The sequence below is a fragment of the Chlamydotis macqueenii genome, chromosome 4, assembly GCF_036417535.1.
Source record: "Chlamydotis macqueenii isolate bChlMac1 chromosome 4, bChlMac1.mat, whole genome shotgun sequence".
NCBI lineage: Eukaryota > Metazoa > Chordata > Aves > Otidiformes > Otididae > Chlamydotis > Chlamydotis macqueenii.
In genome coordinates, this window is record NC_141559.1 from 78451466 (window position 1) to 78591468 (window position 140003).

The 140003-nt window shown below is 48.1% G+C and overlaps 8 protein-coding genes across 10 annotated transcripts; 5 read left to right on the top strand and 3 right to left on the bottom strand.

The window, feature by feature from the left end:
* Positions 1-2746: 2746 nt before the first annotated feature.
* Positions 2747-9600, bottom strand: LOC104485322 (CD8 subunit beta). The gene is made up of 5 exons (XM_010127630.2): positions 9008-9600; positions 5689-6039; positions 3762-3857; positions 3231-3320; positions 2747-3113 (listed from the first exon to the last, which is right to left on the bottom strand). Exons 1-5 carry the CDS (start codon positions 9051-9053, stop codon positions 3073-3075), a joined length of 624 nt encoding a protein of 207 aa, XP_010125932.2. The 5' UTR covers positions 9054-9600; the 3' UTR covers positions 2747-3072.
* Positions 9601-13218: 3618 nt separating this feature from the next.
* On the top strand, positions 13219-14916 carry LOC104485320 (uncharacterized). The gene has a single exon (XM_010127629.2). The coding sequence runs from the start codon at positions 13219-13221 to the stop codon at positions 14914-14916; it is 1698 nt and encodes a 565-aa protein (XP_010125931.1).
* Positions 14917-15315: 399 nt separating this feature from the next.
* Positions 15316-18631, top strand: LOC147601039 (protein NYNRIN-like). The gene is made up of 3 exons (XM_086747685.1): positions 15316-16365; positions 16447-18419; positions 18628-18631. Exons 1-3 carry the CDS (start codon positions 15316-15318, stop codon positions 18629-18631), a joined length of 3027 nt encoding a protein of 1008 aa, XP_086603811.1.
* On the top strand, positions 18539-22089 carry LOC104485319 (uncharacterized). Its single transcript, XM_010127628.2, has one exon. It carries the CDS (start codon positions 18638-18640, stop codon positions 21260-21262), a length of 2625 nt encoding a protein of 874 aa, XP_010125930.2. The 5' UTR covers positions 18539-18637; the 3' UTR covers positions 21263-22089.
* A 13106-nt stretch (positions 22090-35195) lies between these two features.
* Positions 35196-56241, bottom strand: KRCC1 (lysine rich coiled-coil 1). The gene is made up of 7 exons (XM_086747686.1): positions 56175-56241; positions 43471-43577; positions 41706-41807; positions 41442-41616; positions 40442-40690; positions 37787-37886; positions 35196-35982 (listed from the first exon to the last, which is right to left on the bottom strand). Exons 1-7 carry the CDS (start codon positions 56239-56241, stop codon positions 35196-35198), a joined length of 1587 nt encoding a protein of 528 aa, XP_086603812.1.
* Positions 56242-59513: 3272 nt separating this feature from the next.
* SMYD1 (SET and MYND domain containing 1) lies at positions 59514-86162 on the top strand. 2 transcript variants are annotated; one of them, XM_010129963.2, is made up of 10 exons: positions 59514-59942; positions 70086-70262; positions 70931-71144; positions 72847-72977; positions 74573-74611; positions 77393-77585; positions 81438-81530; positions 82684-82847; positions 83302-83470; positions 84960-86162. In XM_010129963.2, exons 1-10 carry the CDS (start codon positions 59806-59808, stop codon positions 85116-85118), a joined length of 1476 nt encoding a protein of 491 aa, XP_010128265.2. In that variant the 5' UTR covers positions 59514-59805; the 3' UTR covers positions 85119-86162. The 2 variants fall into 2 exon arrangements, with proteins under 2 accessions (XP_010128265.2, XP_010128266.2); XM_010129964.2 differs by lacking the exon at positions 74573-74611.
* An 8-nt stretch (positions 86163-86170) lies between these two features.
* On the bottom strand, positions 86171-91507 carry FABP1 (fatty acid binding protein 1). The gene is made up of 4 exons (XM_010129962.2): positions 90052-91507; positions 88870-89042; positions 86754-86846; positions 86171-86221 (listed from the first exon to the last, which is right to left on the bottom strand). Exons 1-4 carry the CDS (start codon positions 90116-90118, stop codon positions 86171-86173), a joined length of 384 nt encoding a protein of 127 aa, XP_010128264.1. The 5' UTR covers positions 90119-91507.
* Positions 91508-102613: 11106 nt separating this feature from the next.
* On the top strand, positions 102614-111279 carry THNSL2 (threonine synthase like 2). Of its 2 annotated transcripts, none has more exons than XM_010129961.2 (9): positions 102614-102702; positions 103279-103506; positions 104154-104348; positions 104604-104756; positions 105451-105681; positions 106547-106695; positions 109456-109581; positions 110529-110668; positions 110805-111279. In XM_010129961.2, exons 2-9 carry the CDS (start codon positions 103284-103286, stop codon positions 111031-111033), a joined length of 1446 nt encoding a protein of 481 aa, XP_010128263.2. In that variant the 5' UTR covers positions 102614-102702; positions 103279-103283; the 3' UTR covers positions 111034-111279. The 2 variants fall into 2 exon arrangements, with proteins under 2 accessions (XP_010128263.2, XP_086602978.1); XM_086746852.1 differs by lacking the exon at positions 102614-102702 and adding an exon at positions 102765-102803.
* The last annotated feature ends 28724 nt before the right edge of the window (positions 111280-140003 follow it).

The window sequence follows — 140003 nt, forward strand, 5'->3', positions numbered from 1 at the left end:
GAGAAATCAGAAGGAATGTAAAGATCACCCACGGATATATGTGTCTCCTTTCCCTTTGCACGGATTTCAAGTTTAATCGTTTAATAGAGATGCTACTCATCCTCTCTCCATTAGCGTGCCCAATTCAGCTCTGTTTATGACTCTGCAAAATTAATTTTTATATATTTAGGAGCTTTAAAATCAGATAGAACATCCAGTCTCATGTCACTAACTTGTTTTCAACAGAACGTTGTCAGCTACACCCGAATTATATTTACGTGTTTGTATTACAAAGTCACAGGCCCTGCACATGAAAATGACTGCACAGGTTAAAAGAATAAAGAAAAATTGAGCACTGCTGATATTAGATCAGCAACAGACATATTCTGGAAAGACCTTTTTTTTTTTAAATCCACTTACAGAAATTTTAAAAAACCCTGAAGACTATTTACTGCCATGCCCGAAATACCTGTCTGTCTGCTCTGCTCCCCGTCCCTTGAACATTTTAATGCTTTCAAGATATGCACGCGCTGTTTATTGAAAGAACAACTGTGGTCTTTTAGCATAATGCAGAATATTGTTCTGGATATAGAACACAGGTAACACTTTGTACTTAAACCTATGGATCTGCAAACCCCTCCTTGTCCTGTTCAAAGGCCGTTTGTCTTTGTTTAATTCTTTGTGACGTCTCCTTTTGTCATTTAAGGTGACGTTATTTATTAACTGCTCAGGTGAGTGTTTGGGGTTATATATAAAAACCCATTATTTTCCATTCTAGGCATAGATATTCCTCGCTGTGGGGAGGAGGGTGACAGCGGGAGACAGGAGGAGGCTGGTCCGTCCTCGGAAGGAAACGAGGAATAAATTCGGGAGTCTCGTTTGCCAGGACGTGGTGGCAGAGGTGACATTGTGACGAGCAATGCTGTCACCCGTATCTCTCCCTCCATGGATCCGGGCACCATGCCGTCAGCAGAGGCGTGCAGAGATTCACAGAAGTATTTTCCCATTAGTTTTTGTGATGGAAAAACCTGACCCTTGGCTGGTATCGTCATCGTGCTCTCAGCACAGGGATGCAGTAAGAAAGAAAACAAAAGAAGTTGCAGATATCAGGGGACCAGGCGAATTTTCTCAGACATAAAAGCATCTTTTTATTAGTGCTTCTGGTTCGTTCTTATATATACTCTGTGAAAAAAAAAAGTCTATGAAATGGGAGTTGATTTCTTTTTTTCCACTGGCTTTCGCAGTTGTGAAACCTACTGCTAAAAACTCTCCATGGTTTATTCCCTTAAAACACCCTATTGATTATTATAGGAATTACAACAATTTTTTCATTGTTTCCATTGCTAAACTGCCCAAACCTGTGTTTCAACAGGACATGTAGCATCCTTGACTGTTGCTGTCTTCTCTTGCTTTCATTGCACACAGATGATGTTGAGGTTGGGTTTTTTTTAGTTTTTTTTTTTTCTTTTTTTTTTCAGTTTACAAAGGAACAACAAAACCAAATTGGGGAATTCAGGAGTGGAGCAAATTTTTTGCTGCCTGTTACAGCTATTCACCAGCAGGCAAAGAGCCGAGGGGTAAATCCCCATCCTTTGATGGGGATAATGCGGTGGCTGAAGTCTTTCAAGGCAAGATGGTGCCATCCCAGGAGGTTTCAGCAAGGACACCGTGAGGATGGCCTGAGTGTGGGGATGCAGGGAGGAGGAGTGGAGTGGGCAGAGTTATCCCCGAGGCTGCTCGTCTTCCCGTGGGAGAGGAGCATTGGGCTCCCCCCGCAAGTGTGGGGAGGGAGGGTAAGGCCAGCGGGATGCTGCTGTGCCACCGCGATGCTTCACACCCACGCAAGCTCTTCCCACGCCTGCGTTTGCCCCGGCCCTGGGCACTCTGGAGCCACATCAGCCCTTGGCTTCTGGGCAGCTGTAAGGACACCCGCCATGTACAGGACAGGAGATCCCTGCTGCTTCCCCCGCAGCAAAAACAGCTGCTGGCCTTCCCACCCATGCTGGGGACAGAAGGTGTCTGGGCCACCTTCCCCTGGGATCCCTGCAGCTCATACACGCGGGGCTGGGGATGCAGGGAGCACCCGCTGCCTGTGCTCAGCAAGGAGCCAAATTTCCAGCCCCACACCAGCCTTGTGGCTCCGGGCAGTGGGTGAGCCGTGTTAACACTCCTGGGGAGACCCGCCCTGCTCCGGGCATCGCTCAGGGCTCTGCACGCTTGGGGCATCACTCGGGGCTCAGCGCACTTCGGGGCTCAGCGTGCTTCGGGGCTCAGCATACACTGCCGTCGCTCAGGCCTTGGCACGTACAGACATTGCTCAGAGCGATTCTCACCGCTGCTGCTGGGCTCGGGGCCAGGCCGCGGCTGCCCTGCTTTGCTCTCCGAGGCGGCGCTGGCCTTCAGGCTGTGCCAGGTGTTTGGCCTTGGATAGGCCGCTTTGTCTGGCTTTCTTCTCCCACCCTCGGCTGTTTGCAATCTCTTGTGGGAGAAGATGTCCTCCCAGACCTGTTCCCCCGAGAGCTTTCTGCACGGCCACGTCCCACACTGAGCGCAGCCAGGAGACATCAGCCTGTAGAACAAAAACAGATGAGCGATATATTCGCTATTTCCAACGAACCTGCCTGTGCAGGGTCTTTACAAACTGCATGGCGACCTGCCCCTGCTGTCTGCTGGTTGCTCTCAGAGTGGTTGTTAGCGAAGTCCTACCAACCAGCAAACAAAAAGCACCTTTGCGATGTCCCATGGGCAGAAAGGAGAGGCAAGAAGCTCTCAGAGCATCGTTTCAGCCCATCTGAATCCCCCTGGTACACCAGCCGCGACGCAGAGCCAGCCGCGGCATTCCTGCTCAGTGCCCTTTAAGAAATGCTCAGCACGCTGCAGGATCCGGCCCGGTCCGATTACCAGCTGTTGCGTCAAGGAAAAATGTTGAAGTCGTGGTCCGTCGCAGGGAAGAAATGTCTGTCTTGCAGTGCAAGCCCACGTCTGTCTCCTGTAACCTCTGTCCTGGGTCACATCCAGGCAGGGCTCAGCACCACGCAGGGGAGGGTCTGTGGCTTCTCCCTGCCTGCCCAAGGTAGAGGAAGCTGGTGGGATTTACTGCCTGTGGACGCGAAGCCACAGCCTCCGCCGCAGACCTGGGGAGAGATGGTGTTTGTCAGCCCCGGGACCTCCTCCTAGCTCCCCATCCCGCTCCCGGGCTGTCCTGGGGCCTGACACCCCTCATCATCCCCCGGGGCTGGTGGAATGCTTACGGTGGAGTCGGTAGGTGGTGGGGATCAGGCTCAGCAGGAGGATCAGGACACTGGCGGCCAGAGGGACCCAGACCAGGGGGCTGCAGGCATCTGGGGAGCAGGAAGGGACATGGCGTCAAGATGCCCCCCCACCCACAGCTCAGCACCCAGCATCATCCTGCCCTGGCAGCTTTGGGGGATGAAGCATGGGGTGGGGAGGGGAGACGAGCAAGGCAGGTCCTCAGGAGGGGTGGAGGACATGACCGTCACCCTGACATATTGGGGTTGCACGCCCAACGGACACTAGAGCTTAGGCAGAGCTAAATGGCAATAAATGCTGGCTCCTAAGCCCTTGTATATCCCAGGGGATCGCTCCTGAAGGCAGACATCAGCTCCATCCAGAGTGGTGGGTCTAGGTGGACCCAGATGCCCAACCCTGCAGCATCACGTTGTGGTTGCCCCCCTTCCAGGACAAACTCCAGCTGGAGACCCCCCCAGGAGACCCCCCAGGAGGCTGGCAAAACTGTTTTGCAAGCCAAGCTGGTGCTGTACCTTTCTTACTGGCATCTTCGCTTTTGGTTACGCACTGCACAGGCTTTTTGGAGAGCGGTGCCCGAGTGGTCTTAGGCGGCAGAGGCAAAACATCAACTGGTGGATAAGAAGAGGATGGTCAATATGGCACCGAGTGCAGTGGAGGTCTCAAAGAGCAGGCAAGAAGGGCTGGAAGTTTTGACTTTTAAAGCTAGCCCCATCCAGGGACCTCCACAAAGGGCTGGGCCAGCCGGAGGGGCCGGGAGCTTGACCTGAACCTCTCGGTGGCCACAGAAGCTACCAAGAGCTTGTGAAGGTGTTACTGAAGCAATGCCGCAGGCAGACAAGGGCAGGAAGTTAAGGAAGGGGAAAAGGAATCTTCCCCAAGCCACACTTACTGCCAGGGTCCACCTCAGCAGTGTTGCATGAAATCACAGGTAGCAGGAGATTTCCGAAGCACTGTGAGGTTTTAAGGGATACCTGGATCTTTGCTGCATTCAGATTGCTCTAATCTTTGCTCAAAATTTGCTTCTTTTTTTTTTTTTCTGATAAAATGAGGGCAGGATTTATTCTGCTGTATCTGAATTACAATGGAGCACATTCATCTCTCTGTAAAGTTGTTCAGGAAAACAACCCAGTAATATTATTAAATAGCTGTACATCTGACTGCTCAAACTCCACTTATTCAGATTTTTGAGTGACTCAAAGCTGTTTTTTTCTGCTTCTATCCAGGACTGAAATTCCTCTGGAAACCACCGTTCTTTTACACGGAAAGATGAGATATCAGGTGCCTGGGATTTACCTGGGCAACTTCTCCTTTACATGATAAAGGGCTTAAAGAAAAGAAACTTAAAGACAATTTGTTTTATCTTGTGTACTAAAGGAAAAAAAATAAAATATCCAGCAAGGCCTGAATCCTCCCGTAGCACCTGCTGCTGTTTAGTTTTAAATGTGTCCTTGGTCATGCTGCTAAATTTCAGCCTTGTTTTTCATGCTTTGCTTTGCACATAGATATGTGCCCAGTTGATAAAAACCAGTTCTCCTTTATCTTCAAACAGCTTTTCTTCAAGCCGGCAAGAATCCAAAAGTGATTTCTCAAGGTGCCAGCTCAAGGTGTAGGGCGTATTTGCCAAAAAAAAAAAAAAAAAAAACCAAACCCAAAGGTTGGGACAATGGGGATGACTTAGAGCCAGCAGCCGTAGCTGCATCTTGGTTAAATAAATTACTTATCTCCCTAAAAGTCTGCAAAGAAAGGGCTGAATCCTACTTCAAACACATTCGTTTTTCTACATCATCACCTTCTGCTCCGTGGCCAAGGGGAAAAGGGGCTGAAAAGAGCTGTTGTAAGACCCAGGGTCTGCAAAGCCACCCGCAGGCAGCTCTGATTTCTTGTTGGAGCTCCCCAGTGATGGTGGGTTGTGAGCTTTGAGGAATAAACCCCAATTCAATCCTTCATGTGAAGGAAAGGCTTGAAACCTGCAGTTGGACCCGCCCCAGCGATGAGAGGGGTGATGTCCTCTGCTGCTCTTGTCACTTGGAGGAAGGGTAATGGAGAACCGGGGTGTGGGAGGACTCGGGAGCTGAGCAGGGCACATATCCAGCCTCTCCTCCAAACTATAACGGGGACAAAAAAAAAACATAGGGCATGCCAATATGGAGGCTGAGCACCTTCCCTAAAACACTAGTACCAACACGGCGCTCAAGGCATCACCACAGCGAAGCAACTACTGGTGGCAAAAGGACTGTCACATGCAGCTGACATAAAATACAGCTATTTTCTGTATTTTCTGACTTAGCCAGTCTCATAGGTCTCTTCACAAAAACCCCAGAGCCCCAGTCTTGCATCTCAAAATTGGTAAGGGTCTACAAACACTCATCACCTCTTGCCTAGGGGACCTCATTACAGCCTGCTGGTAGCACGTTTTGGAGCCCCAGGGGTGATGCTTACCCACACTGAGCCGTACCCCGCTGCCCACGAGGAGCCGGGAGGACTCGAAGACGGAGCAGTAATAGATGCCGTTGTCCGAGGCGTGGAGGTGGCTGATGTGCAGGCTGCAGAAGGCGCGGGATCTCTGCTCATGGACACTAAACTTGTCCTGGTTGATGTTTGCACCATACACGACTTTGCCCAACGGGTTGGAAAATACCAAGAACTCGAAATTTTGCCTGTCCTGGCTCCAGCGGTACCAGTACACCCCAGTTTGCTCTTTCTTCAGCTCACAGAGGATTTCTGTTTTATTGTTAGTTTTGGCTAAAATATGCACTGGAGTCTGGGATAAAAACAGATTTGTACAGAAACCTAAGGAAAAAAGAGAGAAACACATAGTTATTATTTTATTTTCATGACTTTTCTTCCATGCTAAGTATCGATTTATTTTTTTTTTGTGGGCTTAATAAGATCATGCAGTCACAGACCAGGGGCTCACACGAGCAACAAGAGCATCTTTATCAGGAACCTCACCCATGTTCCCTCCGAGGCCTTTTTGGGTTCCCCAGCTATTTTTTGGTCAAGCCTAGTTAGACAGCCAGATTTTTTCCCCATAAACACGTATCTAGGGAGGAGGCTCAGTGGCAGGGAGAGGGATGGAGGGATGATTTAGAGGATGTCGTCAGGGCTGTATGTGCAGGGAAGGACATCCCTGCCTGCTTCCGTGGATGCCCCTCTCTTGCCCTCCTTTTCTCTTTCATCTTTTGGAGAGGCTTCACCTCTCTTTCAACAGATTTATTTCAAGCTTCTTAATTTATTTGCCAGATTTTATGTTCTATCAGAAGCAACACCAATGGACTTCAGATCAGATCTCAGATGCAGAAAAAGACAAAAAAACCCCCTGCAAAACATCTCAAAATGAGTCAATTTGATATTAGTTTTCAGATGACATTATTTTTGTATGAATTTTCAGACCTAGGGAACGAGAGGGAGTGAGGAATAGCGGTGGGCTTGAAAGCTTCTTTTTGACACGGCATTGCTGTGTTTGGTCTTTGCAGCTCCTGCGGAAATTATCTGAGTCGTGTTTGGCCCGGGGCAGATGTGAGCGGTATCTGCGTGTGAGCAAGGATGTGTCCTTGTGAAAAGGACAACAGGTGACTCGTGATCTTTTCTGTTCAGCAAACAGACCTACAAAGCTGCAGATACTCCGAGACCAAGTGAAAAACAGCCGTCTGAAGATAAGGATGCTCTCGCTTCCCCCGTCTGTTTCCCAGCCGTGTTTTACAGCCATGCAAAAAGCTCAACAAAACACTTTTTTTTTTCACTTTTTTAACCTTAAAATGTCTTATTCCTTCAAAATCCCAAAGCTGCTTACAATAGTTGTTGCAAAGAGTCTCCTGCAGCCCTGCAAACCCAGTGTTGTGGGAACAGGTTTGCACGACCACAAGACCCCATGGCCCCAGTGTGGCCCATGTCGCCGATGGGGACAAGAAGAGGAGAGGGCTCTCGTGACTGAGACAGGTCCAGAGCTCTCCTCTGTCCCATGACAATGACCCCATCGCTGCTGGCATGCTGCAGAAATGAGCTGGCTTCAGCCTTAATATTGCAATGCTGAAATTCAGGTGTTGCACAGCAGCCGCGGCATTTCACCCCATCCTGTGGCACTGCAGCAATATAAACGTGTCCTTATTACTAAAGTACATCATTTTCAGGTTTTGGAGTGCAATCCTCCCAAACTTTGCTCTGGCAAACATCTGTGTGGTTTTTTTAGGGGATGAAATGTGTGCGGCCGTGGGGCGTGGTGTCTTCAGGGTCCCTTTGGCCGCCCTGAGATCTGGCTCTGCTGGGCATGGGAAACTTAAGCCCCCAACTTTGCTCGAGTTGTTGGAGAGATATTAGATGAATTAGAAGGGATGGGAAGGAATCCTGGAAAACACTCAGCTCCACTCTGAGACAGAGGTCAAGCTCCAGTGAGGTGAGCTGGGATGAGGCCGGAGCAGAAAAGCTCATCTTCTGCCGCACCTTCATCCCCCAAAACCTCCCTGTTCCCTTTCGTAGAATCATAGAATCTTTAAGGTTGGAAAAAGACCTCCAAGATCATGAAGTCCAACCATCAACCTAACACCACCATGTCCACTAAACCATGTCCTGAAGTGCCCATTCTCACATGGGACCACAGAGAATCGGGCTGGGACAGGTTTGTTTCCATGTGCTTGGTCAGACCAGGCTGCAGCACCTCAAAAATGGCCGCTGTTCCCTTTGCACATGTGGAGCACACTCCAATTTATGGAGGGAGCAGGGACCCCACAGTATAGATCTATCGGATATTACTACCTGTATTCAGATGTCAATAAGTGCCTCAGGCTGTTTGCTGTCAGATTGGCTGTGTTATGCCGCGGCTAGATGACCATCACATGATGCGAACAAAACCCCCTGCAGTCCTAACAGCCTCCAGTGAGGATGCTGGGCACCTGTGGACCCCGGCTGGGCAACATCTTGGGGCACCAACTTGAGCTGCCACCCTAATATATATGTTTAATGGGTGTTTCAACCTCTCAACACTTTCCACCTAAGAGCTGATGCTACAATTTGTCCTGTAAAGCATAATTCTACCACTTTGCCACGACATTGACTGTATGTATTTGGTCCAGACTTTCTTGAACTGCCATAAGCAGAAGGCAGCATGGTTTTATGACTGTGGCCCTTGGGAAACATTCAGTCCTGGGATAGATTTGATGGGATGTTTATCGTCTTTGTATCACACAGGCAGCAGAGATAGGAGCTACTTTAACTTCTCCATCAGCAGCTTCACACAGGCCGTCTGCACAGAGAAGAGAAGAGAAGAGAGAGAAGAAGAGAAGAGAAGAGAAGAGAAGAGAAGAGAAGAGAAGAGAAGAGAAGAGAAGAGAAGAGAAGAGAAGAGAAGAGAAGAGAAGAGAAGAGAAGAGAAGAGAAGAGAAGAGAAGAGAAGAGAAGAGAAGAGGAGAATCATAGAATCTTTAAGGTTGGAAAAGACCTCCACGATCATCAAGTCCAACTGTCAAATAGACTAGAATAGAATACGGGATAGACTATTTCAGTTGGAAGGGACCGACAACGATGATCTAGTCCAACTGCCCACTTCAGGGCTGACCAAAAGCTAAAGCATGTTACTAAGGGCATTGTCCAAAATGATGCGGTGATAGGAAAAAATATCCTGTAGATCCATACTATGTCTGTATGTTCAAACTTCCATCAAACAGACACTGTGTAATGCATCCCATGTGCTGGAGAGGGGTGGAGGAGAGGCTCCAGCATGATTTTAGGTGCCCTCAACCCTTAAGAGACGTGTCCCTCTTACCTGGGATCTGGAGGCAGATGCAGAGGTAAAGCCACGGTTGGGCCATCGTGGTGGAGTCAGCGATGGAGGGGTTTTGTGCAAGCTCCCACTTTCCATGCACAGTCACGTCTTGGCGGTAGGGCTGGCTTTGCCCCAGGAGGTCCTTCCCCGTCTCGGCGCAGATGTCTCACCGACAGCTGCCAAACAGCATCTGCTGCGGCAGCGCCGGAGCCTCAGCCCGGCAGCTTCTTCTGCACTGAGCCCCCAGACCAGGTGTGCATCAGGGCGGCAGCCCCACGCGCTTCTCCAGCACCTTTTTCCACTGAAATCCCCTTTAGGAAGAAAAAAATTGAAAACTCATTGATTTCTAATTACGATCTCTTCATATTTCATCACCTAGCTTTTCCTCCTTCTTTTAATCTAGCTCCATGCAATTAAAAAATGACAAATGTTGAGCTTGGCATTAAAAATAAAAGCAGGAAAGCATGAATTTTGTCTGGTTTCTCCTCTGTTGAAGTCAAACCGCATTCAAAATACGGAGAAGAGGCAATTTGAGCTGTGGGGTTGTTTCCTTCAGCAGAATCTTCAGCGAAAGGTGTTTTTCTCCAGACCTGGAAAATGTTGAACGCCAGACTATCTTGCCATAAAGCAGAGGCGTGAGGCATCACAGAAAACGTTGAAGCCAAGAGCAAGAAACCCGAAACAAATTTAGCGGCTGAAAAACCACAAAAATAAGGAAATTCTGCTGAGGCTCCCCACCTCGCTGCTTTGGTAGCTGCAACGCTGCCTGGCTCGTTTGCAGAAAGATGTAAACGATAGATAAAATATCAGAGTGGCTTTGAAATGGCTTCGAGAGGGAGAGATTTGAAGAACTTGAGGTTTAGGACTTGGAGAGTGAAGTATGCGATGTGAAATCACAGGGGTGAGCCGCTGTCAGCAGCCTTCAATATTTCCATGTTTGGAAAAAAAAACCCAAAAATTTATTTATTCACTGCCCTCTTGGTTGCCAAGCGAGGTTCAGTTTTCTTTCATGCCCTGCTTGGGCAGATACTCGTGGTCCTTGCAAAGCCTCAGCATCTCCCCAGGGCAGGCTCCCTGGTGAGGGGGGATTTCCCTGGGGGGGGTCTCATGGGAGGGCACCCCAAAACCTCCCATGGGGTTTGAGTTGGCGGATGAAGAGGGAAAATGATTTTGCACCTCGTGCAGTGCAATTTTTTGGTGCGTTTTGCACCAGATTTTTCCATGCTGCTGCAGCACATCCCCTCCCCGTTTCTGCTTAAAATAATTTCCTGCTCGAAGTGGGTTGCTAACCACCAAAAACCTTGCCACCAAGGGCTCGACTGATAAAATTTAGGGTGGGCTGCATCGCTTCTTAACCCTTTCCTGGCAGGAGAAACTAATTTCTATGCTTTCAAGCTCATTTCAGTGTTTTTATGTGCTTGTTTTCAGAGCCGAGCCGCTGATGTGGGGTGCAGCAATCCTTGCTTTCCCCCTCGTTACCTCCTGCTCACCTTTCCCCTTTTATTTCACATTACTGACAAACAGGGACCTCCCCAGAACGGGGTGTAGGCACCTCTTTTTTGGGGGACATTTGTTTAATATGAGAAATACCACCATGGTGACGTCGGCGAGGTGAGTTCGACATCCCTGGACGCTGCAACGGCTGCGTCCACCTTTTCTCACTGCTGCTGTCACCTGGAGCATCTTCTGACCTCCTGGCCAGGACCAAAGTGCTTTCAAAGGTGGCTTTTGTCACCGTTACCACCTTGGGCATAGGGAATGTGACACCGGGCACTGAATACTGCTGCAAGGGGAGTGAAACTGGGCGGTCTAAGCAGATATTTTTGCCTTGGGGGTATCCCCCAGGCCACTATCGCAGCTTTAGAGCTGTTTCCCTGCAGCGCTTTAACCTATAGGATGTCTCCTATGGAAATAAAAAAAGAATATTTGCAATGTAAAAGCATAGTGTGTGTGCTGGAACAGAGATTTTTTTTTTTTTTTTGAAGCTGCTGTTTATACGCAGTTCATCTATTTACCGGCGGCCAAGCAGTTCTCAGGAGCGGGTGTTTCTCCTACGTGAAAATATTTTGGAGGTGGGATGCCTTTTGCCTGGCAGCTCATCGCCAACACAAACAAAAGCACGGTGGGAACGTGCAGGAGAGCAGCTGCTGTTTATAACAGCCCCACGTTGTTTGGGACTGCTGTCCTGGGAAGAAAATAGGGGAGGAAAAAAGCGTGTAGGTTGGACTGATTTGTTAGCACAAGCAAGATCTGCTGGTGACCTTGCTGGGGCACAGCGGCTCCTCATCACGAGTGTTTGGCTGACAGCCGGGGCAAGATTGGGGGGGAAATGCTGAATTTTGGTGTATTTGTGTTATTCAGCTGCACATTTTCTAGGGGGAATTTATTCTTTTCTGAAAATTAAAGATGACCACCCCAGTGCCCAGCCCAGCCACCTCCCTGCCCCATCTCAACACTCGCCCTGTGGGTCTCCTTCTTGCCCATCCCAGTCGTCTTCTTCTCAGCCTATGTCCTGCGCCCCTCACCTAATTCCCTGGGCTTTCACGAGCTTTGTTACGTTTTTGACTCTTCCTTTTCTCCCTGTGATAGGTTCCTTACAGCAGTAAAGTGTTTGCCTTTGAGAGGGTTCGAGCAAAGCATCGGGGTAGAAGAAAGGGGTCTACAGACAAGAAGCAGGACCTGGCTGGGGTTTCATCCCTGCTCAACGCCCGTGCTGCAGCAGAGGTATTTGCAGGTGGGCTGCAAATGCCAGGCTGGAGGAACAGTTGCCATAAAAATAAGGAGAAATCCATCCCCTCTGTGCTTTCGGGGTTACAAGGGTTGAATTTGGGGATCGGGGGGTGGGGGCTGCTCAACCTTGAGCTTGGTTCAACACAGTACCCGGAAAAAAAGGGCCTTTTGGGGATAATGAGCTGCTGGATGGAAAATCCCCGGGACTCAAGCAACCACAGGAGAATATTTTTTGCTTTTAATTTTTTTTTTTATATTATCTGATTCCAGGAAAGCATGCAACTTCTCGACTATTTCATCTGGGGGAAACGCAGAGATGTAAACGAGAGCATTATCCCTGAGAAAGATGAGTGCTGCCTTTTTCTTTGTTTAAAAGCAGAAAAAAGAAATACGAGTGGGTCAAGTTTTCTTTTCTAAACTGCTCAGAGGGAAGATGTTGATTGGTTTGTAGGGTGAGGCTGGGGCTGGAGGGGGTGCCTCTGCCTTTGCAGATTTCCAGCTGTGGTTCAGCTGATGCCATGTCACAGTCGAGGCTCCTGACGCATCGTGGGGTACCCCTAGGGATGTGCCAGTGTACGGCCGGATGGTTTGTGGCACGGAAAAAAATGCTGCTTTTGAAGTCCAGAAGCCAAAATAGATCTAAACTACAAATTGTGTCAAATGTGAGCCCCATGTGCAACCTCCCCCCCAAAAGCCAGCTGCTAACGGGGTGCGCGGCAAGTGAGGGGGCCATCGGGGGTATTTGGGAGGATGGATGCTGAGGGGACAGGCTCCAGCTCTCCCTCTTCAGGGCACTTGGTGCAAGTAGAAGTTAGTGTGAGCTGGGGGTGGCTAATCCTGGCCTCTTCCCAGAACAGATAAGGGGCAGAGCAGCTGCTCCCGTGTGATTTCAGCCTTCCTAATCAGTGTGGAAGAGGATAAGGAAAGACAAAAAAAGCGTCCTTGGGAAGACAGGGGGAGGGATGCAGCACCTGCAGGTGGAAAAGCCACTGAGGATGTAAACAGAGGCTTTGTCAGCCCCAAACAACGACCTGCCGTGGCTATAAAAAGCCACCGGGGTGAGACCCTGTGGCCACCTTGACCTTAGAGGTGCCCAATCCACCAGAGCTCTGCAGCAACTGTCTCCAGATCCCCGGGACTGCCAGGACATCCATCCAAGGATTGGTGAGATCTTATTATCGGGATCCTACTACCCCTCTGCTTCGCTTCACCCATTCCTGCACCCCTTCCCTTCCCCCTCCCCTCCTCGGGAGCCGGTGGGTCGCGGGAGCCGCCCGCTTGTCCGTGGCCACCTGTCCCCACCTTCCCCTTCCCTTGCTACCGGGTTCGGCGTTTCCCAGGGGAGCTTTTCGGAGGAGTGGGTGAGGGGGTTGCAGCTGCCTTCTGGGGTCGCAGCCTTCTTCTGCGGGTGGGTCAGTGGCGCTGGTGTTATGGTAGCTCTGCCCTGAGACGAAGCCGTCTTAGATCTCGTCCCCCTCACTATGATGAGTGACATCGTTAGCAATTGGAAACTGGAGCAGTTTGTGCTCCAGAAGTGTCTCCCCCCAATTTGGTCCCCAGGGGCCTTTCAGGGCCCGGAGGCATACCACCAGCTGTGCCAGCAGTGGGAGAGCTGGTCGGAGGAGGCCAAAAAGCCCAAACCCACAAACAAGTGCAAGAAGCGAGCGGCTTTGCAGGGTTTGTTGATGGTGGGCAGGGAGTTGTCCAAATTGTTGAAGGAGGCTCTTGAGAACGTGCAGTCGTTGGAGCAGACCAACGGCGAGCTCAAAATGCAGGTGGACAACCTGCGGGCGGAGGTGCAGGGTTTGTGCGGGGACTCTCTGCGGAGCGCGGTGGAGATCACCCGGCTGGAGAGCAAGCTGGGCTATGAGAAGCTGAAATCAGAGGAGCTGGAGAAGGAGGTTGGCAAGTGGATTGGGGAGACCCACGATGCGCAGAGCGCGATGCGGGCAGTCCTGCAGGACGCCCACCGGGACCGAGGCACGGGCCCCGATCACAAAGTATGCCATGCCAAGATCCAGGAGCTGCAGGCAGAGCTGGGGGTGTCGAGGGGCATCGTGGCCGCCATCCAAGGCAAGAGGAACCGGTTCGGGAAGAGTGAAGGGGAGGACTCCCTGGACCCGCACCCACCCCACTACGACTACGAGGATGATGTGTGGGGTGCCAATGGCCCCACCAGACCATCCCCCTATGCTCCTCTGCGGGAGGAGATGTGCCAGCTGCAAGGAGGGGAGGTGGAGACCTCCAAAATTAAAAAGAGCCCCCCCGATGAGCCGGTCAGCCACGGCCCGCTCCAGGCCATAGACACCAATAGGGCTGTGCTCTTGTTTACCCCTGAGCAGCTCAAAACGGTGGGGAAGATGCTGGGGCCGTTGACGAAGGAGACGGCGGTCAACTGGCTGTCCAGAGCCCAGCGGCTGCCCAGGTGCCAGAGCGGCAACTCGGTGAGTGACCTAATAGACGTGGTGAGAAAGTGCATGAAACCGGACGATTTCGCGGCGCTACCAGGGGACGTGCAGATGGGCAATGTCCAGGACATCGGCGATGTCCAGTCAGCCGTGTTGAAGGTGTTTTTCCCGGAGGTCAATCCCTTAGTGCTCTTCCACCAGGAGAAGCAAAACCCTGAGGAGCGTCCGGACGCCTACGTTAACCGTAAGAAGATGCTCTACCAGATGACCGGGCTGCCCGGTTCAAAGGACTCCCCCCTTGATTTTGACAGGCCTGAATTCAAGGAGCCGCTGGTGGTGGGCCTGACGCCCCCATTGCGGGTGATTGCCGGTGGGGATGCGGCCAGAAAGCCGCTGTCGGAGCTGGAGCAGATTCTGACCCAGAATTTTGAGCTGCAAAAGCAGGCGTTCCCGGGGTACATGCTGGGGGGGAAGAAAGGGAAAAACTCGGCCACATCCTTCCAAAACGCAGGGATGAGAAAAATGCAAGGAGACAACCGTAAAGATCCTGATGGCAGGGGTGGCTTGGGTAAGGAGAACCAGCAAGGGCTGAGGTTTCAGAAGTCCAACTCTTGGCGGGCTGAGCTGAGGAAGCGCTTGATAAAATACGAGAAGCAGGAGGACATCGATGGCTTGCCAGACTCGGAGCTCTTTGAAAAACTGGTCTTGCATGAGGCCAAAAAGCACAGCAGCTCCAACCCAATTGACCCGGGGTCTAAGGCTCAGCAATAGGGCTGCCAGGCACCCGCATCGCCCCTTTTTGTGGCACCAATTAAGACCGATGCGTGGGGGCGTCTGATAGTTGATGTAACTATCGGAGGAGGGGTGCTTGGACAAGTGATGTTAATTGATACTGGTGCCTCTTATTCGATTCTGAATATTGCCCCTGGCGAAGCCAGGCTTTTCCAAACCTGTGAAATTATTGAATTGACAGGGCCCAACGGCCAAAAATCCTCCGTGCCGTTCACAGGGCCCATCCCCTTTGAAATTGGGACTGCCAAAGGGGCTGAAAAATTTGGGAAAATGGAAACAAAGGGAAAGCCGGGAATTTTAGCCATCTCCGCACTGACAAAGATGGGGGTGGTGGTGGACCTAGCAAACCAAGCGCTGTTACACTGCCCCCAAAGCGATATGCCTGTCATCCCGGCGAGTCACAGGGTGATGGCAGTGAAAGCCCCCGAGCTCCTGGTCCACCCTGAGTGGGAGCCCCGAGTGAAACGGGTCACAGAGCAGTTCCCCCAGGTCTGGGCAAGGAGCAAGCTGGACTGCGGGCAGATTGACACTGTCGTGGCAGTCAAGGGGCCGGATCCCCCTCCTCAGCCACAGCCCCGGTACCCGGCTGAGGCTGAGGACAGCTTGTGGGACACAGTCAAAACCTTGCTGGAGCAGGGGGTGCTGGTGGAGCAGCAGAGCACCAGCAACACCCCAGTGTGGCCCCTGCGGAAAGCTGATGGGAAAACATGGAGGCTGACGGTTGACTTCAGCACCCTGAACCGTGTCACCCCGCTGCGGACCTCCATGGTGGCCAAGTACTCTGACATCATGGCGGCCATCTCCCGAGGATCCGAGTGGTTCTCAGTGCTCAGCCTGACCAGCCCGTCCTTCGCCATCCCCTTGCACCCTGAGTCCTGGCACAAGTTTGCCTTCACCCTTCGAGGACGGCAATTTACCTTCACCAGAGTCCCCCCGGGCTTCCACAACGCCCTCACCATCTGCCATGCGCACGTGGCAAGGATGTGGGAGAAGCTCAGCCACCGGGAGAGCGTGCTGTCCCGTGCCGGTGAGGTCCTCATCCACACTCGGACAAAGGAGGAGAACCTGGAGGTGCTGGCGGAGGTGCTGGAGGCTGTCCAGAAGACAGGCTTCAAGGTCAGTCCCACGAAGGCCCAGCTGTGCTGGAAGGAGGTCTCCTACCTGGGGGTGACCCTGAGGGAGGAAGGGCGCTTGCTGGAGAAGCAGAGGGTTGAGCTAATACAGAAGGTGTCGGCACCAGCTGATGCCACTACCCTAAGGTCCTTCCTGGCTCTCCTGAAGTTATCCCAGGAGTTCATCGAGGGCTATGCAGAGAAAGCTGCTCCACTCTGCCACCTCCTGAAGAAGGACATCCCCTGGGAATGGGGGCCAGAGCAGGACGAGGCAGTGAAGACCTTAAAGGAGAGCGTGGCACGAGCGCCCATGCTGGCACGTCCCCGTGGGGACAGACCCTATGTCCTGCAGCTGGCCAGCACGGGGAGGGGGCTGCGGGCCACCCTGGGCCAGCAGCACGGTGCCCACCTCCTCCCCATCGCCCATGCCTCGCGCCTCCTGATGCTGGCTGAGCAGCAGTTCAGCGACTACGAGAGGGAGGTTTTAGCCTTGACCTGGGCCTTGCAGCACTGGGAGTACCTGGTGGGGTCGGACCCGGTGCTGCTGAGGACCTCCCACACCCCTGTGAGGTACCTCTTGTCAGTGAAGGGGAGCCAGGGTCCCTTGTGCTGCCCCAGGATGGCCAACTGGGCATTGGCGTTGGCCAACAAGGAGGGCCCCGAGGAGGCGGGGAAGCCCTCGTCTGGCACCTACGGGGTGGTAATCAGTGGAGACAGGAATGGGGAGGAGCTGGGAGGTCCCCTAGCAGAGCCCAAACTGCGGCGGGCACCCCTGTTTGAGAGCGGCCTTAGCCTGGCGGAGGCCAAGGAGAGAGGCTATGCTGTGTGGTTCGTAGATGGGTCCAACTACCACGAAGAAGGGGTGCCCTACACAGGCTACGCTGCCATCAACCGGGGCACCGGGGAGGTGGTGAAGGGAAAGTGCCTGCCGCATTCCATCCAGGCTGCCGAGCTGGTGGCCGTGATGGCTGCCCTGGAAAACACACCGGCCGACCAGCCGCTGGCCATATTTTCGGACTCTGGTTGGGTGGTGCGGGTGGCACTGGAATGGCTACCGCTTTGGAGGGAGAGGGACATGCAGTCTGCCGACGGCAAGCCCGTCACCTATGCCAAAAAGCTGCTGTACCTCACGAGGCTGGCGGAGCAGAGGGCGCATCCGGCCCAGATCATCAAGGTGAAAGCCCACAAGAAGGGAACGGAGGAGGCCAAGTGGAACAAGGAGGCGGACACCAAAGCCAAGCAAGGAGCGAAGGAAGGGCTGATGTGGAAGGCTAGCAAGCCCTCGGAGAATGGCCCCATGTCAGTGGCTTCCAGCAGACATTGGGAGAGCGTGGACCTGCTGGGCTTGCAGGCGCAAGACCCCAGCATCCGGGAGTTAGCGCGGGGCAGGGAGTATAAAGGGTGCAAGGTGTGGAAGGACATCTCGGGGCTGGTCCTGGCGCGAAGGGAGGGGGCAGACTTCCCAGTCTGGGTGGTGCCTGAGCTTGTCCGGATGGAGCTGGTGGCCCTGGCTCACGAGCAGGGGCATTTGGGGACAGACAAGACCATGGTGAGGCTGCAGGGTGCTGGATGGTGGCCTGAAATGAGAGAGGATGTGGAGAGGTACGTCAGCAACTGCCTGACATGTGCGGCCAACAATTCCGATACCAAAACAGCCAAAGCTCTCCTGGGCCACCAGAGGATTTCTGGGCCGTGGAGCAAGTTGCAGATGGAGTTTATTGGCCCTTTGCCTCAGACAGCCCAAGGCAACAGGTACTGCCTGGTGATCAGTGATGACTTCACCAAGTGGGTGGAAGCATTTCCAGCTCGAAACAACACAGCTAGTGTAACCGCGAAGATCCTGGTAGAGCACGTCTTCTCATGGTGGGGCATCCCAAAGGAGATCAACTCGGACCACGGCCAACGCTTCATTGGAGAAGTCATGAAAGAGGTATGCCAAGCCCTGGGCATCAAGCAAAAGCTTCACATCACGGGGCATTTACAGAAGCCTGGCTTGGCGGAGGAGCCCAACCAACCACTGAAGACAGCACTGAGGAAGCTCATAAATCAGCAAAGGAAAGACTGGGATCAGAAGCTCCCGCTGGTCCTGCTGGCATTACGGGCGGCCATGGCATCTCATGGGCCTTCTCCCCAAAAGCTGCCTCCTGCAAGAGAACCGAAGCTGCTGGGACACTGGTGGCAAAGAGGGGAGCCACCAGACGAACTGCAGCCCCGTGTCCTGACAGACAGGTGGGTCCAGGACATACTGAGGACAGTGTCATCTACATACCACCAACTTGCCTCAGCGCACGAGACCAACATCCCCAAGATGGATAAGCAGCTGGGAGCGCTGCTGCGCCCCGTGGAGTGGAACATGGGGGACCTGGTAATGTATCGGGGGGTTAGAGAGAAGAACCAGGTGCTGGGACCCCAATGGGTGGGGCCTGTTAGGGTTGTGAACAAGGCCAGCCCCTCCATGTACCAGGTAGAAATCAGTAAGGGGGCGAAAAGGCAGGAAAAATGGCTCCATACTTCACAATTAAAAGCATGGAAGGGAAATTAACGGGGCTGGAGAGCCCGTCTTGCTTATGTTTTGCAGATAAAGGAAAATGGAAGGCGATTGTGACCGGCGGGAAGGGCGAACTTCGTGGCATCACCAACCCTGCTTGCGCTGGGGGGAAAATGCTTTCAGATTTCTGGTTGCAGGATTTGCTTTGCTCTCTGGTATGTGCATCGTGCTGAGCACTCAACACGCCCAGTCAACCCATCAGCATCTCAGACAAAAAGTCAGTCATTCCCACTTAGAGAGACACCCCGAAACACGGGTCACAGCCCAGCACAGGGTTAGGAGGTACACAAAAACTGGGACCGATTGGCCCTGGTCTCAAGCTTACACAAAATATACGGGAAGCATGGGTTTAAATTCGAACAAAGGCTTAAATTTGTCAACGGTGGTTATGCACGGAACGGAGGTGTACTTAGAAAACGAGTGGAGCTGGGACAGCACAAACAGACTCCCACAGCTGCTGGGGAAGGTGGGACAAGAAATAAAGGTAGGGTGCAGGGTAATTAATGGATCCACTCACCAGCGGGTAACTCAAATCTCTCTAACTGAAGTAAAATCCAAGAAGAATCAGAAAAAAAACTGCGCTGTAGAAAAATTGGACTGTTGGTACAATTTTACTTTGGTCCAGCCAGTCTTTGTGGTCTGCCTCTGGGCCCAAAACAGCGTGGGGCTGTCCTTTAAATTCAAGATTAGTACTGCCACGCCCTCCTTTGCTGCTGTTAAGATCCCAAAATGCCATTTTTTGGCCTGGCATGCAGCCCAATATGCTGAAATTGGCAGCCAAGTAAAATTGGAAATTAACTACTCTCAAGAAAGTGTAACTGACCCGATGCAAATTGATGGCACCACCGTGACCATCGTGGCCCCTAACGGCCGCAAGTGGGTCGTGCCAGTAAGCTGCCTCCGTGAGAGCAAAACACTGAATAGATCTGAATTAGGCCTGGAGGCTTCGTGGTACAATCAGGATTATGGACGCTGCCCACACCTGGTCATAAACCTCCAGGTATGGTGTCGAGGAAACCTGAGTGTAGAAATGTCCCATGAGTTTGGAGGGAAGTGGTGGATAGGAGGCCCCGAAGGATTTAAAAAAGAGTTTACCATCATTGCTGTCTTGCACCCTTTTGTTTCCAAAATAGGCCCTTATGTAGTCAAGCAAAATCACATCCAAGAGCTGTTGACCGGGCCTGTCCGGTCACTGAAGAAGGTGGTGTTGTCCCTGTCCACTGTTAACATTTCTTCTGTCAGACCACACTGTAGCCCCTTCCTGTCCACCCTCCACACTGGCTGGCTGGCGTGGCTCCACAGCCGCTCCATCCAGGGGAGCCGGGCCAGAAGAGACCTGCTGGCCACAGCGCTGGGAGGAGGAGGCGCAGGGCTGGGAGTCCTCAACACCATGAATGTTGAGGTCTTGGCCAACAAGTTGGAGGCTGTCACCTCAGGCATGAAGGGCCTCCTCAATCCCTTGAATTCATCCCTGGTGAGCCTTGGGATGGGGCAGTGGCTTGTGTCAGAGGTGTTGCCCACTTGGGAACAAATAAGTGAGAAAGACCACCAGCTGCTGTTGCGAGCACTGGGCATTGAACAAAATAATGTCTCTCTTGCTCTTAGTTGCATCCAGGCCCAGATGTGGGTGCAGAGTGTCGTTGCAGGTATCCTGAGAGACGGTGATAACGGCGTCCTCCCCACTGAGATCCGAAAGATTGTGTGGGACGCTGCCACAGAGAAAGAGCGGCAGCTCCAAGCCTGGTGGAGGCTCGTCAACTTCACCCATGACCAGGTCCTCAACGCAGTCATCGCTCACGTCCTGACCGTGGCAGAGGCTCGCATCGAAAAGGTCTACCCCATTGTGGCCTTGGGGGTTAACACGAACGGGTCCGTGGTCTACCCCCTGGACCACCGCATGTGGGCGAGGGTGTCTGATGGGAAATGGCAATCAGTCGATTTGGAAGCCTGCATTTTGGAAAGGGGGCTGGGATTCATATGCGAAGATGATGCCCTTAAGGCGAGCGATGTTTGCTTTGACACCAAAGAGGGGGTGTGCCATTTTGAGATCCATCCCCAGAGCAGTAACAAAACCGTGTTAGTGTACGTAGGGAAAGGATGCGTGTGCTTTAGAACGACGTGCAAATACGTGCAAATTAACGAAGTTTATAATCAAACCGTGTTTAACGACTCAAATATGTGTGCTTGCAATGTAGCTAGTATTAGAGGCTGCGATTTTGTGTATAAACCGCCCGTGTTTACTAGCCAGTTGCTAATCAGAAACTACACCTTGTATCGTAGTATAACCCCCACCCCCATCGGTATGGATTTGTCGCTTGTAAAAGAAATGCTAGAGCACGCAAATTTACAGCAGCTGTTAGAAAATGCTAAGGCAGAAGCCAAAAAGATCCTAATAACTGTACATCATGACGGCAACGTTATAAAACAGGTAATCGAACGGATCAAGAGGGTGGGAGAACACCACTGGTGGGAACTTTTCTTCGGCTGGTCTCCCACAGCCACTGGCATCTTCAACACGCTGCTGCACCCCGTTGTAGTTGTACTGCTGATGCAAATATGCATGTGCTTTGTCGTGGTAGCAGCTTGTTACAGGATAAGGCAGGTGAAGCTCTACATTGACAACCAGGTGGAAAAGCTGGGGCTGGCCAAGCGCCTCCTACCATAGTCAAGGGCAAGACTGGGTTGGCCTCTGTGTTTGCCACCAAGAAGAACTTTTAGCTCCGCTGTTGGCTGCAACCCAGTAGGCGTTGAGCGGTGGGGACACACGCCATACCAGACCTTGACGCGAGGGATGGCCTCCTCTGTTATAAGAGGGCCATCTGGGAGGGGAGGGCAGGTCAAGCAGCCTGCGGTTGGCCTGAATCACAGAATGGTTGAGGTTGGAAAGGATCTCTTGAGATGATCTAGTCCGACTACCTCCTGCTCAAGCAGGGTCACCTACAGCAGATTGCCCAGGAGTGTGTCCAGTTGGGTCTTGACTGTCTCCACAGATGGAGACTCCACAACCTCTCTGGGCAAACCTGTTCCAGTATTTGATCACTCTCACAATGAAAAAGCAAGAGTTAGCATAAGTAACTTGTCTTTGAACCTCCCATCTCCACATGCTAATGTGAAGAAGCTGCTCTTGTGTGATTTAAGACTCCTTAAGCAGAGGAGAAAGGGACATGGCAAGCCAAGGACAGCGTCTTTGGAAGGAAAGAGGAGGGAATGTAATGCCCGAGTATGGAAAAGCACCACTGAAGATGGTGGAGATGTTACCAGCCTCAAAGACTTGGAAAGACGATAAAAGATGAGCACAATGAAAGACCCTGTAATCACCTTGGACTTAAAGGAGCTGAATCCTCATGGACTTTTGCAGCAACTATCTCTGGGTTCCTGAGACTCCCAGGACGTCTGGCCAACGGATTGGTGAGATCTCGTTCTTAGAGCCTGGACATCACCGCTTTGCTTTGCCTAGTTACGCATGTACTCAATAAAATTGGTCTGTTAGAGGATGGATTGTCTATTCAATCGCCACCTGCTCGCTACCCAGGCTTGTAACTTTAGCTACACTGCTAAAGAGAAATTCTGGGAAGAAGAATTTTTTCCCTTTTATAGGCCAAACCCCCTTGTTTGTATTTGTCTGCAGAATATTCACTGAAACACAAAGATTTCTGCCTTGGGCTGAAGAGTGGGGCTCCGAGCTGGTGCACAAACCTGCTCCCCTAATTTCATGCTGTGTCCTCCATTCTGCATCACCTCCCCACCTCTGAACCCAGAAGCAGCCTTAAAATAACACATAGGGAGCCTCAAACAATTTAAAAACATCGGTAATTTCAAAAAAATACATCAACCACCTCCTTTCCAGCCCATGTGCCTGATGTCGTCTCAGAGGCGCTGCTCTCTGCGAGAACGCAGGGGTTTTACACAGACACAAAGCCTTTGCAATCCAGGCTGAAATAAAAAGATTAAAGAACTGGCCTTTAACGCAGCAGGGAACTGCTAGGCCAGCTCAGGAAATTACCTGAAACCCCCACTTTTCATAAGTATCGGGCTGGGAAGTGCAAAGAAACGGCGTATCACCACAGTGTAGTTTTTTTTTTTTTAAAGAAAAGCAAAACTTCAATATACGGGCTTGATAAAGACACTTAAGAAGCACACACCACAACTGAGCTCGTGAAAAGGTGAATAAATCAACCACTGCCTAAAACCACAGAAATCCCTCAGAACCACCCCCTTCACCCTTGGGAGGGGAGGCTGAACGCTCCCCCCAGCCCTCCCACCCGCCTGGGAAAGGGCCAGTGCCTCATCCCCTCTACCCTCTTCTACATTCGACCCCCCAAAAAAGCCTCCCAGAAAACATATGGTTACTGGGGTTAAAGCACTTTTCTGGTGCTGATGTCTTAGGAGTTTCACGAGCCGTAATTTCCCTGTGAATAACGACCTGTTTATACAGAGCCTTCACCCCTCTAACCTGTTTTGGGAGCCTGTAAGGGTAAAAGGAACCACAGAAAATTCACACTATCCACTTTTCAGTCCCAAACTTGCACCGGGACGGTGTGGCACAGCAGGGATTAGCCCTGGGACGACGGTGTAGCCATGGGGAAAGGGGTTCCTATGGCTACATGCAGATTTTGGCTGCACGCAGAGCCCCTGCATGGCTGCTAGCTGCTTGCCCTCTGCGGACCCGCGTGCACGCAGGTTTGGAAAGTTTGGAAAACTACCAAGTTCCCCCCCTTTCAGTGTCATTTGTTTAACACCACAAACCGAGCGGGGCTGTTTTCACGGTAGCAGTACTGCTTTGGGTGCAGCCTGGGGCTAGGACCTTGAGCCAGAAGCTTCTTCTGCTTTTCCAGTGGTTTTGGTAGACCCCAAAAAAGATATTACTCAAAATATCAAATATTTAAACCTGCCTGCTTGCCAACGGGTAACACAATGGTATTTATTCCCTGGTATTTTTGTTCCTGTCCTCTTTGCTCTGGAGCAGAGAGGAGTCTGTCTGTACACAGCATGCAAGCTGTGGCCTGTGGAAACCCCCAACCCATCCGCAACGCACGTTTTCCTCGGTTCCAACTAGACTGATCTGCTTTGGACGGCGAAGGTCAATGCAGGCAGGTCACTGGCCTCACTGGTCTAGTCCTGGTGGTGGCAATTCTGACTTTCAAAAAACTAGGGGCTCAGATGTGGCATTTTGACTCAAGTGGGACAAGTGATGTAAAAATAAGCCTTGGTGGTCACAGCAGAAACATTGGTGTCCTCTGGAGAGTCTAAAAAGAACCTACACAGGATGGGAAGGTACCAAACATAATTTAACCCAAGGAGGCGGTTGTCCATGCAGAGCATCTGGTTATCCCTGGATACATCTCATGGGACTGCAGGGATACCCTGTTTCCCTTGGATGCTTGGTGTGCTGCTGAGATGGACCTTTCCTGATGCTGCAAGTTTTGGGACACACCCTGCAGCCATGTGGAAGGGACACAAAAGGTCCTCGCTCCATGTGAGTGGATACAGAGTCTCCATCTCCTCCGAACTAAAGGTGAGGGGCTACACGGAGGAGTCTAGATTACAGCTGCATGGGGCCAGCTCCAGAGCCAGTCCTGGGGTGAAGACCTAATGGCTACCCTGAACCTATACATCCCAGATGGGCTTGAACTAAACGTAGAAGGAATTTGAGCCTGGGTTTTCCCCTGGCTAGGCTTGTACTTGAGCATGTTGCTCAGAAAAAGCTCAGTCTTTTGATTTCCCAGCCTCAAATAGGTTAACATTACTGTATTGTCATTAAAATATTCAGAAGAGCTTGGAATTGTTTTGGGAGTTCTGCCTCTGAAGCCCTGAAGACTGACAAGGTTCATTTTGTACCTCCTCCGGCCGGGTCAGGCTGGCAGCTTTCTGTCCGTCCATCAGAGCTCTCTGTAGGAGCTGCATCCCCAAAGCCATCACCAGCACTTTGACCGACGTCATTCTCCTGTGTGAACTTTGTCTTTCAGACTCAATACTTGGCCATGGCTCTTCTTTCCCTACTCTTTCTCTCTCTCTCCCCTCCTGCCCACCTCTTAAATTTTATCCCCTTCCTCTACCAGATGCTTTCCAGCTTCCTTCACGCCAGCTTTTTTGCTTCTTGAGCGTAACTGTCACTCAAGATCTTCCTTCAAGACTCCCTGCTCGGAGCAGGACCTTGCAAAGCTCTCCTCCTTCACCCAGTGCCTACAAGGTGCCTGCAGGTTCACAGAGAGGGGATTCATCTGGCTTAGATCCTCTCCGTGTTGATGTCCTTCAAACCTCGTGCATTTTGTAAGCCACTGTGCATCAAAGGAATCCTACAAAAGCAAAAGTAGCAGCAGGTGGATCAACACCCCAGAGGGTTCAATCTCAGGGCAGCCCTGAACTGCCTGCTGCAGTGCTCTGGTTGTGACATCTCCATAGGACACTTCTATGGTCGATAACAAACATTTTACTCCAATCAACGCTGCTTAGCAGTTTGGCAAGCTGTCCCCCAGTTCCTTTTGCTCCCAAGCGCTTTACTCCACCCCAGAGCACACCAGGTGATTCACAGAGAAGCTGGATACCAAGCCCCAACTACTTCAATCTGTAAATTTACTGTAGACACGACCCAGTGTGGCAAAGCAGTGAGAAGAGAGGAGTTGAGAAAGCCCCGGAGACAGAAGGATAAAATCAGATGGTGATGTAACGCACCATGCTACTGGCTGATCACGATTCATTGTGAGGATGGCAGAAATTAGTTACAGGAGGCAGAATAAAGAGCAGCATCAGGGCTCAGAGACGCAATGAAGAGAGCTAGGATGAGAACTAAAAAGCTGGGTGGCTCATCTGGAATGTGGGACAGATTCTGGCTTGTGTTGATGTTTTTCTGCATTTTACAGTCCCAGAAAAATTCTGCGATGTGCCAGCACTCCGCGTGAAGAGAGACGTTTGATTTATTCCTCACAGCAGCCTCAGGAAGCGATCAGATATACAGCAGCCTGACTGAGAAGGGGTCATGAATAACTCAGCAGGGAGTCAGTTTACCCTTAGGAGTGGTGAAATAACTAAAGTTACATCCCGCAGAGGGAAACGCAGGGAATTCTTACGGGTTCACTCATTTTCTTCAAAAATAAAACACAATTTTGAGAGAGATCTATCATTAGCACAACTGTTGAGTTTGGCAAAGCTAACACAAGACAGTGCAATTAAGAATTAGGCCTTCTACAGCATGAGACAATAAAAATGTCCTTGTTCCTCCAGCTGCTCTCAGCAGTTTCATCGGTGGACGAGAGTCACAGGTACCTGGAAAGAGAACAGAAAGACACGAGGTTACTTGGAATAGGGCAGGCTAGGGGGCATGGGGAAAAAACATCCCCCTTAAACTTTCACCTACGTTTCCCTTTCTTCCCAGCATCGCTAGAAGCCACGCAAGGCTTTATTCCACCAAGAGCCACGGGAAGCTGGCGATACCTGCACAAGCGATGGTGATATGCCCTTTGACCTGATCTGAGAGCAGGAAGCAGCTGCGGGGCACAGCTCTATGAGGTCAGTGAGGGTGTGAATTTACAGCACACTGGCTGCTCTGCGGAAACTGCTCTCTCCACGCTTGTACCACAGTGCACGCACAGAACGACTTCTCCCTCAATCAAACCGAGGTACGTTACTCATACTGGTCCTGGGACAAGAGTACACATTTGGCCAGAAAACCCATGCCCTGTTTTGTCTCCTGATAACTTCTTTGTGCAGCTGGCCACAGATTTACAGGCCTGGCCCTCCCACCTCATCTGCCCACATGGGCTCTGTCCCCTGCATGGCTGTGGATCCTGCACTGGTCCATGCACGATCACCAATAGCACAGGGATACCCGTCGTGGCTGGAGCCACCTGTATCACGTCCCCCTTTCCACCCCCCAAATAAATAAAGGCTTGTCCAGCAACAAAGGACCTGGTCAATACCAGCGGGGTGAGAGAGGAAAACGAGGAGTAAAAATTCCCTATCGTTGGCAATATGCAATCCGTACTTTAATATAATCCTTTGTTTAGCTTTTTCACACAATTCCAGCATTATCCTTCCAAATGCATCCAAAGGATGCAGACGTGCTTGCGTGGCAATATTCTCTGCACTTAGTGTCTTTTCTGTAAGGCAAAGGTACTTTGACTGTGTATACAGGACTGACACAAATATTTTCAGAAACCCAGATACGATCAGCCGTTACTGGAGAGAGAAGAACGCAGCAAAGACAGACTCACCTCACTGTGAGAGCAAAGTGTCGTTCAGTGTGGAGAGAGACAAGACTCCACAAGCTTACGCAGCAAGCGCTCCCAAGGGAGAGAGGCTAGACACTGACCTTTACAGATTCCCTGAGGAAGTAAACAAACAATAAGTGCCATTAGATAGTTTAATGACTGAAGCATTTCCAGAGCCACCCTTAAACTGATTAAAGATCAGAGGTTTCAAACCTGGAGGCCTAACAGAAGTTACCCAAATCTCTTTTTAGACAGTTTGTTGGTCCATCTTTGATTTTCAGTGCTACTGAGCAGCAGGCAGTCAGCTGTTTTCAAAACTAAACCACTTTTTGAGGTGCCTAAAAGGGGATACAGGTGTCTATTAATATTTTTCAAGACTGCTTGGGCAACACTGGGCTAGGCTTCCATTTGCTGATCTCCTCTGAAGTCTCTTGTATTTGCCAAATGCCACAGGAGCACATTCTGAAACATAAACACAACAAATCCACCTTTCTGAGGGGCTCCTGTTCCATTATCCTTGCTGTTAGCAAATGTTGCAGTAATGCTATAAAGATGCCTGCTTGCCTATGTTTACCTAAGCAAACAGCATCAGAGTACTCTAGAAAAGATTGTTAAATAATGGAAAAAAACAGACTTATTTGCCTCAACAGCACATCACAAATGAACAAGAAAGTACTGCCACAACAGTGGTGGTACGTCTGTCCTCACTTCCTTCATGCTTCCTCATAAACCTGACCGCTAATCTTAACTCAGTTGCCAGGGCTAACGTGGAGCAGTAAAATCATAACGAAAGATGACGTAGCTACGAGATGAGTGTTGGAGAGCTGAGGTTGAGATGGACGCCAGCTTGTGGGTGTTGTCTCAACCTCCTTTTCTTCACCAAATGGTACTTCTTGCTGTTTCAAGCGTGGAAAAGAAAGATGAAAGGCACACTGTGCATCGGCATATGTACCCCCCACCTGGCAGGCAGCACGCAGGCTCTGCTCGGGCTGGGCGACGCAACACCTTCACCGCAGGCGCAGCACTGGGGTCGGCATGCCAGCGCTCCTGACCGAGCACGGCTGGTGCGTGCGGTCTGATTTCTTCATTTGCTGAGCTAGAAAAAAGAAGAATAAAAAGCAACGTAAACAAACCAGAAGGCAGGCAGCAAAGCAGCTGTTATCACCTTCTCCCTCAGGTTCGAGAGGGGTTTTTCTCAAAACCAAGCCCCTTCCATACAATCCCCTCATTCTGATGGCAATTCTAAGAAAATGAGTACGCAGCACCTGCTTGCTTTAGGCTGTGATGCAGATACCCTCACACAGCGACATGAAATAATTTAGCAGGGAAGAGACACTCATCCTGAGAGTTTTCAAAAAATTTCACAGATCTGTAAGCGCTTAAATAGACAGAAACGCCAGCAACGCTAACTGCTGACCATTCACAGAGGCTCCCAAACCCCAGACTTGACAGAAACCTGATGGGGAAGGCTTTATGTCTGATGTTGCTTCATAGGATGCGACTCCACTATCACGGTCTTGACTGCACATCAGCTTCCCAGGCAACCCCTTCCCCCCGAGCATGACAGCATAGAGCAGGGAAGCGGATCATGTGCGAAGGAATTGCTTATGCACATTCAAATTTGCCTGCCACAAGCAACACACGTGCAAAAGGTGCCTTCCCAAGGGGCCCTGAGGCCTCTGCATCTGCTCACTGACATGAGCTACTCGGCCAAGGAAGAGCAGATGTGAGGAACAACAGATGCATGCACAAATGTTGCTGCTGAAGGCAAGCCCAGGTGCTGTCTGAGAGCAACCCCTGTGAGCTGAGTGCGTGCTGCACGGTCCCTTGATCTAGACTTGCATGAAGCTACAGCACCAAAACTTCTCTTGACCTCTAAGAAGTGCTCAAGAGAGCCAAATCTTGCAAGCTGCTGGGAATTCTCACATTTCAATGGTTGCACACCACCTTGTCCAGATGACTCATTTGATCAGACAGCAATGCAACTGGTCTCCTAGTGTTGCAGTGGGGAGTGCAAAGCGTTACTGGGTGAAGCTAAGCAAGGCAGAGTGACTTACTATTTTTTTTTTTAAGCACAAGAGGTGGATTTACAAAAGGCTGAAGGCAGGGGAGGAAAGAATGGAGCTGATGCACAAAGCCCCCCCCAGCCTCTCCCATTGTGCTCTTGACACATGGACTTCATTTGCACATGAAGTCAAATGGATGTAAGGATACAGCCTTCAGAGTTTTGACTAACACTCTGAGGAGAACTTGCACATGGATGGTGGAACTTCAATGTGTTATTTACCCTTGACATATCACTGAAATGAGGGAATGAAGAGAAACAGAAATGATCATTTCTGCTTACTGAAAAAGGGAAGGTTTTGCCACTGTAACTCAGACACAGACTGATATAATACAGTTACAGATGAAACATTTTGAGTGAAAAAGCTTGGCTACGAGCAAGAGGTAGCGCAGTCAATGTATTTCTCATAGAGCACAATGTTATCAATAACCGGTTCAGCCTACGGAGCCTGAATTCATAATGCAGATGGTTGGGAAGTGCCCAGCATTAAGCTTTGGGGAAAACAACTTTATTTCTCCTGGTTGCTAGGTTAGTGCCAGGTTAACAGTTTCACTGTTAATTCTAAGAAATCCTACTTCATTTTTAAAGGTTTCTTTCAAACCTCCCCTCCCTCCCACACACAGAGATTTTTAGTTTTCCCCACAGATCTCAGAGTAAAAGAAAAAACAAAAAAAACCAAAAAAAAACCCCACCAACAAAAAAAAAACATGTACCACTTCTTTCACATTCCTCCCATTGAGATTCTGGTTTTATTTCACACTTTCATGTCTTAAATAGGTAAATAGCAAGGAGCCTGCCAATGCAAGAAGAAAAGGCCTGTGACCAGAGGTCTGTGCTTTTGCCTGGTGTCACCAATATCAATCTTAAGATGAAGCCCAATGGTGACACAAGTGGTACTCAGCACATCGTGCAAAGTTGGCTCCTGGAGGTGTTCAGGGCTTGTGGAAACATCAGTCACTTGCAGAAATTGAGATGTATGCCTGTGCTCAGCCTTCCACCCTGGAGCAGGAGTGACTGCCAGCACACACCTAGGAGTAAAGCTGGGCAGGCAAATCGCTGTAGCTCTCTGAAATCAAAATAGAATTTTCTTAAAGGAATCAATGCACAAGCCTTTGCTCTGCCAGCAATAACTGGCTGAAATAGCACTTCATTGTTTTCAACTGTAAAGCAGACTCTTTGAAATAAAGGACAGCAGTTTATCTGGAGATGAGGAATAGTGTTGCTCTTTTTCCAAAGCTTTCCCGCAGAAAGATTTATGGCACTGTATCTATTTACTCATTTTTTGCAGTACCTGCATTGATGACCCGTTTAAGGGTATAGTCAAGAACTGCTACAGCTGGTCTGGGTTAAAAACACACTGTGCCCAGCTGCTCACTACATCCCTCTGAAGACAGAGGCAGGAGAGGAAACCAGTACAGCTGGGAAGACACCAGCAGATCTGACAGGGCTGTAACCTCCTCCTTTGGGTCATTTCCACCAGTGGATGTGAAGGAGAACCAGAAGCTCGAACATGTTAAGGTTAAAAAAGCTGCAGGTGAAGAATCTCATCTGGGAGCACATTTTCAGTGAGCTGCAAATCACGAGAGGCTTGTGGAAAGGCTGGAACAAGATTCCAAATCTCCCAGTTCTCACCCTGGTGCTTCCATCTTGGTGTTCTGGCTGACAAACACAGCCAATTAAGCACACTGGCAGATTCCATGGTGTTGGATGGCAGTGCTGGCCAGGAGCTCTATTCTGAAAAAAAAAATCCTTAATTTAATTAAACTGTAATAGTCCTCTAACTAGCTCAAACAACAGTTTTACATGCTGATCTGATTCCGCAGATACAGGGTAACTTTGAGATGCAGCCCAAGGCATTGCTTTCAGGTGATTTACACTGATTTCAGCTGAATGCCTCTCAATCTTTGTAGAAATAGGCTTGGACAAGTTTGCAGGTTAGATACAACAAGGATACGTCTCACAGGCCAGCGGCAGGGTTAACGTGCCAGGTGTTAGCGTTCCCAGTGTGCCTCGCTGAAACCACAGCTTGAGTTCAGGGCCTGTGAGGCAACTTCAGGGGTTCTTCCTTTTATCACAAGATTTCAAATGAGAACCTTCCACCGTGAAAACAACTTGTTGCTCACTTTGCAGGAAGAGATGTCCTGTTTCAGTTGTGGCCTTTTTCAGACAGACCTCACACTAGGATCTCACTACAGATTTTTCCACATACTGCAGCCAAAAGTACACGAAACCAAAGTAGGAGAAGACATATAAAGGGAAACAAACTGTCAAAAGTGACAGTATTTTTTTATAGCAGCACATTCATGCCACTTCTCATAGGACACTGAATGTGACAGCTGCTTTCAGAGGTGAGCATCCAGGCTCTATTACAGTTCCCTGAACAAGCAACTCCACTGCTTTCAGGCATTTCTTATTATTCCTGCTCCAGCAGAAGGGTGGCCTTGCCTCCCTCCTTGTCAGCTGCCCTTACGGAGAATTTAGACTGATCTGTTTGCTTGTGAAGGAGAAAAGCAGATGCAGGGACACAAGGGGTGTCCCAGGACCCTCAGGAGAAAGGAGGGGCAACTGGCAGCAGCAGTCTGCTTCAGGGTCACATCAATGGCAGGATAAATCTGCCAGAGTCCTCTTCTGCACCATTTGTAGATGAAAAAGAGGCCTGGGAATAATTAAGTACTCGATGCAGGTGACCTGGTGAACCAAGGACAGAGCAAAACCAGCAGTTTTAACCTTGTTTTTGCACTCTGCTACAGGTAGGCAGTTTTATTTTGCCTGTTTGATATACAGCAGTTCTTTCATAAAGCCAAGCAGCACACAAGTTTACTGAAAGAACAGACAGAACGAATTTAGTGCTGCTGGGCCTTCACAGAGAAACCCTTGCACCTGCATAAAACACCGCTGACACAAACAGGTCTCCAGTCAGATCTGCAAGTCTGTCTCCTCAGATGCGACAGAAAGATCTGTGACTTAACTTGTTCTCAAATCACAACAGTACTGCTTTGGTACTTTTCATGGAAGGAACAGATGAGCAGAACTAGCTTTTACTCTAGACAGTGCGGATTCCTTTGCTACTAAGAAGTGTAAGAAGACCCATTTACAGTAAAGGGTAAATAAAGTCAATTTCTGTGCCTAGTATTTTAAGATGTCTACCATGTAGACAACTATTGGCAAAAATTTGAAAGGCTAAGAACAAGATAATCAGGAAACACATGAACAATAATCATTATTTATGACCTTAGAAAAATTGGCTATCACTTATCTAAACTGGAGCTATAAGTCACTTCTGCTAGATGAAACAATCTGCCATGTCTCATTTGCAGCGTTTACATCATAGATTAATCATTATTTAATCAAAATGTGGCAAGAACATTTCTTTTGGGATCTTCTCTTTCATGTTTAATACCAAGAAACTTTGTTTAGAAGTATTCTACATAGTTTGTGCAACCACTTTCCAGTGGGTGGGTGAGGAGAGTATGGAGTTCCAAATACAGATTTGGGAATGAGCACTGAAAAAAAAAAATGTTCTGTTCTGCCAATTCATGCTTTTACTGTAACTCCAGAGCTGTTAATCTCCTGACTTCCAGAAGTGCAACTCTTACTTCAAAAGCAAGCATTTCAAAAGCAAGGGGCTGTTCAGCCTGGAGAAGAGGTGGCTCTGCAGAGACCTTTTTGCAGCCTTCCAATACTTAAAGGAGGCTTATAAGAAAGATGTGGATAAACTATTTAGCAGGGCCCGTCGCAACAGGACAAGAGGTTTCAAACTAAAAGAGAGTAGATTTAGACTAGATGTAAGGAAGACTTTTTTTTACAATAAGGGTGGTAAGAACACTGGCACAGGTTGCCCAGAAAGGTGGTGAATGGCCCATCCCTGCAAACATTCAAGGCCAGGCTGGATGGGGCTCTGAGCAACCTGATCTGGCTGGAGATGTCCCTGCTTATTCCAAGCAGGCTGGACTGGATGGGCTTTAAAAAGGTCCCTTCCAACCCAAACCATTCTGTGATTCTAAACTGGCACTTATTTCCCTTCAATTAGTCTGTTCCTTGTGTACAAGCGGAGTACTACATTGTGGCCTGTCTGTTGGAGGTCTCATTGTTTTCTTAGACTGACTTCCTTAAAGACAACAGGCATTTGTGACCATATGGAGCAAGGGTTCCCTACTGATAAATGTGAAAGATGCTGGCCGTACTTGTACAGCCCCATTTCACAGAGTGGCAGAAATATCAAAGAGATCTTACAGTGCCCCAAGGTTTGCTAAACTAGGTGTCCTGGGAGAAGAGAGTAATTATTTGTCTTGCATGGGAGACAAGCTGCAGTGTTGCCTACACAAATTATGCTTGAACCCACTCTTTTCTCAATAATGAGAAAAGCAGTTATCTATGTGTGACTTTAGGCTCTCTCATCAGATGAGCAGGGGCTAAGGAAAGCCAGGGGAAGAGTCATTGGAAAGGTACAGAAAGGCACGTAACTCCTGAGTAAGGAAAGAGAGTCACTGAAGAATGCACAGCCATTTTCCGCCTGAAACAAAGACTAGGAGAGTTTAGGAAAGGGTCCAGAACAAGGACCTTTGAACTTAAAGGACACTTTGAACTTGAAGCTGAATCGCTATGGATCTCTGAATTCATGTTCCTGAGGCTTCTAATCAATGAACTGTTATTGGCACCTACATGTTCCTGCTCAGCTTTGTTTAGTTGCACGGGTTTCCAGTTAAGCTTGTCTGTTAGAGGATGGACTAAGTTACTTGACGGCTCAGAAGCTAACTACTCAGATTTATAACTTCAGCAGCAGCAGGAAAAATCTAAACCCAAGATTGCAATCAACCTCAAAACACAAATCCTTAAAAAAAAATAAAGCAGACTGCATTATTTTCAGTGCTTTTTCAACCTTCTACTTATATCCGCAAAACAAAAACTAAGACAAATCAGACAGAATTCAAGGCTTGAGGGCTCTGGTCTCTACTCCATCTCACACCACAGCCACCCACAACAGAAAGTTTCAGTTGGGCAGATTTACCAAAAGCAGCAGCTCAGCACAGGTGCCTCGACAAACAGACTAACCCAGTAGAAAGCACAGTCTACATGGTGCGACTCAAGAGTGTGACAGCTTTCAGATTCCACACCAAGGCTCAGAAAAAGCTTTCTTGCAACCTGAAGGCAATAAGAGAAGATATTAAACGGTGTCTTAAGAAATTGCTTTTAAGTGATCACTTTTCAGAATTATATGTACTCAATCCAGCAGCTTTCACTAAGACATCACAAAGGCTTCAAATCCTCCACACAACCCCAACACTGCATAACACAGGCAGATATTGCGATTCCTCTCTTCCTCTTGGGCAGCCTGCCAGCCCCAGGCCCTGTAGAGGACGGAGCAATTCCAGAGTTCAAGGCTCACGTAAGGTCTCAACTGAGTGAGAGTTCTGGGAGCAACACCAGAGCTTGAACTCCATTATCTAATTTTCTCAATTAATTGCATGTATGTAGGACATCAGTGCTTACGCCACAATAACACAGATCCATATTTTGAATGAAGGTCTGGTGGCATGAGATTTAAAATGGAAATATGAAGTTGTTGCTGATTTTTCAGGGTATTGTTTGGATCACAAATCCAGCTTCATTCTAACATTCCTTCTGTACATTACTTTGAATGAATGAAGCAGAAAGTAGCCTCACGTTAGCAATTAATTTTGCATATTACACCTTTTCTGTGTTTCCTAAATTAAACTAAAAATTAGGATTACAATAAGAAAAAAATCTACTAGACAATGTATATCTGACAACCAGTTGCATGTTTAATAGACTCATTTTCCCTCAGAACTGAGTGACAGAAAAACCAAATCAAACAAAAAACCTCCCAATAGCGAATAAGATCTGAAATCAAAAGCCTTTCACATTCTCCTTTTAAATCCGTCAGAGAAACGGTTCCAGACACAGCCGGGAACACTGCAGTGCCCTTATTTATCTTATGATTTTATGTATGTTCCCAGAAGAATGACAGAAACCTCAGTAGTGGGCACCACTAATATCAGCAAGAAGCTATGCGTTTTGGTGAAGTTCCACCAGTATTCTGTAAGCTGCTGACCCTTATTTGTGGTACATCCCAGAAGAGACTACAGACTTTCAAACTGACATCACTACAATGGCTGCTGAATGTGTAAGACGATTAAAAATTGATGCCTACCTACTGCCAAAAATTTCAGAAGACAGGTTTTTTTCTTGCTTCCAAATTGGAACAAAAACTTCACTTAAACCCCAAAACAACAAAGTCTTAGTATAACACAAAATGGTTGAGTGAATCAACAGAATCAACTTCTGAAAGTGAAGCAAAACCTTTATCAACATCCCAAGACAGATTCATCCCAAAGAAGCTCCTCTTCTCTTCTGACATCTGCCTGTGGCTTCTTTTTATCTTTTTTGGGCTTTTTGCTCCCTTTCTCAGTGGGGTTTTCTTTAAACATTTTGTAAGGTCTTGGTTTCTTCTCATTTACCAAATCTATCTCAAATTTCATTCTCTTCTGCTTTTCACTTCCAAAACCTGCGCCTTCACTATTTTTCTTTCTTTTCTGCTTTGTGGCTTCTTTCTCATACTTCAGCTCTTCACTGATGTATATTTCCTCCTTAAAATGCTTTATCTGAAATTTCTGTTCTTTTCTGTAGGAGCTGACCGAAGTCTCAGCAAGCGTAAGTTTGTGGCAGTCTTTAGATTCTGCAACCGATAGGCTGAAGCTCTTATCTCTGATGGTGGCCACCTCAGATGCTTGCTCTTCTTGCTCTTTTTTACAGTATCCTTTGTTATAGCAATGATTAGGTGTCTCTTGTAGTGGATGCTCAGAAGCTGATACCCAGCTTGGCAAGTTTTCCCCAGTATTTGTAGATGACTGGCTTTCTGAGAAAAAGCTGTAATGCTGGCCTTGTTCACACTTGAAGTCTGAAAATATAACCTCACCAAGACCACTTCCTCCTTCGACAGTTTTATCTTGAAGGTCTTCCTCTTCTGCTTTTCCTAAATACCCTCCTGGTTCTAGATCTCCAGCTTTCTGAACGTTACCACAAGCCGTTAATTCATCTTGAAAAGAGTCAGTTTTCTTCGATTTATTCATGAGATTGACAAGCGCTGCTTCTCTGCATAAATTGGATAGAAAGTCTTAGTTAATACTGACCAATTTGCTTAGCATCTGCTGAGTTAAAAAAAAAAAGGTCATAGTTCCAGAGTTAGAAAAAGAACATATTCCAAGTGCATTGTTCTGCGTAACTACATGGACCCTGTTAACACACAATCCCATCTGTAAAGCTGAAGTTACAGGGCACAGATTCTACTCTGAAAACTGAAAATCTGGAATAACTTCATGAAGACAAAATGAGTTTCTTGTGACCTAGGATGCTGCAAGAAGAAAATGTTTTTAAAATAAGCACATACATTTTTAAAATTAATTTTTAAAAAGAAAAAATAAGATTCTCTCTTATTAACTGATCTCAAATTAGCTGCAGATAGGAAGCAATTACATTATATACTGACTGACAAGTAATGAAGTGACTAATTTATTTATGAAATTCATTCCATTGAACAGTTACAGGTATTTCAGGCAAATTGTGAGACTCCACAGCAGAAACAAAACAGAACAGAAGCAACCAACATGGATTGCTCAAAAACCTAAACACAACAAATGTGTTCTCAAGGCAAAGCTACCTATCAGTTTATATTCTACTCTCCCTTTCCCCAATCTGGAAGACAAAGTGGTTAGACGTGGGAAGGGCAGGTCCAGAGACCCATCCCTTAAATGCATCTTGTTCTGCCTTAATTCACCAGCTACATACGTCCATTTTGTTAAACTATAGGTAGGCTTGTGGTAGTTCCCTACACTGCTGTTTTAGGGACTCTAATTCTGTTGACTAAAACATTTAAAATCATATCAACTCTACACCAGTCTCTTGTGGTTATATTATTATTGTGCCTTCCCTTAAAATGCATCTTACAAAAAGGTAAACATTCCAACCCTAACCATCCTATGATTCTATGTAAGCAATTTTGATATTTAGCCTACTTGCACAGCAGTCTCTAAAAAATACATCTTAAATCACCATCATATCCATTCTGCAATTAACAGTCTGCAAGCCCCTCTTCTAGGTAAAAAGGAAAGTACAAGAGCTGTCATAGAATCACAGCTGCCCTGGGACGGGACAGCTTCCACCAGACCAGGTTGCTCAAAGCCCCGTCCAACCTGGCCTTGAACACTTCCAGGGATGGGGCATACGCAGCTTCTCTGGGCAACCTGGTCCAGTGTCCCACCACCCTCACAGTGAAGCATTTCTTCCTTAAATCTGATCTAAATCTACCCTCTCCTAGTTTAAAGCCAATATCCCTTGTCCTAACACTACACGCCCTTGTCAAAAGTCCCTCTCCAGCTTTCTTGTAGGCCCCCTTTAGGTACTGGAAGGCTGCTATCCCATAAATTATCTTATGCCAAACGCAAGATGTATGTTGATTAACCCTGAAAACAACACAATTACAGAGACTCGGCACGTTTTGGGACTAAGATCTTCTTTGCCCTGTCAGTAGGAATCTTTAGGTTCAGACCACTTCCTTCTAGACTGAGCACCAAAGATGCTGTTTCAAAACAGCTGTTGCTATCCCCAGACAGAAAAATAAGTGGGAAAACCATACAAGTTTCAGGACCTTTCTGGTGGGTTGTCATTGAAGGTGCAACTCTTAAGACTGGATTTCAGTCACAAGTCTGATGTTTAAATGGACAGTGCCCCTGGAAACCAGTAAACCCAACCAAAACCAAACAACAACAACAACAAAATAAACCCAAACTAAAACAAAAAAACCCACCAACTAAAGTCACTTAATAGTAGACTACAGGGCTAATGGAAAAGTTTGAAAGCACAAATTAGAGACATAGTAACAAAAGAGTTATTGACTTACTTAGCTCGGTGCTTACTTCCTTGCACGTGGGACTGGTAGGTTTCTATAGAAGTAAGTGCGATGTCACATACGGGGCACATGTAATAACCAACCCCAACTGCTGAAAAGAAGGAACGTGGAGGTCAGAGAGACTGCAAATGAACGGCAAAATTCAGCGCATGTCACGATTCCATCCCATGCAAGAGTCCTAATGTAATGTTCCCATAAACAGCATTTATATGCAGATGTAAAGTCTCTGCTGCAATTTTACACTACAGGAATATTTATGAAGAGAGCTGGTGAGGTGTTCAGTTGCAGTGTAACCATGCTTTAACACTAACAAGGAGTATTTCCGATGACTGAAGTGATCCAAGACAATTCCAGTAACCCACCGTCAAATTCTGATGAGGATGAACTGTACTGAAAAATTAAATACTATTGTAAATCATAGAATAGTTTGGGTTGGAAAGGACCTTTAAAGGTTGTCTAGTCCAACCTACTTGCAAGAAGCAGGGACATCTCCAACCAGATCAGGTTGCTCAGAGCCCCGTCCAACCTGGCCTTGAATGTTTCCAGGGATGGGACATCCACCGCCTCTCTGGGCAACCTGTGCCAGTGTTCCATCAACCTCATTGTAAACAAAAAAAACACCAACCCAAAACAAACAAAAAAAAACCAACCAAAAAACCCCACTTCCTTATATCCAGTCTAAATCTACCTCCTTCTAGTTTAAAGGCATTACCCCATGACCTACCACAACAGGCCCTGCTAAAGGGTTTCTCCCCATCTTTCCTGCAGGCCCCCTTGAGGTACTGGAAGGCCGCTCTAAGGTCTCCCCAGAGCCTCCTCTTCTCCAGGCTGAACAGCCCCAACTCTCTCAGCCTGTCCTCATAGGAGAGGTGCTCCAGCCCTCTGATTGTCTTTGTGGTCTCCTCTGGACTCACTCCAACAGGTCCATGTTCTTACTTTGGGGGATCCAGAACTGGATGCAGCACTCCAGGTGGGTCTCACAACGGTGGAGTAGAGGGGCAGAATCCCCTCCTTTGACCTGCTGGCCACTCTCCTCTTCATGCAGCCCAGGATGAGGCTGGCTTTCTGGGCTGCAAGTGCACATTGCTGGCTCGTGTTGAGCTTCTCATGAACCAGCACCCCCAGGTCCTTCTCCTCAGGGCTGCTCTCGATCCCTTCTCCGCCCAGCCTGTATTTGTGCTTGGGATTGCCCCGATCCAGGTGCAGGACCTTGCACTTGGCCTGGCTGAACTTTAGGAGGTTTGCATGGGCCCACCTCTCCAGCCTGTCACGGTCCCTCTGGATGGGATCCCTCCCCTCCAGTGTGTCGACGGCACCACACAACTTGGTGTCATTGGCAAACTTGCTGAGGGTGCACTCTATCCCACTGTCCATGTCGCCGACAAAGATGTTGAACAAAACACGTGACCCAAAGCAAGCACCAACAGATACCAATCCAGTCAGTCCAGATTTAGCTAAAATATGATCAGTTTAAACATCACCTGCCCAAATGTTCATGCAGTGCTGGTTCAACCCTGTGAAGAAGCTGAAGGAATTGACAGTATAGCTCACTATGAATATGGTACACAGAGCCTCAGACAAATATAAGGTAAGGTCGGATGAGGAAAATCCTTGTGTTTCCTAGGTTGTCATTGTCTCCTATCCTACAAGCTGAAATCAGTGAGGAACCTTTTTCCCCCATGCAACCCCAAGAGCGTCATCCATTAGCAAAGCGCAACATTAATTCCAATAGGCTATTGTTTTGCATCAAAATGTATTATTTTGTTTAAATTATATCATGACTTAATGAGAGCTGTTTTATGCTGTTTTAACAATGACTTTTGACTATCAGGTAGTATTTTGAATTCCTTACTAAAGAAAGGATTGACAGTTCCGTTGCACAGGACCAGATGATGACCCCTCAAAGTGAGAGGTTGCACAGCAACAAACCCTTGGCTCTGAACACAGTGCTTGAGCCGGAGACAGTCCTGAGGGGAGGCTAGAGAGCAATGATTGTTTAGGAAACATTTCCTTATGAGGGAAGATTGAAATAATTACCACAACCAGTTGCATGAATAAAAAGATTAAGGGAAGACATGACACCAGTTTTCAATTATTTAAAGAATGTGACAAAAAGGAAACAAATTATTCAATTCTTGTGTCTGCAACTTGTTCTGCGCACAGCTCAGAAATACACTGTGGTCACAGAGTGCTGAGTTCAGTGTCAGTAGAAGGTTTTAAGACCAAGAAGGTAAAGATCAGGAAGCCCTGGGAGATGTTCCTCATGGAAGTTATGGAGCTTCCAGCACAGACTGTTTTTAAGAACAAAGTGGATGAACATCTTAAGAATGGCACAGATATAAGTGATCCTGGCCTTGGACCTGGGGATTGGGCTATTTTTTATGATCCTTTGAATTTGACTGTAGAACCTGGTGAGGACTGGATTTGGGTCTCTGAGTCAGTAAGAAATATTTTCCAACTTACAGCTGTCAGAGACAGAACTTCAGCAGTTCATAAACCAAACTGAAAAGAAGAAATGAACTTGTTCTGTAACACAGCAGAAGACTATCATTTCCTCACACACATCAGAGCAATTCCTTAAACAAATCAGAACCGAGCACTCTAGTTACAATTTCTGAGTGTAACACTTGCTCATGTTCTGCTTACTGTTTGTGCTGGATTCTGCAGGGAAAGGTTTGTCTCCTAGCTCCTCCAATATCTTCTTCCGTACTTCATTTCTTCTGTGTTTCTTACCAACATAATGCTGCTGAGCCATGACTGGATTATTGAAGGGGGCACAGCAGAGCTTGCAGTATTTCTCTGGATCGTTTATCTGCAACCTTGGGTTGGATGATGACAAAGATTCTCCAGCTTTTGAATGCAGCAAGGGCTTCTCAGCTGATGGCTTCTGTAAAGCTGGAGACATGGAAGTAGAGGCTAAATTTGCTGACAGCACAGTGAAGGAAAAGCTAAACTAATTTCATGGAGCAAAACAGGTGATTGCAGAACTATGAAGCTGGAAAAGGGAACAGTCTGCTGGGTGCTGAACTAAGACACTATAAAATATCTTAGTCCTTTTAAGGGTATGAAAGTACAGATGGATAAGGAACACAGCCCTGGAATATTCAGAAATCCCACCATTAGATATCTAAAAAAATCAGCTGTGTTTGACAGCTGGGCACTCTAAGGTCCTTATACAATCCAAGATGGTAGATTTACCCTGCAGAGGGTGATTCAGAGCACAAACAGTATGCTCCATCTTTAAATACAGTTCAATTTGTACAGGCCTAACACCAGTTAAGTGTGGCTTGACGACTAACTGTTTTTTAATTACTTATCATATTAATTTATCAGAGTAACATGTTGTTGGGACTGCAGTGCATTCTCAGAACAATAAAGACCTTTCATGAATAAAAAAAAAAACCAAATATTTGTCTTCAGTTTCAGTCAATGAAAGACAGAGAACTTGAAAACAAGGTTCCAGGGCTTCAGAGCTGCACAGGGTAGCATCTTTGTTCATTCACCTAAGCAGTTACCACAGGACAGCTCTACAACCTTGGCAGAATAGAAAGGAATAGAGACATGGCAAGTGTAGGAAGATACTTCTCTGCATCTGTTTCAGAGAGTGACAGGAAAACATATGCAAAGCAAATTATTTAGGTCTTACCAGAAAGAGGCTGCGTGCTCTGTGCTGGCACGTGGGCTTTCTCTCCTGATAATTGCTTCAGCTTTTTAGTATGGATCTTTCCCAAGTAGTGAGACAAAGCAACAACTGGGGAAGTAAAAGTTACGTTGCAGAGATTGCAGGATTTGTTTTTGTCCAGTACTCCACTCCCATCCATCTGAAACCAGGCAAGGGCAAGCTCAGTTACAAGCATTCATTGAAGTATACGAACAAGCATTTTATTTAGCAATGAGGAGGAACAGTCACCTGAAAATTGACACAATCTGTTTTCCACTGTTTGCCATGCCTCTCATTTTTCCCACCATGCATTTGAACGTAAAGATGAACTTTCTGAGCATGCTTTTTGCCCTGGAAAGAGACTAGAATTATTCCTGCTTCAGTAACAAGAATCCAAGCATTGATATATCCAGTGACTGGGACTTCATTCATCAAAACCTGCTTTCAACACTTGCCAAATTGTATTTGTATAAAGCAGAGCCACAAACAGACAAACTCCAGCTCATGTAACAATACCATACTTTAATCAAGAATTTAGTACTTAGCATTACTCATAATATTTTGCCTCAAGCAGCCCTTGGAGTCATCAGCTCTCAACTCTCTGGGGAACCAAAAATTCTGACACGTCCCCTTACAAACAGGGATGCTAAAATACATAAGGAAAGGAATGCAGCCATGCCACAGAGCAAGTCTGCTACGCTCCTTTACCACTAAGCCTGGGAGCTTGACATCAAGGCTGCCCCATGTCATGGCACAGAAGAATACAGGAAGCAGGACCTAACTTACCTTTCTAAATAAAAAGTCTCTCTCCTGACTGTACAGGCAGACTAAACAGGGCTCCCTGGAAGCTGAGTTAGTCTATGGAGATTTCAACACCTTTCTACTGAGGATACAACAGTACAGGCAACTAAAATTGAGTGTTAACATATACTTCCCTCAGCTGCAACTATTTTTTTAATTCTTAGATGCTCTCTGAACCCCTAGCCTCCAAACTCTTGCACTTGTGATGTACTGACTCACATGATACACTATATAGTGGTAACCTACAAACCAAAACAAGTAAATTGTCTTCTCTGATCTGGTGATTTTTAGATGTTTTTTAAGGATCCTGAAGAGCAGTGCAGAATGTTACAAGAGTATTATCAAAGAGAAAGAGCACCTATCATTTCTGGCTAGACAATACAAGCACAACTGAGAAGAGTGAGTAAATTATTTCCATCAACTCATTTTCTAACAGTGAAGTCAGGTAACTTTACAATTGCATCTGTTATCCTCAGCTGGGTTTTGATTTGAAAAATAGAAAATCAAACCGAGGGTCTGAACTCTCTGAAGTTCTGACAGTACAACTACTGCTTAAGTTAAACCAAAGTAAGGAAATACAACACCTTGCAAGACCTAAGTCTTAATAATGTCAATAGCAAGAGACTCCTGACAGAAACTAACATTTTAAACTTTAACTCTTGCAAGAAGAAAGAAAAAGCACAGAAATGTCTGTGCCTGGAAACCTGCACACCCTCAAGATTAAGCTCCAAAAATCAAGCACGCTTTCCCATGTCTACAGCAACATCCCAAAGCACACAGTTGTTCCAAGAAATGCCTTCAGCATGATTCTTACAACTGGCCTCAAGCAGATACTGGTGCACAGCACGTGTGTATCACTGGGTGAAGCATCAGAAGGCATGACCTTGATCCTCTATAACCAGCACTGCCCCAGGCCATACGTATGCTCCGGCTCACGTGGTGCAGATCTGCTTCAATCTCATATCCAGCATGGCCTGAACCTGCCCAGTTCCCTCTAAAATCATGCTGCAATATTCAGGAGATTGCCTTTCACTATACTGAACAGCTTTCACATTCAAGTCTGGTTAATGTCTAAGCCTAGCATAAACCTTGGGAAGCACACTATAAAAAAAAAAAATTCATAAGTTGCTTTTTATAACATTAACTAGAAAGTCCAAACAAACAAGCCAGAGCCCCAGTGCTTGCTAGGAGAAATCCTCCCTTCCAAGTCTACCTGATAGTGTGACATCCTTTGAGACTCAAACTGCAGCACTGCCCCGCAAACCTTACAGAAAGAGTCGGTGAAAAGGTCTTTCCTTGTTGCCTCATCTAAAATGTCATCTAAATGGAAAGAGCAAAAGAAAAATCAGACGGTAGTTAGGTCAAGATGTATTTGCATGTCTTTGCTTACACAAAACATCAAACACTTGAATATTCACATACAGCACAGGGTGAAGGAACCAATGTTCATCCACTGAATTACACCATACCTTGCTGCAGCTTCAAAGCAATGCTGTAAAGCCACCTAAACCTTCCTACTTACAGGAGTGTAGCTCTCATGGACTTACGGAGTATTACTGTAAAAATACCAACACTTTAAAACCAAAGAAGACAGACACCCTTCATTGCCTTTTCAGTTCACTTCAAATAGGGCACAATGTCAGAAATACTTGACTAACGGCCTAAAAATAAGGATTTTAACTGGACTAGACCATAGTTCGTTAAATATGGGAACACTCCTTAAAGAAGAGATTTAAAGAAATTCCGGGAACAGCTCAGTACAGGAGAAAGGTCAGGAAGCCTCTGATGCTTAGGAAGGTTGTACCTGTGTCCCCCGTAACAGTTTAACTGGTTAGTTATATGGGGAGAAACTGTTCCAATGGCTTGTTTGGATTTGCATTGCCCTTTTCCCAGGTAACTCATGGCCTGGATACAGTTTTAATTCGTACTAAAATTGGCTCAGACTTGAAGCTATTCCTCAATAATTGCATGCGCAGGCACATCTGATCTGGGGGGGACAGGACACCAATAAGCACTTAGAAGTACTACCAGCAACATGTCAATTAAGGGAATTAAACACATCCTTCAGAAGAGCACAGCTATGCCAGCAAAACCCTCACAAAGACAAAGCTACATCACCTCCGCAGTTCTTTCTCCTCTCAATACACTTAATTCATTAGGGAAAACAGTTTAACTCATGTTGCTTGAAACACTTCTCTGGTACAGGCTATGTTTTCAGAGAGTAAGTTTACCCATGCTGCTACACCACCACCACTTTTCCTGTGCTGACAAACTCTAAGAATATCTGTTCCTTTTTCACCCCCAGTAGATCACACTAACTCCAATTAAGCTAGATTTTCACTTTTTGGCATGCCTTGCTCTTAAAAATAAGCTGAAGTTAAACAAGTTTAAAGCAAAAATCAAGGAAGCCACGTACCTAGACAGTTCAACTAAACCGTACTCTTTAAACGAAGCTGAGGTTAAAGGGAAAATATTGGTGAAAGTATAAAAGATATCTTTAACTGAGCTTAATCCCTCTAAGTTTACCTAACAGCCCATCCTTGAAGCCACATGTGGAGCAGCTGGCTTACTGTGATTCGCACGCAGGCTGCGGAGATAGCAGGCTAGGACGGCATCGCTCCCTATGGTCTTAAGGCTCAGTGCCAAAAGGCATCTAGGAACCCATGAAGGCAACAAGCCTTTGCCATTCTTTTCAAAGCTTGCTAGAATCAAATATTGTGCAGTGTGTCCTCTAAGTCTAAATAACAGTGCCAAGCTGTGGGATGATCAGTTCCCAAATGATTAAGGAAAGACTAGAGTCTATCCAGTCCCCCGTGTGCGCCCTGGACAACACGACTGCTATCTTTGCACAAGTAAAAAGCCACTTAAAATCAGAATGAATTTCAGTACAAGCTGTATGACACACACTGTAACTGAGCCAGTATCACCCAGATTAGCCCCTTCAAGCAGAGCTATGAGACATAGACACAATAAACTACTTGAGTCGATCCACAGAAGAAAAATCCGACGACTTGGTTCTGGGCATTAGCTGACAGCCTTTCTTGCACCTGAAACGCATTAATCTGGCAATGTTTGTAGCAGAAAAAGCCACTTACAGAGGAAAAATTACACCAGTTTGCTCAAGGGTACTGAACTGTAAGAACAGCTACCTAGAGGAAGGTAAATGGAACAATATTCTTCATTTAACAAAAAAAACCAAGAAAAGGCAAATTGCAATGCAAACAGGCACATATGTCTATGAAATACTGCTGTCATGGGCAGTATTCACTATATTTCCATTTGTGTGACTTCTTACTGGAAAAGAGATCTTTGTTTTAAAGACAGACCTTTTTATGTTAGTTAAGGACATTGCAATTGCATATTTTCCTTGACTTAGCAATGAACTGCACAGACAAAAACCAATCAAGTGCATGCTACAAAAAAAACCCTACAAACTTTGCAATGTTAAATTACAAGTCGGTTTTTAATTCACCTTCTTCTTGGCTGACCAGTGTAATGAAAAGATTGGATTGCAGGGAGCAGAAGTCCAGTTGTCCAAGTAACTCCTATTGTACCTCCTGGAGCCGTCCTGAACCCTGCTGTGTCCTCATCCTCAACGGCATTTTGCAGTAACTGATGAATTGCACTAATATATATAGATATATATTCTAGGGAGAGCTTTAAATACTGCTCTTAATTGTTATAAGAGTTGTTTTCATTCTTCAGTATTGTAAAAAGGCTGACAGGACTTGACATACTCAGATTGTTTCTTCCTTGTAAACTTATCACATCATTTTAGTTCTCTTTTCTCTTTATAGTGTTGTGTTTTCTATTTCTCATTAAGTCTCTCCATTTTTCACCTCCTAACACTGCTGTCCCTGTTTTGGCTCTATCTTTTCTCAAGATAAGGTTACGCTACTACAGCTGAATCAGCAGTGACGAATGCAGAGCTATAACAATCTCAGTGAAGTCTCCTACCTCAGTCTAACATTTGCTAAGCCCAAGAATTTGTTTCTCCCCCAAGACAGAAATACCTACAAAAATAAAGGCAGAGTTCACAACACCTGCCTTGATTTTGAAACTTTAAAGTTTGCTCTACTCAGTTTTTCTCTGGGGTCACAAGATGACCATTAACACATCACATGAAACAGGCAGGGTTCTCAAGCAACAGCTTGGCTGTGGAACGCAGACCAGCATCACGAGCGTGGTAACGTAACCTGCTTTAATGCAGCTCTTGGCATCCACCTGCTGTTACATTAGCCACAGCACGGGAGTTCAGCTCTGGCTCTGTCAGTATGATGGAGACAAGCACAGCATAATCCTGTCTGCTTTCCTTAGACCAAACAAGGCCAAAACATCCCAGTCCGCAAAAAAAGGATGCAGCAGCTGCTACCCAAGTCGGTCAGAAGCACAGCTACAAGCTCTTCTGAAAACGAAGCGGTGCGTAGCCACTTAACAGATAATTTCAGCCTCAAATCACAGGAAAACCTGTACATAAAAACGGTCTTTTTATTTTCTCTACAGTTAGCAGATTTCTACACGGTTTTCTGACAAACTGCATGGAGACAAGTTCAGGAATAAACTGAGGTTTCTCTCACTTAAACCCCCACCAGGCATTAATTTGCAAATGGTCTTCAGCCTGATCTGGGCAAGTGCAGGCTCCTTCCCAACGGCAAGCATGCACATCAACAGTCCTCTCTGCTAAATGACAAGGCTCTGCTCACTTCCAGAGAAGGGTCACGAATGAGCCTGCCCTCTCTCCGTTTAACTATGCCTCAGGGTCATCTGTGACACAAAAATGACAGAGCACGGGGAGATCTATGCTACTGCTGCCTGTGTGCAACCAGTTCTATAAATATTAAGTTGAACTTGAGGTCTTTAGCTTTCAGATTCACAAGACATCTTTTCTGCAACTGAGAAAAACTTTTTTAAAAACCAGCTTACCTTACAGTTTGTAACCATGCCATCAGAAATTTTTCAGAGAGTCAATCAAAAGCAGGAGCCTTGCAGAACTGACATACCGACCCTGCCATTTTTATGCCTCCAAAATGTTTCAATAAAGGTACCGGTATCATGAATTTGGGGCAACTGTTCAGATCAACTTTCTGTCATTAGGGAATGGTTCATTGCAAAACAGACCAACTACTGTTTGTCACACAGGGAACTGCTCCTTAATAAAAGGATATGGATAAAAGTGTTTTAAAAATATGAGATGGGAGAGTAGTATTTTTTTTTAAATAAAAGATACAAACATTAATGCCACATGAGGAAGTCAGTCAGTAATTTTCAGTGTAGCTTTTCCTTTATTTTTAGGTTATCTCCCAAACATAAACAGTTTTTAGTCAACAGCCCATACTTCAGAGGGGAGAGAAAAAAAAAAAAAATGGACTGAAGACATTAATCCAGCCCACACATCACATTTACTAATGACTCAGTCGTAACATTTTTTTCCATGTGATTCTTAGTAGGTCTTATGGTCTGTCCTTGCCACAGATTCCTCAGCTACATTATGAAACCCATGGTACCTGGCACTGCCATAGACATGCTGTAAGATCTCAGGTTTTCTGAAGTCCACCGACATCCTAAGAAGAGACATACTACAGCAACAGCAAATATTAACAGCAGTTTATGTACCTAAAAGAATGCACAAAGTGATGCAGCACACATGAGGAGCTTCTGGCAATCAAAGGATGAATCTGATCCTACTGAAACGCTAAGAAGAGCTTTGCAAGTGACCTTAGCAGAGCAAATTAACCTTCAGATAAAGATCCCTCAAAGACTTAACTCGATGTTCATGGGCCATGTGGAGCACTACAAAAATTCCCCCAGGCTTCTGGGCTCAGAAACCCCACCAATCAGATGGGTACCTCTCCTCAGCAACAGCTGTTTGCAGTGTCACCTCACAACAATGAGATTGCAAGGACTGGTTGTGGGCAGCACAGCTTCTGAAAGTACAGGTGATCCAAACTTTGCTGGTGCTTCCAGATGTTAACAACAGGTAAGGCCACCACTAAAAGGTCAGGCATGGTAGATTAAAATGACTAGCTTTGGGGCTTCAGTTGTCTTGAGGGCACCCTGTTTACATGAATATATAAAAACAAGAGTGCAGTTCTTGATTTCCAAGTGTCTAGAAGTATAAGAAGGATTAGAACCCATTTCTAGTGAGTGTAGTATAACCACAAAAGGAAAAAAAGAAAAAAAAAAAAGATCTTCTGCTCTAAGGCGGCACTGACGACAGCAGAAGGATACACACACAAGGAAAGGAGCCAGGATGACAGTGGAGAACTACAGAAACATGAGGCTGCGCGTATTAACAATGTGTATTTATAGCTTTCTCATTTCAAGCAGATATAATTATCAGCTCACCAACACACCATCTGCCTCAGCTGTACTATTTGCTTTGCCCCGTTATCCTTCCTAAGCTCTTAAGAAATACTTCTTGTCAGGGGGAACCAGGCTGAGAAATGTACCTGTCAGAGACGACTGATTAGATAGAATGCGAAGTGAGTATTCAAGTACCACCCAGACATCAAGAAAACATCCATCCAACACGCCAGGTAACACCTACCTGCTTCATCACGCTTCACTTGTATGTCCAGAAAGAAAATGTGACAGTCTAAACTTCCATGAATGTGCTACTGAAGAGCTGTCCTTAAAAAAGCGACCATTCACGCACAAAGAAAATACTGTTGCTGTTGGGCTGTCAAGGCCAAAGAAAGCAGACCCTGGACACAGTCGCTATCCTTAGTCATAACCTGTTAGAATTAGCACGGTCCCAAAGGGAAAAGTAGACAAACAGGTGAAGTTTTCCACTTTCTTTTTGAAGAAAGGAATAATTTTTTATTATTTTGACTACTAATTCTCAGTAGTCACTACAGTATTTCTTCCTATCACTTTAGCTCTTATTATGATTCAAGAGCTTAAAGTCTAGGATATAGAACAGGTGTCAAAAAGATTTTTTTAATCAATCAAAAATCTCTATAAAATGCAAAAAAGCAAAATACACACAAAAAAGTCAATCTGTATTCCTTCTCGGACTTGTAACACTACTAATTTAGAGTAGCAATCCAAGATACTTGAGTATTTTAAGAAAAGGTTGCTGTACAATCAGATTCAAATTCCTGATACACTGCAGAGGCTACGGAGCCCTAATAGAAGAGGGCGTGGGAGAAGGTGAGAGAGAATGAGGCTGGAAAGACAGCTTATGCCTCTGCACTGAGAAATGGGACAAGGTGAGTTCATTCGAGATGCTGAAGACTTGTGATACTCCCACACTACGAAAAAGTCTGAGAAACCCACCCGAAACCAGACAGCAGCATTGCTGTCTTCAGGCGCTGTACACTAATGAAATACATGTGCAGCCTCTCATTCCGCAAAAATGCTGGCTGCCTTCTTGTGCTTTATTACTTAAGCTTACCAGGAATCCCAGTCTCATTCACTACTAGATCCTTTTCCAGAAACTCTCGTAGTTAGTTTATTTAGATAGTATCTCCACAAAATATCAGAACAGCCATCCCCTTCCTGGGCTTCCAAGTGTCTGCCTGTGTCAAGTGCTCCTAACACTAGCGAGACTGGAAAGCTGCCTTCCTATATAGTCTGCAGAATTAATAAGTGATCATTGACTGCAATATGATGCAACCTTGCCCTAAACAATGCTTTGGTTCTCTGGCCATTTAGTCCTTGTCCTATTTACTGCCACAGAGTCCCTTACTGGTGCTAAATTCAGAAGGATCTGGCTGTTAAATACCTCCCCTCACACATGTCTTAAGAGAGAGGGATGCTAAGACTGCTTGCTATCCCACTACTAATTCCCCAGCCATCCAAATAGCTGTTTCTGTTGTGTGGGTTTGTAAACATACACAATTATTGACACTTCCGGATGCCGGTGCTAAAATTGCACTGCGGGACTGCAATAAAAACGGTTCACTCAAGACCTAAGGATGAGATCAAGAATGTGAATATCAAATATAAAGATATCTACAGAAAGAAGGACTTAACTGTTAATGGCATTCAGTTGCATCCAAAAGTGACAAAACCAGAACTGTTCATTGTGAGGCTCTGACTGGGAGACCCTGGGTCTGCTCTCAGCTCTCCTGCCTCCTTGTTAAACTTGGTCAACACCCTTAAACCTACATTCTCAAACTTAGGTTTGTTTGTATTTAGATATTTAAGCTTGAAAACTCTGGTTTTCACTTCTCTGCACCTCTGTTTCCTGCAACAGTACCATGGGATAAATTAGTTACCTACTGCAAAGGGATGAGTTAGAACTAGTTCTGGTGAACATAACTGTTCCTCACTTTGATGGGTCCTTTCAATATCATCCTAAATTACAGAGTTGGCATAAACAGGGTCACTTGACATTACTGTTTTCAGTTAGGGTATGAACGATCTTGGTTTAAATTCCTTGGTTTTTTTAGAAAACAAGGGTTTCAAACCAAGCGCTTTTGTAAGTGGCACCAGATGCCATCATCTTGCTATATTAAGCATGAAGTAAGTAGAGAGTATCAGAGAAGGGTACAATTCCTCTTTCCCACCTAAAGCTGCATTTTACAAATTACTTTTTGAAAAGCACTCTGTGAGCTACTGCCAACAAAGTGCACCTCTGCTCTAACTTCTTGCTGTGGTGGTTGCTCCATGCTTGCGTAACAGATGGAATGGTTCCCCTTTGGAATGGTGCTGTGGCCTCATCAAGCAAGTCCCATCAGGTCCTGGTCAAAGTCAGCAACACCAGCGCAACTTTGCAGAGAACAGAGGACACTGGAACTTTGAGGCTGGTGAGCTACAGCAGTAGACTGGTACGGCCAACCCTGAGCACATGTAGCAAAGACAGGTCAACCCAGCCCGGGAGGAGTTATGATCACATTTCAGATGGCAAAAATACACCTAATACAGAAGGTGCAAAAAAGCTGTGTGGTCTTAATTCATAGCCACTAGTTAAAGTAATACAGTTCCACAGTGGGGGGGAAAAAAAAAAAAAATAGTATGTTTTCAGATGTTTGCAAAGACTGGAGAAGCAAGTCACAGGGCAAAACACTCATGTCTTCTATGCTTCTTCAAAGAAATACGTTCCCCATAAATCAATGTTCTGTTTAAGTCACACTTGGAGTCCTGCTTCATAATTTTATTTTTTATAATGCCACCTTTGAAGCTTGAGATGTAAGCTAATAATTTGATTCAAATCTAATGTTTTAGTGAGTGAGTCTCACACTTAAGTGTCCTCCATTGTTAAGACAAGCCACAAATCCCTGAAGATGTATTAATTACCCAAAACCACTCAAATTTTATAAAGATTGGAGCAAGGAAAGTTTCCTAAACATATCCACTTTCACTGTCATAAAAATTACTTCTCATTCTTATCTCCAAAGTGACTTATAAAAATGTCTGAGTAAACAGAAAAAAAATCTGTTATTAAAGCAGAAGCAGATCATAATAAACGTATACTTAAAACCCAGCATACTTTTTATTGGTATGATTTTCTGACTTGCATCTTCTGAGAGCATTCAGAAGAGAGAAGCTAAATACTTCATAGGAAGTGAAATTAAAAGCAGCCTGACATAGCAGTGAAAAAGACTGATGAAGATAGAGAACATCAAGTATCACCTGAATACCCAGGTGATACCCAAGGTACTTACATTCTTGCTCATTCATTTAGCATTTATAAAAATGCTTCTCCAGAGATGTGTTTTATACAGTTTTTTTTTTTAATGTAGAGAATAAACCCAGCCTAAATCACTAGACAATGAGGAGCAATCAAGAGGTAATGAGAAACACATTCTTAAAACAAGATCAACTTGATTGTTTTAATGTTCAAACACTGAAACACAAGCATTGAAAAGGGAATGGAAACTGCAGACTCTCTTAACAAGAAAACTGAAGCAATTTAAAGAAATAAAGACAGAGGTGGATTTTAGAAAACTGGCAAACAAGTTGCCTAATAATAATAATAAATCAGACTCTTAAAGTCTGAATTGAAAGATAATGATTTTTTTACTGTTTCTCGATTTTCAGTTATGATCTTAGAAGCATACCCAGCACTTAATTTTTTTTTTTTTGTTTAAATCTTCTTTAGTGGCACAGCAATTCAATGAAGTCATTAAAACACTGATGTGAGAAGTCTTAGGGACATTTTAACATTATTTAACTACTTGAAAGAAGTGTGAGGATTTCTTTTCAACTTTAAACCTTTGTTATCTGTTTTCTTACTTTTGCAGGTTGAATGTAGAAGAATCTTTGTGGCATGCCATGTAGGAAAGGCAGGGGAAAAAAAAGTCTTTCCTCAGGGCATTATAAAAGTGGTAGGAAAAATACTAACATTTAATTAAAATATCAGAGACTAGGTAATTTTAAAAAGCCTGTTCAGCCCACAATTTTCTACCACTTGATTAAAAAGGAAATGCTCCCAGCTTTAGTCTATTATTAATTTTTCTTTCTCAGTTCTTGAGGGTAAGGAAGACAGAAAGCAGAATAATGTAGCAAAGAAAAAGTCTAGGCTAGACAAATCCCTGAAGGCACAGGTATAAAGTTTCAAGTTCAAGGTACTAAACCCACAAAATGACATAGCCAAATTCTGCCCTCAAATGCCAACAGTAAACACAGCATTTTAATGAGAAATAGATGGATGTACATGAATCAAGTTCAGTAACTGCAAGTCCTCAAGAGCAAATACTGACCCACATATTTTTTTTAATTTTACAAGCCCCTTCACATGGCTGTCTCTGAACCAGCACAAGCAGTGGGATTAGTGCATCTGCTCAGGCTACCACCTGTCAGCCTCACCGTAACTGAGTGTGCATGCTGAAGCCTGTCCCAGCTGCAGAGTAAGCCACGCTCATTTACATCACATGCACTGCATTAATTCGCTTTACTCGGCAAGCGAGAAAGGCAGGAGCCTGCACACTGTCAGTTACCTCATCTCAGCTGACTGGCTGTAACTTCACACGATGTGCAAACTCCATTGCTTGGAATCGGGCCATCGTATTCCTGCTTCGTAACACGATGAAAGACGAACAAGACCTTGAACGCTTAGAGTATCAGCTGTCTGAAAGTGCAGCCAAATATCATCACTGAAATCCCCTCACTTTTGGTTGTGGTACAGCAGGCAAGCACGGTCACTGTACGGTGGCAGTCAGAAACCAATCTTAGAAATAAACTCAGATATCCACAGATACCCAGCTTAGGGCAGGAAAAGACAATAAACTTTAAAACCCTATCAAATACGTTGAACTGTGGTACTACAGCACTGGATTCCTGTATGAGGAAGGGAGGCTAACCAGACGGATTTCAATTTCTGCAGCTATGTGAAAGACATTTCTCCAAGGAAACAATACTGTAGTAGCATTAAAATGTAATTTTCTCTGCGAGTTTAGTCACTGAATATCCTTTTGAATTATTATTTTTTTTTAATTTCATTTTCAAAGCTCAAGTGATTGTAAAAAAAAAAAAAAAAAACCAAGGAAACGCCAAGCTGGACTCTGCTGTTTGGCAATTAATGCTGTTGATGTCAGCACTGTGTATTTCCACAAATCAGTTTCACCACTCAAACAATAAGATTTTTCCCCACAGAGTACTATATATATATATATATATATATAGTGCATGTGTGTGTGTATATATATATATATATATAGTGTGTGTGTATATACACACATATAACCAAACCAAGGGTTAAACCTAACAACAGTTCAACCTAGCATTGCTCAAACCTTCTCAAATACACAAACTGAACCAAAACCATGCTAAAAGCCTTGATGGCCAGCTGGATCTATGATCTGCTGTGACACACAACAGCAGAAGCTTGCAGTTGATGTGAAACAACGCTCCCCTTTTTGCCTAAGGTGAGCACTAACAAGACGCTTTCCCTGCTCTCTTAGTGCTCTGAGCTCAGCCAGGACGCCGAAAAAAATATTTTAAAGCATTAAGACTGAAATACAATATATCAATCACTACTAATAGAATTAAGGTGTCCACTTCTTGCAACACAGTTCCCTGATTCTCTTCTTTTTTTTTTCCTTAAGTGTCAACTCACTTTTACTGCAATAAATTGCTCAGGATTTCAGACAACAGGTATTTGATTTTTTTTCAATTTCTGTGAGCATAGTTTGATCCAGCTTTACCTTACTTCTTGAAACACACCATCAAAATGTGACTAGAGTGCCACAAAAGGCTGATTAAGCCTACGCTGGGTGGTTAGTTCCTTCTGAAGAAAAACCTAATGCATTTGACTTCTTAAACATTGCAGGATAAGCTGTTAGTTTCCTTGCCAGGTATTAACTTATTTCCTTAGGATAACAGATCTTTTTCCCTTTCCACTCTGCCGCGGTTTAACCCTCTTTGGGTCTTAAGAACAGGTAAGAAAAACAACTCTCAGTCCTCACTTTGTAAACTGCAGTAAGTGAGGAACATGTGCAGAATAGAAAAGGAGTGAGAGGAGAAAATTAGTCAATTATAACATGAGAGCTATATACTGAGTCTTAAAAAAAAAAAAAAGCACATGATTTTAACTACACTCTTGCAAATACCAAGGGTTTTTATCTTTCTGCCACTGAGTCAAAAAGAAACCCCTTACGCTAAAACAAACAAACAGAAACCCCGAGGGAGTGAGGGTGTGTGTTAACAAATTATCAAGAACTGTTGCCACAGAGAGTTTCCAAAGCAAAAAGTTACTACTGATTTTGTATTTCAAGATACCCTCCCTCTTCAACAGGCTATCAAACCAGAAATTACCCATAATATCCAGTTCCATCGCTTTGTTTGGCACACGTATGAACTGACAAGCATAACCTCCAATCCTTGCTGTGTCTGGGTCACAACAAATCTGTACCAGCTGTGCACTAAAAGTAAGGCTGCAAGTTACCTCTTAACAATGAGAATTTAAGAAACATAACCTTCAGACTCTAAAAATCCCTTGAAATTCCCAAGAAGTCAAAGTACTTTTAAAGACTCTGTTGCTAATGCACCAAAGCACATTTTGGAGTTCAGGAACATAACAATTCAGTTCAAGAAATACGGATGGAAAATAGAATTTAAACCTAAACATAGAAAGACTGCATTCCTAACTTTCCCCAAGTAGATTCCTTTGAAGAGCATAGATACTTGTGTTGCTTTTTTACTCCGGAAAGCTGACTGCTTAAAATAGCTGTCAGCTTTTTCAACAGAGTGATTAATTCCATCAGAGTTATTTCTGTTCAAGAATACTACTAAATTTAACTGACAATGGGGAAATCTGCTGTTAATAGATGTTTCACATATTTAACAAAAGCTCATGTTTATGCATTGCTAAGTGTGTGGCTTTTTTTTTTTTTAACTTGATTGTCATTATACAACTGAATAGTTAGTGCTTATAAACCATTAACCAAAGCCTTTCAACATGCAAGTATTTTATACCCATTATGAATGGCTTGGCATTCCTGGAAGCTCAATACTTTTTGGGGTGCTATTTGCTAGATTTCAGGAGAGATTACCTGGGAAGGAGAGCACTGGGGAAGTTCCCATCACTTCTCAGCCACAACCTTAAGATTCAATTCCAGGGCTCCACATCACAGGTCTGCATATAAAGGTAACCTGTTTGTCACCTTATTGTCCCAGAAGCATGACATTAGTTTATGGAGCTAGAGCAAGATCACTTTGCAGTGGAGAATTAAATATAAAACCACCTTTTACAAGCTGCATACCAAACAGTTTGGACCCACTGCAGATACCCCACCTGCTCCTTCCATGGGAAAAACCAGAGACAAGTCTCTGGTTGGATTTTGCTCCTCATTGGAGCCTTTGGCATCAAACGCCTGTTACTTTTCCACAGTGGCACAACGAGCACACACTTTATTTCACAGAGAAAACGGCGCTGCCATATTCCGACAGGCCCCTGCCGCCGCCGCCGCCGCCGCCGCCACCTCCTCCCTCACGGCCCCGTGTGGCTCCGCGGGGCCGGGCCCCACTCACCTTCGCGGCGGACAGCAGCGAGCAGAGGCCGCAGGGAAACCTCCCTGCCCGGCTCCCCCGCCGCCATGGCCCCGGCAATGCCGGCAGGGAGAGCCCGCCGCCCTCGAGGGGCGCCAGGCCAGACCGAGCCAGGCCAGGCCGAGCCGCCTTAACCGCCGCCTCACCCGTAATGAGCCCCTCCCGTGGGCCGGCTTCCCCCTCACCACCCCCTCGGGTCCCCTTTAACCACCCCCGTGGCTGCCGGCCCGCCCTCAATGGCCGCCCTCCTCCCGACCCGGCCTTCCCCCTCAGGGGCGCACTGACAAGGGACTATTTGTAATTGCCTAGTAGCTCCTAATAACTACGAGTATCTGGCTCATAACTGCCCAGTAACCACTAGTAACTACCAGTGTCAGCTTAGTATCTGCCTCACAGCTGCTAGTAACTGCCTCAGAACTGCTAGTACCTGTCTAATAATGGCCCAGTTGATAGAGTTTCACAGTAACTACTAGTAAGACCCTGCTTAATAACTGCCTAATAACTGCTTAATAACAACTAGGAAGAGTCTAGTAACATTTTAATAACTGCCTGGTAGCTACTAGTAACAGCTTAGTGCCTGCCTACTAACTAGTAGTAACAGCCTAGCAACTATGAGTAACTGCAGGCCTCTCCCCTCACTTTGGGTGGCTCCTCTCCGCCCCTGGCACCCAAAACACCCCCAAAATCCCCCAAATTGCTGCCAATCCACCAGCCAGTCCTCCCTTGGATCACCCCATCGATCCATCCCTCTTGAGGGCCGAATCCTCCCCAGCCCTCATTACACCGACCCCCAGGAGAACAGGCAGTCTAAAATTTCCCCCAAATTTTCCCTGCTGTTGCCCCAAAAAGGGGTCTCATCGGGATGCAGGGTTCACTCTCTTTTTCCTTTTTTTCTCTCAAATTCACAACTTCTCTGAGTACTCCTCACCACAGCCCAAAGCTGCAGCGATTAAATTTGATAACATTGTGCTTTGGATAAATTTTTAGATGGCAGTAGAGGGTGCTGTTTGTTCTCCTGGTAGGAGGACGGGGCCACTCACCCCTCCAGCCCCACATCCAGACCCAAAGCGCAGAATAACGGGCTGCTGGGGCGTCAGCCTTGCTCGGCACTCCAAAATTGGCGTGCCACTCTGGCCAGCTTTGAAATTCAGTGTGTTTCGAAGGGGTTGAAATAGGGTTTTGCTCCACATAAGTATTTAAAAAGCAGGAATCCCCATTACCAGCCTCTTCTGGCCCTCTCCAACTTTCCCGGTGGCTTTTTTTTTTTTTTTTTTCAGATTGACAGTTTTACCATCACATTTTTGCCCACAGTGGGGTCTGAAACCATGGCCTGATGGAACCATGGGTGTGATGTGCAGGCAGATGACTGATCTCCTCCCATACGACCCGCTGAGCACACACCACTGTGGCATTCATGAGGCTGGAAGGGGAGAAATGAGATTTTGTTATGGTCTGTTTCAACCAAAATGCTTTTTTTTTTTTGTGATCAAAATGCTTTTTTTTTTTTTTTTGTGATCTGACGTGACGAGGGGTGCATTGTACTGAGTACACCACCGTTGTCTGCCCATGCAGAGACCTGCTCTGTTGTAACTCTGTCCTAGAAGGGCTTTGATATGTTGATTTTAGTTGGCTACTCTGAAAATATATATTCTTTGTTATAATTATATTCCTTGTTATTCTATTCTATTCTATTCTATTCTATTCTGTTCTGTTCTGTTCTGTTCTGTATTCTTTGTTATCTGGTAATCAGAAGCAGTATTTAGTGCCATTAATGACTGGGTTCAATATAGCCACATTCCAAATCGAATTTTTTTTTTTTTGAGAAAAAGAAATGAGCACCTAATTTTGAGGTTCAGAAGTACTGCTGGCAAATATGTGTATCTAAAAGGGACTTACACCCAGGGGAATTAAACATGGGTAACAGGTGAGACCAGAGCATTCTGACATCGTGTATCACACAAGAGGAGCATTGCAATTAAAATTGTAATTGCTCCTAGGGGCTAATTGCTTGTAGTGACTTTTCTATCCCAGTGTAAATGCTGGGAGGTTTGTGCTGACGGCTCTGCGACGGCTCTGTCCCTCCTCAGTACGAGTGGAGGAGTCCACTTGTTTAGGGAAGATTGCTCATAATCACGTGAACACCTGGACCACCCAGAGTTTGTAGAGTTGTGGATTGATATCATTTGTGCTTGGCACGCTTGGGCAAACTGTAATGCAGGATATTTGTGCTGGAGCATGATACCATACTTCATTCGCTGGCAAGGAAAATTGCCAGAAGTTTTGAGCAGAAGATGCTGAGCGGTTCTGTGACTGTCTTGAAGAGCACGATGATACTTCCCACTGCCTTGGCAAATTAAAGCATTTGTTTTACAGTCTAGGGATGCACAGGAATTACCCTCTTTGTTTCTCTGCACGTCATTTTCCCTGTTAAAATGGACAGGTTTTTCTGTAGCAGCACAGAGGTGTAGGAAGAGGTTTGCAAGTGTTGATGTCTGTGCGGTGCTTAGAGATCCAGGAGGAAAGGACAGCAGGTTTCCCAGGGGTGGGAGGATGAGATTAGCAGGAACCAGCCCTGCAAAGTGCTATTAAATGATAAAAAAATGCTGAATGACAATCTGGATGGGGTTCAGTTTTCACAGCAAGGTTCACTCTTTTACATGGAGGCCTTCTCTTGCGTCACCCTGCACTCGTACTGGCTGCTGAGGGCAGAAAGCAAAGCTGCGGCCTGGCTTCTCACAGCTTTGGTCTCACTGGTGCACCCTCCTTTTCCAGTCAGGGGGCTCAGATTCCCCCATCTCTTCCACGTCTGAGCACTGGAGATGGGGAGAGCCCCAACAGCCAGGCAGTGCCGTTTCAAAGCGCTTTAGTGCATCCAAAATTATGCGGATACCTAAGATGCCCCGCTTTGCTTCCGCAGCCCGTGCCAAACCGCTGCTGTCCTTCCAGCTCCTTCCATGCTGCTCCGTGCACCCGCTGCCCCCGGCATTTGGGAAGTAACTCCCCTTTTCCAGGCTCCGGTGGCAACAGAGGATGCCGAGAATTTCAAGACGTGTTTTTCACTGTTATCCCTGCCTCTAAACACGCCATCCATCTCCTAGAGGGTAAAAATAAAGCAGCATTGTTTAATTTCTGGAAAAAGCCAGATGACAGTGGAAGGGGTCAGAAATAGGCATACCAGCCCTCCCCGTCCCACTGTCTCAGCTGTTGCGTCCTGAGAGACAGAAGCATGTGGTTGCTAAAAATACCTTGCAAAGAGAATACATTCTCCCTCCAATGCGAGAGTATAAATTAATCCGAGTCGTAACATATACAACTGCTTGTGGCTAGGAGAAACAATTCCAAACGTGGTTTTCGGTGGGGGGTTTCCTAATGAAGCAGCAGTCCCAGCCCCGTGCCTTCCTTGCGTAGGTGGGCGATATTGCATGGAGGATCTTCGCCTCCTGCCTCTCCTGCTCCCACCCCCTCGCCCTCCTATGGGAAACGGTGCGGCTGGGGGTGGGGGGAGGCCAGCCCTTTTATAAGCGTGGTCTTGCGGCAAGTCAAAGTTGATAGGAGTGACTGGAGATTTGGCTCGGTCCGACATACCCACCTCCCAAGCCTTGGGGTCCCTGGGATGACCAAAGGGGGAATGGAGTCAGTCGAAGTGTTCACGTCTGAAGGCAAAGGAAGGGGCTTGAAAGCCCAGAAGGAATTCTTACCCGGAGATGTCATCTTTGCGGAGCCAGCGTATGCAGCCGTGGTTTTTGATAGGTAAGAGAAAAGCACTTGTAAAACACAGACTGAAAGTAATCTCGATGCGACATTTCGTCTGGCTGGGTGGGTAAAAGTTTGAAAGTGTCTGGACAACATCAGAGAAGGGTGCGAAGGGAAGTCAGAAGCACTTCTGAAAAGCCACATTCACAGCATACAGTGAGTGTGCTTCCCAGGGCTCAGATCAGCTTTTTTACTTTTAATATGGAGCAATCAGTTTTCAGGATGTGATCCTGTAAGGCGCTCAGTGCCGTCAGCTTTTACCCAATGCGGTGAACGTTGCGTGTATTTGGTGCGTCACGACACCGGACCCACGTTACGCTCCGGTGAACTGCCAGGAGTTAGTGTAATTCGGGTACAACAATCTCAGGCTGACTTTGCTGAAGCCTCTGATGTACAGTGAGCGATAAAAGGGAATTACATTGTGCTCTGCTCACGTGTACCGCCTCCCCGCTGTACGCGCAGCCTCATCCCCGCTGCCTTCAAACTGGAAACTAGCGGGGATCTGCGAGTGATGTTGTTTCTGTTAAAACAATTTTGTATTTATAGCTAGCCGAGTTAACTGGAGACAAGCTTCTGCTTTCGCTCTTGCGTGAGACTGGTTTGAATTTTTGTTCACACTGATACAGACAGAAACAGAATTCTGGTGCAAATGCATTTTTCTTTTCTACTGCTTAATTCAAGGACGAGCAACGTTCGTTGCCGGTGGGGCTGGTGGGTGCCTTCTTCTGCCCTTCAAATCAGCGGAAGATTCACTTAAATACCCTGAAAGCTAAAAGACACAGAGAACCACTTTCTATGTTAATCTCTCATGGGATAAATATAGAATAAAGCCTCAGACATGAATGGAATTTGTTCAGCCTGATCATGCACTTAAAATTTGACCCAAACTTTTAAATGGAGGAGGTAGATGTCAGCTGAAGGTTGCATTCTGGGCTTAGGAAATTTGTGAGCATTCTTCAAGGGAAACCCGAGACTGAATTTTTTTTTGCCCCAAACTGCCAGTGACTTTAGTGAGTATTCTGCACGCTAAATATGACGCGGAGTGACTCTACCTTGCTGAGCTTTCCCGCTAATGAAGTCTGGGGCACAAGCAGAGCTCATGATATTGTTTTAATCCCGGTCATCTTGTAGCTGAAACTGATTCGTGCTACTTTGTGATCTGGCAATAGCAGAGATTGGGGATTAAATGGACAGAGCAGGAAATAAGGTTTTTTCTGTCTTTCATTCACTTTTTCCTTGCCCTTATACTGTCAGTGGGTGAACATCCTTATGAATCTTTACAATAGCAGCAATTATACTTTTTTGGTTTTATTTTAATATGTCAATGCAAAAGCTCACATTAAAAACATATTTTTTTTTTAATTTTAAAATGTTAAGTTCTTGAATTCTTAACCCTGAGTTTAATTACAGCAGTTAGGGGCAAAACCATCTCTCCTTGATCTGTCCTTTTAGCTCTTGTACTTCAGTCTCACTTCTGTCCCTAGCTGGAATCTTGCTGAGATTCTGTGTTTGCTTCAGAAGTTCCTATGGACAATTATTTCTCCCACGTGCCTTGTTAAAAATACTAATTATCTTTTAGACCATTGCAAACATTTTGCCTGTTGTTGCTGGTTCAGGATTTTCTTTTTCTTCTATGTGAAATGTTGCGAGCATCATGCATAGAGTAGTGCTGCCCATGTTGAAGAGCTACAGCTTCACTGCATTTTCAAATGTCACTTGTGTAACGTGAGATAAGGGGAGAAACTATCACCACGTGGGCTCTTAGACTGCAGACTGTGTCTTAGGCTTAGGTTTCCAATAGAAAACCTTGAATGGGGAGAGCTGTGCTTCCCTCCCTCCCTAGACTGGGCTTGTTTGGCTCTCAGAGGGTAGGTGCAGACACGGAGCAGCGAGGAGGCAAGGTAAACCCTTCTCTGCAGCTGGAGAGGATGGGGATGGCTTCAGTCGTTCTTATCTCTCTGCTCTTTCTTTGTTCTGGTGCGCGGTAATAATGGGCTCCTACCCTCCCGTGGCACATTTCATCCCAGAGCACTTTGTATACGTCAGTGTGAAATGCATTCCCAAAATCTCCGAAGCAGGTGGTGGCAACTAAATGCTTGTTGGTTAGTGCTTAGCGGGGGATAGCCTGAGCCTGGGATATGATGGAAACATGCATTTTTCTTGTGAAAACTGCCCTGACGCTTTTCCTATACACACAGGGCTTTGGTTTTCAAGGTCCCTTCTACCACTGTCCCGGGGTATTCAATTACATAAAACCCCATTGAATTTGTCACTGTCAAAGAAGGGCAGGCTGGGTCCTTGTAGGACCTGCAGGAATAAATCCACCCTAGGCCATGGTGGCTGTTTTTGCCCTGGAAGAACTGCTGTTGCCTCTGCACAGATGAAAAATCCAATGAAGAGGCATGTGTTTTTCCCTGCTCACAAACACACATGGGGAGGTCCTAACATTGGTGTTGAGTTTATGTTATTAAAAAGGATCTCGCCCTGCGTTGGGAAACTCAAAGTCCAGAGTCCCTCATCCTGATTCCATTCAGCATCTTTGTCTTGTGCTGAAAGCAGTGTGTATGTGTACTATGGAAAGGGGCTTCAGATATGACTGATCGGTGGGTTTAATTTTTCGGCTCAGGTCCTACCAAATATGTGATCAGATTTTCCACAGAGCTCAGCTTTCTTTGTGTGTAAAGGCCACCATAGAAGCACTGGAGTGCAGAGTTGGTCTGTACTTTGCAGCCCTTTTAAGAGCTCATTCCTTTTGGCAGTCTCATCCTAGGGTGGATGCTGACCCTCTGAAGTTCTGCCCTTGATTTTGCTGTTGAAATCACATTCTGTATGTGATGTGTATGGATGGCGATCATACTGCAGTGGCCACACCACAATCTTCTGCGTGACTGGATGTGATGTGGCAACACGGCAGGCGAAGTGAAGGTCTCTTTTTCAGATTTGTAGGAGCAGCTCTTCAGACATACAACATAGTTTTCTTGGTTTGGCTGTACTACAGGATGGAAAGCAGCTTGTGTTTGTGCCTGGCCACAGAACTGTCAAGAGATGGGAGGTGTTACTGTTCGTAAATGGAGGAGCCCTGTTGATCGTCATTTGGCCTGGTGAAGAACATAATTATGAAGTGAAAAATTTGCATTATCTCCTATAGCTGTTTAACTTCAAGCATGTGAGAAATCCCTTCATAGCGCTGTTACGTAGCAAAAACTTGGATTTCATTTCATACTCTGAGAAACTATCAGAAGAACAAACCTCTTTGCCTTGACTGTACAGAGATCTTGTCAACTGGTCTTATGCTCACAGCATGAAGTGTGGATACACTACGCTTTGGGCTTAAATGATGCGAAGGCCCTTCTCTATATATTGATGTGAGGAACTGCCAAAGTAATTTGGACCTGAGGCTGTCACCCATCTGCCCTGTACGAATGTCTGTTTGTCAGCAGGAGGCTGAGTTTGAGGAGGTGATGAGAATTTTATTTTCCCAGGAAAAGGAGAAAGGTTTTCTTTGACAAAACTCTTATCATCAGCCATCATACTCTGAGCAAGACTCGTCAATTTAACTGGACCAGCCTACAGTGTGATGTGATGGCTTGTCCAGCAATATGCTTTGAGACTCAGCTTGCAAATTGAGACACCCAAAACTGTGGTCTGTGATGTGTCTGCGTGAAGCTAAGGGCAGGATTCAGTTGCTATAGGTGTTTAGTGTCATTTGAGATGCCCTAGGGTATCTGAGACATCCTCTTAGTGCTGACAGGTACAAAACAGGATTTATGAGAATCAGGTCTCCTCTCAGGCCGGATGGGTGTCCCTGCAGAGCCTAAAATATCACCAGGCTCCTATGTCCAGGCAAGTGAAACCAGCCCTAAGTGCCTGTAGAGTCAATGGACGACTATAATGTGCACCAAGCAGACACTCACCTTTGAGCTGAATGGCTTTCCAGACCCCTCTGGGTGTTTTGATGGGATCTCTACTTAAACACTGAGGGTATAGATGAGCACATTTAGGTGTGTGAATCTGCAGACTGCATCCCGCCCTGGAAGCCCCTGAAGGTCCCTGAAGTCATTAAGGCTGATGAAGGCTTGTACTCTTCAACCCAATGATGGTCATCTGAGCAGCAGTTTCTTAACCAGTGCCAGAGAATTTTAGTCCAGGAGTATATAAAATTCAAAGTGAAGCTAAAGAAGGTTCCTGTAGACATCAACCAGCTCATAGTTTCTTAGATTTTAAGGCCTGAGTATGACTCACAAGGCTAACCCTGCTCATTGCAGGGACGTTAGACTAGATGACCTTTAAAGGTCACTTCCAACCCAACCCCTTCTGTGATTCTATAACCTTTTGCTTAACACAGTGGTTACCTGGCGTTGACTCCTGCATCAAGCCTGTTACTTCTACCTGAACTAGAGCAGGCTGTTTAGAGAGATGGTGAATACTGATTGAAAGAGGGTGCAGAACCCAGTGTGATCTCCAATATTTTACTGTTTAGATAAAGTGCAGACACAGTCTCTGATCTGTGTTTGAATCAGTCTTGCTGTTATTAGCTGAAATAGCACTCAGAAAACACCAATATCAGGCCTACTTTGCACTAAAATCGATGCAGAAGGTTGGAAATATATCTTCTCAAGGAATTCTTTGCCTTTGTTGGGGTCATTCTTCGACTTACGAAGCCCCTCTGCATTCCCCATTGGTGTTACCTCTCACTGAAGCTTGCTCTAGTGCTCTCCTTACTTGCTTGGGTTTAATCCTTCCCTCCCTCTTCACTTTTTCTTTGAAGATCCCAGGTCTCCTTTCCTCACAGCCACCTTCAAGATGAAGGCATTCCCATTGCCTGAGCTCAATGTACAGTATGTGACCTTCTCCTCTGGCGTGTCAGGTGGCTCTCAAGCCTGTAAGAGTTTACGTATCCTATGGGCATAGGGATGCCAGATATATCTCTGTCAACCTTCGTTAAGATGTTTGCTCTTTAAACAGTGGGGTTTGAGAGACAGTAGTCAAGGCAAACAGTGTCATGTGGTAGAAAGCCAAGATCACCTGAAGATTTGCTTGATGAGGGATTTGCAAATTGCTTAAAACCTGAGACCATGCTATTTTTGCACTCCTTTTTGATGTATGAAACAGATCCAAAAGCGTTTTCCAAGGGAAATATGGGGAGCTCTGTTATTGTAGATGGGATGACCTAGGAATATAAGAACTGCAAAATTTTCCATAACAGTATGACTTTGAAGAGATTATGGAAGCAAATTCTTTGAGTTGATACTAATAAAAACTGACAGCTAATGTGATCATATTCACATGATTTAAAATTTTGTGGGGTTTGATTTTTTATTATTATCTCATTTGTTCAAAAGCTTAAATAAAACCTGGGAGAAAACCTAGCTTTTTAAAAGGAAACCACACGCACATCTCAAGCTTGTAATGAAAGACCAAAAATAAAGTAGTCTGAAATTAGTCTAAAATAAATTCTTCACTCAAATCAGACAAACTAGGATGTGTCATCCCTGACATTTTAAAGATGTACTAAGCTCCAACCCCCCTTTTTAAGGGAGCAAAACTGTTCTTGTGCTAATAATTCGTCATTATAGGTATCCTCAGTAGAAGCCAGCTACTGAATACCTCCCTTTTCCTTTCACTGCTGATCGGGTAGGTGCGTTTCCTTAGGCTGTTGTGTTTAATGAAGGGTTACAGCCTCTGCTTTGAAAGCCGAGTGGACTTTGCCTACATCTTAGCCTGTTCTTATGCCGTCCTCCGTAGGACGTCGAGGAGAGAGATACCTAGCCAGCCAATAATAAATATGAAGCAGGTGGGCTTAGGTGTAGGTTAGGTCATCCGTGTGTGTCATTTGTCGTGTACAGAACAGAATAAACTCACATTAAATAGGTCATGAGCTTCTCACCATGTCCATTAGCTATTCGATGAAATCCTCCTTTTATTCCTTTGCACTCCAGCCATCTCACCTTTCTTTTCCAGATCAGTGAATGAGATGCTGTGGGTGTTGGATAGGAAATGATTGGCAGATACTTGGATTGTGCGTGTCTCAGAGATGAAGTTAATATATTTCCTGAGGTGAATATATTTCCTGTGGCAGTGCTCAGCCCTCTGTCCTGGCAGGTCCAACAGATCTTGATCCATCTGAATCCCATCCAAGCAGTCACAAGAGCTATTTGTTTCTTCTGCCTTCACTGAGAGCCGTGCTTGCGGGAGCCATGGTTCAGTTGACAGTGCTCTGTCACCTCTTGCATTTGTTGGCTGGCACGTTGAATCATTGCTTTTGTGGCTGTTGCTGTGTCCAGGATTAGTAGTAGTTGCACGTCTCATCTATGTAACATCAGAGCTCATGAGCCCCTGAAAGTTCAGCTCGGTTGACGCGTGGATGAGAGGCCAAGGAAACCTGAGGCTGTTCAGAAAGTCATTTAGTGAGTCAGTCGGTGGCACCTGCCCGCCAAGCCAGTCCTAAATCCCTGACCTGGCAAGGCTTGGGTGGGCTGGAGACATCACCGTGCTAATGAAGATCTTGCTTTTGGACAGGGTGAAAAAAAGAAGTTCTCACTATGTGTGGAAGATGGCAGTGAATGAATGGCCAGAGATCACCCCAGGGGCCATAGTGTACATAGAAACAGCAGAAAGCAGTTGTCTCTGTGTTAAAGCAAGGGAAGCCAAGCACCAAGTCTCTAAGGGTTCAAACCTCCAGGCTCCTGGGTGGGTGCTCTATGTCTCACTGGAAACCTTCAGTGCTGCCTGGCCATGCAGCATCTTGACCACATGGACATGGGCTGCTGTCTCTGCAAGGAGAGGAAGCTCCATGTGGACCACCTGGAGCCATTTCGGGTTGTGATAAACACTTTCTAGACCAGACAGAGAAGGCTTTATAGATGAGTGATTTCCACAAAGCTGAGAGACTTGGTTCCACAAGCTGAGCAACCTCAGGCTGCTCCCTTTGTCCTTGGAGGACTTAAACCATTGCAGAGGGGATGACCTTCTGCGTCTCCTCAGAAATGAGGGCTTTCCAGGGCTGGCAGTAAGTTCCACCAGCTGGGTTTGCTTTGAAAACTCTGGACACCCTGTGTGATAAACAGCAAAATGCAAAGCTGACATTTCAGTATTTTTCTATTCTCCAATAGAGAGCTGGCGTTAGCCAAGCCCCTATTTGAGGACTTGGGTTTTGCTGCACTGTATTTCCCTCTGACTTGTCGTTCCTTTTTACAGGGGAATTTACTGAACTGCCTTTTCACTTTCTGACTGCCCTCAAAACGCGCAGGCGGCAGGAGGGAGACCCATTCTCCATGCGAGATATCTCCCCGTGCTTCCCGGCACGACACAGCCAGGAGAGTTTTATCAGCTCTCTGGCTCTCCTTTGCCTTACAAGGAGTGTTAATCTTTCTTGCACCTCTCTGCCCCCCTGACTTGACAGCTGACAGAGCACAGCCTCGCATTTCTCACCAGCTCCCAGCTCTTTCATTTGCCTTAATGGAGTTGGCTGTGCCTTCCTTTCCAGACACGTGCTCCCCTCCGCCCCATCCTGGGTGTTCACCTTGCGTCAGGCTCCCTTCCGTGTGCCTGTCATTTTCCAAATCTCATTTTTGCACGTGATTTTGTCAGCTGCAGGTTGTTCTGCTTTAAGTCAGTGGCCCTCTGGTTTACATCAGTGGCCCTCTTTATCCCGCAAGAGCCAAGGGTGGATTGTGTCAGCAGCTCATGGAATAGTGCCAGAGGAATGAAAGTGTATTTTAAGTGTCCTGTGATAGATATAAATACGCATATCTATGTTTTTATATATATAACTGTATAGTCCAGAGGCAGGACAGTTTTGGGGCTGGGGACTCTGGGGCTGTGGGTCTGATTATCACCTGTGGCACAGCCGCCTCTTGATCATAAATCATTTTTTTTATTTCCTCGTGCCTCAGTTCCTCCACTATAGGTGATGATAATGTTCCCTTGGGAATGAAGCCTGTTGTCAGTGAACTTTTTGCAATGAGGTGAACCTCCTTCCTGGGGTCAACGGTGTCTGATTGATGGGAATTTAAATTCTCCCCTACTGTTGAGCCTGGCTGGAGGCAGAGATAAAGCGGGCAGTTGCCTGGAGAAACAGGCAGATGGGGACAAGTCAGGCAGCGAAAAGCCTTCTCTAGCAGCAAGGGGAAAGTTGTTTGGGCAGGAGACCAAAGTGTCCTCCTTCCCAATAAAGAAGCAAGCAGCTGGACATGTGAGAAGGGCACATGGGGGAGGTTTCCTCTTGGTCCAGGAACCAGGACACTCTCTGAGGGAGGATATCAGGCTAGGCTTCTTCATCAGTATCCTCTGATACATTTGTCCCTTGGCCTTGGTTATTGTTACCTGCATACTGTTGTAGGGATGCTTCTTGGAAATCCTGTTTTGAACCACCCAAAGAAGCAACCTGCTCCTTTTGAAAGGCTGAACCACAGAGCCAGGATCAGGAATAGCCGGTGAGCAGCACTTACTGCTGCTGGCACCAGAGAAAGATATCAGACTTTTGGATTTGGAGGAGACATCTGCATTGCTAGCCCATCTGCAGGAAGGCTTTAAATGGCCTAAAGAGCACAGTGCTAGAGCTGGCACTGGACAGAGAGGACTTCATGCCCTGGGAGCAAAGCACATCCTCACTTCAGGCACCATGCTCATTACTGTGCTCATGTTTAATGAGACTTTCATGGGTGGCATATTCTGGGCCACTGACCAGCACTAAATCATTGATGTTCTCAGCTCAGCAACATAACAGCCTTGTGAAGATGAAAGATCCCCTGGGTTTGTTAATAAAATCTTATGGTGATCATAAATGCAAGTACTGCTCTCTACGTCTGGTATTACAGTCAGCCCACCTCATGTCCTACCCTGACGAGTGCTCCTGCAAGCTCCTGAAAGTTCCTCTTCCTCTGTCTTCAGCTGTTTGGTGTTTCTTTTCCATCCCTGGGCAGCTGAAAATCCCCTTGTCCTTTGGCAGTCGTGCCTGGGGATCTGCTGAGGGGCTGGGAGCCTGCCCTGATCCCTCAGACCTTCACTAATCCCTGCTGAGGGGCTGAGAGCCTGCCCTGATCCCTCAGACCTTCACTAATCCATGCCAAGCATCTACCTGGAGTCATTGGGACCAGGAGAGCCCCAAACCCACCTGGCCTGGGGCTCTGTGCTGCTCTATCCTGATAGTGGACAGCTTGGAGACATGTGCTGCAACCGAAGAAGGAGGAGAAGGGATGAAACACTCTGTGGTGAGAAGATCCACCATGAGGGAGGCTGTTCTCTTGGCTTCCTCATGTCTTTTCCAACACAATGCCACAATTGCCAAGTGCAATGCCTCCAGTACAGCTACACCTTTGGCCCAGTGACAAAAAAAGTTCAAACAAAGCTGATTTTTAGTCCGTGGAAACATCTTGGTTTCAAGCAGCATAAACACAAGGTTTCCCTATGTAACCACTTCTATCTATCACTCTTCATTGTGATACACCTCTGGTCTGCTCACTAGCAGAGCATCTCTGATGTATATTTTTATCCACACGGCATGCCTGTGCCTAAGAGAAGCTTAGGAGAGCAGTTAGGATGGCCCAGAGCTGTGCTCCCATTTGATTCCGCTTGCCCAATGTTTTGCTAAGTCTCAGGCACGGTGGTGGCCACTGCTTCATTTTGTGACCTGGTCCACGTGAGGCCCAGGAAAGCCTTAGCGTTCAGAGGGGGTTAACTTCAGCCAAATTCAGAGGCTTTGCAGGCAGGTGAAGCTCTCAGGCTTCACATTCTTCTTCGTGCTCTCCTGAACTACAGACAGCAAGTGGGTGGCTGGTGCTTCGGCACGGGCCAGGCAGAAGACGAAAACAGACTGGAAATCCTATCAACAGCAGCGGTGGTGAGGAGGAGGAGATGAGTTGCAGACGAGAGGGCTGAGAGCTGGGGAATGCTTTATTGCTCTTCTCCTTTAAACAAAATATTTGTCTCTTTGACATAGCCAAAGAGAAAAGCAACAGCACTGGGCAAGCGCACAAGGATTAAGCTGGGCGGGAGGTTTCTCCATCCTCCCAAAAAATCTCGGAGGGCCTGTCCTTAGTGGGTGTGGGGAACTCAGGGATGCAAAGCTGGCAGGACCCTCACTGGGTGAAGCTGGCCCTTTGCTGAGGTATGAGCCAACGGGTGCTTCTGTCCTTCCAGCCTGACACACCTCATCTGTCACACCTGCTTCAAACGACAGGAGAGGCTCCACCGCTGCGGCCAGTGCAAGTTCGCCTACTACTGCGACCGGACCTGCCAGAGAGCGGCTTGGCTGAACCACAAAAATGAGTGCTCCGCCATCAAGAGGCATGGCAAGGCACCCACCGAAAACATCAGGTGAGAGCTGGCCCCCAAGGGCTGGTGATGGTGGGAGAGGACAGGGCATCCCTCCAGAGGGTGGCAAGGAGGAGCTGGGTGCCCTGATTTGGACAGGGGGGAGGTGAGAGACAGTTTGGGAAAGGCCAAGAGCATCCCTGAGCTGATGGGATCAGGACCTGGAGGAGCATCCGGAGTGTGCAGGGTTTGTGCTCCTGCTTTTTTTTTCAGTGCTGACCCAAAAAAACTCTACTGCAGGTGAATGTGGTGAGGCAAACCCACATGGGGTGGTTTAGGAGGTGTGAGAAAGTGGGGAGTAGGTGGAAAAGAGGAGAGGAGATGGGCTTTTCCCAATTTGTCTACAGGACACATTGATTTGGATTCACATTCTGGCTCCTTTATAAGAAAATGAGGAATTCTAAAGGAGATGAGAGCTGCTGTGGTGAGCTAGGGACCTGGGGGGTCTGTAGGACTTCTCCAGAACATGGATGCCAGGACAAAACCCTGCATCTGTCTCCCTTTCCTTCAAAAGCCTGTGAATGGTGGCCAGCCATCAGCCATCCGACGCTGAGCCTGTCTTGATCTATCTGCACACAATTCCCTACCCATGAAATGAATTTTGATGGCTCTTTGGTCCTTATCCTTGCACTGGGTGGTGGTGCTAATGCCTGGGGCTCTCTCCTGGCCAGGCTGGCTGCCCGCATCATGTGGAAGATAGAGAGGGAAGGCAGTGGGCTGTCGGAGGGCTGCCTGGTCTCCATCGATGACCTGCAGAACCATGTGGACAGCTTTGGCGAGGAGGAGAAGAAGGAGCTCCGTGCTGACGTGGAGAGCTTCCTCGAGTTTTGGCCGCCCCAGAGCCAGCAGTTCGGCATGCAGTTCATCTCCCACATATTTGGAGTGGTAAGTTGGAGGGGTGAGAGAGCAAACGGAGGACTTCTTTTAATGCTGACTCCTCAGAGAAAGTCTCCAACTGACCTGAGTTGAAGATGCCCAAGCTCATCCCTTTCTTGCCCTTAAGAGGCCGTAGCAGTTGGGATGGCAGAGACCGGCATTTGCTGCAGGCAGTTTGAACACTGCTGCATTCCCCATCTGCATCGCTTCCGCGCTGACACTGGGAAACTGAGGCACAGCAAGGGCGAGGTCTGAAACCTTTTATCTGTCTAACCATGCAGGCAAGTGGCTTGCTCAGCTGTAGGTGCTGCAGTGTCATCACAAGTCCCACTGAGACATCTCTCTGCACCTTGGAGAGCTGAGAAAATCTGTTGAAATATGTTTTTAGGAAATATGCTTAGAATATATTTGAATATAGTAGATCTGGTTTAGTATCTACATCAATGTCTATTATATGTTATGTGCATTAGATTTTTACATGTAAAATATTAATATATGTATTTTTATAGATAATAAAATATGTAAAATATACTAAATATATTTAATAATGTACATTACTATCTTGTTAACCACAAATTTTTGTTCTCAGTGTGGCAGAGAGGGAAGTTCCCAGAAGCCACTTCAGGCTGAGCTGCTGTGCCTCCAGACCCAGTACAAGCTGGTGTATCCTGGGATGAACTGGCCTCTCAGCTGCCAGTGCTGCCTGAGGGGCCAGGGTGAGCTGAGCTGAGCCGCACGCTCTGCTCGCACCTCTGCTGATGACTGGTGTGGTGGAGAAGTTGGCTTTGCCAAGCCTAGCGCAGGGAGGGGACACGGCATCCTCTCACACCCATCCTGCAAAGAAAATCCAGTCCACTGGGCGCAGGGAAATCTGTGAATTAGTGACTGGCATAGCTTGCCCATGCAGAAGTAAAGAAGTACAGATAAAGTACAAGATCAGTTAAGAAAGAAAATAAAACTATTAACAGAGCAAAATAATTAGCAGCTGAGTTAATGATTTCCTGTGGTATATCCCACTGCGTTTTCTCTTTGCAAATATTTCCTTTGTTTATGTTTGTGACTGAAAAGTGTTCGATTTATATGTGATAATAATGTACCATATACAGAAATGGAATCATTCAGTCCTGGTATATATGTCATGCAAAAGCAGGCATTGTGAAAATTGTTCAGGACTCCTAACAAACAGTAGTAATTGGGTTTTATAAGCTCTGTGACCCAGCAAACGTGACCAGGTTGAATGCAGCTCTCAAGGTTAATTTCTAACTGATACCCGTTTTAATAAGCGTGAACTTTGCTTTCTGCTGATGCAGTACTTGAATTGCCTGAAATTCATTCTCCTGTGACCTGAATTATTGGCAGGAAGTGAATATAAGGAAACACGTGCATGATCAAGCCAAATTTATCTTAGACATCCCAAATTCATATATACAGTAAATATTCTGCAGTGTTAACTCAGCTCTGCTCTGCGTTGGTCCGTCTGCGTGAGTCCTGCATTGCTTCTCTTCTGATGTTTTACCCCAACTAAAGATGTTATTTCTACAACTATGTTCTGCAATGATCTCGTTGGCACTCCTTTCTCCTTAAAGTTTGGAGATAGGATGCTGGAGATCTATTTCTTCTAAAGCATCAGTGGGAACTGAGAAATCCTGAGTGTAGCCGAGTTCAACTTTTTCTCCTTTATTGCTTTTTCCTGCCTGTGTTTTGGGATTAGATCAACTGCAATGGCTTTACCCTCAGCGACCAAAGAGGACTGCAGGCTGTTGGTGTGGGAATCTTCCCCAACCTCTGCCAGGCCAACCACGACTGCTGGCCCAACTGTACCGTCATCTTCAACAACGGAAAGTGAGTGGATTTCTCTCCCCGGGTTGCATCCTAACAGGCAACTCAGCAGATTCTGCTAACACCACTGTGTCAAATCCTTGCCTCAGAAAATCTATTCATTCTCGTTTCCTTATGTAGCTCAGAGACAAAAAAAATATCAGGATTTTCTTTCTAAAGAGGAGCTGTTATCTCTATCATTATTATTTTTTAAAATATTGTCTGATGCACTAAGCAAATACACAAGGTTTGACCCCAAATCCAGTGAACCAGCAAGGATTTTCCCCTGGTTTCTATGAGTTTTGAAACCAGACTCAAAATAGGCAGATGAAGTACTAAGTAGCTGCCTAGATCACTCCTTATATTGAGGCTTTATTTATAAATAGTTAAGGAACCATTACATTAAATAAATTATTAAAGACTATACTGAGTCCACAGTCCAAGAGTTTCTCATAACCGAAGCTTGCAATCAGCTGTGTATCGCTATCTGCCGTGTTTATAACCATCCCTAACACAAACCTTCATCTTTGTGAGAGCGTGCCGCCTCTGTTAATCACGGATTAACCCTTTAGCAATGGGATCTTAATGACTGTTATCTGCAAACCGAGCCACGTGCCGGTGCAGGATGCCCTAAGTCACTGGGCATTCCCCGTTCCCACTCAAGTCCTATAAGAAAATTTCTGCGGGACCTGTGAGATGGAAAGAGATCAAGTGGGAAATGCAGAAGTGTTTCAGCAGAGCTGTGAGTGGAGGCTGCTGCGCTCAGTGCTCGGGGCGGTGCACAGGAGGGATGCTTTGCCCTTCCCAGTCTCCTCCCAGGCCAGAACAGGTAAAACTGCTGCTGATTCAGCAAGTTGCATCGTGCGCAAGAGATTAACTGTGGGAAACTGCTTGCCAAAAACTGCACAGCTACAGTATTTCATCCAAATTTTCCTCTAGGTCTTAAGATTTTACAAATTCCCATGTTCACCAAACTTTAGTGCTCTAAGTTAACATCCCAGCCTTCCCTTCTTTAACTAATGCGTTGCTTGTGCGCTCCAGTTCTCACTGCTGGTTTTACCTGATAAAACTTTACCAATGTTTATCAAGCAGCTGGTAAATGAGCAAAGAGAAAACACAACTGCATTAGGATGATTACTTTGGTGGGAAATAGGGTCTGATCCAAAGTCAGATTGGAGTCTGTGCTCTGATATCCAATTGCTCTGGATCAGATCCATAGTGGGATGATGGAGAGCCTCTCCAGCCAGCCTGGGAAGCGGAGGAGGTGACTAGCAGTGATAGCAAGCTGTGTTTTAGAGAGCATGACTGCTGATGTTGGTGGAGACATTTCTGTGCAGAGAACTCACCCCATTGCACCTGGCAAATGTCAGAGGCAGGTTTTGCTCACCCCCTAAAATCGCAGTGCCAGAACAGCTCTCCCCCAAATCCTCCACAGCCCAGTGATGGGCAATTTGGTTGCATAGCAAAAGAGCACTACATGTAGCGAGACGTGAGCCAGGTGCTGAGAATTCCCTTAGCCTTTGTCAGGACGATGTCCCGATGCCCTACGCCGTGTACCCATATTTTTTTTGTTGTACTTGTGACCTGTGTAAACTGCAGATGTTTGTTTTGTCTTTCAGTCATGAGGCTGTAAGATCAATGTTCCACACACAGATGAGGTGGGTTGGTCTTGAAAGCATCATCCTCCCCCTTGCCCTATACTCCTCATGCCTGGTGTTTAATGGAAAAGCTGCAAATATCCTGAGGGGCTCCCCCTGTTTGCAGAAAATTTCACTTTCCCTGTTTTCTGAACTCCTCCGTATAAAGCCCCACTAAACCCAAACTTCACTTAACTCTGCATTTTGTAGTAAATTAAAACGATAGTGGTAATACTGTGACTGTCTCCCCCACTGTGAATCCCCTCTCTGCCTTCCCACCCTCTCCCTTGGCTTCCTCCCTCTCAGTATTTCCCCTTCCCACTTTTCGTTTCTCCTCCCCTGACTACAGCAAGAGCATGAAAGTCAGAACAAGGTCTCGCTGATTTGTACAGCCTGAAATAAAACCTTGCGTATTAGGAGATGAGAAATGATTGCATTACTGACGTACTAAATCGCCCATGTTTCTTCTGCCACAAACGGTGCCCGTTGAATGCGTTGACTACGGTAGCAATCCGGCGAGATGTAGGTTTCATCCTTTTTTATTGTAATACCTGAGTAATGTTTTATCCTTTAATGATGCCACTGATGCAAACTAAAGAAATCACTGAAATGTATGCAAAATAATAGAGACGTTCTCTACTTAGCTCATGCGCTTGGTGTATTATAGTCGGTCCTGTTAAAGGGACACTGCTGTCTTTAAACTTTAATTTCAAGCAAACACACAATTTCCTCAAATAAGACGTGAGATACTTTTGAAGTGCTCTTCTTCCCCATGGAAACTTGCTTCGTGCGTTATAGATAGGACCGTAAAAATGAGTTTCACTTCTGATTAGAGGTGCTATTTTGGGGCAATTTGAGTTTGGAGCTATCAGGCACTCACTGCGTGCGTCTTTCAAGGTCCTCTGCATTCGGGGCAAACACTGGGGAAAGAGCATGGGACAAGCTCACGGGGGTGCTCTCAGATGACCGTGTCTCTTTAACTCCAGCATTTAAAATATGCCGTGTGTTTTCCAGGCTTATCCCAAATGCTACCAATCCCCTCCACGCAAGGGATGGCCGCTTAAAATACACCTAGGGTGCTTAGGCTATCAGGGGCATCATAAAAGTCAGAGGCTTGATTTTGCTTCTCTGGTTGCATGACTCACTTTAACGAGGATCCCATTAAGGCTGAACGGGAATGTTTATATGTGGAAACTTTTTGGATGGGAATTGCTCTTTTTCACGCACTTTCTCCTGGAGTAGCGGGTTGCACCTTTCTCTGGCTGGCGTTTTCCCAAGGTTGTGACATAACTAATAGCTGCCCTTCGTGGCGATGGCATGTTTAGTGACAAATTTCGTATGAAATACGCTGCTGATGTGATCTAACACCCGGAGAAGGTCAAGACCGGCCTCGGGGTGTAGTTTTCACAGCAGCTTTAGCGCGGCTGAAAGGCTCAGAGCTACGCCCTTGGTGCTTAGAGCTTCTAATGGGAATTACAAGGGAATTGCAAGGGGATTACAGTCTCTTTGCAAAAATATGATCAGACAGAAAAAATCAAGTCAGAAAAAGTAATGTCCTCCCTAAAAGACTTACTTTTTAATGCACCTGATGAGATATTTGGGTTCTACACCACCTATGCCTTTGGTTCTTGGGGAGCGAGTCCCAGGACTGATGTACCGCACCGTGGTGTGACAGTAGGGTGGGAGCTCAGACCATGCGACTGGTTTCGTTTTGATAACCCGTAAGTATGGGTAGCTGCAAAAATGTGTTTAACCAACTAACTGGTCTGAGCAGAGCCCAAGGTCATCGGTCTCAAGCTAATTATTTCTAACCGTGGGTAGAGTAACTAGTAGATGGGGGAGTAGATGGGTGCAGAAGCACCACCTTGCAATTGGTATTTGATGGAGGTCTTTCCCACTCTGGCCAAATTCTTCGGCTGATTGTGACTGTCCAGCCCCCGTGACTGAGAGACGGCCCAGAGTAATTGGGAGATTTACCTTGTAGAGAGAAACAGCAAGGAAATAGTTTTGAGTGTCCGCATTATTTAAGACCTTTTGCAGGGAAAGACAAGAAAGAAAGGCAGGTGTAAATAAAGATCTGGCTTTCCAAAAGCCTGTCATTAAGGATTTACTGTGGATTTTGGTTTAGTAACAGAGACCCATGATTTCCTTGTGTTTAATATTAGCAATATCAGATCGAATAGGCTACATAAAAACCAGACCATTTCCAGAGGATTCTTTCTAAGCCTCTATGTAGAGATGCGTGAACAGGGTGAGGACATCTCTTACCCAGCACCCAGAGGGAATGTGTCTTAACTTTTCAGAGTGAAAATGATACCGAAAGCAGCACGGCTCGGGATCTGGGAGTCTAGCCAGGGGTGTGCGGGTAGCATGCAAAGCAGTACTTAAAAAAAGACCCAGAGTCCAAACTCAGCATTTTGCGAGGCTTGTTGGGTATTTCTGATCTCAGGGTTTTCTCCTAGTGAGATCCCCTGCAACATAATAAAACTTTATGTCTAGATTCAGCCCCTATCTGGAAAAAGTAATGGAGCTGTAATCTGTTTATAGCTCAGACCCTTACGGATCCCTGCCAGCGGCTGGCAGAAGTGCAGGAGAAACTGATGTGACCATGTTTTTACTCTCTATTCAGTTAACCAGGCTGCTGCCCGTCTCTGCCTTGCCTCCCTGCAGAGCTAAAGCAGTACCATGGGGTGAGGGCTCACCGCGGCAAGGCAGGGGCAGGATGTGTCCCTGACGGTTCTACGGCTGCACCTTTGCTTCCGCTGCTTCTCCAACTCCACATCTCCTCTCCTTTGCTCCCAGGATCGAGCTGCGGGCACTGAGCAAGATTTCTCCAGGGGATGAGCTGACTGTTGCCTACGTGGATTTCCTCAACGTGAGCGAGGAGCGGCGGAAGCAGCTGAAGAAGCAGTATTACTTTGACTGCACCTGCGAGCACTGCAAGAAACAGATCAAGGACAACCTGATGCTGGCGGTGAAGGAGGGGGAAGGCAAGGTATGGTTTGTCCTGCTGTGTCCAAACCCAGAGGCAGCTGCCTCTCCTCCACCAAAGGTCTCTGTGTGTCTGTGCAACCCCAGCTCCTCAGCCCGTGACACTCACAATAGCCACAGAGTCAGATTTTGGCAGAAGCCTGATGTGCCAGTGTGAAAATTGAGAACAGAACTGACCCTTGATTGAGCACGACACTAATTCAAGCCACCATGCGAGGCCACTTTAATCTCCATTGTGCAACATATGTGCAGGTTTTGATTTTAAAAAGCCCAAAAAAGTTGCTTTTAACTCTAACCTAAAAGGCCATCAATGGGCAGAATGCTAAAATATTGGAAAATCAGGTTAGAGCTGAGAAAAATGCTGGCATTTAGATTGTGGGGTTTTTTTTTTTTTGGAGGAACTGAAAGGGAATCAAAGTTTTGACCAGAAAATGTGTTGCAGGTAATTTGTGGTGACAGGCCTAACCAGTGCTGCTGAGGCTGTACAGTTTGCGAAACGTGTACCATCACATTGGCTCCAGGAAGGTGGGAAGCCTGAACTTACAGTCCCTCCTTGCAAAGGCCTGTCACAGGCAATTTGTACCATCACTTGACATTTGTGCACGGTTGCTGCGGGCAGACTGACTGTGAAGAATTAACATGTTTGACTGTTCATTTTTAAGTGATCTGTATTTTCCTTGGAGGTCTCACAAGTCTTCGAGTGGGAGGGTGCAAGGCTGTGTCTTGCTGTCAGCAGTGGGATGTGTTGCTTGGCCGGCGGCTCCACTTATGAGCATGCTGGTAGCTCTAGGAGTTTCTTTTTGGTTCCTCTGCCCAAGGATATAATTACTTACATTTTTCGTCCTCTGTGACAGTGTTAGCTTAGGGGGTTTCTACTCTTACAAGATTTACAAAGTGTATAAGGGATGGCAAGGCAGCGCAAGAGCGTTTTAATCATAGAATCGTAGAATAGTTTGGCTTGGAAGGGACCTTCAAAGGCCATCCAGTCCAACCCCCCTGCAAGGAGCAGGGACATCTCCAACCAGATCAGGTTGCTCAGAGCCCCGTCCAACCTGGCCTGGAATGTTTCCAGGGATGGGGCATCCACCACCTCTCTGGGCAACCCATTCCAGTTTTCCACCACCCTCAGTGTAAAAAAGTTTTTCCTTATGTCCAGTCTGAATCTGCTTCCCTCTATTTTAAAACCATTACCCCTAGTCCTATCACAACAGGCCCTGCTGAAGAGTTTCTTCCCATCTTTCCTGCAGGCCCCCTTGAGGTACTGGAAGGCTGCTGTAAGGTCTCCCCGGAGCCTCCTCTTCTCCAGGCTGAACAGCCCCAACTCTCTCAGCCTGTCCTCATAGGAGAGGTGCTCCAGCCCTCTGATCATCTTCATGGCCTCCTCTGGACCCTCTCTAACTGGTCCATGTCCTTCTTATGTTGGGGGCTCCAGAACTGGATGCAGTACTGCAGGTGGGGGTCTCATGAGAGCAGATTAGAGGGGCAGAACCACCTCCCTCAACTATATATTAATATATTGTCAGGTCACTGATCTGCTCTATCGAACAATCGTGTAATGAACCAGACAGTACAGCTCAGGGGCTGATGTGGGGCCAGACCAAACAACAAAGGTGGGATGAGGAACCATCACCTCTTACACCAGCATTGCCACCGGGAGAGGCCATGGAGCTGCATCTTCCTGGGAATGAGTACAGAACCCTCAGCCTCCAGCTCAGCATCTTTACCAGAAAGCCAAGCTCAGTCCCCTGACCCTTCTTTCATATAGGCAGTGGTCAGGAAAGGCTGGATGTTGCAGAGCAAAAGTCTCTCCTTGAGCAAGGTTTGGAGAAATGGGATCAAACTGGTATCAGAGAGCTCCCATGAGAAGCAGGACGTGGGACCAGAAGAAACCCTTTTCTTGTTGGGTTCCCCACTGGTGCAAAAGGCCCTGCTATATAATCCCATTACTAAATCATCAAGCTTCATCTTAAAGCTAATCCTGACTACTGAAACTCCCCGCTTAATGTAAAGCTGTCCTAGAGCTCAGTCCTCTGGTGCAGAAGCATTTTCATCTGACTTTCTGTAGAACTATTTTCCAACACCTCCTTCAGTGGATGGCTCAAAAAAAATCTCAACTCTCAATCAACACCTGCTATCAAGCCTTGACCGAGCAGTGAGATGCACCGTCCCCTTTTTGTGTGCATTAGAGGTGCTCTGCAGCACGCAGCAGGAAGACATGTGCTTTTAGGTAAATGTCCTCCACAGTCTGAAGTGCTTGTATAGAAAAAGCCTGTAACTATGCAAGGTGCATGATTTCAGCTGTTAAAAATACACTCCATCCACAGACAATAAGCATCCAGACTGACCTCACCCGCAGAGCACGTCTGCTCACTGCTGGCTCTATCGCATTTTCTGAATTCGGGCTCGCTTGCCTGAGAGCAGCAACGCTCACAGCTGTGTGGAAAAAGTGCTATGAATATATGGAGACTGACAGCTTACATCCTCAGCAGCTGCTCCCCGCTTCCAAACAGTAGCAGGGTTCCCATTGTTTATAATGGCAACAGGCTTAGGGGGCCTAGTAAATGCACGAGAGGTTTTTTATTAGACAAAGCCACTGTGGAAGTGCTGTTTGAGGTACCTATTCTGGGAGTCTTTACTCAGGCAGCATAGCGGTGTGATCTGCACTGACGTTAACGTTGCCTTTGAACGTGCTCTGCGCGCTAGGACACCTTGCGTGCTGCTTAAACAGCTGCCAAAATCTGGTTAGCTGTGACAGCTTCAGTCTAATAATACAGAATAATAAATCATAACACATACGTCCTCATCCATAAATAGGAGGGGGGTATATAGCTCTGAAAAGCTACTGGTTTTCCTTCCATACTAAACTTTCAAGAGCTTTTCCCAGCTAGCTGAATTTCAGATTCCTCAAAAATCCGACTGACCAGGAGTGGGAAAAAAAGAAATGAAACAGTCCCAGAGTCCTGAATTCAAATTTTTGCGTTCTTTGTTGCAACATTGGGTCTCTGCTTTTGGTCCACACGCCGAGGTCCTTCCTGGCTGCTGGGCGCCTACCAGTGCTCTGACTCTATAGTGCGTCTCCAGACCAGGCTCTTCCTGCAAGCTCCTGGAGTCAGGCAATTGTGGGCTGATTTCAGATTGCTCATTTGTGAAAAGGAAGCTTGTGATAGGTAGAATAGTTCGAAAATCCAAATTTGAAAGAGTCAGAAAAGTGGAAGAAGAATGATGGTGCTGGATCTCATGATGTTATATTTTAGCCTTAAATGAAGGGAGAGGAGGCAGCTAATTAGGAGATGGTTAGTGTTTTGTCAGGTGTGCCTAGATGTGCATCATGCCTTCGAATAAACAGTGAAATCCAAACTTCTTTGAGGAAGAAGTTTGAATTTCACTCTCCGGATGCAGCTGACACCTGAGGTCAACAATCTTACGGTGTTTGGACCTGATGACAGCGTTTCTCAGAGTGGGTAAAATTTAGTGATCTTTTCTGTCCTTATTCCACCCATCTCTCATTCAAGATCCTCATTTTCCAGGGGAGAGAAGTGGAGGGAAGAGTCAAGGAACCCAGTTATGCATGCCAGATGTACATGGCTGCTACCTTGATGAGCCACACTCTGGCTGAAGTTGAAGCTGGAGCTTCACCATTTGGTCGCAGGACCACTTCAGCCCAATCTTAGGCAGGTTTGAGGAGATACACTGGAATATACAGCCAGTGGTAGGAAGGTAGCCAGTGATGTGGCAAGCACCTCGCTGAGCTGAGTTGGGTTCCCAGACTGCGGAACAAGCATCCCTTCAACTAGAGTATTTTGTCATGCATCAAGCAGTGCATTTTCCTCACTGATTTTCCTAATGTTGTCCCCAGCCCTCTGCAGAGACAGTGAAGGAGGTCATCCAGTTCTCCAAGGACACGCTGGAGAAGATCAACAAGGCCCGCATGGAGGGACTTTACCATGAAGTGAGTCCTGCTGCTTTTGCTCTCTTGCTGTATATGCACTGCCAGGAAAAGCAGGTCTTGACCCTCTCTACATCAATGATTTAAGGATGAAACAAACCCCCATTGCTGTAACCTGAGTATCCCTGTGTGCTTCCTGCCCTCTTGGCAGCTCAGTTTGTGAAAGCTGACACTGGTTTCTGCCCTCGGTAAAGCACAACCATGTTTGAGACAACATCCCAGCCCGTTCTCTTTTGTAGTGGTGATACAAGGAGATTTGAGTGGCTTCCAGCACCTCTGGTTGACAGAGGTGTTGAACGAAGGGCTTCCTAGGCAGAAAACATGAGTTACATGGCAAGTGTAATGAGTCATCCCTGCCAGGTAGCCTCATAAAAGGAGGACAGTGGATTTGGGAGAGGGACAGGACAGTCAGGAGAGTTGCCATCAGGCTGTGGGCTATGTTTCCCTGTGTTGATCTCCTCTTCCTGGCTCCTGCACGTTGCTCATTTGTTGGGTGCTGAGGATGGGTGTGCGGTGTGGAAGACCCACATCCCATCTGGAGCACAGGTCAAAAGCAAGAGAGAGCTCAAGTCACTTCTTTCTTTCTCCCTCTTTTGCTGACCTAGGAAATATTTAATTGTTCTCTTCAGAGTGTAACAGTTTCCGGAAAACACTCCAGGTTGAGCAACAGCCTCTGGGTTTGAACTTTGAGAAAAGGCTCAAGCCCCTCAGAGCAGAGATCTGGATGTTGGGTCTGGGCTAAGTACAGCCATGACACAGCCAAGCAGACAGGCATGGGACAGTGCAGCTGTGTGTCTCCATCCCCATGGGGTCATTAAGAGCATTCATGGCATCAAGTGCTTGTAGGAAGTTGGGTGGATGGTAAGAGTCCTGTAGGCAGTTGGTATCTGACAAACCCCAACCTCCTGGGGTCTGTCTTCTCCTGAACAGCAGGCATCACTTCTTCCTCACCTATTTTATGAATGTAACACTGATCGTTTTGCTAGACTGATGTTTTTCAAGAAATAAAAGCGTATCCTATCTTCCCCAAACTTCATGGAGGCTGACTTGGCTTCTAGGACTGGTATGAACCATGCGACCCACAGGGCTCTGGTGTGACAGCTTGGAGGCCAAAGGTGCTCTGACTTTCCTTTCTCCTTGCTTTGTCTGGGCACAGGTTGTGAAGATGTGCCGTGAGTGCCTGAAGAAACAGGAGCCTGTGCTGGGGGACACAAACATCTACCTCCTGAGGATCCTCAGCATCGCCTCCGAGGTGCTCTCCTACCTCCAGATGTTTGAGGAAGCAGCTGACTACGCCAAGAGGATGGTGGATGGCTACATGTATGTCTGTGCCTTATTTCTGGCAGCTCTCTGTGGTTATGCACTGTTAGGCAGTGTGTTACAGGAATAATTTCCTTAGTCTGCTCCCGTCAGGGCAGCGGTGCTGGCATTCAGATTGAGACCTGATGATATCACCAAACAGAGAGGGACCCCTTCCTAAATGCACAAGAGGTCCCAAACACCTTGATTTACTAAACTGTAACCGGCAAATGATTTGGGTACATCTTTCATTAGCCTCTTCGTTTTGTCTCACAAGCATCCCAGTGCTGTCCTGGTAGCAAGACGCAGAGCCCAGGTGCAGGACAGAGAGGCTGTCACGGCAGGAGATGGTCTGTTCCCCTGCACCCTGCAGAAAGGGGAAGCTGCAGAGAAAAGAGAAACTGTGTCAAATGACATTTGGGAACCCAGATCTTTCCTGAACTTGAGGAATTAAAATTACTCAATATTTTCCCAGGAAAATATACCATCCCAACAATGCACAGCTGGGGATGGCTGTGATGCGGGCGGGAGTGACTCACTGGCATGCTGGTCTCATTGAAGCTGGGCATGGCTTGATCTGTAAAGCCTATGCCATTCTCCTGATAACCCATGGACCTTCCCACCCAATTACCAAAGACCTAGAGGTAGGTGTCATCTCCCATGTTGCCTTTGCTGTCTGTCTGGGCAAAATTATATTCAAGCTCCAGAAACAACCCATCCATAAGAGCTGAGAGACGTATCAAGTACTCCCTGCTTCTCAGTAGTGCAGTGGTTTTCTCTAGATTATGTTACAGTCTGCTGGGAAATGCATGTCCCTTCCTATGGGAAATCTCCATCCCTGAAAAATAGCTTTTCTCCTGCACCAGGTTATATATTGAAAATGGCCACTGAGCTCTTGAAGCTTCTTTGAAACCACTGTGCCCAAGGAGAGAGCCTCCCATTCTTCCAAGAGCCTGATTTCACTGCTCTTGGATGGATGGCATTACAATTTGGCTATAGCAAATTGCCTACGGTGGATGTTCCCGTCTTACCAATCCATTTCCTGTATCGATATCCATTCTTCCTTATCTACCACTCCCTTATCCTTCTGAGCTGTGGTGTATTTTCTTGTCAAATGCCTGATAGATGTAATTCCTACCTTGGGGTCAAGAGCTGCAGATCCCAGGGAATTACATCTGCTCAGTTATGATGAACTATTTACAATTGCATCTGGGGATCTGTCACTTCTTTAACTTTTAACTCACCTGATGTGACCATTGGCTTTACAGCATTCTCCTTTATTAGCCAAAAAAAATATACGATACCAAATGAAATCCTTTAGTGATGTTTTACTCCCTGTTATAGCAGAGCTATAAGCTTTATTACTGCAATTTTATATCATCAGAAAAATGAGTGTCTAGTACTTAAAGCCAACCTGTCTGTTGACTGTTTGCCTATATATAGCAGAGGGCAAGACCCCAGCACCTCCATTTCTGTATTTCCCTTCCCACTTACTTCAGCAGGAAGATACTGGATATATGGCACATGCTTATCTCTGTGCTCCTAAACCATGGGTTGAATAAATGCACAGACATGTAAAAACATTTCCTAAAATCCCTTCTGAGCCTCTGCCATAATGCAGCATTAGGAATTACTCTGCTCATGGTGAATCCCTGGGGTGCAGTGGATGCCATTGTGATGTGGTCAAAGAGGGGCTGAGCATCCCCTTCCTCCTCTCCTGTCTCCTCCCACGTGAAGTGACCCCCACCCCAGTGATGGGTCATAGCAAGGGTCAGGCTCAGGGTGTGGATGGGAAGTGCACTCGCTCCTTGGCTTTGCACAGCATCGCCTCTGGGTCCTGCATCAGGTTTGGGAGTATGAGGCTTCCCAGCAGCTTGCACAAGAGCTGAGTGCAGGAAGGACTGGTGCCTTCTTCACCTTCACAGTCCATAGGCAACCAGGTTTGAGAAAGGAACTGGATATCTGTATCTAGTCAGCTTTGATCCTGCTGGTGGGACACCTAGATTAAGTTGCATCAGTCGTTACATGGCCTAGGACATCCCTGAAGGACGGTCCCCATTTTTAGGCAGTGTTTTATTCACTTGCTTTGAGATCCTCTGCGTCACAGATCTTATAACCTGTTGTGTCCCTCAGGTCATGCGTGTCCAGACGGAGATGGAGCTGCGCATGTTCCAGCAGAATGAGTTCATGTATTACAAGATGAGGGAAGCAGCCCTCAAAAACCAAAAGATTCATGTCATGCCTGAGCCCAGCAATGAGACCGCACCAAGCCTCTTCCACAAGAAGGAATAAACCCCGAGCGTGACACAAATTTATGCCTGTGGGATAGCATTGCCTGTGGCACTTCCAAACATGGGGAATGTGATACAGGAATGGGATATATCCGTAAGGATTGTTTCCAGTGGCACCAGCCTGACAGCATGGACCCGCTGGGGGAGAGTCCTGAAAAATCTTCTGAGGGCTCAAAGCAGAGGAGATCTTGACAGAAACAACATCCTTTTTCTACCACTAGCAATAAAAATCAAAGCAAAAAAAATCAAAGCTCCTTCTGTGTCTACACTGTGAACAACCAGTGCCCATCTCCTGCCAGGAGAGAAAACCTGTATTTCACCCTGGAAGCAGAGTTCAATTACAGTTCAACCCAATTTATCAGGCATGGTTTGGGGCAAAACACACACTGGACATCTGAAGGCTCTCCAGGGCCCTCCTGCTGGTGGGAGGGATGGGAAGGAGATGAGGACGCAGTGGCCAGAACCTGTAGGTCTGGATCCTCTTGCAGAGGTGTGAGGATGGGGATGGTGGTTGGGACACGTGAACTGCCCTCATGCTGGTTGCTTCCCCAAGGCAGCTCCCTAGGCAGGATCACTGACATTTCCTTGAGGCCACCTAAACCTCCTCATCCTTTGGCCCTGCTAGTCACCTTGTGGTCCCTTTGGCTTTGTTTGTAAGGAAAGGTTACAGAGCCCTTTCCCTCCCCAGTGCTCCTTCATCCACCCAGCCAGGGCAGCCGTGGGTGCGTGACACACCGGGACATCCTCAGCAGGATGCTGGCACCTGCCCCCAGGAAGAGGCTGGAAGAGCGCCCATCAGCATGGAGCCCATCTCAGAGGGTCACTCAATGGCTCTGAGCCTGTGCCCTGGCCCAGCTCCATTCACCAACATCAGCTCAGCCTTGGCTTAACTGGTTGCCCAATTTCTGCCTGGGGTTGCATGAGTTTTGGAGGCTTGCATCTCTTTGTAGCAACAATAGAGAGGTTGATGGTAGCAATGAAGAGGCCTTTAATACAAATTTTACTTGAACAGACACATTTTACACAGTAAAATGATTGTCATGTACAGGGTCTCTAGATTCTCTTGCTGACTCTCTTGTAGGTGAGGTCTCCCATGGTCATCGTCTGAAAAACAAATGGAAAACAATAGCTGTTCATGGTGCTTGGCTCCAAACTCTACGTGGAAAGGATCCAATCTTGCAAATCAAAACAGGACTGGTCCCCAGTCTATCTCCTATACACTGAATTGTTAAAGCTTTAGTTTTCTTCATGAACACCCCAAAGCAGGTAGGGACAATCTGACATCACTCAGCTGGGATCAGTCTGCTGCACCTCTCTTTTTTAAAAGTGCCATGCCCAGCCACAAACGTACACATCTGAGGCGGTGAGAACATGCCCACATTGCGTGCAACTTTGATCAGAAATGCCTACTAGTGTCTCAAAGAATATTTTTTTTGGATCAGATTATTAATGAAAAGCTGCCTTCAGTGCCTGGCCAACTGACCAGCTTTGGCTACAGAGCCTGAGTGCGAGCACGTGCTCGTCTCCAGCACCTCTTTAAGGCTGACAGCATCTCTGTAGGCTTTGTAGGGCCAGAACTCTGTCGGCAGCTCTAGGCACTGTTACTCCAGCCATTGCCCCTCTCTTCTACACTTACACTGGTGATGATGTCTCCGTTGAGTTCAGTGACGGATTTCAGCCCTTTGAAGTTTGAAATCAGTTTGTTGTTACCCTCCATCTGAACAACAGCCTGGTAGAGAGGGGAGGAGACAGAGGCATTAATGTTGTCGCTGCAGACCATATCAACCCCTGCATTTTGTCCTTCCCCTTCTGTACTGAGTTGCCACTGTCCCCTCTGCAAGCTGTTTGGAGCAAGCTGCTGTCCTGGAGCTTTCCTGGGAGGAGGAGGAGGGAGGGTTGTGCTGGTGGTGACTACAACACAGCAAGGGTACGGAGGTTGACTTTGGGCTCTACAGGAGTGCACTTTTTCTGCCACACCTACCGCTCTCCCCTCTGAACAGAGAATCACTCATGGCTTCTGCACTGTTAGATGCTGGAGCAGTTTTGGGGGAGAGGAAAGAAGGCTTTTCTCTCTGCCAGTGCTGGTACCTCCATGTAGCCCTGATGCTCCTTGGGGGAGCTCCTCATGCAGCACCAAGACCAAGAGGACCTTCACGCCTCTGAAGAGAGGACTGTGGAGCCACCTGAGCAGGACCAGGACATGCCAGATCGTTTCCTTTCTACCACTCACCTATTGCACTTTGCTGCTGCAGCCTCCCTTGGGTTGGGGTGATGGGGAGCTGGGTGACAGCGTGGGGCTGGGGAGAGTCTCGATCAAGGTGGGAAACAATTTAAAGAGCTTCCAGAAACACAGTCATGGCTGAAAAGCTCTCAGGGGGATATGTGCATCTGCAGAGTCTCTGACCCCGCAAGGAACTGCATGTCTAGAAAGGCTGACACCAACACCCCCATGTTATCACCAGTCATTGAAATTACTCCAAGAAATAACCCAGCAAAAAACATTTTTGTTTATCTGTCTATCCAGCTGTAAGATATGTTCATCTGCCCTAGAGCTGCTGATTCATGGAGGGTAAAACTCTTCTAATAGCAGTTTCCCCCTAGTTTATGCGCAAGGGACTTCAGTGATGCTAGAAATCGTGGTAGAGCAGGTACAGCCCTCAGACCCCAATTCACTGGGATATTTCCTTGGTGATCATTCCTCCTGCTTTCAAAAGTCCCTGCAATATCATCTTCTCCCGAGGTAGAGGTAAGCAGCAATATTTGTCAGTGATGCTGTCTTGACATTTTATGAAGCATTATAAACTAATGTCCAGGAACGGGAGCTGACCCAATTTCAAGGGTGATAAATCCTCACCTTGCCAAATCATCTCACTCAGCGTAAACAGAAGCAGTGGAAAAGGGTAGCAAACAAGCTAACAGCCACTGGGAGAGATTTAAAAGGAGAGATTTATTGGTTTATGATTCATTGGCTGACTTTCCTGCACTACCTTTGAGCCGACAAAATGAAGAGGAGAATATGTTTCGTGTTGCAATGTGACAGAAAGTTGACCTTTTTCCACCTCAAATTTTTATGGAAAAATTTACCAAAGCGTCTCTATCCCCCTTTTCCAAACAGGCTGTTAAAACAGTGGCTTCCAGTACTTTTCAAACTGGCTATTAAAATAGCTTTAGAAATGCAAACTTTCATCTGCAGAGGTGCTGGTTGTGGAGTTTGTACCGTGTTTTGCAAAAGCAAAATCGTGGAAACTTCAGAGTCTTGGGCTCTGAGTAGCTCAGGAAGATGGTTCAGAAATGGATTATGATTTCCGCAAATGTGTCCCTAAGAACCTTACTGAGGACCTGCAGGGAGCCGGGCAGTGGGTGTCACATCTGCAGACTCGGTTTCAGCAATTAGCCCCTTCCCACTGTCTTAAATAATAGAATCGTTAGGGTTGGAAGGGACCTTTCAAGCCCATCCAGTCCAACCCCCTGCAAGGACCAGGGACATCTCCTACCAGATCAGGTTGCTCAGAGCCCCGTCCAACCTGCCCTTGAATGTTTTCAGGGCTGGCGCATCCACCACCTCTCTGGGCAACCTGTGCCGGTGTTAGGCAGAACCAGGTTGGGGAATTACCCAGGTCTTTGCCCTGTGTCAGCTTTAACACCATGGTCTGCTCATTCCTTTTGGCTCAAGTGCAGAGGGAATTGTTGGAAAGGAAACTTCATTTCCCTGAGTCCCCGCAGACCTGGCAGAAGAGGAACTGGTCACTCACCTTGACTTTCTCTCCTGTCAGCATCTCAATCTCGCACTCCTCCCCAATGGTGAACTCGTTTTGCAGCACTTTGGAGCCAGTGGTCACGGTAATCTTGAACTTTTTCCCATCCTGCACAATTTCTGAGATGCTTTTGATGTCCTTGCCCTTCTGGATGTGGTCATCGGGAAGCCCTGTCCAGGAACAAGAGACGTGAGGTGGACCTTGGAGCCTTCGGTGGGCAGGTTGCTGCTGCCAAATGAATGTGGCAGGATTTGGGGACCCAAAGCTGGGAGAATTTCTATTCTAGTGTGGAAAAGCCTGGCAAGGATTATAGTCCCCTGAGGACATGGCCCTGAGTTTGCTAGGGAGTAAGAATAACAAATGCTGCCATCCTGGGTTTTGTATGGGAACTAGACTTCTCCCTTTTCCCACTGATCTGGCTGGGAGCAGAGCAGCTACCTCCCTGGCTAAGCATCAGATGAAAAGAAAAAATCTTGGTTTGCTTCCTTCACTGAGAGGCTAGCAGAGAAAATAGAATAAATTGAGGCAGAATGAAGGAACCAAGTGCTTTTCTAAATGAGATCCAGGGTCTCTCAGAACCAGCTGAGTAAAGTCTTCTCCCAGAGCCTGAAGCTGATCTGACAGGTAGAGTTCCTCTGGTATCTAACTGTGCAGAAGTAGTGCAAAGCCTTCTGAGCATGTTCCCTGGCATTCATCATTAGGCTTTTAAACAACTCGATTATTTTTCCGATGAATGGTGGAATTTGGGGTTTGGGGGCATCGCTGAGCAGCAGCATGGTGGGCTGAGCGATGTCCTGCTCACCCTCGAATTTCACAGCCTGACGGAGCAGATCTGCAGTCGCCCTAAGCCACCAAGGTCCCGGTGGCTTATCACACGTGCAGAGCACTGCCGTGCTGGCCTGTGGCTGCAGAGACTGCTGGGACCATTTTCTTGCAAGCCATAAAATGTCACGCAGCATCTCTTGACCTCCAGTCACCAGCCAGAGAGATGCTTTCTTTTCTATTTTGAGATCATATTTCCGTGCACATGCCTTTAAAAAACCCAACAACCGCAACACGACAGATCGAAACAGGAAATCCAAGAGATATTTTCAATCTACATCATCAGAACGGTTGGACTCCCAAATATCAGTGAGATCTGCAGAGGCAAAGCAGCACACATCGCATGCAGGCACTTACCAAGGGCTTTCATAAAAGGTTCAAAATTTTCCTGGGACTGGAGTTCGTACTTCCCAGTGAAGCTCATGATGGAAAGGCTCTCTGTGCTCCCAACACAAGAGAAGGTGCCTTGCTTGTAAGCAGAGCTTGGTTTTATAAGGTCCTTTTGCCCTAAAAGATAGTCAGAGGTAAGATGATGTCATGCTTTTATGGCCCCGTTTCAAACATTAACGTAAAACTGAGCAATGATCAGTCATAAATTGCTCTACATTTTATGGAGATCGATTTCCAACGTGGGGGCATGGAAAATCCCACAAACCCATTTTATGGAGGTAGAAACGTGGCATCTATAAACAAATGATAAAATAATTGAGCAAAGAGATTAATTGTCAGAGGAACGAGCTAAGTCGTCTAATCAGCTTGCAGTCTGGAAGCGCACATCTGGAAGAGGAGAAATTAGTGAAAGGTTATGGTGTTTTCTGGAGCTGCCACTGGTGTGGTCTCTCCTGGCTGATGTGTGCACTCTGGGTCTTTAGCACTGGCACAAAGTGGCTGCGCGCTGGCAGGAACTAACTTGCTCACTCCTTCAGATACCCCATGGTCCTCTCTAACGGTGGGTTTGGTGTAACCCAGATGTAGCAGTAGTCGCAAAATCATCATCACCTAAAGAAAAAAATGGCTCAAAATCAAATCCTGGGCTTGAACTGGCTCATCCTGAAGGCTGCAGTTTAATTCAGATCCCATCACTATGACCTCGCGTCCAAGAAAGAGGTTTCCTGTGGATGGATGGATCGGTGCCGTCAGTGATCTATGAAGGTTATTGCCAGAAGCCAGTGCTAACCCCCCCTTTTCTCTCCTTTCCCCAGAAGAACCACAGTCACTTGTGTACTGAAGGAGCATCCCAGCTCTCAGATCTGCCTTTCTCCCAAATGCCACATCAGAAGGGGGGCCAGCAGCAGCCCCCATGCTGATTCCTCCCTCCAAAGCAGGACTTGGGGCTGGGCTTCTTTCTCAGTGTGGTCCCCTTGGCTGAGCATCCCAGCTTGCTGCACAGCATCTGAGCATCCATCCTCTGAGTCTGAACTCTCAGGCTCTGCTTCTTGCTCCCATATCATCCTCTGCCCCAATGAATTCCTCCTCCCTCCTAAATCCCCAGCTCAGGGATTTTCCCCCTTTTCACTCATATGCCTTCTCCTTTTGCAATTCTTCTATTCTACCTTCTCATAGCATCTTAGACCTTTTTAAAAGTGAAATAATGAAATAATGGATAAGCATGAAAAAAAAAAATCTGTCTCCTTCCAATCTGGAGATCCAGCCAGAGCCCTCTGCGGCCACCCATCCCACTCCTGCAAGCTCAGCCTGGAGCTGCCGCCAGCCTCCGCTCTCTGTGCCGCAGCGGTGCACAGTGACGCTGCCTGGGCTAGATTCAGCCTCAGTGTCTGGTTAATTAGTGTCTGCCTGATGAGGCAGGAGAGGGAAAACCTCTTCTGGTGGGGCGGTGGTGGGTGAAGCTGTCTTGGGGGGGGGGGTGTCCATAGGGGACATCACTGCTTAACACCACAGAGGGGACCAGGCAGGTTCAGAGAGCATTCATGGGGGGATGGGTGGATTCAACACTTTCTCCAAGCAGCTTTTCAGCTTTTTTCCCTTTTTATCCTGGGCTTCCCAACAGGAATGATGTCACCAACCTTAGGAACTGCATTTAATTTTTCCTCCCGCCCCGGGGGAATCCCTCAGGGTCATGCAGGGCTGCGCTGCCACACATCTCTTTTTGGGGGCTTCTTCATGAGGACAGTGGTGACTGACCTCTCTGGCCAGGTCCTGGCAGCAGCCAGAACTGGAAGCTCCCTCTCTCCTGCCAGGCAATGTCCTCTGGCCATGGGCCACCTGGAAGCACGTATGCCTCCCATGCATTCATGCCCTGGACCTCTGGCTGCTCCTCCAGGTCCCTCACTTTACATTATGGGGAGAGGGATTCAGACCTGAAAAAACACTTGAAAATTTTTCTATCATCTGACTCGGCTCAGAGCCCAGTGCTCCTGATGGAGTGATCATCACAGGAAAGCTCCAGCTCTGCATGGCTCATTTTTCCCCTGCCATCATCAACTGGAGCAACCTGAAGTTGTGGTTTTCATTCATTTTTCAGTGAGATGCACCCCAGACCAGCCACATCTGACCACATCCCACTGTCAGGGTGGATGCCCAGTTCTCACCCATTTCCAGATGCAGGCTAGAAAGAGAGGGTGGCCACTAAGTCAGTAGGGACAGACCTTTCCCAGGTAGCCCCAGCCACATCCAGTGCAATGATGATGAGCTGATGTCTAGATGAGCCAAAGGAGAGAAATCGCAGAAACACTTCATGAGTAGTGTCCCAGGGCTGCATATCTCCCTCCAGACTCTCCAAAAGAAGTCTACATGTCTAGGTTTTTTTGTAAATTTTTGTATTAGTGAAGATTAATCCAATCTTAGGTGCTTGAAGCAGTGCCTTATTTCCCTGACCCCTGAGGAAGCCAGATGTCTCAGCCAGACTTCCCAGGCCCACAGTCTTCCTGGGAGACCCACGCCAGCCTGAAAGGAGATACAGCCACCAGCACTTAGAAAACCACCAGAAACTGGGTGAGCACTCCTCCTGGCCAGGCCAGGCTCCTAAGGTCTGGATGTCACCCATGAAATGTTAAAAGGGGAATATAATTGTTCAGGACTTTCTTGGTAACTGAGCACAAATTGTTTGAGTAGTTGGCAGAAATGGACAACTGATGAGAGAATTCACCCTATTTGAGACCCAAGATGTTTTCTGCAGGTATCCTCTCCTCTTCTACTTATTGTGGATAGAGGTAACATATCTGTGCTCCCAGCTTCGGTGTGTTGGATGAATGTGGATGATGGATCACTGCTGGCAAGTTTGGAAATGCAACCAACTGATTTTTGATCAATTATCAAAAGTAAAATCTCTTTGTTTTGTCTGCAAGTGTTCTGTTGGACTCATGTTCTTTTGTTTCCACTAGTGAAGAAATGCAGAAGTTCTTATAAAAAAAAAAAAGAAGAAACCTTTACTGAATGAAATTTGGCCAGGGTTAATTATTACCTAGCCAGGCCTGCTGAGCAAACAACAGGTGAAGTAAACTTAATCTCAATAGCAAAGTTCAGAATACGTATACATTTCCCCATCAGAACACAGGGTCTTTTAAAACATGACACCACTTTAACTTTCCGGGGCCAAGAAAATGCACCTGATTTGCATCAACACAAGGCTGAGTCAGCTGACCATTTCATAGAATCATAGAAGGGTTTGGGTTGGAAGGGACGTTCAAAGGTCTTCTAGTCCAACCCCCCTGCAAGAAGCAGGGACATCTCCAACCAGATCAGGTTGCTCACAGCCCCGTCCAACCTGGCCTTGAACGTTTCCAGGGATGGGGCATCAACTACCTCTCTGGGCAACCTGTTCCGGTGTTCCACCACCATCACTGTAAAAAATTTTTTCCTATTATCTCATCTAAATCTACTGTCCTCTATTTTGAAACCATTACCCCTCATCCTGTCACAACAGGCCCTACTGAAGAGTTTCTCCCCATCTTTCCTGCAGGCCCCCTTTAGGCACTGGAAGGCTGCTATCAGGTCTCCCCAGGGCCTCCTCTTCTCCAGGCTAAACAGCCCCAACTCTCTCAGTCTGTCCTCATAGGAGAGGTGCTCCAGCCCTCTGACCATCTTTGTGGCCCTCCCCTGGACCCTCTCCAACTGGTCCATGTCCTTCTTATGCTAGGGGCTCCAGAACTGGTCCATATCCTAAAATCTGAACCTGGTTTGTAGAAAGTGAAAAGGCATGGATCATTTTCAAAAATTATTGAGGAAACTAGGTATTTTTGTGTTTAAGTTGCTTTGAAAATAAAGTGTAAGATCTTAGAAACTTGTCAGAAAAAAAAAAGGACAGAAGTGTCTCATTTCTGCTTTTTGCATCTGAATCAAAGATATGGACATGCAAAACTTCTCAGCTTGCTCCTAGCCATGGAGGCATCCGAATGCTCTCTGTCCCAGGGTGATGAATCAGAGAAACACCAGTTGGGAAAGACCTCTGAAGGTCTCTGGTTCAACCTCCTGCTCAAAGCAAGAACATCACCAACACCAGATCAGCTCAGCCATGGCTTTGGCCAAATCTCAAAAACCACCCCCTCTGCTTCTCTGAGTAACCACCCCGAGGCTGCACCACCCACCTCTCTAGAAGAGGGAGTGCTGGTGGACAAGAAGCTCAACATGAGCTGGCAATGCGCCCTTGCGGCCCAGAAGGCCAACTGCATCCTGGGCTGCATCAAGAGGAGCGTGGCCAGCAGGTCGAGGGAGGTGATTCTCCCCCTCTACTCTGCCCTGGTGAGACCCCACCTGGAGTACTGTGTCCAGTTTTGGAGCCCCCAACATAAGAAGGACATGGACCAGTTGGAGAAGGTCCAGAGGAGGGCCACGAAGATGATAAAAGGGCTGGAGCACCTCTCTTATGAGGACAGGCTGAGAGAGTTGGGGCTGTTCAGCCTGGAGAAGAGAAGGCTCCGGGGAGACCTGATAGCGGTCTTCTAGTACCTAAAGAGGGCCTACAAGAAAGATGGGGAAAGGCTGTTCAGCAGGGCCTGTTGTGATAGGACAAGGAGTAATGGTTTTAAAATAGAGGGGGGTAGATTTAGATTGGATATTAGGAAAAAATTTTTTACAATGAGGGTTGTAGAACACTGGCAGAGGTTGCCCAGAGAGGTGGTGGATGCCCCATCCCTGGAAACATTCCAGGCCAGGTTGGATGAGGCTCTGAGCAACCTGATCTGGTTGGAGATGTCCCTGCTCCTTGCAGGGGGGTTGGACTATATGACCTTGGAAGGTCCCTTCCAACTCTAACCATTCTATGATTCTATGAAGAGGTGCTCAACCCAAACCTCCCAAATGGCAATTTGTGGCCGGTGCCTCATGTTATAACATCTGCCATAACCAAGAAGAATTTGGCCCCATCATCTCTGTAGCTGTGTGTGGAGCAGTTGCAGTCTGTTATCACTTTCCCTTGACCCTTCCCTGGGATTCCTGGTCCTAGCTCCCATGAATTAAGCACTGTCATTCAGCATCATCCAGCGTGCTGGGAAACCACTCTCCTACGTGCGCTGCATCTTGACAATTTGGATATTATGGTGGGGAATAGGATTTTGGGTGTCAGGGCTCCTGCAGCAAAAATTCTTCTCTACCTCTTCCAGTTTGAACCAAAACTTTGATTTAAGCTCTGAACTTTGAAAAGGACTTTACAGCCGGAGCGCTGTGTGGGGAGACGCACTTTACTGTAGCCTAGGATGGGTACCTGGCAGCATTGTGGAGGTCTAGGAATGTCTTCATGCACCTCCACCTCTTCTCTCACTCTTATGTATCCCACTGCTGACTCCCCAGACTTTATGAAGCCATTGGTTTCACCTTAGTGCTTTGGGAAGCTGGGACTGGGCTCTACACTAGGATTTTCTTAGACAAAATGTGAAAGGCTACAAGCCAGGGCTTTTGCCAATTCAGTCATGGTCTTCTCCAGTGTGGGTCCAGTTGGACACTCCAAAACCCCTAGCCACCTTTTGAAGAGCTTGGTCACAAGCTTGCCAATCACAGATCCCCAGGTGGGCTTCCCTCTATCTCAACCTGTATTATTACTTGGCTCGTCCCTGTTTCTTCTTTGCTTGTACATTTTCACATCTTTGGTCTGATTATTTTTAACCTTAAGGAAGAAAGGTTTCATCAACAGGCCATAGGGCTGCATTGCTTCAAATTGGATGAGAGGGGATGGGAAAAGATGCTGCTGCTGCTGCTATGAACTCTCTGTCCTTCTTGGTTTCCACCAATTTTTCATTGTGCTATTTTACCAAGACAGCACTGAGAGGAAATAATGCACCTTTCCCAGATTTTTGTCTTTTTAGAACGGCGCTGGCAGTCTCCTGGAGGTTGGCTACCTCCAAGCTGTAACTTCTAAGCCATGGACACGCAAGCGCCAGTTCATGTTGGTTTAGATTAGATATGCCACTATCAGAGCCTTGATAAGACTGCCAAAAGCGGCAGCTTGTACAAAGCGCTGCTGCTTGATAAAGCTTTCCATTAATGCCGAAATTCAGTGAAGGGTGGCTCTCAGCCCTTGTCATCTTATTACAAAGGTCCCAGAGGGAGCAAAGGCTCAGTATTTGCTTCTCCAAGGGCAAGGCAGAGGTTTCACGGGTAGCGTGAGACCTGTCACTGCCGTAGCCTTGCTTTCCAAGGATCGCCTGGGGAGCAGAGCTTACAGAAGAGCTGCCCTTTGCTGTTGGAGTCTTGCCTCATAGCAGGAGTAAAGCTGCTGGCTGTGCTGCTTTCCTCTCACTCTCTTACCTCAAACATGTGGACCCCTGCTCGTGCTCTCAGAGAGTGTGTATTGTCCTTGCAGCTTGGCCTTTGGTGGGATGAGGCTGTCCTCTATCCCACCACCCAGCTCAGGGAGTCAGGGGACAAGGACTGGAAATGATGGTCATTGTTTACGGAGCTGGTTTGTGCCAGGGCAGAGAAAGAAAATGTTGGGAAAGAAATGGATCTATTAGCAGTTAATGTTCTTGAGTGAGGAAGGTCTGAAAGAGTCACCCAAAGTAGAGCCACTGAACATTTAACCAATGCAAATATGTTTCATCTCACCCCACCACACATTTGCAGTGCAGATGTCTCCATCTGATCTGGGAGCATGAAAAGTCCCTCAGGTGCAGTGGGGGTAAGTAAACCTTCATCTGACCAAGTGGAGACTTGCGTGTTGGGATGCAAAGAGCAGCAGCCTCCAAGTGCCTACAGGTGGTCATGTGAACTCCAGTCCTGGGGGGACACCTGGCTGTCACTGTGGGCCTATGCTCACCTCTCCAGCTGGCCCGTGCTCTCCTAGATCCTGATTTATCAAGCACAGCCGCTTAACTTAATGACTGCTCACAGTGGGTTGCAGCTAATTAGTCAAGGAGAGCTTCTCAGGCCCATACAGGCGTGAGGAGGAGCCTGTGCATCTGCGTGCCCTACTAGTTGCACATGAGTCCTGAAGTGCAACCCATCTCGCCACACACATGCACTGTATGAATGTCTCATTCCCTGAAATGTTTTTTCATAAACGTCATATCACTGGCAAAGCAATTGACTTGGTGTCCCACACCTATGATATCTAGAAGAGCCTCATGCTCTGGGGTGATCATCACCCTGGTATCCTCACCGCTCCAGGGTGAATATGCAGATGCATTGTGCCAAAAACCACTGTTCCATCTCTCTCTGAGCCAAATTTATAACCACAGTTTATATTTAAGATAGACCTTTCCTAGCAGGTGATGCTCCTTGGCTGGGGAAAGCAAGGACACAAGACTGATGGATCAGCCAGAGGCTTGGTGCTGAGGCAGGACACCACCGTGAGAAGGGCAGAGAGGTTGTACGGGGTCTGAGACCACCTGACTTTTCGCCAGGTTCACGGCTGGGAAGATGCTCCATGAGAAATGACGATGGTGCCATCAAGGCCAGAGCTGTGGGATTGCCACCGTTCATGTCCTGCTTGGTGCTGCTGCCACGTTTGCTCTAGTCAAAGCACGTGCCTGAGCACACATCTCTGCATTTTGCACGTAATGGAGCACGCAGACTGACTTTCCTGAAGTCACCTGGAGAGGCTGATGAAGTGAACATGCTGTAACTGCTCAGCCTCCACAGCCTCTTGTCGAGTCCCTAGTGAGTGGTCAAAGAGCCCATGTCCTAGGGGACTGCAAATTTTGAGATAAAATTTGGCCCTAGGGTTTAATGTGAACTTTGGTGTAGCAGGATCAGATTGCACAACCTTCTCCAGGTAATAGCATCTTCAACGTCCAACCACGGGAGCCAGCGTTGTGCAATCCCATCCCCCTGCTCCCTTTCTGCTCTGCCTCTACAAGTGCATCCTGTGCTTTGGTCTACAAGACTCAAACCACAACACAGATGGTCTTGAGCCTGTTGTGAAACACCTCGCGGTGAAAGTGTCGCACTCAGCTGTGGGGAAAGGGCCAACGTGCTGGCAGCTCCTTGCGCTGCAAAATCACCAGAGGTGGAAGTGGAGAAGTGCGTGTGCCCACATTTGTGGGTGAGAAGAGGTGCTGACCCCCATGGAAGTCCTACCTCATGTCAGCTGAGGTACCTGCAATTTATTTGATTTAGAAAGAGGGCAGAAGAGCCACATTGGGTGTAACAAATTCATGCACTTTACTCCATTTACAATTGTACATTTCTACTTTATATCTCCTTAACATGAGGCTCAAACAAATTATTCTGGGCATGCATTTGCTTGTGCAGTTGCAGACACTCTCTGCAAACTTCCCTAGCCCCCTTCCCCCTATGGGTCCCTGAACCTCACTGACGTGTGGGTCTGCCTCTGAGAAAGGCAGGACTAAAATAGTTTGATTCCTAGCCAAAACTGTACAATTTTTTACCTGGAATTTCCCTGTTTGCTCAGTGAAAGTTCATGCTTCTGTGCATCAGAGGAGAGGGGGACGCGTAACTCCTTCATCCATCTCCAGTGACAAGCTTATATATCTTTTCTCAGACAACATAACACGCTTCCCACTGGGATGTACCCTGTGTGGGGTAGCAAGCGGCATTGCAAAACCCCAGACATCCTTGTCACCCTGCTTGCTGGACCTTCCTGGTGTTGCTTGGGTGACTTAAAGGTCTGAAAGCTTTTGTTTGTGTATGGTTTTCAGACACTGGCCGGCTCATGGGTAAAGACAAGACTGAGAGGCAAAGGGGAGATTTTTGTGTTTTCCAGGCTTTAAATTCGGCATGTTTTGGTCCTGGTTGTGAGCTGGGGTCTTTCCGTGTGCCCCTTTCTGAGTTTCTCCCTGGAGACAGGCTCCAGAGACCCCCAGGGAAGGAAGGACCAGGCTGGAAGGATAAAACCCCAGGATGGATCTCAGGGAGAAGATGGAGTGAACATGAACAACCTCTTTCCTACCTCAAGGAGCCCTTGTGTTGGCTCAGGCCGCCCACCTCTGTAGCCTGGCATCCTGCTGCAGGACATTGCCCCTGCCTCCTCTTCCTCGGCTCCAAAATGGGGCTTTTTGGAGAGGCATTTCCTGACCGTCGCCTGAAATTCCGATGGGATGGCTGGGTGTGCGTGGCCTGAAAGGTGGAGGGACCTGTGCAAGGGTGGGAAAGGCTTGGGTGCAAGCAGGGCAAGGCTCTCCTGAGGCTGTGTTCGTGCATCTCCTGCGTGGATGCAGGATGGCATTAGGCTGATGGTTGGACTTGATCATCTTGGAGGTCTTTTCCAAACTTAAAGATTCTATGAGTGCCTGATTCTATGATGCAAGGCATTGCCGCCATCTAGTGACATGGGCCTCACTGGTGGCTCTGGCAGAGCTCCTGGGCCTGGGGATGCTCTGCTGGGAGCATGGAAAGGGGACCCAAACCCAACATCTTCCTTGCAGGACAGAAAGGGGTTCAGCAAACACGAAGCTGAGAGCATTGCAGTGCTGTCCTTGGGGTGCTGCAATTCGGTGGGGCAAGGCATAAAATTGCGGGGGGACTTGTGCAGGAAAAAAAAATCGTTTTTTCACTGCTGTAGGTGCTCTCCTGCTTCCTTGTTCCTCACCACACTTTGAGATGCCTTTGGTGGCTGGAGGGGCTGAGGAAATTCTGTCTGAAGGGATGGAAACTGATGCTGTATGAAAAGAAGTTGGAAAAGTCTGATGGCAGCCATAGCCGGGGTTTGCAGATACAGCTGGTTTCTGACAGGTGGGTCCAAAGGGCATGAACTGCTCAGAACAGGCACGGTCTAAAGGGGAAGCGCAAATCCCAGCCGGAATACGGAGGCACCGGGTAAGATCGGGTGAATTAAAAGCTGTTGTATTTTCCCGCTCTTGGTCTGTTGCTGCAGTGGGTAAGCCCAGGTGGGCTGGTGTGCAGCCGCACAGGCACGCTTTTCCCCTCCTTTCTTTTAAAATTCAAAATAACATTAGAGAAACAGCTCTCTAAACATGAATTCATGGTGCTTGCAGGGCTGGGCACGGGCAAAGCCCTCCAAATAAATGTCACTGTCCCCCTGGGCACATGTCCCAGGGCTGGCCTGGGGCTGCCACATAAGCAGTCCCTGCCGTTCCAGCATTAACCCAGGGTCTCATTAGCGAGGGCCGTCACCGCTGATAGACCCAGGGCACAGGTAAAGCTGGAGCAACGGCCTTGCTGCTATTTCTGTCTGCCAGTGCAGAGCAGCAGGTATCCTGGTATAACCCAGGAGGGATGTAATGCTGAAGGGATCATTGAACTTTTTTTTTCTTTTTTAACCACAATGAGGGTGGTGGAACACTGGCCCAGGTTGTCCAGAAAGGTGGTGGATGCCCCATCCCTGGAAACATTCAAGGCCAGGTTGGATGTGGCTCTGAGCAGCCTGATCTGGTTGGAGATGTCCCTGCTCCTTGCAGGGGGGTTGGACTAGATGACCTTTGAAGGTCCCTTCCAACCCAAACCATTCTATGATTGTAAGCTCTTCTCTTGAAAAAAAAAAAGTTAGATGAATCAGTGAAGTTATCTCACGCGGCTAATGCACACATTGAAAAAATTAGACATATGGTAAGTAAATACCCAGAGGCATAAAGTCCTATGGTGCTGGGTCTAGGTGAGGTCCCATCATGATGTACTGGGTGAACAGGAGATGCTCAGATGCATATTGGTGATATTAAATTATTACATGGGTAATAAAAGCTGTCAATGTATGCAGCTTTTCCTAGGGATTTGATCTTTTCCTTCTTCTAGCCTAAGTTTGAGCGAGACCTAAAAAAAAAAAAAAATCCTGAATTCACCTTGGCACACTGTCAACGGAAAGGTCGGGGCAGAGGAGGCAAATCACGTGTCCTGCAGCTTTTAGTGTTTTCTTCATTTCTGTTATTTCACTGTTTTGTCCAGTGATGCTAATTGAAGTTTTTCTTTGCGTCAGCTGCCACTGGAGCATGATGAGGAAAAAAGCCTTTCAGAGCCAGTAAATGAGGAAAAGACTAATAACTAACCCGGCTGGTTGTTAAAGGATTATTTAGCCCCCCCAAAAATGCATGAGGCATTAAAAACATATGAAACTGAGAACATCATCTCTTTACACCACTTTGCCATGGTGGGATTTGCCCTGCAGGCTGGGGGCTGCTGAGGCGAGTGGATGATGTCCCCAAAACAGACATCGGTCACTCGCCTCAGCTGGCCAGGTGGCCCTGCAGGCTTTAGGTCACTCTGGGGATGGTCCTGGGGAGGGTTCACCATCGTTTTAAACCCAAGCCATCCCTGAAGAACAAGGTCATGCCCTGCTGCCTCTTTTATCCAGTGTCTTGTGAAAGGACCTGGATGCACATTTGGGATTTGGACGGACGCCCATTACAGGGCCAGCACCCCACTGCACGCCAATGTGCCCTGAGGACCCGGCGGCTGTGGGTACAAGGAGGACGCTGGGGCCACAGCAGGTTTGAGCGGCTCAAACTTCATCTTTGCAATGTGATGAGAAATGCTGGGCACAGAGATCTCTGTACGGCGGGGAGATGTGAGCTGTTTGGGTCATATAATTTACATCATTGTCATGAGTCAGTCACTCCCTTTCCAGCTGATTTCCTAGAGGTGGCCAGCAAATGGAGGCTTTTAACACTGCTCTGGCCCACCGGGAAAGCTCAGCTTAAAAAGCTGCTGTTTGCTTCCTGCTCTGCTACGGCTGCCTCCTCTGACGTTGAGCAACACCATCACCAGCAATTCTCTGGAGTTAGACAGGCAACACGTGCTGGGTTGGACCCCGACGCGTTGGCAGGTGGTGTGTCCCTTAGTGCAGACGTGGGCTTCCCGGCTGGCGGCTGGCTGTTATCAGCCATCCTTTGTACCGCTGCACCTTGCCTTCCCGGGCTGAAGTCCCTGCGCACGCTCCAGCAGCGCACGCTGCACCGCGCCCCAGGTCCGCGCAGCCACCGCTCCTCTGCTGACCTTGCCCTTCAAAAAACACTTTTTCCTTATTAAACTAAAAAGTGAGAAAACACAGGCACAGTCCTTTGCTGTGAGGGAGAGCTGAGGTTTCTTTTGCACAGCCCCATATGTGTCCCCTCTCCCTCCCGTGCCTCAGTTTCCCCATCGGTGGGACAGGGCTGTTTGACGTCAGACATGGCTCCGCACAGCTGAATTACAGACTGCTCCTGGTTGGAAAGGCCCTCTGGGGATTTCTGACCCAAACCCTCCTTTAAGCAAGTTTAACCTCAAATTTAAATCCAACTTCACAGTTAAATCAGGTGGCTCAGTGCTTCCCTGGCTGAATTTTGAGATTCTCTGGGACTATACTGGAGACAACAAGCTTTCTGCGCCCCGTGCTTGATCACCCTCACGATCAAAAGCTGTCTCCTAATATTTAACTAGATTTCTCCCCAGCTGCAGCTCGTGCCTGCTGCCCGCTGCCCCGCCGCCCGGCACGACCAGTAGCCGTTCGGCTCCATCTTTTCCACATATTCCCATTCCCAGGCTCTGTTCAGGACAGCCACCTCCGCCGGCTGTGCCGTGGCGAGGGGAACCTCGAGAAGTTTTCCGTGAGCACAAGAGCAAAGGGTGGCTGGCTTGCAATCGGTGGCGGCGGTGGTGGCGGCGGCGGGTGGTTTGGCCGTGCCGTGCCGAGAGGCTGCACCGTTGGCGTTGGCCGGAGTGCCTGAGGTGGGAACGGCCGCGGGCGTTCACGGGATTGGGGTGAGAGGGGGCCTCTCCCGGCAGCGCTGGGCTGCTCGGTGGGATTTGCATGAATGCGGCGGATTTAGGCCAGTCCTTCCGACACTAAGTTAAATCCTGTCCGTAGTTTAACCCCTTTGGGGAAAATTATCCTGCTCCGAAAAGGTAGTTATTTCCTTTTATTGATTTATGTTATTTTTAGAACGCCAGCTTTGCAAACAGCCTGCAGGGGACATGACGTGCTTGCGCAGCGACTTCTGCGCCATCAGGGCTTTCGCTCAGGCCGGGAAGTGTCTCCGGAGCAGGGTGGGAAGGACGCAGGGAAAGGGGGACCAGGAGGCTCAGCCACCTCGGTGCAAATCCCAGGCAGTGTTTCCACTGCCTGCAAAACGCTGTGTGCCCTCCACTGGCCCCGGCTGCTCCTGCTCCCAGTGACTTTTTTTGGGAGGAGGTAACTTCCCTGTCAACATGGGAAGTTTTGGGGGGAGTCAGTTTGGGATGCGGGGCTGTTCTGTGCTGAGGGGATCCTCTGGAGCCCCTGTGGTGACCACATTGCCTCCCCAGCACCCATGGAGTACGTCAGCACGCGGGGAGGCGTGGGGGCTGTCGACTTCGAGGGAGCCCTCTTCTCCGGCTACGCACCCGATGGGGGCCTCTTCATGCCCCAGTGCATCCCCTCGCTGGACATGGACACCCTGCGGAGGTGGAGCCGCCTCTCCTACCGGGAGCTGGTGAAGGAGCTCTGCTCCCTCTTCATCACGACCGAGCTGATCCCGCGGAGCACGCTCAACGGTGAGCCTCAACCGTGCGGGATGCTGCTTCCAGGGATGTGCATGAGGATTTTGGGGTGTTCACCCCATCCTCTTTGCAGGTCCCAGAGGATGGAGCCCGTTGCACCATTGCCTGCTCTGTACCCTATCCTCCTCTGTCACCTTGCTGGGGCGCGTTCCCTTCTGGAAAAGGTGTCACCTGTGTGCAAACAGGGATCTGGTGGCTGCAATAGTGATGGTTGATGCTGTGATCCTGCTCACTGCTACAGACCTACACTCCCACCGGGGGTTTCTGCTGCTCCGCGCTCTCGTGGAGATCAAATTTTTAATGTTTTTAACACTTAACAGCTCTCCCTTCCACCAGAGGGCAGCTACAACCTCTATCTTAAGACACGTTACAATGAAATTTGACTTTTCTGCCTTTTGTATTTTAATACAGCTTGCTCTGATTGTGTTGGGTATCTCCTGGGGTCTCTCGCTATTGAAGACGATAAAGCTGAGATGGTTTACTCTTAATAACTAAGAATAACTTGTTGGATATCTGTCACCTCTCCAGCAACTGTGCAGAAAGCTTGCCAGGAGCGTAAAGAGAACAGATGCAGGAAGCTACGGGTCGGAAAAATACTCCTCTATGCAATCTAACAGCCCCTGTAACTGTTTTCCCTCTAGACCTCATTGACAGGGCTTTCAGTAGGTTCAGACACAAGGACGTCGTCCATCTGTCCAGGCTGAAGGATGGGCTGAATGTTTTGGAGCTCTGGCACGGGGTTACTTACGCATTTAAGGATCTGTCCTTGTCCTGCACGGGGCAGTTTTTGCAGTACTTCTTGGAGAAAAAGCAGAAGCACGTCACTATTCTGGTGGGTGAGTATGCCTTTTTGTGGTGGGCATTGTAGGCAGGTCTTTACCTTGAGAACCATCATCTCATGGCCCTGCCCATTGATGCCTCGGGGTGATATTGCCTCATGGGTGGCTGATGAGTGATCTCTGGGCAATGCTAGGGTGGCTGCTCTAGCCAAAAACATCTCATGGAGCTTCTCTGCATCTTTTTCTTGAAGTGCATGTTTGACTGATACATCAATTTTTTGCTTTTCTTGGTTCTCCCTCACTTTGAAACAGGAACCTCAGGGGACACGGGGAGCTCGGCCATCGAGAGCGTGAGAGGGCAGAAGAACATGGACATCTTTGTTCTGCTGCCCAAGGGGCTCTGCACCCAGGTACAGGAACTTCAGATGACCACTGTGATTGAAGACAACGTCCACGTCTTTGCTGGTTGGCATTACTGTTGTCTGTTCACTTTATGGCCCTGCTGTTTCAAAACCATGACCCTAAAAGTCTTAAGCGGCTGCTGTTGTAGCAGCTGCAGCCAGCCAGGTCATTGCCATCATGGCCACGGTGCTCAGATGCCTGGCTCACAGGAGCCTATAGCAAATGTCTCCACTTTGAGGAAAAGTGATTCAAGGCTTCCTTTTTTCCTGGCCACAGATTGGAGCTGCCTCCATGGAGGTGACTGTTGTTTAGCTGCTCTGAATTCAGCACCATTTCCTGGCATTAGAAGGATCAAGAGTCACCCCTTCCCTCTGTCCCGTCACCTTCATGGGTGGTCCATCCCCTACCTCTGTGCCATCCCCATGGTTAGGAATCCCTGTTGGGTCCTTGAGCTGTCCCATGGACTCCTCTGGTCAGCCACGTGTCATCTCACGGGGGATGCAGGCATTTGCCTCCCTGGTAAATTTATTGGTGTAAGCAAGAGCCCAGAGTGCAATGTCTGCAGAAACCACTCAGCACCCACATGGTGCTACTCAACCCTTGGCTCATACAGCCCCCGAGGCCAACGGGCAGCTCAGGACACCCCCGGCTGCAGCAAACCCCAGGGCTTGAGACTGATCCCATTTCTGAGCAGAAATTCCTTGTGCCTGATGCGCTGATGTTGGCAGATCTAATCTTTCCTTTCTCCTTTTGACAGCTCATGGGAACAGCGATGAAATCGATGAGCCGATCAAGGAACTCTTCGCTGATGTTGATTTTGCCAGAAAATACAATCTGATGAGCTTGAATTCAGTCAATTGGTCTAGGATTATGGTGCAGATTGCTCACCACTTCTACGCTTACTTTCAGTGTGCCCCGTCCCTGGATACCACCCCGCTGCCAGCGGTGGAAATTGTTGTGCCAACAGGAGGAGGAGGAAATATCACAGGTGAAGGGAAAAAAGATAGGTTAGATAGGGAAGAGAGAGAGTGCTGTGACCTATGGACTAAAAGGACTTTGCAGATGCTGGGCACTGCTATTTATTGAAACACCCACACTCTGGTCGGATTTCTTCAGAACCACTTATTTTTTATTAGTCATGTATGGTTATTACTCATGTAGGTGTCAGTGATGCAAGATGCAGAAAATCCCAAACCGCCCCTTGATGATGGCTATAGCTATCTTGAGGATGGACACATTAGAAAAGTACAGAATGTGTTTGATCCAGAAAAGAGGGAAAATACTGTGGCTCTGGTTTCCTAAGTGAGACATTAACAGAGGTGCGGAGTCCTGCCTGGTCCTACTCTGGTTTGCATGGTAGTGCACCATGAAGAGAATCACTCTTAATTGTGTAATCTGGCCTTCTAAATGTGAGTCCTTGATTGCCTCCATCCCAAAATAGGCATACAACTGTCTTATGAAGGCAGTAAAGGATTCGATGCACTCAACTGTGTTCACTGTTTGTTTAGGCTGCTCATCTGCGGCAGCATTAATAAGCTGCAAGAGCCCAAAAGCTTCATCTCTCTTGCTTGAACGGCAGCTGCCTGATCTCTCGGTCCCTTCCCCATCCATCTTCAAATGTGGAGATGCCCAAGGGTTGGTGTTCCATGGCAGGTGGAGCATTGCACCCCTGGATGTTATGATCTGATGTGCTACCAAAACCTTAAAGACTGGTATCTCAGGGTCCATCGGGGAATGTTGTTTGTATCTTCTGAACTATATGCTCAATCAATTTGTACAATGACTTCTGTGCTATATCTCCTTTGCATGTTTCTCCATCAAGCATGCATGTATTTTTTCGCTTTTTTTTCTAGCTGGCTGTATTGCCCAGAAAATGGGTCTCCCGATTCGACTTGTTGCTGTGGTTAACAGCAATGACATCATTCACAGGACTGTTCAACGTGGTGATTTCTCACTGTCAGAGGGCGTGAAGGCTACATTAGCATCAGCCATGGATATTCAGGTATGTAATGAATTGGCCAAAAGGGGAAAATACCAGGTATTATATATTTTTAATTTTTTTCTTCCTTGTACTCTGTTCTGCCTGTTTTATGAGAGCATTATTCTGCCAATGGCAATTCCTCTCAGTGATGCATTAAGAAGTGTGACCCATATTGAGCATCTATTTATGCTGCAGACTGCTGAGCTGAGATAGACCGAACACCTTCTTCCTCACTTTTCAGAGCTTGATGTCGTAATCTTCATTGTTAAGTGCTGGGTTTCTGGCGTTTCATTATGTGCAAGGTTAGCAAGGTAGGGCCATTTTCTCAAAATGTGACACTTAGAAAATGATAAATCCCATCCTATCTCAAGGGCTTTGTTGGTGCTTCTGAAAGGCTCCACCAAGAGCAAGAGAAGAGACCAGGAAGAAGGTAGGGAAGCCCGGAAGAAATGCCTCATCTGTGGCCATCTGCAGCTTGCTCAGAGCAAAACAAGTCTCAGCAGGCAGGCAAAGGCCTCAGAAGTGAAAAGTCATGGAGGTACAGAAACCAAACACCTGGAAACAAATACTTCTCATTTCATACCTACCCTGGGATCCACAGGGATTGGGTCTGCTTCCAAACAAGTGACCAAAGTGTGAAACACTTGGTGGTGTATCACTGTGGCCTTAAGCTACCTGGATTTTCCAAAAGCTGTTCAAACACACTGGGAGGACCTGGGAGCCTGGAGGAACTGTCGTGCTTTGCAGTCAGTAAGTCATTACGCCCCTATCACTAGGCTGCTGCGGTCTGCAGCTTCACTTTCCTTCTGAGCCATGAGTTTGTGGGGCTCCTCAGAGCTCAAAGGGTAGACTGGGCTGCTCTTCCCTGTCTCTTCAATAGCACTGGTCTGCTGAGGCACCTAAGCACCTGCCAGACTTTGGGATCATGAGGGAAGGCAGCCAGGTGAGGTGATGTCCAGAGATTCCTGAGAAGCTGGATGGGCATTGCCCTCTGCACATCTCTCTCCGTGGCTGCATGGGATGTCATCGTTCAGCTCACATCTGAAGCATCCATGCAAATATTTCCGTAGCTTAACAGGTCATTCACACTGGAGGGCACTTCACGAGGTCTCTAGTTGGGACTTGCTCAAAGCAGGGCCAGCCCTGAGGTCAGACTAGTTTGCTCAGGACTTTGTCCAGTCAGGTGTTGGAAACCTTCAAAGATGGACAGAGACTCTTTAGGTTGCCTCTTTTGTAGACTAAGCTAAAGCGGAGAAAACTTTCCGGTTAGACACTAACTGATGGGCTGAAGGTAAAGCAGAAGGTCTAATGTGGATGACCCTTGTAAGGAGCAATCGCAGGAGAATCACAGCAGACGCTGTGTCTTTGTGGTACCTAAAGCCAATCAGGGTCTTTTCTCTGTCCTCGAGGTCAGGAAGCGCCATGGAGCTCATGTCCACATGCCAAAACTTTCCTTGAGAACAGTCCCCAGCATGACCTGTCCTCCAAACTGGGCCCCAGTGTTCTCCTGGACAAATCTAGTGGTATGGGACAAAACCAGACTGGAGAGCTGGCTAGTAACTTGGATGGCAAGGCCAGTGCTTGCACCAGTGTCCTGGCCCAGTTTGACTTACTGGTGCCGATATACTGATCTGTAGTGGAAACCATAAGGCCGGCACAAATGGAGAGTGAAGGAGAAGGTCTGGATGTGGGACTAGCAGAAGGAAGGCCAGGAGAAGGGCTGTCAGGAAGATGATGCTGGAGGTATCTCTGGTAGCAGCTCACTGAAGTCCAGGCACACTAACCTGTAGCTTCTCAGGACAGCCAGGTTGGGAAGCTGAGGACAGCCTAAAACCAGGGGACAACCTAAAGCAAAGGGCAGACTACACCCAGACTAGACTGAAGATTACAGGCTGGAGGCTCTGTGAGATGATGGTGGGAAGATGAAGAACAGGACTGGGGCCATAAACCACCTAGATAAGGGCACAAAAGACTGAATAAGTCCTGATGACTTGTTGAGGGAGGACAGCATGGAGATACGAAAGGTCACTGGCACTGTCAGCTGCTAAAAGAGCTCATCCAAAACCCGTGCTCGAACTCAGGAGGTGCCATGAGGACTCGGTAGTCTGTGCCCCTTGTCCTGACTGTCCCTACAAGGCATCTCGACCGAACCACCCAGATGAATATTGGTGCATGTGAGCGTGCAGGAATGAGACGGTGAGCGGTGAAATTGGTTTCGGACCCTCCTGTAGGGTCTTGCACCGAGTTTTGCTGCAGTGTTGCAACGCCGATTGCTACATAGCCATACAGGGCGGTCAGGCCCTATATGTGCCTTGTACGTTTGTAAAGATTGTCGGTCAGCCCTGAGGGAGCTGGGTGTCTCACAAAGTCATGTGGGAGCCAAGTGACTCACAATAGCATCTACAACACTGAGTAAACTGCTGGATATTTCTGGTTCTCGAGTACGTGGTGTGTAATTAGCCTGGGTTCCTCAAGGTGATTATACAGATGTGGTCGCACCGTCGATTTATCAATTGTCCCTTCATTAAGTTTTTTTAATCTGATGGTCACTGCCAGACTGCTCTGACTGGTCAGAGGTCTGAAGGACATTGGGTTCCCAAAGACTTGTCTTGGGATGTAGGTGTGCAAGGGGAAGACACAAAGCCCACCCCAGCCTCTGCCAAAAAAAAGGCAGCAGTAGGATCTCAACCCTAATTAGACATCAGAGAATCCACACAGCTGCTCTCCCTCTGAGACAGACGCTCAAATTTCCATTGCTCATCTATTGCCCTGTTATCCCAGGAACCTTACAACATGGAGAGGATCCTCTGGCTGCTCTCGGGCTCCGACAGCCACCTGATGAAAATGCTGATGGAGCGATTCAGCGTATCGAAAAGCCTTAAGCTGCCGGAGGATTTGCATAGAAAGGTCAGTTCCTCACGCACGTGGCACTGTGCGCGCGTGTGTAAGGAGATTTACCACTACCAGTTGTTTTCAACTTATTTCCAAACTAAAAGAATCACAGTGGAGAGTTCCAGCCGAAAATTTAAATGTGAGGCCGGAGGAGTTTCGTATCAGTGTGTGTGCATGGAGGTGTTACAAGTGCCTTTTAAATTACGCTTTTTTAAAGAAACCTCTTTTCTCTTTGCAAAACCAATTAAAGAAATGCCTGCAATTATTTGAGTAGGATATGAAACTGCTCCTTCCTTGGCCACTTCATCACCAGCATCGGCCGTGCACTGGGGCACTGAGCAGTGGGTGCCGGGTGGCGTTTGGGAGCAGGTCTGCTGGGCTTGGTGCTGCCATTCAGCCTCAGCGTTGCGGCAAATAGGAGCACGGAAACAAAGCAGAGAGAAACACAAGAGAAAACTGAACGTTTGAATTGTAAGGCTCTTTGGGCCGGATGCAAAATCCTGCCTCTTCCCATCCAACACGTGCTGTCCCCCACTGAGCATCCTTCGCCTGGCGCCCACTCCTGTTTGCGTGGCAGCAAAGTGAATGCTGAAAAATTACATTATTAAAAGAAAGAAGAGCTATTACGCTGAGGTGGGGTTTACAAGCCCTCAGAAACTCCCTTGGAGCATGTAAATAGCAGCGTGGAGCTGAGCAGTTGAGTTTCGGCTCCTCTCCATCCACGTTCCCAGCACCTGGGGATGGAAACCCCTTACTTGTGCCCTGGCCCCGTGGCCATTTCCAGCAGTGCCTCATCCCCTGGCTTCAGCAGCAACCCCTTTTCCCTCAGTCCCTGAGGAGCCCCATCCTCCAGCCTCCCTGTTTCAAATGGCGTTGCTGCGTGCCCGTGGCACAAGCCCGGCTGGGGACATGTCGGGTGGCGATGCTCTGTGCACACCTCCCTGCTTCCTCCGTGGTTGCAGCTCTCCGAGACCCTACGCTCATGCTCGGCCTCCGACGAGGACATCGTGCGAGCCATGCAGCGCTGCTGGGAGGAAAACCGCTACCTGCTGTGCCCGCACTCCGCCGTGGCTGCTCATTACCACTACTCGCAGGCGGATGGGTAAGGACAGCCGTGGTCGGGAGCGTCGGGATCCGGAACATCACTTCTCCGTTTCTGCTGCAGCACTGCTCCTGCAGCATGTCCAGCACAGAGGTCACTTGCATCAAAGGTTTTCTTGCTTTTGTTTCTTTTTCAGCACACCCCGGTGTTGTTTAGCTCCAGCCTCCGCAGCCAAATTTCAGGATGCCTTGCTCCAAGCTGGCCTGGTTCCCCAGCTCCCCGCCGAAATCACTGCCTTAACAGCGATGGAGACCAGGTCCACTCCCCTGGAGCGGGACCAGGACTGGGCACAGGCGCTCCGGGAGCAGATCGAAGCCACGGCACAGCGGTGGAGGATCACTGGGCAGGGAGCCACGCAGAGCTGAGCTACCGGGGCACGGCTGGCTGGTGCCTCCCAGGGCTCATTTTCCACTCCCAGTAGAGCCCCGTGTTATGCTGGGAGAGGAGCCTACGCTTTCCGTGCAATGAATTATCGGCAAGAACACACTTCACAGTTGAATTATCTAGACTATTTCATAACATTTTCAGTGTAGAGCTCTGCAATTATTTTTTTTTCCCTAGTAATTCATAAAAACCATTTGAAACTCTGAATAAACCTGCCTGTGCCATCATTTCTCACCATTACAGAAAGCTCCCTTAGCACTACCCACAGTCGCCAGTTTCCTGAGCGTTATCCAGTGATTCTGTCCCTGTGCTGTGATGTTTAGCCCAGCAATCCCAGTAGAACCTGAGATGCTCGATGGGAAATGCATGCAGGGCTGGAGTGGATCTGCTTTACCCATCCCTGCAATTTAAGCAGTGCCAGGGATCACTCAAAATCAAAACTTGCTCAGTGATAGTGTTAAATACGATGTTTTCCCTGGACATATTTATCTTAAGGAGCTACTTTCCAGTGCTGCCTCTCACAGCTTTTGGTCCTCGTCCTGCTGCAGGCTCTTCCTGGGCAACTTTCACTGAAACAAATAGGAAATGGGAAATTCCCCTTATCTTCTGCCTGAAACTTCAGGTCTTTCAATACCACGTTCCCATCATATACATACAAATATATAAATACCTCGTGTGGGAGCTGCCTCCACAAGTCATGCATCTGGCAGGAATCTTTTCTGCCTAAAAAGAGGGGAAAAAAAAATAGGAATAATTACACCAGGGGGGAAAAATCCCCCTTTGCCATAAAAAAAAAAATTCCCCCTGACATCAAAGGGAGTCCTGTAATGGGAGGATTAATTTGAAGGTTTAGTGGCATTTAGCAGGGTAAAAGTAAATTCTGTGAAGTGAATCAGCATGGGATGTTGCAGAATGTGCGGGAAGAGTGGGAAGCTTTCCCCGGGCTGCAAACCACCTCGCTGGCACCTGGGCAGCCTTTTCCTCAGCTACCCTGGCCCCGCTGCCTCCTTCCATCCCACCGAAACCCTGCAGGAGAGGAGGGACCCGCGCCTCCTTTGAGGTGGGGGCTGAGGTTGCCCCATCCCAATTAATGGGAGTGAGGGAAACAGCTTAGTTGAAAATGATGCAAAAACTCACAGCGCTTGGTTGCTGGATGCTTTTAATGCTAAAATGGCTCTGTTAGTTGCAAGGATTGAGCAGTTGGGAGGAGAATGGTGGTGGGAAGGTATGATGCTTCATGAGGCCATCATTCACCCCTCTTTAGGAGCCAAACCAGCCAGCAAAATACCTCTTATTTAAGCAGGAACACACCCCCTGTTGTGAAAGGACGAGGGGTAATGGTTTTAACATAAAGAGATGTAGATTCAGACTGGACATAAGGAAAAAATTTTACACTGAGGGTAGTGGAACACTTGCCCAGGTTGCCCAGAAAGGCGGTGGATGCCCCGTCCCTGGAAACATTCCAGGCCAGGCTGGACAGGGCTCTGAGCAACCTGATGTGGTTGGAGATGTCCCTGCTCCTTGCAGGGGGGTTGGACTGGGCGGCTGTTAAAGGTCCCGTCAAACCCAAACTGTTCTGTTTGTTGTTCTTATCCTCAGGAGTATCCTTGCCCCAAAGGAGGGCTTTGCAGCGGGCAGCAATGCAGCAAGTCACTGGGTGGTGCCAACGAGAAACCCCCCGATCCCATTTGACCCCTGTGATCGGCTGCCCCTTTTGTTGACGCACACGTTATGCTCGTTGAACTCCACTGCCTTTAATAGCTGCCTCCCCAAATCTTGCAGTTCTCAGCCAAGAACGGCTGCCCAGTGGTAATTTAGCTCTTAATAACAGCTTAAGACACCCCGTGAGTGGGGAGAGGCCTGAAATTGCACCCAGTTCCGTATCCAAGCGAGAGGCTGCAAACCTGGCTTGCTGGCTGGGACCGGAGCTGGAGAGGGAGGCGGGAGGGTGAGGGGCTGGACCCGGACCCGTGGCCGGGGAGCACTGGGAAGGATGGGGTGAGGGTGCTGGGCTTTCAGCCTGCCAAAGCCCTGGTGTGTTTTGCAAGCAGAAAGAGTGGTGAATATATCCCCATGCTCCCGTCTCGAAGCAGCTGGGTGGGTAAAGGGTCCAGCCTTGCTGTGGGAAGGCGACAGACAATGCCCACATGGGGTGAAAAGGGGTTTAATTCTCAGACATCCCTGAGGATACCCCTATGGGGTGAGGGTGCTGCTTCTCCTCCAGTCAAAACCAGATGCTTTTTGGGCAGGACAAAACGAAACCTCTCTCTGGGATTTCCGGGACGCCAGCGCAGCAGGAAAAGCCTGCTTCATGCCTGGAGCTGATGCGGAAGATGTACAGACAGGCTCGGCTTGCAGGGCGGCCGCGCTCCCACAGAGGGCAATGCATGGCCATGCGTGGCAGCTCAAGTCCCTGGGATGTGGGGATGAACCTGGCCTCCTGGCATCCTGTCCTGCTGCCTGCTCAAGGACCATGGCATCCTTGGCTGCTCCCACCCCAGGAGCTCCCACTTTGGCCCCAAAAATGGGTGCTCAGGGCTCTACTTGCTCCTCCTCAGGTCTTCAGCTGAGAGGGAAGGTCAGCTTTGCTTGATGGAAAGACTGAAAACGCAGGGAGGAAAGTTGTACAGAAAGGCAATACCTCCTCACCCAACACTTTGATGGGTGGCTACGGGCTCTGGCAGCTTGACGTGCTCCCAGGGTTAACAATATACCAGTTCTGCACCTTCAAGAGCTGATCACAAATCTAGGCCAGACTTGTGAAGTAGTTATCTTGTACATCAACTGCTCATGCTTTCCTACAGAAAAAAATCCACTTTCAGGTCCCTCATCTCAAGCAGATCCAACCCACGTCATCCAGGGGACAGTGATGCTCACAAGTCAGTGGCCATCCTCCGTGGAAACTCCATGTTCCCCCAGAGGTCAGGACACCCTTCACACTGAAGAACATGGCTGGGGTGTGTTCCTAATGCCCACGTACCTCAAGGAGAAAGTAACATGTTGGGATGGAGATGCAATGTGTTGGGTTGGAAATGCGATGTATTGGGATAGAGGAATAGGCTCCCCTATGGCTCAGCTGCAGCACCAAAGCATCTTGGTGTCCTGTAGCCATCTGTTGGCGTGTCCAACAAGGGACAGAGGCGCCAGTCCTAGTGTGGGTTGAGATCTGTCTGGCTGCACGTGGGGTCTACCCTTTAAGTAGTCTGTCTCTGAGCTAGTGGTCATAGACTGGTGTTGCACCCCGTGGAGATACTGGCAGCAAAGCCACACTTGTACATTGCTCCAACCATTAACAGTGCCATTAAGAGTGCTATTAATTAAAGGAGAACATGGCATGACTGGCTATCTGCAAAGCTAGCAGAGCTAAAATTCAGGGGGATATAAAAATCCCTGATGGGCTGTGGATGAGGATGCTATTTCCCATGAGCAGAGTGGTCCAGCCTCCCTCCGTGCTTTGCCATAATGTCCATCCCCATCTTCCAGCTTGTGGCCTCCCACCCCATCCCTCACACCCAAGGAACTGATTTTGGGGCATTTTCCGGGGTGTCATGTCCTTCTGCTCCAGCGTTACATTTATGGGCTGGGAGGAGGAGTCTGCAACATGATGAATTATATGCCAATGCTTTAAAACAGTGTTCTGAAGGTTTGGGAGTTGAATTATTATTTATAATGCCCCGGGGGGGGGGGGGCTGCGTAATTTATGGATGGGTATGAAGACAAGTAGGCGCTCAGACGTGGGGATGAGCACAGTGTAAATGCTGAGACAGAAAGGCAGGTAGATGGATGGATGAAGATAAGCTTCTTGGCCAGGAGAGCTGGAGACTGAAAAGCCTGCTCGTATAGATCTCTGCTGTCCTAGGGTAATACCTACTATCCCAGTACTCCCACTCCGTAAAAAGTCATCGCAAATCTGGTGCAAATCATTTGTTTACTCTTTTTAAAAATTAATTTATCCCAAGTGCAAGGAAAAAAAAAAAAAAAGGAGTTGCTTTGTTGTTGCAATTTGCTGCTAGGCATTCCTATGTGTGCTAATGATAAGTATTAATTAAATAGCTTGCTGTTGTCTTTTAAATGCAGTTCTTTCAGGCTGTAATTAAACACAGACACCCAGCCCTTTCTGTCTGCATAGAAAGAGGCAGGCAGGCCTCCGGAGCTCTGCACTTCTTTCCTTGTAGCAGGAGAGAAGTGGAAAATGAGGCAAAACCAGTTTCCACTGAAAACTCACCACCCTGTGCATGTCCTTCACGGGGAAAGCAACCAGCTCAAGGAAATTAAAGGAATGTGACTTCTAAGATCCCAGCCCTGCAATCAAAGTAAGTTTATATGCCCTTAAGATTTTGTAGCTTCATACATTTTAAAGGCAGGGGAGATCACTCCGTTTGATCTCCAGCGCAACGCAGACTGTTGAACGTCATCCTGCCGCGTTCATCGAGCCCAGCAACTTGTTGGCTTACAAACATCTGGATCTGAGGATCTGAAGATAGGAGTCCATCCCTCTCACTTGCTTCTTGGTTTCCCTAGTTTTTTTTTTTTCACCCTTGCTGTGAAAAACTATGCACTGCTGTAAATCCCCATCCCCGTGCTGCTCCCGTGGCCAATATTAATCTCCCAGCGCAGGGTGCGACTCCTGGGGAAACCTCAGCTCCACCAGCCCTGCTGCCCTCTCGCCTCCCTGGCTTCACAAAGCAACTCAGCACTAAAGCCCTCCAGAAAGGCAGATTAAAAAGTCAGATGGAAAGCAACCGCCAAACAAAATTTGCTGTATGCCCACAACGCTGAACGACATCCACACCCACGACATCTACCCCCAACGTTATTCCTACCCTCAAAGGCAACGGGGCTTTGCTTGTCTAAAATGCTTCTAATTAATCAATAAATACATGAAGAGACACTGGCTGGCTGCTGTGTCCTTTATCAGAGTGGTGGGAGAAGATGCAGCTCGCTTGGAGGATGGCCTGGTCAGAGTTGGGCCATCAGAGACATGTTCCTGTCCTCCAGCTGCTGCGGGGAGCGTGGGAGAGAGGAGAGGAGGTGTAGGGGGAACTGAGCCAGCTCCTGCCAGTCACCCCAAATCCAGATGTCAGCACGTAGCTGGACTTGCTTCTCGACAGACGGTGACAGTGAAGAGCTTCATCATGGTCAAGGCAGTGGCGAACATGTTCAACAGCTGCATATATGTATTTTTTTGAATGAAAACATTTAAGGATGCATTTGTAGAACATACAGAGGATAGAAGACAGATGCGTTGCCTGCCTGTGAGGGGGTCCTCGATTTGGGGCAGTGCTGCTCTTTGGGCACCCCGAGTGATGCTCCTCTGCCTTGAGGGCCCCCCACACTTCTCAAAAAAAAACCAAACAAGGCCCTTTTGGAGTCCTATCCACCCAAGACCGGATTTACCACGGGCTTTTCTGTCCCCCCCAGCCCCGTGGCCAGGTCTGTCCTATGGTTTCAACGCAGCCGGATCGGTACCCACAGGGAGTGGGGAACATGGGAGGGGGTCTGGGACCCTCTGCAGGCTCCTTCCCTGGGGACAAGAGCACAGGGCTGGGAGCATCCTTGGTGCTGTCGGTGTTAGCAACAGCAGAAGTAGCTCAGAAGAGGTTTTTTTTCCAATTATTTGCATTTTAGAAATGAGAATGTGAGAGAAATGAGAAGGGAAAAGAAAAAAAAAAAGAAAGTAAAGTTAGACTGCACTCAGAAATGAAATATTTAATTGAAAAGGAATTTGAATTTGGATTGTAACAAAAGACTTTGTTCCACCAAAAATGAGCTGGTTTTAAGCAGAAACTATTTTTTAAAATATTTTGAGATAAAACAATAGGCATTTTGCAGCCCAAACGACTCACTTTTAGTCCAAATAGTTAAAAGTGTGTTGGAGTTTTGGGAAAAGAAGTAAATGTAGAAATTTTGGAAATTTTAGAAATCTTTAAAACACCATCTCACAAAAAAAAATGGTGCCGTGGAGGAGAGGAAAAGTGTTGCCTTGCTGGAGCGAGAGGGCCAGAAGAGAGAGGAGGCAGCGTCTGCCCTGCATGGCTCTGTCCTTGCCTTGGCACCCCTGAGATCACCCCCAGCGCTTTAAGGTCATGAGATACCGAGAACAAAGACTTTGTGTTCTCTTTTTTGCTCTCTAGTTCCCTGCCTTTTGGGGCATCTTAAAGCTGTTCAGGATTTTTAGGGCAGGTTAAAAACCGCTTCTTAAAGAACGCAAAGTGGAAAATCACATACAATGTGACTCCAGGAGGATGATGCTTTCAGAAAAATAGTAAAAATAATAATTCCTGGGGAAAAAAAAAGTAATTAAGAAGTGATGAGCACAGGAGGGTAGTGATATTTCATGCGATTCTTCGCTATCCATCTCCTTGCTCTTGCTTTGGGATTCCTTGAGCAGAGAGTGCTATGGATGTTTGCACAGCCCTTTTGCCCATGAATATGAAACAGCAGTGGGATGCTGCAGTAAAAGCAGAGGGGGCTGCGTATGAACACGGCATTATTTTGGCATTTGACATACAGAAAGGAGCAGGACTCGCTGTGCTAGATCCTGGACAGACACTCCGTGACCCTGGGGAGCATCGAGACGGGGTGAGGACCGGGGAGACCCTCCTGCAGCCCACCCAGCCCTGGGCACCAGCCTGAATGCTGGCACGTGGGCAGCTGCCGGGGTCTCACACTGGCTGGGGACCGGGCCGCTGCCACCTCCTTGCCCCCAACTTGGTCCTCTGCAGCTCCGCGGGGTCCCTACCTGCCCAGCAAAGCACCGGCATCCAGCCCTTGGGAGCGCCTCGCTTCCGCTCCTCCGGGATGCTTGTGGGGATTAGCCAAGCTCTGCTCCCTAAACCCATCACATGCGTTTCAATAGTTTTAATTGTTGCCTTTAAGATAATTACAGGCTGGAGAGAGCAGACAGGAAGAGCCCTGTGGATTTGCACCGGGGTTTGGGCGCACCGTTGTGTGCGGTACGGGAGATTTGCCGTTCAGCAGTGATTTTCCTGTTTGGGAGAGCAGTTTGCACTCTGCAAGGAGTAAGAGATCACAGATCCCTGCTCCCCACATCTGGAACAACTGGAGCAAGGGGTCCCCCCAGCACCTCGCTCTGCCTGTCCCAGAGGAGAGCATCCCCCAGCACTGGGCTCGGTAGATCCTGACTTTTGCTCATTTAAGCCACAGCTTTTCCCTCCTTCCCAAGCCTGTTCCGAAGGGAATGCACACCTGAAGTGAGCAGGATGCAAAAAATCAGACTCACAGCAGGGCAGAGACCACTCAGAGCCCCTCCTTGCCCAGGGACAAGGCTTGACCCACCCCCAACATTCTCCTTGGCTTTTAGTGAGGTGGACCATAGTTTTTTTTTAGGACAGGATTTTTTTTTTTATATTATGGTTTGTCCTGGTCCCTCACTGGCTATCCATCCTCCATCACCAGAGAAAGCACTTTTCTGGCTTTAAAGGGAGATATCTCAGTTCATCCTGTAGCCTGAAGTAATTCAATATTGAGTGAGAGGAGTGTGATGACTGCTTTTCCTCTGTTTGCACCTTTTTTTGCAATTATTTTGTTGGAGCTCCTTTCCGAGGAGCGGGATGGGCCGGCTCTCAGGGATAATATGACTGCCTGGGTGCTGCCTTGCCGCAGCAGAGCCGAGGCAGTGCTGAGGACCCCATTCAGGGCACAGACCTTCCCCAGGGCTAACCATGCACACCAGGTTTCTCTTTTAGAAGCGCTGCAGCCTCTTGCAGTCCATGATGAAGTGCACCTTGAGCGAGTGACCATCTTGAGCAGGTGACGTTACAGCATCCAAGTTAACCCGTACAACCTCCCATGCCTGCGGGCACCAATGCCATTTGCTAGATGGGCTGTTGCTTTGCCATGGTTTAAGGTGCTGTTGCTCATGCACTGCTCGTTCCCATCCCTCGGATGGATGGATCCAGCTGGATAGATAGTGGACCGTGATGCTGAGCCTGGAGGGCTTCACTCTTAGCTGGCTGGCTTTGCACTGAAGTGGATGAGGAGCACTCCCCACCTCATCCTGGCACCTTCCCCAGCAGGAGATGGGAAACTCCCCTGCTCTCAAATTTTTCGTGCTCAGATGAGAAAAACAACCCCAACCCTAGTTGTTCTTGAGGTCTTCACCAGCCTGGTGTGCCAGCATGAAACGTAGCAAGGGGTTCTCACTCTGGTACTTTTAGCAGCCTCTTTGTCACAGATGCATTTTAAAATGAAGATGAGAATTCACCTAAATAATAAATGACTCTCATTCATCCTGCTGAATGCAGGACATCTCGTAGCTGGTGTAGTTTGGAGGATCAGGCTGGCTGCTCGCAGACTTCGAACCCAGCAGTTAATGAAGGGGGAACGTAGGGCCCAGCAGAAATCCACTTAATAGCACTTCCCCTAAATTGCTGCCCCTTTTCCACCCTAACTCCTAACCTGGAGATAATCCCAGCAGGAAAAAAGGGAGACAGCTCAAATATATTAAAAAATTGGTGAAGTTGGGCTGGCTCCTGGGTGCAGGAGGAGGTGACAAGGATGGGTCCCATTGCTGCTGCCAAGGTGAGTTCTGGGGAATGGCTCTGCCCTCCTTGTGGGTATCGGACATACTTCTGCAGGCGGTGGATTGGATGTCAAACCCACCCCAAATCCAGAGCCGAGCATCCTGAGGGGCTCCTTGAGGATGGGATATTCCCCTCCATGTGCTTCGCACCTCCAGTATTTCGCATCCCAGCCCTCTTCTCCCTCTCCCCTTCCCTCTTCCCTCCCCCAATATGATGCATTGGAAAAGGAATAAAATAATCAGCTATTGCTTTATTACTTTCCACTCGTACTTCCCTCACGGGCATCTGTATTTCTGCAAATATTTTTAATATTTGCTAATAAAAGCAGCTCCAGTAATGACATGCTGGCTCCCCAAGACAAAATCGCCGGGACTGGCGTTATCTAACAAACTGGTTTTGGCACAAGCACCTCTGTGTAGGAGCCACTTCTGCCCATTCCCGGGATTATCAGCCATCTCTGCAGCCAGCCCCAGCCCTCCTCTCTCATTCCTAGTTAATTGGTGTGAAATTGGAGTGAGTTCTCAGGTGATAATGTGTTTGCATTTACTGCTTCACTGAACCACCCTAGCCACTCAATCCCAGCTTCATTAAAGCCTCAATCTCAGCTTTTGCTCCTGGCTGTGAGCTTCAAACCCTATTTCCTGCGTGGCAGACATACAGCCTAACACATGTCAGGAAGACAGCTTGAGCGGAGCTGCTGGGAACAAGCAGGGCTACTGCCCGGGCGCCGCTCTGGGAAAATCATGTTCGTGGCGGGAGAGATGCTCGGAGTCCCCGCGATGGCTTCACGCTGCGTCGGTTGGCTCCCCGAGCCTGGAAAGAAAAAAAGCATATTTTGTGCCCTTTAATTATCTTTGATTAATGAATTAATTTTTTTTTTTTTCCTGCAGCACTTTGAAGATAAAAAGCTTTCGTCTGATTTCTGTGATTAGTATTTAAAGACTCCAGCGAAATACTTGTAGGCAGAAAAACCTAACCGAGGAATGCCTGTGTTCAGACATTCAATAGGGCCTATTCACAGGGTCGGATTCCAGGGTTATTATTAGCAATAAGGTTATCTTTGGTATAATCTTTTTATGCACAACATGCTATTGGATTCCACCCTCCCATTTCTCTCGGGCCCTGGGGCGGAAGGTAAACAAATTAGAGCTGGTTCGAGCCTCGCAAGCGGAGCTGAAGCCCGGTGAGGTCTGTGGTGGTTACATTTAGGACCATTTGTAAGGGTTTTTTTTGAGCAAGACACATGCCTTGGGATGCTCCTGCGTGAGGGGGAGAAGTGTGTTGCCCCTGGGGTAGCTTCAGCTACCTCACGCCATCTGTGACACCTCATGGGTTGACCCTTCCAACCGTGGAAGGAAAAGGATGGGTCGGACTGGTCCGAAGCCCTCAGGTCACAGAGGTGGCTCCGAGCATCGCCCCGGCGTGCAAGATTTCACAGGTCTGGACACAGGTCCAGGCTCGGACAGGTCTGGACACAACCGGGGAGAGCGAAAGCCTGCCAGCTGCACTGCCGGGCGAATCTGTCTTTTGAGGAGCCAAAAGCGCCTCTCTGACAGGGTGGAGGTGCCCAGGGGGTCCCACCTGCCCCCAGCTGTAGCCGGGAGGGCTGAGATACGAGCAGAGCTGGCCGGGCTGCGGGCTCGCGGGAGTGAGTTGATCTGGGCACAAAAGCACAGAGCAGCTGCCTCCTGCCTCTTATTTGGTTGTATTTCTCGCTCTCGTAAAGCTCAGAGTAGGAGTTGGGGTTTTGTTCTTGTTGTTGGGTTTTTTTGGTGATTATTATTATTATTATTATTTTTTTTTTAATGGATGGTGGGCGTGATTTTTTCAGACGCGCTCCCCTTTGGCACGTCTCTGCTGGCAACGTCAGCGAGGGCCCCGGGATGCCTCTGCAGGAGCCCAGGAACACTTTCCTTTGAAACCTGCCCTGTGCGTCTCCCCGAATCCAACCACAGCGCATTGCAGGTGGGAGGAGGCGAGGCCACGTTCGGTGGCGGTCCTTCACCCCAAATGGCTCGTTGGGTCCCCAGGTCACCCCAAAACCAGCTCCAAAAATCCATCTGGGCTGCTCATCCCTAACTGGGTTGCCCAGCTTGGATGCAGGCAGAGCTGAAATACATTGAGGTGCATGAAAGGATGGCCGGTGCGGCTTTGAAACGGCACAGCGATCCCCTGTAGCCTAGTTTTTAGAGAAAGTATTTTGTAGCTGGTTTTTCTCTTTGTGACTAAACGTAGTTATTAGGCCCCGAGTGCATCGTTAAGCCTGTTATTAAAAGTAAACATGTCAAGGAGAGTAGACTGGTGTGCTGCAAGCTCATCCAGGGTGCCGGACCCTCTGGAAAAGTCATTAACATTTGTATTTAAAGTGAACGTAGTTAAGAACATATTGGACTAATTCAGGGCCTTAGAGCTATTAAAATGACTACCATTAAAAATAAATATGTTAGGCAAAATATGTTGCATAATTAGAATTATTGTAGTGTTTACTTTGAGTGTTTTTTATGCTGGCCTCTCATTTAAGAAGTTATTTGTATGTATATATAATGTATATGTATTTTATATATATATACATACACGGTAATGTTTCTAACTATATATATTTGGTTATCTATCATGTTAAAATAACTCTGTAGGATAAATTTGACTTCCTTGTTGCAGGATGAGACAGAGCCCAGGCGGGATGGAGTCTTGGGTAAAACCATGAGGAAAAATAAATAAATCTTGGCTATATGTAAGTGTTGTGGCTGCGGTCCAGTGTCCGTTGAGTTCAGTGGGAATCTTTCCTTGACTTTGCCGCGCTGGGTCAGACCTCAGGAATGCACCTCCTGCTTTGATGGTTTCGCTATTGGTAGGTCAGCTGGGAAAATCAGAAAATCTGCAGCTTTGCTTTCCACAGGCCATTCCCAGGCCGAGCTCCACCAGGCTTTGGCTATTCGCTGCAGCTTACGCTGTCTCATTTCCACGTGATCTCCAGCAACTGACATGTCCCTGGGGAGGTGGTGGGGTGGGATCATCTCCTTGTCACAGGGCTCTCCCCAACTGGGGTCCCGGTGCCTCCCTTCATGGGAAAGGATGCTCCCAGGGAAGAGTTCTTCCCAGCAGTTTTGGACATGAACAGTGACTTTTGCCTTGCCAATGTCTAAGACCGGTGGTGTCTCCTGCCATGGTCCCTGCATAACATATACAATCTATATAGTGTGTGTGTATATATATATCATAGAATAATAGAATCGTTAGTGTTAAAAGGGACCTTTAAAGGCCATCCAGTTCAACCCCCCTGCAAGGAGCAGGGGCATCTCCAACCAGATCAGGTTGCTCAGAGCCCAGTCCAACCTGGCCTGGAATGTTTCCAGGGATGGGGCATCCACCACCTCTCTGGGCAACCCATTCCAGTGTTCCACCACCATCACTGTAAAGAATTTCTTCCTTACGTCCAGTCTGAAACTCATGTAGGGGCCATCGCACTGAATGCGGTTACCTCCCAGGGACTTGTATGGGAGCTGAGGCCTTCCTGAGGCTGGGAAGGACAGCTAAAAAAAAAAAAAATCTCAGCCCTTACAATACCAGTCAAGGGACTTTCTCCAGTAACTCCCCCAAGAGCCCCCGTAACTCCAGCACCTCACGGGACCAGAGGAGGCAGGACCATAGATCAGGGAGGAAGAAGCGATACTAAAGAATTATATATGATGTGAGATGACCCTTGAAGAGCAGCCTGTTGGAGGAGTTTTCCTTTGTTCATTACTTACAGTGAAGGAGATAAGAGGTTAATTAGGTCCTGTTGGGTGGCAGTGATAAGCACCTTCCTCTCCAGATCTTCTCCATGAGGTGCTCAGTGTCTGCATCACTGGTACTGAGGCTATCCTGATCACGCGGACACTTTGGATGTCTGTGGGGGTCTCAAGCTGCTTGCATGCCCCAGCTCTGTGCTGGTGTTGCTCCACCAGTGTGGCTCCACGTGGGCGCTTCTCTGGATGGTATAAGAGAGATAAGCATCCACCCCTCGCTTTCTAGGAACAGAGTTGTTAATGTCAGTAGATGGCACTATTTCTTCTGCGATAAAGGCAGGTGGTTCCCACCAGTGCTCTGAACCATGAGCTGGACTTGGCAGGAGAAGCACCAGGCTGAGGGCAAGCAGCTTCCCAGGAGCCCCGGGAGCCAGTGGTGGGCTGCACAGGGGGCTGTGGCCAGGCTATGCCAGGAGCTGGACAGAGGGTATCCAAGGTCCCCTGAGGAGATCTGTCCTTTTGGAGATTGCCTTCCCATTGGGTTTGATGCCCAACAGCAAGTCGATGATCATCAGCCCAAACCTCAGGCAGCGCTGCCAAACCACGGCGCTGCTTGTTTTGTATCGGCTCTTTTTTTAGGGTTGAAATTCGGTGTTTATCCTGATTCTCCAGGTGGAAAGGGAGGAGAAGACAGCTTCTGTGCCCCTCCCTGCTCCTCTTCACCTACACCCAGCTCCAGGTGACACTGCTGTGACTGCTGTCCCTGGATCCTCTCAGCTGGAGAGATGCCTACAGCTAGGGGTCTCATTTGGAGACCTCCCCCAAGGAGGGGGTCACCACCTTTATAGACCCTATAAGCTTCTAATATCAGTCCAAAACCCCCTTGCTCAGCCCTACACCAGCCCTCGGGGAACCACAGGATCCTGGGGCTGCTCCTCCTGCCCCATCCTTGCTTTCACCAGCACCAGGGCTGGGTGCTGGCCTGTGCCAACGGACCCCTGGCCGTACCCGTGCTGCAACGGTGGCTGCCAGTGGCCAGCCAGGAGGTCATTCTCCACCTCGCTGAAGTAAACTGTATCTCCGAGAGGTGCTACGGAGCGTAACTGAATATTTAAATAATACAACAAAACCCTACTGGTGGGAGTACAGCTGCTATTACACTTATTATTTAATTGTGGCGGTGTTTCAGAGCCCTAGGCGTGCACCTGGACCCCTCGTGCTAGGTGCTGTACAAACAGGACGGAGGAGAAGACTTTGGCATTTAAAGGCACTGAGTCATTCCTTCGCCCTCTCATCTGAAACCTCAGCTTTGTCTAAAACCTTTAGGATTTTGTTTAATGGGTGCAGCTAATGGTGAGGTAATCAGGGAGCCTTTCGACACAAAACCCAGCGATCAGTGGGTTGGATGCCTTTTGATCTCGCTGCGGAGGAAAGGCGTTAGGAGGAGAAGCTGCGTGGTGGGATACTGGGAGATGCCATGCAAGTGGGCTGCCGAGACAGGCCTGGGGCTGTGTCTCCCACATGGAGCCCCTTGTGTCAGGATTCAGCCAGGGACCATCACCCTTGTGCCATGTCCTGGTGCACACTGGAGCTCTGTGGGCTCACCCCTGACACCGCCCAGATGCCACACAGGAGGAGGTGGGGACCATGAGGGGTGACCATCTCTCTTTGTCTCCTGCAGAAAGGGGACGTCTGTGCAAGACTTGCTGCTGGCAAGACACTGATTTCGACGCGTCCTCCATGAAGGCACCCAAACTGAGCGTGGTGCAAGCTGTGCCCTTCCCAGGCTCCTGGATGTCCTACTTCTGTCTGGCCAGCTCTGTAGCTTTGTTTCCCAGAGGAAAACCATGGAAAGAGAAAAAGGTCCCCAACAGGTTTCTGCAGAAGAGCAGTGGCCGACGGATGCCCTGGGGAGGGATGGATGCTCTCTGGCAGGGTGGTTAGTTGGAGAGCCCAGGCTGTCCCTCCTGTGGTCATGTGCACAGCCAGGCCAGAGCAGAAGTCCTCTTGGCTTCTCCTCTCCCAAGGGTGACTTCACCCAGAACCTTCGCTGTGTGGCAATATCTGGCCAAGGTGTGAGCCGAGGCGATAGTTCTGCAATGACAGAGGCCCTAAGGTAAATCCATGAAGTTATGGCTGTAGGTACATTCTTCCACACTGATCTTTGGCCTGGCAAGCTGGTACAAGCTACACCTGCAGGACTCCTTCCTACTGGTGTGAGCTGGGTCTACCTCAGGAGATCAGTTGGTGGCACAAGGGGAGTGATGAGGGGACTACAGGGTGGTGCTGCTCCTCTCCCATCATCTGGCACAGATGTTGTATGGGCTCAGGGGCCATGTTTGCAGCCCCTTGAGGTCCCAACCTTGTAGAAACAACCCTTTTCAGCTCAGTGGTATAGGTGGGACCAAGCCCTGCCAGGTTAGTGTTCAGCTGGATGAGCCACTGCATGGTCACAAGGAAGGGGACAAGGGACGTATGGATTTGGCAAGGGACAGATGGGTTTGGGTTGAGCACGCAACCTCCTTCTCAAGGCTTATGCTAAGATAGTATCCTTTGAAAGGACCTTAAAGGAATATGTTTAGAATTGTTACACTCAAAGCAGTAGCACTGAGGGATGTCCCCCTCCTGTTCAGTGGCAGCCAGCTCATGGGATGGGGGAACAGGAACTGATGAAGGTAGATCTGCTCCTGCTGGTGTCAGATTAGGAGGCACTAGTCTGTTTAGGAGGTATCATATAAAGAATAACCTCCCCTACTGTTATCACACCTGACTGACAGCCAAGCGTAAATGATAAAATGGATAAATGATAGTTTTGTCACAAGGAGACTGAATGAACGGGATAATGGAGAGGGTAATCCACTGGGTGATCACAGCTAAAGCTATAGCTGAGCTCAAGATCATCCAAGCATCGTGTTCAGCACCAGGAGGGAAGATTCGCTGTTCTGCTTTGCAGAGCATGGTTCCGCGAGAGAGAGATGTCAGGCTTGGAGACCAAGCCACTCACAAAGATGCTTCTCCAGAAAATGTCATGGTAGTCCTGAAAAATGGCATCTCCCTTGGGTTGGCACCAGCATGGTGAGTTGGGTTGGTGCAATGGTAGGTTAGCTAGGTCAAGCTAAAGCCATGAGCTGGTCTGTCTCACTGCGTCACAGCATGGCAGAGCTGAGATCCCAGGGACATGCCACTCACCCCACAGGCTGGCTTTAGGTGGAGTGAGGAGCCGGGACTAAATACCAGCTCTGTCTGGGGAGCTGGCGTCCTCCACTGAGGTCCTCTCTACCCTGAGCAGTCATCAGCATGGATCTCATCCAAGTAGGGACATCCTTGCGGGATAGATCATTTTTTCACCCCGAGATAATTTTGCTGATCTTTCTCCTTGTTCCAGCCTCATCTACCCTGGTTTCTCCGCCATTAATGTAAACCCTTATCTCATTCAGCTTCAGTCACCAAGTGTGGGAACCATCTGACTAAATGCAGACAGTAAAAGGCCTAGACGCCTCGCTCTGCTCACTTTATAGTTGACGGAGAACTAATCTCTACAGCCAGCAGAATTTACGGTGCAGGTCATCTTGTCTTAAAGCAGTTGCCAGCAGGCTGGGTGAATTGCACTTCCAGAGGGCCTTTGGTGACTACAAAGGGAGCTAAGGTCCAGAAGTCAACACTGCAGAGACTGACTGGTGAGTGACACGAATACCATCCCACCTGGCTTCCTGGGCCCCTATCAGCCTATTTGTCCTAGATGCATCTCAGAAGATGCAGCAGGATGATCCTGTCTCTTGCTATGGACCATAGATGTGCCACAGGTAGCTTCTAGGAGGTAAGTTAGGAGATGAGCATCCTCCCTTCTTTTAGTCTAAGCTTGCTGCCTCCCACTAGGCTGCTGGAGAGCTTGCGAGTGTGGGACCACCACTGTGGCTGCAAGAGGATGACTGCAGGGCAGAGCAGCCCAGGGCTGTGTGCTGGCTCCTCCACTACAGGGCATTCCTGTGCCTCACCAGCATGTCCAAGGTCTCTCAAACGGGGCTGTGGCTCTGCTCTGAAAGGCTGTGGGTCATGGGAGAATCCACCTGCAGAGACAGAGCTTGTGGCTCGGAGCAGGGTGTGAATGTGGATGGAAACGCTAACTTGTTGGGAGGGCATCCTATCAGCATCTGATGTCTCCAACAGAGAAACCCTGGGGACCAGCTCATGCTTGTAGAAGAAGGCATCTCATACCCACTTCTTCCTCATGTTTCTTCTCCCTGGATGTAATCAGGTGACATTTGGGGAGTTTTTGGGAGCTACCATCACCCTCTGTTTCCACGCCAGTCAGGCCAGGATGTTAGTGTCCATGCCTATGACCTGCCAGACCATTGAACTCATCTTTGGCTTTCGTTGACATCTGTGGGCTTTGGGCCAGCCTTCAATAACGGGATGAAAAAGAGACCTGCAGAGCTTCCTAGCAAGGGAGAAGGGCAAATGGCTCAACATGACTGGAGCTGGGTGGTGGGATGCTTCTCCCAGCACTCCACCATCACTCCTGGTCTCAGCATCTACTGTCGGGCGCTGAGGGTGAGGTGTCACACGAGTGTCCCAGGGCTGGTGCACCGCTCTCCCTCCCTTTATCTGCAGATCATGCTATGCTAACGAGGCACACGTACAATGTTTGTGTGTGCATGTGAAAGACAGAGTGCTGACTCCTGGCCAAGTGAGAAAAATCATTAGTTACAGGCTTTGCAGGACTGAACTTGACGAGGAACTTGGGGCTTTGCCCCGACAGCGCTAGGCACTGGTGTATTATTCAGTTTGTGGCTATGTTGATTTGCAGATCTAATCGTTCCAACAACACATACAGAAAATTAATTTGGACGCAGGCCCGGTTTCTAGAGAAAGTTGGACCTAAAGGCGGGAGGTTGGTCGTGTGGCTGAGGCAAAGGCCCAGACTGGGGAATATCTCATTCCCAACTCTTGAGTCTCATGGAGGAGATGGGATGGGGACAGAGCGACAAGGAGCCATGGAGGTTGGTGGCACTGGAACATGTGATAAACGGGACTTCAACCCCTTTGTGTCTTCCTAAACCAAAGCCCTCATCGCTCAGGCCTGGCTGTGTTCATACCTTTTGGGCTGGTGGGAGATGAGTTGGGTGAAGAGGACGATGCTCTCCTCTCCCCAGGGAAGGTGTAGCCCCCAAGGGGTATTGGTTAAACAGATTGATTCAACAGATGTCTAAAAGGACATCTGGTTAGAAAAACATTACTATTGAGAGTTGAACCAAGCACACTATTCCTGGGCTGCCAGAGCCTTCATCCCCTTCCCTCCTCCTCGCCTCACTGATGGCTCCGACCCATATCAGAAATCAACGTCTCCTCTCAGTGGAGGAATTAGTGGTTCCCAACACCAGACATTCCTCCGTGGAGAAGAAGCCACGAGTTTGGGGTGCCCCTAGCCACAGGGGGATGCTGCGTGCCCTGCTGCCCAGCCTGCGTGAGCCAATGCCGTGAGAGCAGGTGTCCCTCCGACACCCTGGCCAGCCGGCCGTCTTAAATTACCTGGAGAGCACTCTGCCTCCTTTTGATCGAGGACCCCTTAACGTTGCCTTCAGCCAGTGCTGTCTCAGCCCTGGGTGTGCTGAATGGCTCCCTTTTAAAACGGGATTTAAAAGGGCATTAGGGCCTAATTAGGTCTAATCAACAGCAGTGGCTGTTTTAGACCTGGTGCCTCCAGTTGACATCAAAGGGTGGAGGGGATGGGGTGAAGCCTGAGGAAGTGTTATCAGCAGCAGGAAAGATTTAGACCCTGCAAAATCCAACCCCCCTGGCAGGGGGTTGTGTGCCCCTAATCCCTCTGCGGCCAGCGGGCAGGGAGGTGGCGTGGTCCTCTCCCACTGGAGACAGGCTGGCTGGAGCAGTCCTGATGGGAGCCCAGCATCACTGTTGCTGTCTCCTGGGGTCCACCTCCTCTGCCACCCTCCACTGTGAGTGACTGCTGATGGATTTCGGGGACTTGGGGCCACCCCAAGAAGTGGGAGATCAGGATGGGGCTCCCAAGTGAGGAAACGAGGAACAGTGGGGAACAAGAGCAGTAGCACAGGGAGGAAGTGGAAGGGGACACGGGGACATGTTCAGAGCTGGAGGAAGAAGAGAGGCAGCTATTTGCCTCCCCTGGGGGCTTCCTCAGATGCAGGAAGGGGTGAGTCAGGGCTGCTCATGCATGAAGCTGCTTATTAGCAATGTGAGGTGTGTCGGATGCAGGACCCTGAGCCAGGCAGGATTTATTTGCCCAGGGTGCAGCCATAGCAGCTGATTCACACACAGCTTACCCCAAACGTAGAAGTTTCTCACCATTTTCTGCATGTCAGAGGGACCTTCATTGGAAGAACCCATATTGCCTAAATCATACGGGATGGTCTGAGGGCACAGGCGCTGTACAAACCTGATGGTACCTGCCTCCCCTTCAGAGCACCACCAGTTATCTCTCGTACAAGCACTGCCATGACTTGAGCGGTTTCGCCGTTGCCGGGAAGTCAAGGGTCAGGCTCAGCACCATCAGAGCCATTTGCTGCCCTCTCCTAAAGCCGACCGTCCAGGATGAGAAAGAGGGAGTTTGCTGACAGTGATCCTCCTCACCATTCGGTTTACGTGGCAGTATCGAGCAGCGGTTTAGTCGGGGAGCGGGGGGAATGTTACGGATATCAAATCCTTTTAATGGAAAGTCAGATTTCGGCAGACGGCATTTTGGAGAGCGCACGGAAAACAACAACTATTTACAGGGTTATGGACGCAAATGCCCTTGAATGATACAAACCGTCTTCAGGGGAATTTTTGCGGCTGATTAAGCGTAACCACAAAGCTTCAAGAAAACATGTGTTTATTTTAAGTAAGTAATGTTGATTACTAATGAGAATACTTAGTAGATATGATCAAAGGTAGCTGAAGTGCCGTCATGATATCAAAGACTGGGATGGAACGCTTAATTTAGATGTTGAAAAGCCAATCTAAGGTGAGCGTCTTGAAAGTAAATATCATTAACAGTATCTAGATTAGACCAAAGTATAAAAAGAGTTGGAGGTAACAGCTTTCAAATCTCCCGTATAAACAGGCAGGTGATGCTGTAGCTGGGGGAGGCGAGTCGGACACGGAGCCCAGGGTAGGGGATGGAGCGTGCATCTGGTGCACGCAGCCCCTGGCTGGGCTCCCGGCTCTGCCCATCGGCATCTCAAAGGAGCTGGCTTTCGGGAGCCGGGATGGCTCCTTTCTGCTCCAGCCTACCTAGGGGAAAGGAGTGGAAATGGATCCCCTTGGCCTGAGCATCTCCAGTTGGATCTCTGGTACAGGGCTCCAGTTGAGGAGGGAGGGCTTCTGCTGGGACTCTGGGCTGGGAAGGGCTGTCCCCACTGCCAGCTCGCCCCAGGATGGTAACCACTGTCGGGAGGTCAGGGAGATGGACAAATGGGGCCAACAGTGCAGCTCAGTGCTCAGCATCAAGGTGTCTTTGCCTCCTGCTTCTGAAACCTGTGCTTCTCTCGCATCCCTGTCTTGCCCTGTTAGCCGGGAGGCATTAGGGAAAGGGCTCCACATGTCCCCAGTGCCACCAGCCCTGCTCCTGGCTGTAATGTCTCCGCAGTGAAGAACTGATGGGATCTGGGGCAGGCAGGAGCATATGTCCTCTCGTCTTGCCAACTGTGCAATAAAAGAGGGATATGGTATTCTTTTACTCTGTATTCATCCCAAGCACCTGGGCTAGAAAAACAGCCAATATTAATCAGGAAAAGATTGGGATGTGGCTGAGCTGTGGTCCATACTATCCTTTGCAGAACACTTGTGCCAGGTCCTTGGTCTGGTCACCTCTGTGGTGGCTTCAGGAGACCTCTGTCCCTACTACTGTCTTCCCAGGACCATTGCATCCTCTCTCCATCCCTGCTCCTGCCATTAAGGAAGACGGAGTTCATTATGCCCAACATTAGCAGGGACCCTCTTAGCCGAAATGCCCCACTGATGATTGGGACCCTCTGTTTCACTCCCACACTCCCGAGGAGCCATCTCAAGACTACGTTCCACCCTGCACGTTTCCCTGGACCAAGCCCCTTTGATCGAGTGCTGCGGGGCAGTAAGCGAGTGCCAGATTTTTGCCCTGCCTTGCGTAGGTTGGGAGAGCTTCGCCTTCCCAGTCAGAGCCTGGGGAGGGCAGAAGGAGGCTGGAGACACTGCCTGCTTCTCCTGGCTCTGCTGGATACCCTGACCGGCCGGCTGCAGGTCCAACAAGCGCTCAGAGCGTGAATCATCACCCCTTCTGCAACTGCACTGGTGGTCCCGGGAATGCCGGAGCACACCAGGAGAGGTGTTTCCCAGGGATGTGTCTCAGGAGGGTTAAAAGAGGGTGGCTTTGGAGGAAGCTTTGCTGGTTGATGAGGGCAGATACCATTCAAGGAGCTGGGAGTGGTGGGTGCTGGTCCCACATGGGCTGATGCTTTGCTGCATTGTTAAAAAAGAGTTTAAAAAGGTGCTTTCCAAGAACAATCAATTTGAAGCCTCCGAGTGCTACTTTCAAACGCAGATTCAAACCCCAGCTTCGCAGAAGTTGTAAAGGACACTGAAAACTTTTCAAAGCCCTGGTGTCCCCGTGCCCTGGCTGGATGGTCTGCATGGCCCGTGGTGCCTTGGGCACCGCTGGGCACAGCAGCTCCAATGTCTCAGCTGCGGCCAGAGCGCCTCAGCTCCACGGAGCAGTGATGGTGTCACGCCAAGGTTTTACCAAAGAGGTCTCTTTGCTCCCAAGTGTTTTGCAGGCTCTTGAGTTGTAACAACAATAACAACGGGAAGGTACAAAAGGTGGTGATTTAAGTAGCTTGAGAACAAATCACTTCCCTGTTTGCTCAAGTGTCACCTGCTCAGTATCTTCTCCGAGATATGGATGTACTGTTTTCTCTTGAGCAATAAAGATCTGCATTTCTAATACCTTAGAAGAAAAAAAAAAAAATCTAACATGAACAAAGTGATTTCTGGCCCTCTTTGCATATTACAAAGGAGCAAGATGGGCACAGGCCCAATTCCTTTGTTCTTTCCAGATCTCTGCTACTGCGAGCAGTGTTTGTCGAGAGATTTGAGGCTGCAGATGAAAAGTGCTACCTACGGACGGAGTATTATTACTGCTTTAAGCTCACACCCTTCGAGCCATCTGGCTGTCCCTGTTTAAAGGAAGGCGTGTGGCCAAACAGGTAGGACAGACACTGGCTGCCAGGATGCCCTGGGTCCTCGGCTTGTCCTTACCTCTGACTGCTCGAAGGCCGTGGGCACATCCCACGTGCCATCCAGCACGGCCCCTCACCGTTGCCAGCACTGGGGTGGCAGCAAGGAACACAAACCTGGGATGGGGAGCTGCTGAAGAGCATCTTTCTAAGAGCTAGATTGTGAGCTGGAGCTGAACGAGCTACTTCAACGCCGGCCGTGGTGGGTTTAACACCTGAAGGTCACTGCATGGTGTGCAAGTGGGGTTTGGTGGTGTGGTGGTTGGTGTTGAGCAGCACAGCGCTGGGGGACACGCAGGGAGGCAGGATGTCACACCACCTTTTTTTTTTTTTTAAAAAGCTGAGCTTACCACAGCTCTCCACGGCCAAAGTGCAAGTACATGGGGAGGAGGGATTTGATTTTAGTTTTTGGATAATAAAATTATGCTGACAAAATCTTGCCATGCAAAAGCAACTGGGAGATGCAACTGCATCCTGTCAACACACAGGGCTGCAGACCGGGAGCGGGGAGCCGTCCCAGTGTCCCCAGCACTAACAAAGAGAAACCCATCCATGACATTATGTTCTGCACAACAGCAGCTCGGATTAAGAAAGGTTTTCTTGTGCTGGAAACTCCATGAATAAGAATGTTAGGAATTGGCTCAAGCCACCAGTGACATAATTAGAAGGCTTTTGATATGCCAATTTGGCTGATCTCAGTTACTTCCCCCTGGTGCTGGGGAGTGTCAGCGGAGGGATTAGCCTCCAGTCACTTCCTGACACTCTGCTAAATCTTCTCCCTCTTTGTTCTTCATCCAAGACAGGGGAAAAAAGGAAAAACAGGGAAGCAGCTCAGGAGATATTGAAGAGAAGCCGTATACGCCGAATCCCTGACCTGCCTTCAGTTTACACTAAGGGCTCTCCTTAGGGGTGTAATGCAATTACAGCTATAACTGGGTGCTATACATTTTAATCCCATTAGAAACAGCCCTTTAACAGCTCCTGACTGACTATAATATGTAATCTCATTAGAGACACTACCTTTATACCTCGTACAAGAACATCCAAGCAGAAATCAAAGGCTGGGATAAGACTAACATGGTTTTCTTCTTTTGAAACCCTGCCTGCTTTCTTGCTTGTGTTTGTGGTGCTGGTGCACAAGCGGAGCACGAAGGGTTTGGTGGGGCCAGGCTGGGTGGGGTTTTGGGGCCACTCCTGGTTTCTCTCTCATACCTCCTTCAGTACCCATCCTGCCCTGTCAGGAACAGGGTGCTGCTGCCTTTGGAGGAGATGCGCAGCCCTTGTGCCTGCCTGGGTCTCCTGGCCTGGCATGCATGGCGATGTGAAGTCGTCCTCACCGGCCTCGGGGTTGGCTCCGTGCAGGCTCAGGACAAATATTGACCGAGGCTGGGCCAAGGCGGCAAGGATTTCTCCTGCCACAGCGTGTTTCACTGCACCTCCTCCCACGATAACACACGCTGCGCTGACCAAAGCACTTGCGTGCGGGTACAGCTGTGTCTACACCACGTCTGCTTGTGTTGCTCTGCCAAGGGGGAGAAGGAGAAAGGGAGGGGTGATTTTTTTTTAGCTGTTTTCCTCAAGGATCTATCAGCTCTCAACCCTCCCCTTCCACAGCGATCTTTGAAGATTTGGGCCAACTTCAGGCAAATTTACAGGGAGGAAGGCAGACTTGAGGGCATTCAGTTTCTATGAAAATAGATTCTTGGGCAGTTTCTAGGTAGATTTGACCTCGACAGAGATCAGCACCTACATGAGAGAGGGACAGCATAAATGTCTCAACCATGGGGTAAGCTTGGTGGGGTTGTGCTGCCTATCAGACACTTGAGAATCCAAACTCCCAGCTGAGCATCTAACCACAGCTGGATGGGGGTCCACAAGTCACTCCAGTCCTAATTCAACTCAGATGATGTTGAAATAACAGCTCAGCCTAAAAAGCTGGGAAGGAGAGTGCAAGGCTTGGACAGAGCAGCAAAGGTCAGGGAGGGAGGACAGAAGGACTGGACAGACCTGTTGTGCAGGGACTGGAGGGCGATCCCCTCCCTGCTGCTGAAAAACCGAGATACTGCATCCGAGGACAGGCAAGACCAGCCCTGGTCTCTTGCTGAAGGGAGAACAGCTGTCCCTGGCTTAGTCTGAGCCATGGTATGAGTCAACATGGACCAGGATAGCAACCAATTACTTGGGAACAAAATCTATTAAATAGAGGGGGAAACCGGTGCTGTTGAGCTGAGTTGCACATCAGTCCAGTGTTTGGTGGTCAACAGGCTTGTCTTTCTGATGGGACTTGAGAGATCTTGATCTCTGAGATCTTTAAAGACCGCAAAGACACTTATTTTTGCAAGAGGGGGATGTTAATCCCAGCAGATTCAAAGGGACGATAAAGCACTTTGTTTCTCGCTCTACAGTAATTGCAACTTCTGACAACTCTGATAAACTAAAATGAGGTTCTCGAAAGCATCCACCCAAGGCTTTGTGGGGTTGCAGTAAGGGTTGTATTTAAATGCTCCTAATGAGTACCTACAGCAAATGGGAAAGACATGCAAATCAGACATCTAATTGAATGGGCCTTTGAAGGAATATCCCAGGCCGCTGGGTAATTGATGGGTTATCTTTCCACCGGCTCTCCTTGATTGCATCTTCTTCCGCATCAAGTCTTTCCTAGGAGTCTGGTTTAACAGGAAAACTGGTGCACCAGGATTGAATGCAGATCTTCTTCACCAACTGAGCGAGGACATTTGCTGCCCAACAGTACGACCCTTTTGCAAGACAGTCGCTATTAAAGTCTCTGTTAAAGTCATATTGCACCTCAACATTGTACTCAATAAACTGCCGTATGACCTGCTTTGCAAAGTGAAATCATGACAGACAAAACAGCTTTCCGATCAAGTTTCTTGGGTCTACTTCTCCAGCAGGTGTAAACTGATGTGACTGCGAATGTAGCGAAGCTGATTTATGCCGTATGGAAACACGACCCATCTCACCCACTGACTCTGTTGTCTCATGAGGATTTATCAGTGCTGCACTGAATTTCACTTTGCTTAAAGAGTCCTGCTTGTGCAAGAGCCAGCTGACAGCAGCCACTGTTACAGCTGAGAAAGCTTGCAGCTCAGTAAAGAGCAGGAAAAAGATTCCCTAGTTGGAGCATGGAATTACACTGAACCTGAACATGACTCAGAATTGAGGCATAAATCCCTAAATTTGGGTTCATTTCTACAACATAGTTGTCTGGGCCCTGTGATCTCTCTCCAGCATCTCTACTGACTCTAAGGGCCAAATTTTGTCAATCACAGGAGGGCACCTGAGACCATTTGAGAGGTGCTGGGGAGTCTGAGGCCTCCTCAAGGGCTGGCTTATGCACCCATGGGAGACTGGTGCTCTTCTGGAGCATGGTTAAAATGACGTTCCTGTAGTCAGGGGGAGTAGATTTTAGCCAGAGCTTCAGCATTCCCCATGCGTGTTTCTACTGCTCTCAGTCTTGGGGATGCGGAGCCAGGATTGTCCCCAACACTGAGCCCATTGCGTGGATCTTCAGTCCTTACAGCTGCAGAAATCCCCAGTTCAAGCCCCCACACCCCAACACCACCCTCAAGCTCCCCATAGAAATCCAGCGCCAGGATCCCGGCTGTAGCGTGTTGCATTTGAAGGGCACAAACACATTTGCCCGCCCAGCCCTGGTTTTGCTTTGCATCCCTCCTTCTGCCACGCAGACCCAGACCCACGGCGCTCTCCTGCCTTCAGCTGCCTTTGTCATTTGTCATAGTAAATCATCCAGTTTCTGGCTACATTCTTGCACACTATTTACCTTTCCTTTCTAATCTGTGCTTAAATACCATGCTTTGCTCTTCATCAAAAATCAAAATATTAACACCAATAATCTTGCAGATTTCCCAGGTCCAGACCGTGCATTCTGCCTTGCCCATCCTAGCACTTTCATAAAGACTTTGCTCCCGGGTAGCCCTGGGACGGGGCAGCATGTGCGGGGTGAGGCTGGTTTGCAAAGCCCCCGCGGGGGCAGCGGGCAGAGCGCGACCCTCTTGCTGGCGTCTGGGTGCTGCGACTGTCTTGCCCACTGTTGGGTTTGTCCCAGTGCCAGCGTGGGTTGGCGTTACCAAAGCACCACATCCAGGGAGTGCAACACAGGGATTTGACCGGAGCGGATCTCCTCGCAGTCACCCCCGTGCAGGATCTCGGTCCCCGTTCCCGCCCACTGGCCCCGCTTGGTGGTGCCGGACCGCTTTTGCTCTCGTCAGTTCGCTTGCCAGCATTTGCCACCTGGCTAGACTGCAGCCTTTGCACCGCTGGCCCCTTTCCTGAGGAGCACGCTTCCCACGCAGCTTTGACTTTTCCACCAAAGCTTTCACCCAGACTGTCCACACACAAGCCCTGAGAGCCAGGGTTAATGCACGGTGTGAACCTGGCTGCGTGCCTGCCTGGGCATATAGGTTACAGCCTAGGTTTCGCTTCAAAGCAGGCTTTGACCTGTCTACTGCGCTGCAAGGATGGAGTTAAAACCTGGAGAGAGAAACTCTGATTTGGGTAGCTGGCCAATGCTGGACACAGGTCGCTGGACTGTATTTCTGACCTCTGCATCTATTCTCTCGCTTCCCAGACATCAGAAACTGCTTGCTGTTTCTGCTGTTACCCCAGGGCTCTCGTTGGAGATAGGTCTCAGCATGGATAGATACATACGGTGGACACCAAACTGCAGAGGCCTCTCTCAACATTTCTGCTCTTGTGAGGGAGTATCTCCAGCCCAGCAGCAGCAGGTGTCCCAGGTCAGAACCCAGGTGACCCTGCTGCAGATGTCTTGAGATGGCCTTCATTTCGCTTTCTTTTGAAGTCTTCGTATCCCACAAGATAAGTTGGATGACTGGGGAGAAGGAAGGGAAATGCCATCCTGCAGCTATAGATTGAGCTGAAATCCTTCTTTACTGGGACGGACGAAGTGGGGGCTCTAGTACTACATGAGGTGCAGAGGCCTTGGAAGAGTCATTCCCTCTTCCAGATTTACTAGGAAATAAATGCTCTTTAGACATTATAGCAGCACTGGTAAGAGGCCCAAGGATGGATTATCACCGCTCTGTCCCAACTAGACTCGATGACGAAACTCAAAATCCCTACTGCCATGAGTTGGGGATGTGCCAGCAGCCAACCCCAAGCTGGTTATCCATCTCCTGCAGCCACCTGGGGTAGCCAGCTCCTTGCTCTATTGCTGTGGTCTCCCGCACTTCCATGTCTCAGTGCTGGCAAGCACCGTTGTGTGACCATCTATTCCTAAAGCGGATGTTCCAGAGATGCCAGCGATGTCCTTGGGGCTCCATGTCTTTGTGATTGCACCCAGACATGCTCCCTGTCCTACATCCCCTGGGCCTCTCTGTAGGGAAAAACATGTGTTAGAGCAAGTATAATTTTTTCATTCTGCACTGGCTTGCATGATGCTCTCATGCGTGGTGTATGTACGGCAACGATTATTATTACTTCTTCCTACAGGACAGCTTCATGAATTTCATGAATTTCAGCCATAGAAAAGTCAGACACACATCTTAGGTGGAGAAAACCACCCCCTGGAGCTGTCTTTCTCTCTGTGCTGGCTATAGTGTGGGTTTGGACTACTTTCAGACAATGCATAGGAGGTCAGATGAATACCAGCCTAAATGTGTCAGCCTGCCTTCTGTCCTCTTCAGTGCCATCCCACTTCTGGTGTGCCTGTTGTTGGAGTTAGACAGTTTTTCTGGACTGCAATTCAAATCCATTTCCAGACTGGTGGTGTCTTACCTTCTCCCTCCATTTTCCGACATCAGATGATTTATGAATAAATTGCTGCTTTTTGTGCTGAAGTCACCAGGAAGGATATGAAATTATTTCCAGCATTGATCCTTATGGAGTCCCATTTATGATCTCCCTTCCTTTCAGTTGATCTTGTCCTGCACAGGAGGTCACTGGGTGCTTGCCCTTGGCTGGATCCTCGCTGTCCTCCGGCTCACAGAGGAACTCCCCATGCTCCATGTACCACTCCAAAGTTTTACAGCATTTTTTAAGTCTCCGAAACATTTACGCTGTATAAACGAACCATCCCTTGTGGTGTCTGGGAGGTGTTCTGGCACTCACCATGCTGCTGATCCCAAGCCATAGGGCTTTTCTGGACAGACCACTTTCCTCCCTTCTCAATATAGGGGTCCTGGGCTGTTATTCAATTGGAGGTGGTCTTCACTTGTGCCTTCTCACCTTGACAGCTTTTACAGGATGAGACAATCTGGTTCTCTGGACCTGAGCACCTCAAACCACTTCCACAGCCTTGACCACTTTCTCCTCCAGACTCCCTTTTTCCCCGTGCCCAATGTCTGCTCCCTGTGGGGACTCGGAGCAGAGAGTCACTGGAAGCCTCGGGATGGTTTGAACTAACTCCTCTTTACCTGTCCCTCACTTCAGCCTTTCTTTCCCCTTTTATTTTTATTTAAATGGGTTAAAAAATCCCCAAACTCTTACTGGTTATTACCTTTCTAGCATCTCTCATTTTTGGGGGCTGTATTTTTCTTTTTTTTTCCTTGGAGTTGTAACTTTCTTTATCGACCTCTCTCCTTTTTCTTCCTCTCCTTCCTTCCTGTCTCCACTTAGTATCCTATTTCTCCTAACGTACCTGACACCTGCCCATGGGTTCCTGCAGTAACCAGGGAAGCTAAGCATCAAGCCTGCTTTTGTTTGAAGGTGAAATGAAGCACCGTTTCACCAATAAAAAAGTTCTGACTGTCAAGCAGTGCGTTATTCAGGGCTGATGAATAACTTAGAGGAGATCAAAAGATATTAAGCTAAAAGAATTATTACACAGGAGCCTACGGGACCACACAGATCTCCTGTTCCAGCTAAAAAAGTCCCAAATTAACCCCCCGCACCTCTCCCCCTGAAAAAAAAAAGCGTGTGTGGTCTTGAACAGCCGAAGAAGCAAGCCATTATTTGTAAGTCTGCTATATAAAGCATAATTATTATCCTTTTTATCATCCAAGTTATGGGGCAGGCTTTTCCATCTTTACTCACGCCAAGTAGCACCTCGTGTCAGAAATAGCCTCGATGGTTTGAAGGGGATGAGTCATCCCGCAATCAGGTAGGAGGAGAACAAAGATAGACACGACTTCCCGGACTGGATCACCCCACCGCTCTCTTTCCGATGCACAATCTCGCTCCACGGCACCTATCAAAGAGCAGCCGCCGGGAGTGTTGGTGCAGGCATGCCTTCCCGATGGCCTGCAGGCTGGAGACGGCCCACCAGAGCAATGTATCTGGTCCGCAGCTCCCTCCTTCTCACTCACCTTCCTGACAGCTCCTCAGATGTGGGCAGGAGCACGCTGTGGGCTGTAAGAACTGTTCTGGCAGCTGGCGGTCCCACTCCCACTCACCTCCCTTCCCATAGCCCCACAACCATCATGTGACCATCACATACTGGGAGGACTCAACTTGGGTT

What these genes read in the sequence shown, in the direction of transcription:
- LOC104485322 (XM_010127630.2), bottom strand. Translation starts at nt 9,053, where the DNA reads ATGGCCCAACCGTGGCTTTACCTCTGCATCTGCCTCCAGATCCCAG. An exon ending in CATCTGCCTCCAGATCCCAG is followed by an intron (nt 6,040 to 9,007) that starts GTAAGAGGGACA and finishes TTTTTTCCTTAG; the next exon opens with GTTTCTGTACAAATCTGTTT. An exon ending in CGAAGATGCCAGTAAGAAAG is followed by an intron (nt 3,321 to 3,761) that starts GTACAGCACCAG and finishes CCTGCTCCCCAG; the next exon opens with ATGCCTGCAGCCCCCTGGTC.
- LOC104485320 (XM_010127629.2), top strand. Translation starts at nt 13,219, where the DNA reads ATGATGAGTGACATCGTTAGCAATTGGAAACTGGAGCAGTTTGTGCTC.
- LOC147601039 (XM_086747685.1), top strand. Translation starts at nt 15,316, where the DNA reads ATGCCTGTCATCCCGGCGAGTCACAGGGTGATGGCAGTGAAAGCCCCC. An exon ending in TGGCACGAGCGCCCATGCTG is followed by an intron (nt 16,366 to 16,446) that starts GCACGTCCCCGT and finishes CTGGGCCAGCAG; the next exon opens with CACGGTGCCCACCTCCTCCC.
- LOC104485319 (XM_010127628.2), top strand. Translation starts at nt 18,638, where the DNA reads ATGGAAGGCGATTGTGACCGGCGGGAAGGGCGAACTTCGTGGCATCAC.
- KRCC1 (XM_086747686.1), bottom strand. Translation starts at nt 56,241, where the DNA reads ATGGCGGCGGGGGAGCCGGGCAGGGAGGTTTCCCTGCGGCCTCTGCTC. An exon ending in CGCTGCTGTCCGCCGCGAAG is followed by an intron (nt 43,578 to 56,174) that starts GTGAGTGGGGCC and finishes CTTTCCATTTAG; the next exon opens with ATGACATTTTAGATGAGGCA. An exon ending in CAGATTGTGTCAATTTTCAG is followed by an intron (nt 41,617 to 41,705) that starts GTGACTGTTCCT and finishes GCCTGGTTTCAG; the next exon opens with ATGGATGGGAGTGGAGTACT.
- SMYD1 (XM_010129963.2), top strand. Translation starts at nt 59,806, where the DNA reads ATGACCAAAGGGGGAATGGAGTCAGTCGAAGTGTTCACGTCTGAAGGC. An exon ending in TGGAGGGACTTTACCATGAA is followed by an intron (nt 81,531 to 82,683) that starts GTGAGTCCTGCT and finishes GTCTGGGCACAG; the next exon opens with GTTGTGAAGATGTGCCGTGA. An exon ending in CAATTACCAAAGACCTAGAG is followed by an intron (nt 83,471 to 84,959) that starts GTAGGTGTCATC and finishes TGTGTCCCTCAG; the next exon opens with GTCATGCGTGTCCAGACGGA.
- FABP1 (XM_010129962.2), bottom strand. Translation starts at nt 90,118, where the DNA reads ATGAGCTTCACTGGGAAGTACGAACTCCAGTCCCAGGAAAATTTTGAA. An exon ending in ACCTTTTATGAAAGCCCTTG is followed by an intron (nt 89,043 to 90,051) that starts GTAAGTGCCTGC and finishes GTTCCTGGACAG; the next exon opens with GGCTTCCCGATGACCACATC. An exon ending in ACGGAGACATCATCACCAGT is followed by an intron (nt 86,222 to 86,753) that starts GTAAGTGTAGAA and finishes TTTGTTTTTCAG; the next exon opens with ACGATGACCATGGGAGACCT.
- THNSL2 (XM_086746852.1), top strand. An exon ending in CATCAGCCATGGATATTCAG is followed by an intron (nt 106,696 to 109,455) that starts GTATGTAATGAA and finishes CTGTTATCCCAG; the next exon opens with GAACCTTACAACATGGAGAG. An exon ending in CACTACTCGCAGGCGGATGG is followed by an intron (nt 110,669 to 110,804) that starts GTAAGGACAGCC and finishes TTTCTTTTTCAG; the next exon opens with CACACCCCGGTGTTGTTTAG.